Source organism: Passer montanus, unplaced genomic scaffold (genome assembly GCF_014805655.1).
Source record: "Passer montanus isolate IOZ18808 unplaced genomic scaffold, ASM1480565v1 scaffold23, whole genome shotgun sequence".
NCBI lineage: Eukaryota > Metazoa > Chordata > Aves > Passeriformes > Passeridae > Passer > Passer montanus.
The window spans coordinates 8,632,316-8,776,494 of record NW_024366926.1 but is presented as its reverse complement, the minus strand read 5'-3'; the positions used below and the strand labels follow the sequence as shown (position 1 = coordinate 8,776,494).

The window sequence follows — 144,179 nt, the reverse complement described above, 5'->3', positions numbered from 1 at the left end:
TGCCGCGCTGCTGGGACGGAAGAGCGCTTTTGGCAGCAGAGGCTGCGTGGCTCTGGGAGCAGGGGAGGCAAGTCCTAGCAGCTTCACCTCTTATGAGCACTCGGGCTCTGCCAAGCCAAACAAGACAAGGTGACATGCTTTTCTTGCTGTTCCTCTGTAGGAAGACTCATGAGTTATTTGTTGGTCCCATGAGAGGGGTTTTATTTCTTTTTCCTGCGGGGATAACAGTCATTCAGGTGTAACACTGATTAAAAGGCTTTCCTTCTCTGAAGCCACAGCAGTGAGAATCACACCACTGCTTAGGAAAAGGGCTTTGCTTCCAGCAGAAGAGCAGAGGTGAAGCCATCACAGGTAGGATTTTCACAGGTGGTGCCAGATGCCCTGTTCAGTCTCTCATGAAGCCTTAAGCAAATGCTTTAGCAACTCAGGTGATACAAAGGTACAAGTACAATGAGTTCATGTAAAGGAATGACACTGGCAAGAATTCAGGTCATAAGGGTCTTAACACCTCTGTTGAAAAGAGCTGTTACTATCAGAAAAAATAAAAACTCCATCACAGCCCAGAAAAGCTGGGCCTTGATGACTTCCTCACTTGCTGTGGTAATGACTGGGGTTTTTGGTCACTTACACAACACAAAGCCAACCTTGTCATTCCCTCAATTTTTGCAAATCACTGAACACATCTGTCTAAATATCCATGACCTAGAGGGGAAAAATAATATATTTAAAATATGAAATTGGTGCCAAATCTAACTCATCAGTCTCTGCTAGGATTCCTGAAAGTCTTGGGAGGTGGGACCTCAAGCAGTTTATTTTGGCATCCTTCTCAGCTAGGGAATCTTTTGATTGCAGTCACTCTGGAAAGGACCTGTGCTGTGGTAGAAGCAGGGTAAGCACTAACATGAGAGCAGAAGTCTTACAGAGCAACAGCAGGGGAAAAATGATAAAATTGACCTGACTCAGTGTTTTTCATTCAGGAAGAAAAAAGAGGCAAGAAAAGGAATAAAACAGTTTAAAGTTGCAAGAAAGTCCTTCTCATCTAGATAATCCCTTTGACCACACAGGATTGCTCTTCCCACAATTCAGGTGTTTTGTCCCTCCTTCCCTTCAGACTTCAAGGGGAAAGAAACTGTAACAATTTATTGGTACTATCTCTGAGATGCATCTCTGATATTAGCAATGGAAGCATTTTTAACCATGCTTGCAGTGACTTCTCTAGCTGTCCCCCAAGATTCAGCCCAAATCACAAGAAACAAGGAAAATAAATACAAGTGTCCTCCTGTAAGTGGAAAGCTTGTTTACCTTTTTCCTTCTGTATTAATTGTATAGTCACAATGTTTTTTCATACACTCTCTCATCTGACAAGAAGTCTAGAGTCTTACTGAAGTTCAGTTTTCCTTTCTTAAGCACAACCAAGTAATCAAGGTAACTATTAATTATCTTTTTCAAGTTGCAGTTGTGACTAGGATGTCAAAAAAATAAGCAGGTGAAGTTTTTTTGGCTAACTGTGGTTTCTTGTCTTCCCACAGCTATTTTGAGCAACAGAGCGGTATTTTTAGCTTTGTCTAGTGAAAATGAAAAAGAGAAAGAAAAAGTTGTTGCTATATTTGTAAGTCTTCCAGGGTAGCTGCAGAGCTGTCACTCAGGCACTATGCTGACCTGAGTACCATCTCTCCTTTGCCTGGACAGAGTTTGAGCCACATCCTGCAGGTATTAACCCACCTGCCAGGCTGTCTGTCTGTGCTCACACAGTTACAAACTCTCCTGCTCAATCTGCATGTTGTACATAGAATAAAACCCTCTTCAGGGCCCAGTAAGCAAAACAACCTCATCACTAAAAAGTTAGATGAGTCGTGATGAAAAAGAAGAAAAGAATTGCAGTCCCTGCTCCAGAAGACATTTACACTGTTAAATTAGGTGGTTGGTGTAAGGCAGACAGGAGCACAGATCTTATTCCTCCACTAAGCCCCAAAATTATCCTCTCCATGGCCTCTAAAATATTTCAAGTATTTTCCCAATAAAATTACAGCAATAAGAGGAGTTAAGAATTCTCTCTTCCACCTAAATAATGCCCTTATATCTGAGTGATATCAATTCAGATGTCCTCAAGGTGAGGAAAAAATGTAATCCTAGCCTCCCACACACAAAATAAGGGCCCTAATCACCAAATTCTTTGATGAAAGAGCTTGCATTTACTTTGTCATTTCCTTTCCTTAAAAGGGCCATTAAACAAAATATTACATTTGACACTATTTTGTCTTGAATAAGAAAAATCCATTTACATCCCAGTTGAAAAAAAATTATTCTGCAAAAGAAAAACTTTTGTTTAAGTTGTCAGTAAACCTGAGCTGAATTTCTTTTTCTAATTCTTCTTCATTTAATTGCCAGCCCAACTGGAAATTCACATAGGCAGAGATCAAATTTTTGTTATTCAATGAGATGATTTAACTAAAACCTTCTGTAAACAACCTGCTTGAAAAACTAACACTTTTCTGTGTGGAATATCCAGCCCTCCTTTCTTAGGGACTTCTGCTTGAACATGGGAATTGAAAAAAAAAAAGGCAGTTATTGAGTGAATCTTGTCTTGTGCAGTCTCAGCTTGTAAGAAATTTTGTTTAATTAATTGGCTAGGAATACATATAAATACATGGTGTTTTAAAAGAGGGATCAGCTAGGAGCCTACCTGCTTTCCCTGCTTCCCATTGCTGGAATCTGACTTTCATTATCGTCCAATCCCTTGTATTTTTTTCCCTTGTTTCTTGTATGGACTGCTTACATTTGTTTCACCAGGGAAGTGGATTAAAAACCTCTCCCACCAGCCAACTGGATTTGTATCATACTATGTCCAGCAGGAAAGTTCCTTTTTCCAAGAGATGTGGGTTACACCCTTCACATTTTTTCTCTCATGGTTAGCACTTCCATCACGGCCCCTCATCTCCCCAGAGACCCTACCTAGGATCTATCTCACTTACCCTCTGCTACTGAGCCATCCAGCAAGACATGGAAATCATAAACTCTTCCAAGCTGGAAAAGGCCTTTAAGATCAAGGGCCTCACTCCCACTCCTAGAGTTACCCACTGGAATGGGATCTTCAGAAAGATCATTACTAATTCACAATAAGGCCACAGGCTCTTACTGTAGATATTGACATTGTCCACCTCATTGGAAATTTTGTCCTTGGATATTGGTAGTTGTTAAAAACATTCCCAGTTATTAAGTCAAGAGGGAATAAGGGCTGGGACAATCAGAACCAGTAGGAATATCCAGGGAAATTTGCCTTTTTATGTCTCATTTTACATTCCTTCTCCTCTACTAGGGGTAAAGAGAATCTGGAAAGTCTTGAAAAAATTGTGTTCTTTCCCGAAAACAAAGGAGAGTTTCAGAAAGAGGACTGGTATTTTTCTTGCTGTCCTTGGGAAGCCAAAACTAAACTGAGTTATTCAGCATTTAAACAAAACAATTGGCATAGTTGACAACCACTAAAAAGAAAGAACTCAAGCTTGCTGAAAATGGAACTTCCATTCAAAAACTCTTTTGTATTTTAAATGATGAAAATAGAAAGAAGAAATTAAAATTTTTCCTACTCTTTCAGGTTGGTCAGAATTCCAGGCAGGGACCTGACATTACCAGGGGCAAGAATTTGGGAATTTGGGATGCCAGACTGGAGCAAGCCTTCCTCCCCCATCTATCAGTGAACAAAATGTGTTCTTGAAAAACCCAGCCAGCCTGTCCTCACAGCAAAATGTTAAGTTTTAACATTTGGGCTGAATTGTTGAACCATCCTTGCTTCACAAATGCAGAGTGCTACATTTCCTCTGTAGCTGGTTTCTCATGGCTAAACAAGGCATTACATGGGGATGGTAGATGAAATTTTGCATGCTACCTCTACCTTACAGCACAAACGTGACTCAGGAGGATGCAAGGTAGTTAATGCAGAGTATTTTAGTGGCAGAAAAAGAATCAGAAATGTTATTGCGTACCTAGTCAATGAATTATAACTTTTCCTGGAAGGAATTATCTTGTATTTGTCATGAGACCTCAGTCAATATCTGATTCAGGCTGTGCTTAACACAACAGGTAGTGTGTGTGCAAGCAGATACAGACTTGTTTCTGTGTAAACAGAGCTGCAGCCTCTGCCCCAAAGAGCCTGCGTTCTTTCAGTGCTTTGAACATCCTTCATCACACCTATCACATAACTCTCCCTCTTAGCATCCTTCTGACCTCTGCAAACTCACAAGAGCTGGGCTTGCTTCCTCATACCTGCTTGTTGTGGCAATTTGTCCCTCCAGGACTGTGGTACCAGGAACAGATGAGGATGCCATGGAGATCAGAAGTGCAAAGACACTAGTGAGCTTGTGGGTTTATCAGCGAGACCTTTGAAACCCAAAGACAAATCTGCCAAGCCACCTTTTTCCAACCATGTGTTCCTGTGCCTATGGTTATTCCCCATTTAGGCCCATTCATCAGCAGAACTAAAATACAGACACAGTAAATCCCACTGCGATCATCTCCACATACAACACACTTTATTATAACAGAATAAGGGGTTCTGCTCTGCTGGACCAAATCAAGTTGGTCAGTGTTAAGTATCACATTTTAGATTCAAATCCCTGCTAAACCCTCTGCTTGTGCTCGTGGTTAACATTATTTTTATATCTGTCTTCAGAAATGAAAGACAGCAGCAGCTCACACATAGCAGCAACAGCATCAGCAGCTTTTAAAGGCCAACTCCATAGATTAAAGGGTGATACACTGAGCACCAAAATCCCACCATCCCAGTGTCTACTGATTAGGTTGGGAGAAAAGCTGAGTGACAAACATGTTTCCAATCTGCCTAGCCCATGCAGCGAAATGGAGCAATCTGGCCTGAAAAGGGATTTAGACTTTTGTGGTGCACAAGGGGAGAAAAAGCTGATTTAAATCCATCAACAATGCCCTCCCTCTTGGTGATCTCAGAGATAAGGAACAGAGTCTGGACACAGTTCATATCCTACCTCTCACCAGGCCCCACACTTCCACTCAAAGACAAAAGCTGGCAGATGAGGGCAAACGATGTTGCCTTGCTATTGAGCTGCCTGCTCACATAAAAACATGTTGTACAATGCATGGAGCCTGCCCAGAGCATTTGATCTAGCAAATTTTAAAGAGAGAATAAATCCCCAAGCCTGTAGGAAGAGAAATATACAGCCTTGTCTTCATCAAGACCATTACTATTAATATCTGTTTAGCACTGATGTGTAAAAAGGATATTTACAGACACAAAAGTCTTGCTCTAACCTGTTTACAGTCTAAACCAAGCAGGCATTTACATCAGAGAATAACAACATCCTATAGCCGATACAAGTGGGGTAGGAAAAGAAGAGACAAAGAAAAAGAAAGGAAAAGGAAATAAGGTTTCTAAAAGAGAGCTATTAGATCCCCTTACAAGGAGAGCAGATCACATGGTTGCCTTTATCCTGGTTATTTAATATATGCCATCCCTGTGCATTTCACTGTGACTGCCATAAGGAGTGAGTCATTACATTCTCTCTTTATCCCTTGTCATAAGGACTGAGAATGAGGTGATAACCCATTTTTCTGAAACCTTTCCAGACCCTTGGAAAAAAAAACAAAAACCAAAAAATATTTTTCCTTGTTTTATCTGAAAGAGATGAAAATGTTAAAAAACCCCAACCTGGTTGCCTATGAGTAAATCTGCTCTTCGCACAGCTTTTTTAAAATAAAAGTGAAATGAAACAGCCGTGCAGGGATGCAGGTGGGGAAAGTCAATCTGTGCAAAAAACAGAGCCTTGTTTTCATGTGACGAAAACGTGCCTGACAACAGTTATGAAGAACACCAACAAAATGGTTGCTGGAAAACAGCAACAGCGGCAGCCATCACCTCCATCACTCCGCAGATGCCCCTCATGATAGGCATTAGTGCAGAGCTTCCTCCTTTACAATGATTAAAACAGACTTCAGCAAGCCCTTATTGCCACCATCTTTGGAGAGCAGTATTCAGATGCAGATTGCCTTAAATCCCATCAACCCATTCAGGCGTTCGCATGCAAGTGTGTCTGCCCCTGAGTGTGTACGTGTGCGAGTGTTCAGATGCACTTATACACACACACACACAAAATTTTCCCTCTGCACACACCTTTTCTCCACCCTCTCATTCACAGGGAAAGAGCTAAAATTGTCAAAGATGAGAATGTGTATTTTCCAGGCTACTTTGTCAGATGTTCATGTGTGCATCTTATAAATATTTCATACCAAATATTTAACATTATTCCTTCCCCAATCGGATCAGCTTTGAAATGCTCCTCAAAGTGAATTCTCCCCTAACAATGGCTTGACGCAAAAGCCTTTTTTCTCTCTTAAGAAGAGAAGGCTGCACATGGTCTGCTACCATAGCAGCATGAATAGTTCTTATTTAATGGAAAATAAAAGATACTTTACATTAATTCAGTGGGGGATGGAAAGCTGGGCACATGCGTACCTTGTGCTTCAAACATGGAGGAGCATCATACCTTGACCTCCCCTCTCCTGGTCCCATGATTATTACCCAGCTTGCATTAGAACCGTAATGGGAAGTGACAAGTTTATGTAAATGATCCACACAAGGATTTTGCTCTTGTAAAACAGAGCAGTTACTCTGGGCTTTCTAATTATTTCATGCCTTGTGGTTCTGTGATGGGGCAGAGATGACTATTACTTGAAAAGTATATTGTGATTGACAAGCCACTGTCCCCCTGGAACTCATTAAGGCCTGTGCTTTGCGAGAGCGGGTAAAAAAGCCCTACCAGGCACACCACACACACATCCTCACCCCAGCGCCGGCTGCTCCTTCAGATCATTTGTTGGGATTTTTGCACTCATACAGAAAAGCACAATCTGCATGTATCTCAAACAAGTACCACCTCCTGGCTACAAATTGACCAATTATCCTCTGCTTTTGCTTTTTCACTTTCAAATCTGTAAGATTAGCAGCAACATACCTGTCAAATATGCAGGGGTGTTTGGATTTCAGCACAATGGATGAAAAAGTCAGTTTCACAAGACCCTATCCTACAGAACAGGGAGGAGAAGGGCTGGAACAGGGAACGAGGGCTACCCTAAAAGCTGCCACCAGTGCATTTCTGCCGCTCTGATTTGTGCCAGGTGCTTTCCAGTATGTCTGAAAGGCCTCTGCATGACCTGTTTGCTTTTCTTTCTTAATTAATTTTTCTGGCCTTTAAACTTGCAAAGAAAAATTACTGTTTCTTTGGCAAAATAGAGCCCCTGTCTTTCGAAACATACACTACGCTGCAACCATGGAGGGAGGAAGAATCCTATTCAGGCAGCTGCATTGTTTCCCAGTGTAGCAGTGGGTTTGAATTCTGCTTCTGGTTTGGGATGTAACACAGTTTGGCATAAAATCAATTCATTGTTAACTCCATTGTGGTTGGATCTTATGGGCATGCAGCATTTCTTACTTTTAGTTCTGTTTGATTTGTGATTGAAATAAATCCTCTGGAGATACTTACGAAAGGCACTTGGCCCACTTTAATTCTTCCAATAGAAAACGTTGGCACTTTGGTTACTTCAATCAACCCCAATCTTTGCAAACAATTAACAAAACCAATGACCAACCAAACCAATGACCAAAACCAACTTTTGAGGGTTTCAGTTCCAATTTGACCACTTCAGTACTCCATTCACAATCTTTCCAGTAACCCGCCTATGTCTGCAAGCATTCAACAGGGGAAAATTATACATTTAGTGTCATGCTCCATAATAGCATTGTATTGAAGTAACAGGACCCGTAATCTGTAATATTTTATCATGCCTAATTTATCAGTAGATTTCCCTCAAAAACATATGAGCCACAGATATTCAATAAGCAAGACAAATCCTCAGGACCCAACTTATCAAGCTTAGGCCAAAACATCTATGTCATCGATGATCAATCAGCGTAATGACAGAAAAACATGGAGAGAAGATTAATAAAAACAGAAAAAAAAAAAGGGGTGGGGAGGAAGACATAAAAGTGTTTCCATGTTAGCTACATTTTTGAGCAGTAGAGAGTGAATACACTGGGGACTAAGGAGGATGCTGAAACACACTCAGCATTGATTTGATTTGCCTCATTGCGGGGGACTCCATGTTATGAGTCTCAAAAGCACAGACACAGGTTAATGTGAGGATTGTTGGGCTCTGCCTTTTGAGTTCATGCAGTCTGCAGGCAGCTCAAACAACCCCTCGGGCTGAGGATGAACCCTATGTCCAGTGACACCACTGAGCAATCATAAATCCTGTGTCAGTCCAAAAGGCCATTTGTGATGGGACATCAGTCAGCAGGGAGGGCACAGGCTAATATTTGCCAAGATGTGGTTTTACGCCCTCCATTCCTGTTTTTGCAGTGATAGGTCACAGTCATGATCATCTAGTGAATGGCATCCACTGCTTTCCTTCCTTGGGTCTCCAAGATACAGGTTGGATGGCTCTCAGCCACTTGACAAATTTCATATGTAGTTCATCAGGAGAGGAAAGTTACTTCATTTTTTTTTAGTGCACTCTGCTGGTGCATATCTCCATTCAGTCAGAGTTCTTGACAATGACAGTAGGAGTGTCATTTGGCATCTGATAGCAGGAAGATACAATTTTACATGTAAACTGAGCAAGTACAAACTGAGGGACTCATTTTATGTAAAGTAAAACTGTCCACTAATAATTTAGCACCAGCACAGTACTTTTCCTTCCTAGCAAACATTATCTTATCATTGCTCAACCCATTCAAGTTTACACCCCAGCAATATCTCAGCTTTCTCCTTGAGTGTCCTTCAGAGGCAGCATTGGAGAACTACTGTTTTTTAAGGAAGCATTTGTATAACAGCTGAGAACAACTGCTTATGCATCTCCAATAGCAGAAAATACATAGGATGCAGGTATGCCTCACGCTATGATTCCCACCCCAAACTGGACTGCAGCACAATTCCTGTAAACACTATTCCGAGTCCCAAACTCCTTGAAGGAAAACTCCTTGAAACTGCATCTTTGTTTCAGGAACTTGGACCCTTCCGGCTCCAGGACATAAGGAGACACTTGTTCAGTCTTATTGAGAATTGTTTGTCACCTCTGTGACCATTAGCCTCTGACCACAGAGATGCAGAAAGAGTGACAAGTGCCTTCAACAGAAGATATTTCTGTAGACAAGAGCATGGTGGTCACTTCTATACACTACCAGAAATTTAACAGGTAGAAAAAGAGCTGAAAAGCAATATGAACAATCACAGAACCAACAAAACATGCAGAGTGTGAAGGGTCCCACCAGGACCATTGACTCCAGCTCCTGGTCCTGCACAGGATCATCCCTGAAAACCACACCATGTGCCTGAGAGCATTATCTAAATTAATCTTGAGCTCTTTAGACTTGGTGCTGTGACCACTTCCTTGCGGAGCCTGTTCCAGTGCCCAGGCACCCTCTGGGTGCAGAACCTTTTTCTTATATCCAGCCTAAACCTTCTCATGCCACAGCTTCAGGCCATTCCTTCAGAAGAGAAAAAAAAACAAACCCTCAACTAAATTCACCAAATTACTTTGAAGAAGAGGTAATTTACACAAAAAGGCCAAAATCTAACAATTATGTTCATAATCTTCCAGCCTTTATTTTAACATCCTCTTGCCCTATGAGGTTTTATTTTAATTTGGAAGAAATGTTGTGATCATGGAATCTGAGCTCTGGGAGCTCTCGATCATGAACACATAGCATCAGCCACAGCCACTAAGTGTGTGGAAAAGGGAACAAAGAAACTAGCAGTTCACTCAGGAAATATCTTGGAGAGTTGTAAAGAGACTCAAAGAGGCTGAAGCATTTCCTTCAGTGCTGGTGGCAATCAGGCCTACTAAGCTGCACAGGAGCACTGTTGTCAGTGAAAGGCATGGCATAAGTGCCTACAGCCCAGAGTTTACTGAGTTTATATGATTATCTGTGGAAGTAGTTAAGATGGCTCTGTTCATAAAAGTACACTAGTACAAATATTTATGTAAACTCTGCTTGCAATATCTCAGTTGAAATGCAAGCAATTATACTTCTGGCATGTTTATCTAGTCTCAGTGGAAGTGGCTGACCTTTATGTCACTTAATGTGGATAATGCAAGCTGCTGTTAATGACATGTTTTAAGTTAAATTCTGCTTACTTTGGAATGGAGCAAACCATATGGTGGAAGTTACATACTACATCTTTTCACACCAGTCAAGCCTAAACCCCTGCCTTTTACTAGAAAACAGCATATTGCTTATTAAGTGCATCTTCATATGCATCTATTTTTATATAATATAACCATTTTATATATTAAACTTTGCGTGCACAGCTATATATTTTAGAGGTGTTTACAGTCTTGAGACATTGCTACTTTGATTCATGCAAGCTGGATGATCTTCCACAGGTTGTGGAGTTGGGGGGCCTGACTTCTGTTTTTCCATATTTAAGCAAATCCAAGAACTCATTATACAGGGAAAATTTCATTCTCTTAATTCCATAAAACTGGGTTGAAAACCTCCCTATGTCATCTCAACTTGCATTTTTCACATGTAGTTTATCTGCTTTCTATATACCAAAAGAAAGAATCAGAGGGTATGCAAAGAAAAGCTGAAGGGAGCAAATCTTGGTTTCAGCTTGGAAAGGCTGCCCCCTCCATAAACCACAGAGACCATGGCAGTGCTGTGAAGTTCAAGTGGTCAAAGCCTGTGCATCTTATGGAAAAAGCTAAACTTATTCAGAGCTCAAACCATCCACAGCACCAGGGAACACAGCCAGATGAACAGTTTTAAGCTTGAACCATCCAATTAGTTTAAATACATTATTAACAGCAGAGGCCACAGCTAAATGCATCAATAACCTAAACTGTACCTAGACATAACAAGAGAAATGCTGTCAGCCCCAACTGCTGAAGGTTGGATGAATTCAGTATGAGTTACAACTGCATCCTGAAGGTCTTAGTAAAGAACATCCATAAAATACCACTCTCAAGCACTTGGAAGCACAACAGAGACTGTCCCATTTCATCACAGAACAAAAATCATGCAAAGTTTCAAATCTAGCTGCAGCTAAATAACTTGGATCTAAAATCCATAACTGTCCTTTCCTTATACATCTCTGGTCTTTACCTTGCCCCCATCCTGCTGTGAAATGTGCAATAATTGCACAGCAGATGACTTTTGTTTTCTAAGAACATGACATGGCCATTATTAATGTGGCCTGGTATTAGTCTGTTTTTCTTTTCATCTTTATCAGACATCTATATCTCTCTGAGAGGTCTTGTTTACATAAAACAGTGCACTTGGATGCATGGTGCTTAATGAGTTTCTGTATAATCAGAAAAGAGTGAGTAAAGTACAGTACTTTTGCTAATTATGAATCATTTGACTGTGTTAAGAGGAAGAGTACTTCAGCAAATAGTGTCAGAAAGCTTTTTTCTTATTTTTTTCGTTGTTGTTGTTGCTGTAAATAACAGCCATAAATTAAAATTGAGGACAATGTTGCTTTGGCTCCAAGCAGAAGCAGTAGGAAGAGAAAAACCCCCGGCTGTGCTCATATTTCATGCTCCCTAATCAGTGAGTGGTTCCTTCCTACATTTACAAGTCTCTGCTGAGGATGGTATAATGAAGCCGACCAAACACTGGTCTCAGTGGGTCTGGCTACTCTCAGGGAAGCCTAAGAGCACTTCCCACTTCAGATTCACATTCTTCCTTGGATGTTGATGAGCCTCAAGTGCACTGTCCACCTGACACCTCCTGTTTCCTATCGAGAGAAAACCCAGGAAGGGCAGTGGTGGAGCTGTGGTGGGCCAGTGCTCTGAGCTGCAGCCCAGCACAGAGCTTGCTGGTCTCACACACAGAGGCACAAGGCAACCCGTGACATTTGAATGGCCCGTGGCAATTTACTGCACACTCCAAAAACTGAAGGTTTGGTATGAGAGCTTGAATCCTCACTATTGTGCACACACCTAGTAGAGCAGCAAAACTGCCTGGATCTGTCCCCTCCAAGAAAAGCAATCACCACAAAAACCTACAACAGAGGACGTGATTTTTAGTCTAAAGTTTGCCAATCTCGTTATAAATGACTGAGCTCTTCCCAGAGGTAAGGCAAGCAGTGCCATGTTTGATAGTGCAGACTCCCTTGAACAAACCCTGCGCAGCCACAAGTTGCCCATGTGCAAGCTCCCGTGAAGCCCCAGCACAAACAAACCACAGGCTGCAGGGGCAGAAACAAGGTCCACAGCACATGCTCTCAAAGACTCTGGGCCAGCTCACTGGGACACAAAGCACCATGAGATGCCAAGATGCCAGGAGGAGCTGGAAGACAGAAGGCATGAAGCTGCTTTTGAGGCAACCTTTATCACCCTCGACCTGCCTTTCCCTTCCCCTGCCCTGGGCTGCATGCCACAGCACAGCCAGCCTGGTTCTGCTGGATCTCCGATGGCTCCAGCACTACTAGGGTGGCCAAGGGCATACTTTTTAGTGTGTTTTGCAATACAATAAAATGAATGTGTCAGATTAGTTAAAATTGGCACCCTCAGCCCAGAAGCCCAAATTGGATTTAACAGTGCATAAGAATAGCAGTATCATCCAGTAAATAATGGAAAGCCAACTTGCCTGAACCAGAAAATTATTTCAGAGTATTATGCTGATACTTACTTTGGGGTAACAGAAAGCTGCCATTGCAAATCAGCAATAAACTTTGCTTTTGTCATCAAAATAAAGAAGGAAGTTTCTCCCATTTTAAATTTTTACATGACTGGTAGGTAAGATATTCCTTCCAGCAGAATTTCCTGTTAAAAATCAAAGCCTTGGCTAGGTGTGAGAACAAGGTAGATAAACTATCCTGAATTCCTACTTAATTTGCAGAGCATTATGCCCTTGTTAGGAGGTCAGACAGTTGGGAATATCATAGGTCATGCTACATCTAAGCACTCTGGAGTAAGAGACATATTAAACGATGTCAGAACAAATGAGGGTCAATAGCAGAGAAGGAGTTAACTCAGTCATCTGTGAGAGAATTAAAATGCTCAGTGCTTTAGGAAATCTCTTTGGATCTGCTTATAGGTGTAATTTGGCCAGGACATTGTTATTCCCAGGTTACAGCTGTATCTTTAATACTAATTACTTTGGTTTATTTCTACATGTACCATCTTTTTCAGATTAAAAAGTTAATTGTTTTAAATTAACAATACCCAGGTTTTTTCCCCTGTCTGAAAACTCATACTTTGATAACTGATTCAGGATTACAAGGCATGATAAATTCTTGATAAAATGATGATTTTTATGTATGTTTTTTATTATCAATATATTTTATCAATTCCAGATAGTTACAAAACATTAAAATTTAACACGGTGAAAGAATTTAAGACTCATTTTCTTTGCAGCCAAGAGTGTCAGCACAGTGCAGATAATTCTTGATATTCTAGCTGAGCAAGGAACACAAAACTGGCAGTTTCCTCTAGAAAAATATTTAGAGGAGTTGGAGCTCTCAAGGACAACAGTCCAAAAGCATGGGAAAAAAATGCCTGTAATTGCTACCAAAAGTTAGAGCTGATGTAGGGAAAAAAAGCTGATGTAGGAAAAAAAAAAAAAACTGATATAGGAAAAAAAGATGCAAGGCAGCATAGGGTTCAGAGGAAAAAAGTCTTTCAAAATCAGATGATTTTTTTAGAAACTGAAGTTAGTAAAGGAAGCAAATAAAAATACACAATAAAATGATCAATTTTTTAAACCTACAGAAATACTTATTTTGAGTATGAGATGATGCTTGTGGGACAGGAGAAGGCAGGGGTTTTATTTAGCTAATGGTTAATTCAAAAGCAGCTGGGCAAGAAAATCCAAAAGCAACTAGAAAAGAAAATCCAAGTGTATTAGATGCTTCACATGTTCATTTTAGATCCAAATGCTCCTGAGCAATGCACTGCCCATTTCAGTACAGAAAAAAAAAAAAATCTTAGGCTTTCGAGTCAAATAGGATATTTATTTCTGCAGCACACAGTCTGATTATTATGGATCTGCTCCCACAGGCTTCATGCAACCCCTTCCTTAGGACTATTTCCTGTAGCTCCATAATCCACAACGCTGTTCCACATAATAGCAGGCTAATCACTGCCCTACTTTTAAAAATGCAAAGTTTTTGACATGCTGCGTAATGATGTATCCCAAAGAGTCAATAAAGCTGTCCAGTAGACTCCTCCTCCCTTTCCTTGCTTGCTGTTATCTCTCTGAGCACCTTGCATTGTAGAGTTTCATTTAGATTGCAATGTCTTTGGGCCAGAGGCCATGCAAATCACCTATGGCTCTACACAAATATTAAGCAACAGCAAAATCTGACTTTGGAGCCACACAATGCTTTGCAAATTTTAAATCTAAGAAGAAGGCTCAAAGTTTTAGGCATTCCTAGATGGACAGCTGAGAGACAGCATTCCAGAGGCTATCAAATAAATGAGAGTAAAAGGTAAGGGAAAAAGAAAGTTTTTCACAGCCTTCCTGAGCATTTTTTGCACATTTCCAATTAAATCTTTAAGATATAAATGTAAGTTTCTGATCATATGGATATATATCAGTAACTGAGCTCTCAACTCCTTTATGAAACTAAAACTGCAAGTCCTGATTCTGCAGAAGTAAGGTTAATTACTGACAGAGTCAGGAGGTTTTGTGTCTAAGTGACATAGAACTCTCACAACGGGTTGCCACCATGAACTCTGGCATTAAAGCTAGTAATATTCACACATTGGACTTGGCACCTTCCCTTACATCATTAGGCTCTATAGGGTAGGCACTTTTATCTGATAAAATTATATATTACATTACAGAAACTATTAAAAGTCCAGATTTTACCAGGGTCTTCAAAGGGTTGTGGCAGTGAAAAATAAACTGAAGCAAGGAATTGTGATCCAAGCATACAATAAAAGCATTGAGGAACTAAGGAGGAAGTTACTTACACTCCTGCATCAGCATGAACTACCTCAGTGCCCAACCACATGAAATCAGCTTCAAGAGAACAGGAAAAGCAAAATAAGGTCATTCCATCTTGAACAAAAAGTTTGATTGGGGGGGAGAAAAAATACATTCTGTGGTGTCCAGACACCTGTTTTACCCATAATGCAAAAAAAGCCTCACTCTAGTAACTCAAGAGGGCATAAGAGCAAAACATTACAAAAAAATTACAGAAGTTAGTTTTGAGAGATTTGTGGAATGTGCAAACTAAGTTTTCCCTTTGATCAGCTTTATCCAAATTTTTTCCCTGGTGTTAAACAAAGGTGACATTCGGGGATGAGCCTTACTGATCCAGAGCAATGTCCAGTGGGGTCCGCTGCTGTGGCAGGAGTTGAAGCCCACTGGTCCCTTTGCATCAGCTTAAGTGAGCTTCTGAACAGCATTTTGCTCTCTGGGAATGAAAAGCAAGGATGAGGTCAGGAGTCCTGCCCCTGGCTTTTCTTTGCTCTTCAGTCACAGTTAGGGCGTCATCCACCCACGCCCCAAACATGAGTCACAGTGCAAACACAGCCATTGTTTTAAGCTGTCCTAAGGTCTTGAATTGCAAAGTCCAGATTTGGCTCTGAATATTTTTCCCCAAAAATAAGAGCTGTTCAGACATGGACTCTAATTTTGTTTGAAGCCTGTGTAGAAGAGCTAGTACATCACAAAGGCCTCACATCTCCCTAGGGAGAATCCCACCCTTCAGATTGTAATACCCAGGAAAGCAGGAGGAGAGAAGTGAGACAAGCAATGTCTTGTGTGGTTGGACATATGCAAACTGCTCAGTCCTTCCTGTGTGTTGGGCTGCCTCAGTATGGGAGCCCAGTTTCACCATTTTTTTTATTGCCAGGCCAAAAAACAAGCAGTTGAAGCTGATGTAATAGAAAGAGAAAATGGATTGGGTCATTTACATCCTTCTGCTGCAGCACAAGTACATCAATAAAGTGTCTTCTAGGTTCAGCCCTTTGTCTTGGGCAGTTCTGCTTTACACAGTCTGATCACACATAAGGCATTTTTCACCAAAATGCATTTATGCTGTATAGATACAGATCAAATAATCCTTGTATAACAGAGTGTCCAACTCCTAAATTCCTTGCTGTGAGATGGAAGTTACCTATTCACCCCAAACATTCAAGTATTCCAGTACACAGAGTTCTCTTATTACTAGTGAAATATGTACACTACAGTGCCTTGGCAACTTGCTGTATGCACGGGGTCTGCAGTTTGAGATAACTGACAAATACCTGCTATTTTTCCTTCTCAGCTTTCTGAAACTCTCATGGATATTTCGTTCATTTAATGATGCCCCTTAAAGACAAACAGTGGCCACAGAATTCACCTTGGATATCAGGCCCCTATAAAGGGGTGCATGTAAATGGTGCTCAAAGAGGCGAGTTCTGACATTCAGCCCCATAACTCTGCAAGTAACTGCAATTTTGATCTGCTCTGAAGAGCCGATACGGTGCCTGGCTGTCTCTTTGTTGTAAGAGGCTGGGAATTTCCTGCAAAGCATGTAATATGCTTGAGGCATCAAGTTTTTTACATTTATTTGCCAAAAAAAGGGTGTATTATTTGGCATTTTTCCATGGTGACTTAATTCAAGGGCTATGAACAAAATGGAAATGCAAATGGAAAACACCTTTCAGTTACAAAGTGCCACTTGCACGCACCCTGAATCTTGATAGTGTAAACCACAATAAGCACCAAAAGAACCAAGATAAAACACCAAAGATATTTCTATCTGCATCAGCAGGTAACTAAAAACATCATTTAGCTAAGCACAGCAGATCCTTTAGTTCAGTAGCCAATGCAAAGGGGTCAGGGTGAGGAATAGTGGGGTTTGTCCCCCTACTGTGATCCTGAGAGGAACAACACAACTGTGCCTTGTCTCAGCTTCTCTTCATATACTTCTCAGGTATATGAAATATACCTGCCTCATTTTGACCACAGGGTAGAATATAATACAATAGTGCTGCAAAATTATTTTATCTCAAGTCCAGCACATAAAGTTTCTTATGTTTTTTTCTGAAGTTAGAAGATTCTATAAAGGACCTCCCAACTAAGAAAGGTCTCAGTCCTCCTTTGTCATAAAGTGTGATACCATGAGCCTTGAATTTCAGAAGGGCTAGAGAGGTGGCCACATTTTCTGTGAACTAAGCTGATTTACGATCTTGCCTTGCTTTGAACACAGATTACAATACCTCATACAGGAGAAGTAGTTTTGAGATCCCTAAATCAAACCAGGTCTTCTAGTTATGTTTTACTTTACCTGTGATTTTTTGGTGATAAACTTGAGATACCTGCAAGTATTAAAAAGCACAGCATCTGAGTGTTTAGCTTTTTCCCCCCTTTCATCATCTTCCTTTAAACAAACCCTATAAAAGGAGAGGCATTGTTATTGCTGGCAATTTCAAGAAAAATCGTGGTCACAACTTCAATTCATGTTTTAACAGGCCTAAACATGCAAATCCAAACCTTATGTGCTGGGATAACATGAAGAATGCCTCCAGTGTGTCAGAGTCACCTGTCCTCAGTAGGCCAATACAAACGGCCCTGTTCTTGAAGCCCTTCAAAGTCCCATTTCCTTCACCTTTTTAATTTTACAAACAGGGGAAGTTCATTTCTCTCCTTAGAAGGGCTAGTTTTCCTAGACCACCCAAACAAATTGTGTTTGATTTTTGTAGCATATTTGAGGCTGAGACTGAGATATTTCACAGAAGGGTCTGTGAATATGAGCAAGGTAAAGCCAGATAGATAGTGTCCATCTGCAGGGGTAAGATTGCATCGCTGTTTGTGAAGTACACCCAAAAGCAATGCAATGAAAACATGATGCATCTTCAGGCTCCTGGGACCTGCCTGTTTGATCTTTAAACTTCAGCCTTGTTCCTATGCTGATGATGACTTTTACAACCACTTACTGGATTTTCATGAAGTAACATTAATGTAACTAGCTGCATCTATCCAGAAATTTTCTGCTTAGTTGTTTTGGGTTATTTTTAATCCTGTACAGTGTAAGGAATAGGGTGGTCTCACAATATTCCTTCCCCCTGGAGAACCTGAACTGTCTTGTCTCTTCCAATCTTGGTTCTCAGATTAGAATTCCCTGCAAGGGATGGTGAAACCTGCTCAAGTCAGCTACATGGTCTGGTGACGTTTTTCTAGCCAAATTTCTGTTTTTGAAACCACAAGCTATGCTCAACCACTTGGAGTGCCTTAAGAGAGATACAATGCCAGTGGGGCAGTCAGAAGCAGACAACAATCAAGCTTTTGGAAAGCCAAGATTTATCACCTTTTTAATGCCAGAATTTGTTTAAAAGTGATCCATTAATGCAAATGTTGAGTGCAGATTTCCTTGAGGTGATGTAATACTAAGAGTTCAAATGTGGCAATAGCTAGACTGATCATTAGATAGCAAAGGAGGGAAGAGCATCCTCAGACTTCCTACAAACCAGTGCTTTTCCAGTTGCTATTTTTGTCGTATTACCTTCCTGTGGGACGTGCTATAGTGCCTCATCATAAACAGGTGTTTTAGAACCTTGATCAATATGCAGTTTTGTAGCACAATGCTACCGATTTTTAAGAAAACTCTTAAATTGCAGTTGTCATCGTCTTGACTTTTGTTGTCTTGCATTTCATACAGGCAGCTGATGTTCAAATGTGTTTTGTGATTTTAATCTTCTCCCTTAGGCTTTCCCACAAAACTCTACCACATACTCATTCAGCAAATTAACTAAATTATTTCCTTCCCAAAGAAAAGCTTAGATCTGCATGGGGAAGGCTGATGGGTTTTAGCAGAAAAGTCTGGAATTGTAAAGTCACTGACTAACTGCAAATCAGCTCCAACTATGGATCAAGGAAGTGTGGATTCAAAGAAGACCATAGAGAGACAAATTCTGATTTTTTTTATAATCTGTAGCTTCACTGACATAAGCTGAACTAAGTCAGACTCCTCTAGCTGCTCATGTCCACAGTACACTTAGTAAGCTCTACACATGCAACACTGGTTATTCTCACCACAACCCATTAGGTGAACTTCTTCCCTTTTCTAGCTATAAGAGGTAGAGATTATAAGCAATACACATTTGAAAGAAAATACATAACTTTATGCTTCTTTAGAAGCACTTAGCATGAGCACCTATTCAGTCCTCTAGAACTAACACTGACCCACGCTGCCCTCAGGCCAAAGGTGCATCACCTCTCAAGCTGAGACAGCCCTTCCCCTGAGGTTCCCCTTCCCCTTTTCCTCAGGGAGCCCAACAGCTCTGGGCAGAGCCTGTGGGGCTTGATGGGGCCCATCTGACTGAGTGGGGATCACCCTTCTTTTAGCAGTGGCAGGAGCACTTCCTCACTGTGCCTCATCCATCACAGACAAGCAAGGGAAGAGGGAAAGTTGGAGAGCTGGTGTCACAGAGCTCACACGACCCCACTCAGTGCTCATCTCAGTGATGTTCCAGGGGCTCTTGGATGCAGGCTTGTTCTTTAACCAAAATTTTCAGTGCCTATTGCTCTTCAATCCTACACAACTACTGGGTGGCCTTTTAGGCAGATGCTGGAGAACATCCCCCATCACTTATCCCAGCAGAGAGATTGCCTTCCAAGGCAGGCTGTCTGCACCAGTGCCAGGAATGATGATGGAAAGGGTCTCTGTTTTCTTCATTTTTAATGCAGGGATTTGAGTGGGAGCCGAATCCTGTCAAGTGTTTCCTGTCCTGCACACACCCTTGTCAAAGAGCTCTTTGGAGAATACAGAAAGAGGATTAATGCTAATAGCTATCTGCCTGTCATTTGAAAATCTCAAGCAGCACTTGCTGGATTTTCCTCATGAATCTCTAACACATGATACTGCAAGGACACCTGAAAGGAAACTTCTCAGGGAGTACTCTCACACCAAGCAACAAGGTGGACAAATGGCCCTGCAGGGTCTGAGTGTGGATCATAGCTGACACACCAGATGTGCAGGAGCCTTTTGGAGCAGGAAGAAAGCCTGCATTTGAAGCCATTTTGCCATCAAAGTGGGTTTACCCAACTCATTCCACTCAGTCATGTGCTACAATTCATTCCACTGTGTGTTTTAGACACAGTCCCCCTGGGACTGCACTCATGTGGCATTGTTAGTAACACTGCTACCCAGACAGTCCCTCCTCATCCAGCACCAGCACTCAGAACTGCAACTGTGTACCAGATACAAGTTTTTGGATCAGGCTAACAGGTTCATTGGTCAGACCCTAATGACGGAGTCAACCTTTACCCCACAGAAACCCCCAACAGGTGTGATTTTTGTGTTTCACTTAAATAAATATATAAATAAAATAACCAGATCACAGCCTTTGTTGCATTTAATTCTTGTAACAAGAAAGCAGAAGAAAACGCAAGGCAGAAATAATTGATATGATGACCAAGAGCTCACAGATCCAAAACACAGCCCCACACAATCTTCTACAAAGCCAGCTAACTCTGGACCATCCAGGCCCAATAAACATCCTTTTTTAACTACAAAAGTAACATTTGTATTATACTAACAGCAGAGTTCCTCTTCATTTCATTTGGAAATTATTTACTGGGTTTTGAGAAGGTTTTTTGTAATATTGTTTGGAGATTTTTTGGGTTTTGTGGCTTGGGTGTTTTTCAACCTGCAGAACATATGATTTTTTTTCTTTCCCCTTTTTTCATGCTCCTTAAAATCAAGAAAAAGGCATGCAAGATATTCTGCTTAACATTCTTTAGGATGTGTGTTTTAAAGTAGAGAAGTCACCAGCCACTGAGGTGCACTGCTATTAAAAATTTCCATGGCTTTTGCTTTATTTACCTGCATGAATTTTAACAAAGAAACACAAAAAAGTTTTACAAAATTTGCATCTCAGTGCCAGCCAGACTAGGTGCCAGAAAGAAGCACGTGGATGTATTTCTAGGACACAGCTGAAAGCAAATATTGCATCAAGTAATGAATTGGGTATGAAGCGAAAAAGTGTCTGAGCCTTAACTGCGAGAAAACCAGAATATTCCAGCAGTGTCTCTGTAAAAACAAATAAAATGGCAGAGAATGGAGAAACTGGCTGGGCTTATAGCTGTGAAGGCCAGCCTTCCCCACCAGCCCCAGGCCTGCAGGCTTTTACTCTTTAATGGCTCCATGCCCTCTAATTAAGGTCTCCAAATACAATCCCTTTGAACAAATGTTTACATTTGTCTTGCTAATTCCCATTACTTAATAATCAGAGGCCCCTGCAGTTACCTCAACACAAAGAAGATAAACCAAAGACATTGTATTGGGGGTGCTGACATTTAAATGCCTGATTGACACAAATGCGAACACTTGCAGGTGTAAGAAATGAGCGAGCAAAACTGACAACGCACTTTTAAACTGCAAGTAAAAACCTGAAAACACCACGATTATAAACTCAGGTATGACATGGTATTCTCACAACATTGAGGGCCTTTTAAAATATATCTTGCTCAAATTTTTCTTTAAAAACAATGAGTAACAGAAGAGAAGGGAAGTTGCCTTTTCCTTATGACAGTCGTTTGCTGTCTGTGCTGCTCTCCCTGGAGCAGGTCATTGCACCTCATTTGGGCTCTCCTTGGTCAAATAAATGGGTCCATGTCACCAGAGTGCTGTAAACAACAGGCCCTTCAACAGATGTCAGACAAACCTGGGTTTAGGGAACTGCAGAAGCACCTAGACAGCTGAGATAGAGGCAAGAGAGTCAAGCAGATGACAACAAGGGAAAGAGCTTGTTCTGAATGACTTCTTTCTCGGGAGTGAGCAGGTAAAGCTGTGCCTCTTAGAAAAAGAGCGGAGAACTACAGAGAAACACAGAGGTGTGTGGGAATTGGTAACTCTGGTTTGTTTAATATTTCATTTGTGCGCTCTTGTGATGCTGAGAAACATCATAAAACAATTCTTGTTTTGCCTACTTTGGAAAAAGAAAACCAAAGTAAAAAACAAACTATAAAAGCAGAGGGAAAAGACAAAAGAAGCTAAAGGGGATGGAAAATGTGCCATGTCATCCCAGGGTATGAGGGTATGGCAACACAGTGGAGACATGAAATGACTTGGTCAGAGGGCTGTATCACAGCAGATGTGGCAAGCACAACTCAGCTGAGGGCTAACACACCAGAGTAAGCAGGGTACTGCTGCCAGCTGCCCTTGTGTCCAGGACACCAACGCGAGCATCACACCACCCCAGCCACCAGCAAGGTGGAAGACCCTCAGCTTCCCACTCAGGAAGAGTGTCAGGAAGAAGTCAGGAGAATAAAAGTTCCAGCTCTTCTCAACAGCAGGCATACATTTATTTCCAGTCCACTACGTAAGGCCAAGCCACAATATTTTCTTGAAAATCATGATGCCCACTTATAACTTGTAATGGGTATTTGCATTTTTTCCTTCCTCCTATCTTACCCATCACATACCTGCCTAGAGCAAGATTTTATGGACAAATATAAAATTCAGATAATGAAGGTTTATTGTAAAAATGCTGGCACATTGTTACGAACACGGGACAAGCTGGCGCCACCATAATTGAGCAGACATTTAAATGGGCAGTAGCTCATTCAGAAGGATGGACATTTGGGTGCACAACAACTAAGCCATTTCTCAAAACCCCCTTATCTAGCCACTTTCACAAATTAAGAGCAACCACCGCTTTTTGTAGTAGCAAAAATGAAATACTAGAACCCTCACGCTCTGCTCACACGTTCCATCCCAGGAGCCACATGCTCACCTTTACTAGGAACAGCCCAGCAAAATGGCTATTGGTCCTTGAATCACAAATTTTAAGGAGTCCTTCCTCTAACTGAGACTTATGTTGTGGCTATGTGACGTCAGGCCACCCTCTTCTCTGCTCTTTTTCCAGAGGTCTTGTTTATATCTGTTCAGGGCAATATTTCTCAATTCTGCTGCTTTCAGCAGTGCCTGCACCAGCACAGCTGTGCCAGCTGTGACACGCTAGCAGCAATACCAAACTACTCCAGATCCAAACACGTGGAGATCAAGGTGGGCTGCTACAGGTCTGCCAAGAAATCCAACTTTTATGTGCACAGCAGGGGCCACAGCTCCTGGGATATCAGGTAGCCAAGCAGCTTGCAGCCCAGTGCTGGCAGCGAGGGGAACAGGCTTATTCGGCATATTCTGGCACACTTGCTGTACTGGCTGAACGCACCCATTAAAGCCTCTGCTCTCATTTACCAGGTCCAGGTCCCAGCTCTTCCATCAAAGTCAGACCACACCTAGACAGTGATCAGTCTGACAGTCTTTTTAAAACAAAATCTGCGGTAGTTTTTTGAGGAGGCAGCTCCTAAAATACTAAACTGGCTATTAACATCTGTACAAACTGATTGTTTGCTAGAAGATCCAAGAGGCCTTGCTCTGCATAAATCCCCTCATTTTTATTACTGAAGTGAAAAGCAAAGGCAAGGAAAAATAAATTTACTTGCCTGAAACAATGTCTTGCTTGACTTACATTTTCTTAAGCCTTTTGATACAAAATGGCAATGTTTTAAAATGGTCTTAGAAGAAAACATTCTTTTCCAAATATTTTTTTTAAACAGCCAAACAGGGGAAAAAATAAACTCTTAGAATATTAATTGTCATCACTGAATACCCATTTTAATGCACACTGTGAAGCACACCCAGCCCTGCAGAGCTGATTTGTTCACTATCTGCCTACATGCTCTTTTCCTGCAGACACTAACATAGGCAAGTTCAGTTTGCTCAGACACTGATATTCAGTCTTTTTCCTGACAGGTGCTCATGGGGTTCAAAGAGCCAGCCATCCCTCTGAAAGATGCTGGGCTTTTTTTCTTAAATTCCATTCTTGCATTTGCTTGCTTGTTCTTGAGGAGCTCTGCCTCTTTCTTCTTTTGGCATTGCCCCTTAATACATCTTTTTTCTGTCACCTATTTCTCTCCACCCCTCTGTATTTAATAAAACAATATCATTATGCAGTAAACAGCCCAATAACCCAGGTCAGCATATGGCATTCATAAGTTTTTTATTGTGCAGCTCTAAATCTGTGACTGCCTTTGTTGAAATGTCCTGAACTTTGCAAAGGTCTGAACCATGTGATAAAGACAGGACCTCAACAGCAGCAGAAAATCCATCTTGTTGGGGCTGAATAGCCAGCCAACAGTCAGAGACAAACTGTGAGGGGCAGGCAGGAAAGGGGATGTCCAGCTTCACTGGGTCTACTCTATGCATGTAAATCGAGTCATACCCTGCACAGGCTCCAAGTCTGCTCACACCACACAGAAAGCACAGCCAACTTCTGGCTGTTAGTCAGAGCTCATCAGTCCCTCTGGCCAGAACATCTGGGCACAGCTGCTGCAGAAGCAAAAGGCAAGTGGAACAGCAGCATAACACAGCCTGCACACCAGGATCACTGTGATCATGGGAGAAATCCCTACTTGTCTCTCTTCACTCATCATTAATGAAGGAGGAATATTCTCAACCCACCCATAAGATTTATGCAAAACATTTTGTTATTGATCATTAGATGAAAAAAAATCCTCTCTTTAATGTGGCCATTGAGTCTGACAGCTAATTTAGTTGTAAACATGCAGAAAGTGGCAAAAAGAACAAGAAAGAGAAGCAAGGCACAATCAATTCCTGTGTTATGCTTGGTGGTGCTACACAGGTTACACTGGGAGCTGTATTAGCATATGACCTACATTTTAAAATTAATTTTGTTCTCAAGTTAGGTGTTCAGGGTTTTTTACTCCTGCAGGCAATTGGTGTTATTGTATGTGTATTAATATATCAGCTCCACCATGTGTTTCCCCACCCCTCCAGTGTTTGCAAGGGAGGTTTTGAGTAGCAGGGGGAGGGTCTTCTCATAATCAAGGTCCAAGCATTGCTGACTCTCCTGTTTTGCACACTGCAACACTCTTGTCAGCAAAGCAGCAGTTACAACAGATGAGTGTTCACATGGGACCACTCAAAGCTCCAAGGACAAAGAATAATCTGTATTGGAAATAGAGGAGGAGGAAGAAACTAAATGAGAAGGCAGAACCAGTTAAGGTTTGCAAGGTAAAAAAACTCCAAACTATAAAGAAATCAAAAGGAGTAAAGATGAAAGTTGGAGGAGGGTTAGAAGAAAGGTTTCAGCAAGTCTTTGAAAGAGGTGAAGCACAAATTTTGAGAGTAAGTTGATATGAATAGCTAAAATTATTACCATAATAGATGTCTTTTTGAAATGCTCTAATGAGAAACAAACTTTGCATAAGTAGAAAGTAGTATTTGATTTCTGTTCAGTTATTTTACAGGCAAGGCTACATATGGAAGTGTTAAAAGCTAGGATGACATTTCTTTTCATAAATAAATGGTTTGGGGGATTATGACACTGAGACAATTAGACAAGCTCTGAGAAGCACTTTAAAAGACCCCTTGAGAAGTATGAAAATATCAGGAAGAAAACACAGATACACTAATTTTGAAACATACAAGAACAAGTGATTATAGGAGTTGTCACCCAGCGGAGCACTTAACAATTACTTTAATTTCAGACACTGAAAAAAAATGACAGGATTTAGTACTGGTGACCAATCCTCAGACAACACCATGCTCACTGAATCAGTACTTCATAGGACATTAGATGAGCTAATACAAACTGAAATAGGACCCTTCCACAAGTCTTTTCTTTGAAGAAGAAACCCCTTCCTTCTCTCTGGGAAAATTTGCTCCGTCTACTAGGTTTCATGTGATATTTCCATTACCTGTAACCTGCTCTAGGAATTTCCAGTTCCTCATGTTAGGGAATTACTACCTCCGGTGTTAAATAGATGTTAAAATTTTGTCACTGGCCCATATGACATCCTTGTTAGTAAAGTGAAGACACATAGGTTTAACAGATGGACCACCCAATGGATAAGAAATTGGCTGTTGTGGTCAATGGCTCAAGGTCCAAGTGGAGAGCAGTGACTAGTGGCATCCCACAGGGGTTTGTTTCTTGCAATGATTTTTATTTTGCACTTGTAAATTTACACTGCAATTTTTCTCTCCGTTAATTCAGCATTAGCATAAATACTGAATTTAATGGCAAAGCTATATCCAAAGTGGATCACTTGTTGATACACACTGGCCATCATATTTGTGGGGTCTACAGCAGGACACATCCCTTATGATGTGACCAGAGGTACTACACAATTAGAGATATTCCCTGAGTCCCACCTCAATCATTCCCTAAGCAGAGACTGTAAGGACTGTCAGGCAATTCATATCAGGCAACCTATCACAGAAGAACTTGTTCCATTATATGGCACCACACGTGCTCCTCATTTGAGCCCTCCTGTCATCCTGTTCAAAGAGCAAGAGCAGATCCCCCTGATCTTGTGACACAAAGGGATTTGCACAGTTCTAGAGTTGGGGCCACAGGGAATAGGTAAGCATGACCAGAGCACTGTTCAACAGGGAGCTCCAGCAAGTCAGACCCAACACCCCACCAGGATGCATGAGGCATGGATTTCCCACTACACACAATATTCTCTATGATGGGATGCCTTCTTAATCTACATGGCAGAATTATCTGCTTCATTCTTGTCTTGCCTTTTTTTTTCCCCCTCCCAATAAAGCTTGAATAATCTCTATACCTTTGGTGGGAGCTATGAGTCCTCTTTAATTTCCTTTTCTCAGTTTCATAACTCCAAGATAAATTTAGCAAGAAACTCCTTCTGTAATACCCTCAGGATAAAAAGAAGAAAAGTGAGATTTAAAAGTAAATGGAAGATGACAGCTAAATCTTTAAAATCATAGAAACACTAATCCCTGTTAACTACAGCATCTCCAAATCACATGAGTTCACCAATCAGAGCACATTATTTGTCCTTCTAGGTAGAGAGATGTGTTTTGAAAAACTCCAGTGTGAGCCAGTAGTATTATACTTAGAGGAAATAATTAAAATAACTGTAATCACTACCCAGAAATACTTACAATTTAATTAAAGGCAAGGATTCTTTGTCAGTGTCTAACTACAGCTCTCTGTGGATGCGATTTTCAGCAGCACTGAAATTTCAGAGGGAATAAAGTAATTTTGGTCGTCGTCTTTGCCGAGCTTCCAATTCATGAGAAACGCTGACTATATACAAGTGTATCTTGTTCTCAGATGGTTTTTTAGGTCATTAAATCCAGTCCCTTGCTCCAGAAGTCAAACAAATAGTTCAACATTTTTCACAGATATGTACTGAAACCAGTGCCAGCTACAGAGGTGTCCTTCAGCAGCAACAGAGGAGGTGCCTGCAGCCAGGTGGTGATGCTGGGTCACACTTGCTCAGCTCTGTAAGCACCTAGTGCCACAGAAGTGAGAAGGTGAAGCTTGACTCTGAAAATGCTCCTTGAAAGGCTTAAAACAAATGTCTTTCCCTGCTTTTAAATGTCATGCTCGGCAACACAAACCAAAGCAAGCAGTGCTCCTGCACTCACCCATTATCACAGCTGTTCTTGTCAAAAGATGATCATTATCTTTGTATATGGGAAACCAAATGAGCATTAAACAAATTCAAGCTTAGGGCTCTCTTTTTTGCAAGATAGCATCAGATATTAGCCACCATTTCTTGCCTCATCACATGCTGATCTACTCAGTAATCAGGATTTTAATTACAGAAATCTGTCTCTGGGTATTTTCTTGCATAACTACTAAAAGGCATGAGCACACTGAACTTGACTAGAGATGTGTTATAGAAAAAATTCAAGTCCGTATAAGGTTTTCAACTTTCTGAAATTCATGTGTGCTGAGATCCATGGGTTTATACCAAGGCATTTAAAAATATGAATTTGTGGCTTTCTTTTTACTCTGACCCTGGAAGGTTTTTTAGCAATTGGAGACATAGGCATACATCTGCACACACAGACACCTGCCAGCATCATATGAAAGAAGATGTTTATGTTGGCAGTGTGCAAAGTGCTGGCTCTCACCTTTGAAAGCTTGTTGCAGGGAAAGCTGATGAAGGATCTGACCAGTGACCTTCAACTCCTCACAGAACAACTTCCAGCAGTTCAGAAGTCTGCTTGCTTCTGATAAATACTCCCCAACTCAATGGTTTAATTAGCTCTGTCTAGTGAGCCTTCAGCCTGAACCAGGCAACCCCTTCTCATAGGTTTCACAATTTTCCCATTCACCCATCCAGTCCCAAACAGAACTGAAAAGAGCCTGACAATATAAAGATTAGAAACACAGATAAACTCAGTTCTGTTGCAGCTGGGAACAGAGGCAGTGCTTTAATCCTTGTTCAAGCATAAGGATCTTGCAAATCCCTCTATAGTGTCCATGTTCCTCTCTCTCCAAGGTATTGGTTTTTACAGTACTGCATGGGCAGCAACCATGTAGTTTTCAGCAGGGTACTCAAAATCTGACTTGACTTTGGGTTTTGAGAGATTAAATTATTTACCTGATATTTTAACATCCTGTGTGAGGATGGCTGCCTATATGGCTGCCACGTTTCAGCACCAGTTAAAGTTATGCTGACAAATTGTTTATTTTTTCTGTTCCATGACTAGATGCCATACTAAATAATTTCCTTTCACATTAAGTAACCTGTTAATTTACATTAATTTTTGCACAGGTTTAAATTACAATGGAAAAAAATTAAATAATATTTGCTAAGACTGGAGCCAAAATAATTTCAGTCCTTGAGTTACATGAGAGTCACTAGCATACCACAAGAGCAGCTGACAGCACCCTAATCTAGGAAAGCTTGGAACAGAGCTAGACTCTGAATGACCCAGTCCAAGAAAACATGATGAGACACAAACATCAAGCCCTTCCCACTGCAGAAAAACCAGTTCAGTTTAACTTCTTCATTAACCAGCTTTTACTACCAAATGCAATATACAGATTAAATTAAGATCTTTAACAAGATTATTAAAAGATGGATTCAACGGAAAAAGCAGAGAGTGATGATTAATAGAAACAAATACCCATGGAGGCAACAGAGGAACAGTTTTTGTGATATAGCATGATGAGTTTGGAAGGCAGAATGTTGTGACACGGGGAAAACAGAAGTTCCCAAGCTAACTATTCTTTGCAATTTGCAATATTTTACACTTTACTAGCTTCCGTTATTTCTGTCCTCAGTGCCAGCTCCCGTCTCTTCCAGTAGTTTCTCAAACATGAGTTTTTCAGGTCTGAATATATTTAGGAGGGTTGTTCCAGACGCTGTAATTCCAAAACTCAAAAAAATTTGTGAGAGATAGGCCTCTACTGTAGACTCAGTCTGTCCCTGCATTCACTACAAGGGAGATTAAGCTTCTAGTCAACACAATTCCAGAGCCTGCAGCCAGATGATGCAAAGCCTCCCTGCTCCAGCACAACTCCTGCTCTCTTTAGTGCATCCTGTGCGCGGCACTCCACAAGCCAACTTGGAAGGTCACAAGGAAGACTCTCAGTTCACATCCAAAGACATGACTTAGAGCAATGCTGAGCACTTGCCAGCTTAAATCTCTGAGGGCAAGGCAGAGGGATTGTTGGAGATAATTCAAAGACATAATTTTAACAGCCATACCGTGCTGCTGCAACTGCATCTTTCAAAACTGGCTGAATGACATCCCCACTTCCATACAGAGAGAGCCAAGCAGCAAGCAAGGCAGAAAACACAGCTCCCATCAAAGCCAACTCCTCTGCAGCAGAGCAGAACTCAGAGAAAAAGTTGTCAGCCTTGGCTTGCTTTTAATTTTTATAACATACAGCTTGCCCTAGTTTATACATACTGCAGCATTAGACAATTAGACATGCTGAAGTGTCATTATTCTCCCGACTCTCAGCTGAACATCCTCTGTCTTACCCTTCTCTCCCCTGAGTGTGGACCCTTATCCTCATTTTTGCAACTCTCACAGAATAGCTGCCCCACAATGATAATTATTTCGCTGTTTAATAGCTGTATTTTCTAAATCAATAATGGCACTATTTCTCAACAATCTTATTTGCAAATTTTTGCCTAGCACATTTCTTTCAATCAATCTTCTATTTTCCCTCTTTGTAGGGAAAGGAGTTACTTGAAGTTAAGATTACCAAATTTAACCTCACAAGCTAAATATATTGTAGAATTATGACGTTTCTTGAAAATTACTAACCTTTTGAAGAAAGTGTCAAAAAACAGGAGAAAAAGGGGTTGGATAAAACTCAACAGCTGCAAATACTTTATAAAGCAATCCTATTATAAGGTTTACAGCTTTTTCCCAAGGCATAGAAACAATGCTTCCCCTGTGACCTTGAGTAAAATTAATGTATCGGAAGGATCACAAACCACCCGATACTTGTAAAATGTCTAACTCTTGATGGGCTCTGCCAGAAAGACTGGACTTGTAAAACTGCACAAGATCTAGCAAAACACTGAAAGAAAGTGCATACAGAATACATGAGAATGGACGCTGGAAAACCTTTTTCTTTAAATTATTTTAAATTATATGCTCCTTGAAGACGACATGAGTATCCCACAGTCATGCCAATGAATCAGGTCACGTGATCGTGTGTTCCTATTTATTTACAGTATCGGATAATGTTGGAGAGACTGTTAAAATTGCTTTTCTGTGACTACTTTTTGTCTAAACCTGCGCTGCATTAGTTACCATTAATACTGCTCTGTAGCACCAAATGGCAAGAAAAATAGCCACTTATTTTGAAAAATGCCTAAAAATGATGGTACTTTAACATCCATCATCTTGCTCCTTGAAGCCCTAAGGAGTTCTTAGCCTGCTTTGGGAGGCTTAGAACAGCTATCATTAATAGCAGATATACCCTATTTTTAGATCTACCTGTTTGTGACATATAGCTTCCTAAAACTAGTTTCAGCTTATCCTTAATTTTTTTTTCTTTTTCAACATCAGGCATTTGTAGTAGAGGGGCAGGTAGGAGAAAGCAGAAACCACTCAGGCTACAATTTCTCAGCTAGATACTTAGGTTCTTTTTCTTAAGATTTACAAGTAAGTTTTGGAGACTTCATTAATGCAATTGCAAAAGCAAAATGGGTGAAAAGAAACCTAAGTGTAATTTACCACATGAAGTTTATTATGCCAAACACTGGAATCCGTGGAGCACTAAAACAGAGCAAATTTAGTATCTTCTAGCCTGCAAATTACTATCTTGTTCTATACATTAAATAATTAATGTATAGGAAAAGATGGCAACTAGTTAACAAGCAATCCTTGTGCTAGAATGAACATAATCATGGTACACCTTTTCTGACATTACCTAAGCATTAAGGCTCTATCACTTCTGAGGATCAGTATTCCTGAAACTGGACACACGTATTTCCAAGGTGCCCAGACAAAGACTGAAGAGTAGCTCAGCATATCCAGCCCAGACAGCTTCAAGTTCTGCTCAGGGCCCTTGCAATTACTCCAGAACTGGATTAAACTATGGATTTATCTGGAAAGTTCAGAGCTTTCCTGTCTCAAGGGAGACTAAATAGCTCATGCTCACTGTATAACTCAAGAAGCAGTATCTTAGGCAAAAGCTGGCGAGTTTGCTGCAGCTGAGCTTAGCATTTCAGAGCCTCCTCATTTCTTTATTCCAGCCACCCAGACAAGCCACAGTAGTACTTGGAGTTGATCTGTGAGGATTTCTTCTCCAGGTTGAAGAATTGTGTTGCTTTGAATATGCACTGTATTTTTACTCACATTTTTCAGTAAAACAATCACATTTGAGCAAAGATATAGTTACAAGGACCCATTTTTCTCCAAAAAACCCATAAAATTTTCAGACCATTGGTTAAAATGGCCAACCTCAGAAAACTGCAGCAATTAGTTAAAAAACAGGTGCATGACCATTCCAATTACCCACAAAGCATCAGGAGCTACATGGCAATCTCTTGTGCCATTCCCACTTTCTGGAAGCTCAGCACAGTGACACCACTTGCAGATTCTGAAGGGTGGGGAGCCCAGCAGGCTGCCCTCGCATCTGTGCTCTTACCTCTTCTGTGTGGACTTCCTGCAGCATAAGGGAACAGGATGTTCATCATTAGTCAGCCACCATCTGTAGCCAAAACATCAGATGGCAACGAAAAAGGATCTTCTCTTCCACCCCCATTTTTTCAGCAAGATGGAGGCAACGTTCAAGGCATGAGATGTAAGAAAAGATGACCACGGCAGAGTAAAATTCCCATCTACAGATTCAGGTGGCCAAATGTTGCTGAAGCTCATAGATGGACAGACTCAGGGATTCTCTACATCCTATTCTTGAACACTCCTTGAAAGTCAAATATCAGAAAAGCTACATTTGACGGCAACAGAGGTCACTGTTTGAGGCAAAATATACTGTAATATAAGACACATCCCAGAATAAAAATATACAGATAAGAAAGGCATATTATGCAGGAGAGAAATAGCGCACTAAACTGCAACTGTTTCAAAGTCCCATATCACTGAGGATCATGATTTTAAAACAACAAGCCTGCTCTGAGTCAACTAGTGCAGATTTTTTCAATAAGGATCTGAGTAGCCAGTTCATGAAACTGCCACAGGGAGTTAGTAAGATTTTAACTTAGGGACTGTTTTACAAGAAAACTTGGTTCAAAAGACCAAGACAGAAGAGCCTAGAGAACAGAAAATCTGATTTTGTATATGTCACTCACAGCCTTTTTTGAGGATGCAATATGATGCGTGATTGCAATATGACTCAATCTCATGTGAACATGCACCAATATTAAGAGAATTCTTCAGCCCCAAAATTAGCCTGCAGGCAGATAATGAAGCAGATAACCAAGATATTCAGCAGCTTTAGCCCCAAGTTCTTCCAACAATACACAAGTGCTCAAGGAATTTTGCATCATTTGTGTGATCTCTATCTGTTGGATGATAGATCAGCCTTTTTTCCAGGTCCACAGACCTCAGGAGGAGAGCAGCCTTGACGGCCTGTTTATCTGACACCGTAACCTACTTCACAGAAATGGACTGGCCCTAATTGTAAAAGATAATAAAAAAATTAATTTGGAAGAATTATGTCAACTCCAGGTTTACACTGGACTGGGCCACAGAGAGGAGTGCACTAAGAGATAAGAGAACTTTCAGTACCTGATTGATTATTTTACACCTTTCCTATCTCAAAGTGTTACTCTTAGCCAATTTTAGGTCTCCCAGACTGTCTCCTGCACTTCTGGAATTTAATTCATCTTATTTGGACCTAACCTCTAGCATGAGTGTCCCACACAGCAGTGTGAGCAAACCTGGAGTCAGTGGGACTTCTCCATGTTCTTGGGCAGGTAGAACCAACTTTGGATGCTTTTAGGAATCCTTTTATGAAAGTCATCCCACAAACACAGAGCAAGAGCTCAGGAAGTCAATGTAGTGCTCTCAGTTGTGCCATTTGGCTCATATCCCATTTTTTGCCCATATTCTTCAATTGATATTACAGGTTTATCAAGCATTAAAGGAATAGTTATTAGACTGCCAGTATATTAGAATTCCATGTATATGCAAAAGGACATATTAATGAAACAGAAAAATCAACACAGCAGAGATTGTACATAGCACCTAAAAATGTATCACTTCTGAATTGCATTTAAGATTGATAAAGATAGAGCTCTATACAGTATTTAGTCATGGATAAATAATGCAATTAATCATGTGCATGTGAATTTGCAGAAGAGAGAAAGAATATTATCCCTTCATGTTCTGTAACACTGGCAGCCTTAGGTTAAATATAATTTCAAAGTGTTTCCTAGCTGAATCTAGAATTCCACTCTTTAGAGGAAAGTGGTTGAGTCCCACTTAAAAGACCAATAATTCTGCAAAGAGGAAGACCACATTGCCACAAGCAACTAAGAAACACTCCAACAATCAATTAATAGAAAACATTTACCAACAGGCCTGGCATGATCTAAAATCATTTAACATTATTTTATAGTAGTTGCAGGATATGTTGCTGTTTAAATCACAAACTAAGCATGAAAGAACAGCTCCCAGAAAGAAAAGTCTCCTGAGAGAAGCTCCAAAGCCCTCACCACAATAAGACATTTCAGAATATGTCCCTTACACTTGACATTATCCTGGCATCCAGGTTACAGGAATAGCTGATTTTTTGGGTTGGCAACAAAACAGGGGGGATGGGAAGGGTCTTGACTGCAACCCCTCTGAAACTTTTATTTTTCTTGCCACAGTGAAAGCAAGCCATTGGGCACAAAGTGTTCTCAGTTTCATTTGCAGGTGCTTGGAGGAGAATCAAGAGAAGAAAAGGGCCAGATGTACAGAACTGCACAAGGCCACTGTATGTCCCACTTACTTAGAAGTGGATGGAGCACTCAGACTGTCCCAGACCCTTCCCTGCCTGAGAATGAATGGATGAATGAATGGATGAATGAATCAAATTCTTGTACACGGCACTAGGAGGGCTTAGAAGCCCTTAGAGCTACCCTGGCACTACAGGAGAAGGACACCCAGGAAGGTGGTGCTGGAGGTTCCGCACACTCCAATACAGGGAACAAGTTCATAGAGGCAGAGACCAGCTCTGCCTTAGCAGTCTCACGGTGGTGGGGGTGGCTGCCTCTGAAATTCTTAGCTTGTGGCTTTCCCCAAAGTGCAAGTTTCACACATAAAATACTTAGATAGCAGAAGTAATCAGTGGAATCTCATATTTTCCCTCAGTCAGGACAGCTTCCCCAGTGACAGAAACTCTCAATTCTAGATGTCATTACATCCTCTCAGCATCAGGAAGGAGGACTGAGGGGTGCCCTTGCTTATCTTCTTGCCTCCTCCTGCCCACATCTCGCAGGGTGCTGGAAGTCAGCAGCTGTAGGCTGGCACTTCCACAGCACCATCTCCTACACCAAACAAGATGGACAAAACCAACCCTTTGAGAGCAGCCTTCCCCTTAGCACTTACCCCCACTGCCACACTTCCTCCTGCCATACAAACTGTCTACCCAAAACGTCCACTATGAGCTGGATAACAAACTTCACCTAGGATATCAAAAACTTCTAACCTGGGGGGAAATAGAACCTTTCCTCCAGTCTGCTTTTGTTGCTCCCTCCTCTGAAGGGACAGCTAATTTGGAGGCAAACTGAGGGCAGGGGGCCTGCAGGCCTCCCCTGAAGATGCCCACACTTTAACAAGTTGGCAGGCTGGGGACTCACCTGCTTGTGTAGTCAAGCCAGCCTCCCGAGCCCTTCTGCTTCTATTCTCATGGGAGAGGAGAGGGATCAGACTCCCCTTTCTATACTCAGGAGATCAAACCTTAAGGACAGACTGTTGTCCTTGAATTGTTATTGTGTTAACAATAACAATTATTGTGTTCTTGAAAATATCAGCTTTCCAACTGTACCACTGACAACTCATTCCTCTTTGACATTCCCAAAAGGCTTCTGTGACCCTCCCTCGGCACGTTCTGCACCCAGACAGCATTAATGTCCCCTAATGAAAACAAGCCCTTCCTTTAGCAGGTACTGTGACTCAGCACAAGCTACTCTGGACCAGGTCCACCTTGACACAGACAACCCTTTGGCACCCTTCTGGTGATGCCAGAGAGCACTGATGGGATCTCAAGTGCTCCTTATGCCTGATTAATGGTATTTTTGTGGTGCCAGGCACATGTAAAGTAGCCTCAGAATAAATGAAATCAGGCTGAGCAAGGACAGAAATGCTACCATGGTATTTCTGTGGGAACTTTCCCAAAAGTCATCTCCCACTGAAACTCTGCTCTGGGCTGATGCTCATTCTGTTGGTCACATGTGGCTCCCAGATCTTTGCAGCTCATCAGCCTCTGAACATATGTGATGGCATCTCTGTGTGGTGGAAAAAAAAATAAAGGAAAAAAGAAAAAAGGTGACTCCACTTCCAACTCCACAAAGGATATGAGCAAGCTGTGTATGCTTCTGCAGCCCATGTCAGTCAGGAAAATTAGATCCTTACATCCCTCTCCCTCAAAGACAAGTAACTAGCTACACATCAGGCTGTGCAGGTCTCTGTGAGAGGCACGAGTGAGGCAGGGAAGAAGAATGCTGGCTTGGTTCTGCCATTGCCAAGGTCTTTCCGACAGCTGGTCATCTTGGAGAGCAGCAGTGAACAGTCTGTAAGGGCTGTTTGGAGATATAATGGGCACTTCCCAAATTATTATGGTATAAATACACATATATATATAGACAGAGTGCTTTCTTAGAATTATGACTCTAATGAGCTTTTTTTTCCAGTAAATCACAGGAATAAAATACCTGCACATTTGTGATTGTTATAAATTATAGATTTATTTTTGTTTGCTTTTATTTGTTTTAAGATGAAAGCAAAGAGCCCAAGGTTATCCTGAAGAGGATCTAGGCATGTGAAGTTGTTAATTCCACCTACAGGGAAAAGGTAAACTTCAAACTTCAAATCTAAAGGATGTTTCATACCATAATAAATGCAGTAGAGTCAACTGATTAATTGCTAGAGAAGGGTCAGATGGGCTAATTTTCCACAGATATGGCCAGTACTGTCTCTGGTGTCTGTGCTGAAGGTTATATTCACAAGCCTTTCACAGAACTGCCACCATTCTTTTTCAAATTCTTATGCAAACTGTGTTAGAAATATTTACTGTGATCTTTTGACCCTCTGTCCCCGTGTCCCCAGTAAGAGGGAAGTTGATTGAAAATACAGAAACCAATGAGCACTTCTATGGAATATAATCTGAGGAGGCCCCAAAGACTATGTCAATCATTTGCTGACCTTTTTTTCCCTTTTAAATTAAGTCAAGAGCATTCAAGAAAAAACACAGTACAAATCCTCCTGAAAGGGTTAATTTTTTTCCCTAACAGCTTCTCTAAGCGGAACTTATATTCTTAGTCTGACTTAAGGATATGGAATAGAAAGGCTGCCAACATCTGTTGTGGTCAGAGACAGATAAAAGAGACTAATTCAGAGCTGGAAGAACCCATGTACAGCACTCTGTGTTGCATTACCCTCTCCATAAAGGCACGGGAAACAGCGTTCCGTAGAATGGGAGATGGAGGCTCACCTAAACTTCCTCCCTGCAGAGACCCAGGAGTTTCACGTGTTAATAGGTACCCCCATCATCTCACAGAGAGCACTACATGAAACCTTTAACTTCTACCTGGGGAACACCAGGCTGGGAACACTTCAGAAACACTGAGTGTATAACCACACTGCTGTATAAGGGGGGTGAACGAAAGAAAGGACTGAGACAGGTGATTTATGAGCCTGCCAAGCACTGGAAAAGTTAGCACAGAACAGATTAATGTGCTAAACAACTCTGGATGTGAATTAGCCCAACCTTTATTAAGGTGGCCTGATAAAGAGTATCCACATAGAGACATGGAGAAAAACTAATGCAGTTTCATTGACGCTCTAACTCAGTTATTAAACACACTTCATGTAGACAAGCCTACAACTTACTGAGACCAGCAACTCTTCACAAAGAGGCCAGCTGCATTTTGACAACATATGATGGGCACACAGTCAAAGCCAGCTCAAAATCTACAGACTGCAGAACTCCTGTGTCTGCCTTCACTTTTGCCAGAACTGATTTCACTGTAGTAAGGGAATGTCAGTAACTGAAATGGATTTCAAACAACAGCTATTTTACAAAAGGAAGGGAAATTATAGGCAGTAACTTGGTTACGTTACAAGTGAGACTGAAGCCCACTGCTCAGTACCTAAATGTTGTTTTGGTGCATGCTCAGCTGTCTTTATTCCAAGCCAGTAAAACCAGTAGAAGCTCTGCCCAAGGAAGTGCAGCCAGCCTGTCTCTGGTATCATAAAACCAGATCTATACCTCACAATTTGTTTGCATCAGTAAGGAAGATTCAGGCATAGAACTGAAATTCCCTGGGACAAAGGGATGCAACCAGTCAAAACCTCAGCAGTTGAGATAAAGTCTCTTCTGGATGCCACCAGCCATTTTAAATTTCACTTTGCACTTCTGGATCTTAACAGCCTGCAGAACTTCATTGAACATTTATCCTTTGAAACAAAAAACTCAGTTGGAATGGACATACCACAATCCTCCAGCCCAACTGCCTGACCAAAAGTTAACACACATTAAGAGCATTGTGCAAATACCCCTTATCACTGACAGGCTTGGGACACAAATCACCTCTCTAGAAAGCTGATTATAGTGTCTGGCCACCCTCTCAGCTCCCTAATGTTAAGCCTGAAGCTTCTCAACACAGCTTTATCAGATTACAAAGCACTGTTTGCACCCAGCACTGGATCAATAATTAGGAATTCTTAATAAATACCAGTTTCTTCCTGTTTACTTTTAATTTTTGTGCATGCCTAAACAGGTGTCAATTTAAATGCTGGCTTTTGTACTCATCCACCACATTGTGAAACTTTTTATTAAACCTAATTTTTTTTTCTACTCAGTAGAAAAATTATGTATTAAATACAAAGAATTGTTAAATCATATTTATTGAGGTTTTACCACTGTTGGAGACACATATTTTGCAACATTAAAAGCCTCAAAATATGTTTTAAATTATTTATAAGTATTTGTTTTGTCATATTGTTTGGTTTGTTTTTTTTTTTTTTCAAATATAAATGTGTTTTGAATAACTGATCTTTACTTTAGATGCATGGAAATCAATTATTTAAAACATATTTTGAGGTTTAAACAACTATACCATGTCTACTTCTTCCATAATCTCAGCCTGCATGTATTAAAACCAAGATCAATCTGCCATTTAAAGACAACTTGCTACAGCTAAATGAAGTATCAGATACAGGTCTCAGATCCCACTGCCTGTATCCCAGTGAAGCAATAACTTAACTGTATCCCAGTTAAGCAATAACTTAACTTTGCAGCCTTTGTGCAAAAGGTGATCCAGTAGGATTTTGCCATCCCAAACCTGTCAGACTCAAGATCTGTATTTCTGGGACTGCCATGGCAGCTCCTTGCAAAAAGGCAGGGTCTGAGCAAGAAATAGGAGACTTCAGCACACCACATGAGCTCTTCACGTTCCAGAGCCCAAGCCAGTTGTATCTGGAGGCAATTTACCACGTGTAATTTACAGCAGACCCTCGCTGGAATGACTTGCACTCTTGTGGTGCTTCAGATGTGCATCCAGCAGCGAGCTGCCACTCTGGGTGGGTGCTAATGCACAGGTCCAAGTACAAAATCCAGCACCCAGACACACCATGGGGGTCTTCAGCTCTCCTTTTGAGAGGCTGAGCCAACAGCTCAGCAGCTGGGCTACACATACCCATGGATGTGCCAGGATGTATCCCTCCTACTTCTGACAGGCATAATACAGGTTATTTTATTATTTTTAAGGTTTGACAGTGTTCTTCAATAAATAATGAGGTCAAATAGTTATAATGAGGTTTTCAGCCTAAGAAATTTGGAGTTTTAACTCTTAACCTGGTCCTTAGAGATTCTGAGCCCTGGATCCATGTAATGGAAGAAATGCATGAGGAATATGGAAGTTATGAATCTGTGAGACCCTGGTAGCCTTTCACAGTGTTTATGACCATGGAATTCAGAAGGCACTACCTGATAGTCTTTTATATGTCTCATGCCCAATCTATAAATTGCATACCTAAACCTGAGCCACAGCCTGTGAAGCAATAGCATCCACCCAGGAATACCTGCTATATTTGCTTTGGACATCACACACTGAAGGCATGTCCTCAGTGCACCCTGCACCCAGCCTTCAGCAAATCACCTCTCAGAGGAGCAGCCCAGACTAGACAGCATCAAGCTCAGCAGACGACCTCTCTGTCTACACTGGAAGAGACCCAAAATAAGCAGAACTTAGATAATTTTATTGAAATTACAGCATCAGAAGTCCTTAACTAAAAAAAAAAAACAACCTAAAAGAAACATTCTTGTTATTTTTTCTTCAGAATGGTAGGAGAAGATTTTGTTCAACCCAGTACCAATCTTTCTAGATATTAATATATATAAGGTAGATTATATTCCTCTGCAAGCATGTCTTAGACCCATAACACCACTGTACTATCAAAAAACAATCTTTACTACACTGTACTACCTTCAGCAAGCTCACACCACCCCTGTATCCTCACTGTTTTCAACAGGGAAGCAAAGCCTAACACTGCACAGGCAGGGAGCAGAGTGGTGAACATGAAGCTGCCATGTCCTCGATCACCACCCTGAATTCCAGAGCACCCTTTTGGCTTGGCCAGAGGGAAGGAGCTCCCTCACACTGCAAGGGCAGTAGGTCCTGAACTGCTGAGCAAGACACCACACTTGCAGGACAACACCAAGCCTCACCAAAACTTAAGCAAGTAGATTTTCATTAGCCAAATATGCACATGCATTATGCCAACAACATGTCAGGTTCTTAATTATTCATTTTAACGTGCCCACTCCCCTCTGGGAAAGGACTAGAGACCTTCCCTGGATATTTTTTGCTGAGGTAGCAGAAATTGTTACAGCATCAGTATTTAACGTTCTCATATTGCAAACCCTCTGCCACACACAGCAATCTCACCAGCTTTGATATTTATCAGTGATAAGAAAGTTCTTTTAAATCCTCACAGCAGTCAAAACACCCCACCAGGGAAAGCCTGGAGGATACCAAGGAGAAAGGACAAGGCTGGATTCATTATTATTTTAACAGCAGCCCACTCTTTCAAACCAGTTGATACTTCTGAAGGCTGTTTGAGTGGTGGAACTGTTCCTAGGCTATTAATTTGGTGTAAGTATTTACTCTGAATAATATTTTTGTGATTCAGCTGCCAGATCTCTTTTATCTGTAGCAATTTCCAGTTAGTAGGTGTCATTTGCACATTGCTTTACATATATTTAAGGTTTTATGGATTAGCCGTGTGTTTCCCAGCTTTGTAACAGATTTCCAAGCCTCTTGCAAGAGCTGATTCAGCAATAGGACACCACAGGCTACAATATCATCAAATATATCTTGGGCAATAGATACATATTTTGACTTTATCCCTCACACTGCATCAGAGGTATAAAGTATTAGGAATACCAGCTTTAGGAAAACAGCAGATGTTTTTGCTCCCACAAGACCACATACTAAAATATGAGTTAGTAATGGAGAACATGCCTACAGCCTTCCATAGGCTGTCACAATTTTAAGTAGCTAAAATAAAGGAATGTCTTTTCACTCTTTAGCCCTTGCATCCATGGATTTTATGGCACTTTTTACACTCTGCCTAACACCACCTCTGCTTGGCACCAAGCAGTCACCCAAGACAAGAACCGACCCTCAGCAGCTTTACAGTTAAAAACAAAAGAAAAAATTATCTCAGGGAAAAAACCCTTGTAAGATCAATAAATATTATGTTCATATTTCACAGATGGATAGAGAGACCTCTCTGTGCTATATTTAATATACATAGCCTGCAAAGCAATACAGCACAAGATTTATCCAGGCTGGAGATCAACACAAGTAGGAAAACATAGAACTGGCAGAGGTCTTCAAGCAAGCATTTTTAAAAATTCCCCAAACTTCCAGTTATAACAGACTTATATCAGTTTGGATATTGCTTACCCCCTCCTCCTTTTTCAAAGCCTCAGCTTTCTCCATTGTGGGTCGAGGAGGGCAGCAATCACCCACAGCAATCCCTGCCCACAGCACAGCAGGAAAGAAGGGAGCCCACTTCCCCAGCCCCTCTGCCCTTTATAGTTTGTTTTGCCACCTGGTGTGAGACCCAGCTGGGATGAATCCTCCGGAACTGCTCCACCCAGAACACCAGGCTGTGTAATTCATGCAGCCTCATGGCTGTCAGAGAGAAAAGGAGCCAATCCATCTCCCACTGCAGCAGCAATTCTGTCTGCTAACCAGGGCAGCTGCAACTTCTGCAGCAGGCCCAGAAGAAAAGTGTTGTGAGCTCCTTGCAAAGTTCCTGCAGGAATCTTTCCAACATTCTTCAGGTTAAAAAAAAAAAAAAAAAGCTACTCCACCTCCATGAATAACACCTTCCCAAAGAAGTCCTGCTTGCAGTCAAAAGGACACTGGCACTTTGTTGGCACAGACCTTTCACAAAGACCACAAAAAGAGTTGAAAGTTGTTAAATTATAGGGAAGCACCAACATTTCCCCATGGAAAAGAAAAGGCTATCAGCAGCAGCCTAAAAACAAAAGGGTTGACTTTTGTTTATGATATTTGACTGTGAGAGCAAACTGGGCCACCCATTTAGAGCTGGATCCTGCTCCCTGGCTGCACAGCTATTTTTAACTTCTGTCTTTTTATAACAAGTCTGGCTATGAACTTTGCTACAGCTCCCCATACAAAGAGAATTCACAGACTTTCAGCAAGACTGCCATGTTTTAGATTGGGTGGCAATTTTAGCTGAAAAAATGGCAAGGAAAAATGTGGCTTCTCTTACTGAGCAGATCTGTGCCTGTGTGTGTTTGGTTATAACATTTTCATGCTGGTGACAAAACACAGTCCCCTCGTTCTCAGTCATTCAGCCTGCAGAGCTCAGAGAGAGACCATCCATATCTTATGGTTTTCCAGAGCACATCTGTATGAATCTTGAAGGGTTTGCTGTTTGGTTTGGGTTTTTTGTTCTAGGGGAGTTATTTTGGGGTTTTGTTTGTTTGTTTTTTGTTTTTTTTTGGGGGGGGGGGGGTGGTGCTGCTGTTTGTTTGGTGTGCTGGTTTTTTTTAATATATATTTCTGTATATAAGAAGCACAGGTGGATCTGCCCTACAGCTGCCCAACTGTGCTCTGTGTCCAGAATCTTGTCCCATCCAGGACCTTCAAGATGTATTCAGCTACCAGCAGGCAAAACATCATGGGACTCACATTTAAGTCAAATTTATGACATTCTCACATAAATCCTCTGCCTCCAACAGCTAGGACTTTGAACAAAACTTGTGAGATTTACTATAAAAATCACCAGGCATATGAAAACACCACTGAGATTAAGCAAAAACTTCTCAAGAGGCAGGTCTGCAAAGCAAGTGTGTCTTTTGGCCATAGCACAACTCTCCTCTGGGCCTGTTGCCACAAGAGCCAGCCTTGCCTGCCCCTGACAGTGAAGCAAAGATGTCCCAAAAGCCATGGCTTTGACTGCCACATGTACTGCGGAGCACGCTACCTCTAAGAAATCCTCTAAGAGGCGGTGTGACATCCAGGTCCCTGCACAAAAAGCAGGAGAGGACAGAGGTGGAGCAGCCCGCCCTGTCCAGGGATGTGTGGGACAGCCTGGTCTTGAAGACAAGCAGCACTCCTACAGCCTTTGTTCCATGTGTGTGTTTGGTGGCACGTGCCAGTGGAATTCCTCAAAGCTGGCCACAACACAGATGACAGAGGAGTAGCTGAAAACTCCGTTCCTTCCCAGCGGCTCCCTCCAGAGTTTGGCTCTCAGCTTTCTGAACTTTAGGGGAAAGCTTTATTTGGGGGACGGCGAAGGTGTTGATGGCTTGGGGTTCTTTTAAATATCTACGTGATTTCATTAGATTCCCTAAGATAGAAAGCTTCAGAAATACAGCAGCCAAATACATAAATAAAAGTAGAGAGAAAAAAGAAAAAAAAATTATGTCACCCTCAAGCAGTTCCATCAAGGGATGACATTTTAAATCACATCATGCCTCACACCCATTTCTTAGTGCAAAATAAATCACTTGAACAGAGTGCAAGCCAATTTTTACTTTAAAAAATGTTGTGTCCTAAGGCTCTCTTCTTGAACTTCAAAAGCATACTTCATAATTACTCTACCTATCAAAGGAAACTCAATATTTCACCTCCAACCTCGCTCTGCTTGTGTTATAATTTTTAATTGTTAATAAATTATATTAATTTTAAACCGGTTATTCTCTCTTGAAATTACATCTTTCAAATGGGTATGCAAACTTATTTTAAATTAACATATTTACCTTAAAATTATATATCAGTAATTTGTTTATGACTTTTCTTTCCTCTTAATTCTTGTATTAGGATTTCAGTCTTTGGTTACCTCATTTAATTTTATTTTAAACCTGTTGTCTTAATTTAAGAGTCCAAACCTATTTCATAGACCTTGACATCTCTGGCAAGCAAAAACTTTCATTTATCTGGCATATTTATATAGTTTTGTTTGGACTCATCCTTATGCACTGCAAGGTCTTTTGTCACAGCTGGAAAATGTGGAGATCTTGTTAGCAATCTCAAATCTGCTCTTACAGGTGCATGCATTCACTCTTAAAGAATGCAACACATTGGTGATTTTAGAGGGGCTACATTGTTTTATTTAGATCACAGGTGTTTTATTTAATGTACAGTCCTTGCAAATACACTCAGGAAAGTCAGGCATGGCAGGTAGGGTGTTTTCTGAGGAGGAGAGGGTGCCTCTGGACAGGGAAGAAAGGTTCAGTGCATATTCAAGTGTGATAATGAAGGCATCACTCTTCAGAGATTCCCAGAGTCAGCATTTAAGAATCCTCACTGATTTATTAAGGCTGGTCACATGCTTAAATGGATGAATAACAGTTGCAAAATGGTAGAAAAATTTCAGCACGTTGTTGCCAAAATGACATAAATCAACACTCTTAAAAAAACTCCAGCGTGCAGAAAATACCTTCATGGCAGGACCAGCCAAAATAGCCTGCAGAATCTTGTGTCTGAGAGGAACCTGTGCAGGGAAACAGGCAGGGAAGTTCACACCCAAGGAATGCTCTGCTGGATTCTGAGGCTCTCACCGTGGAGCAAGGCATCCTGGAGCACACTGCAAAGGGAAAAACACATCCAGTGGTGAACTTGAGTATGTGGCTGAACAAAACATTTCTCCATTGAAAGAAAAATCTTCCCAGAGATACCTTTGGGATTTCTGGGCAGAACACAGGAAAGAAAAGCAAAGAAGAGATTGTGCCTGGAGAATACGTTGTCAGTGTTAGGCTAAGATCAGTGCCTACACTAGTCAGTACCAGGTGGGTACTCTTTAGTCTGCAGGGTAATTTTTTAATAAAAATTATGAGATGAGGACTGTCTCATCGTTCCAGTAAATTACATATCTACATTCAATAATTTTTTTCCAAGTATCAGCAGATGACTACTTTTTTTTTGCCAATTCTAGACAAATTCTGGCTACCAAATCTATGAGACAAATAGCCTGTATCTCAGACTGCTACTCCCCAAATATGACACATTTTATCATCTCACCCTTATTATTCTTTATGCACAACAGTCTTCCTCTAGGAAAGAAACCTGGACTTGTTCTTCCTTCAGCCAAGCTCTCTGCTCACAATGAAAGCCACGAGTCAATCACCTTTTTTGAGTTCTGGTGACACCCATCACAAGAAGATGGAATAAATCACAGGAAGATGGAAGAAGTACAAGCACACCAAAGAAGAACAGTTTCAAACCAGATTCATGGTCCTGAATAAATCTCAAGGCAGGCTCCCAAGTCCCAGCTCATGAAGATGAAAATGTAGCTCCTAATTCTCCCCATGTGTTTCAAACAAAATTTTATGAATGAAAGATGGATCTTCTTCCCAGTTGCTCCCTTCTAGCGCAGCCCACCCAATTCCAGATTAACCCACCTCCTTCTAATCCCATCGCCTCTGTGTGGTCGAAAATAAAGCAGGGAGCTGCACCAGCAGAGACCCTGGATTTCTCCTTGCCAAAGGAGCAGGCACATGAGGTAGGAGGCAACATTTGCTGGAAACCCAGATGTTGAAACACGTGTTCTTCTCCAGAAAAATGAAAGAGGAAAGAATCATGTGGAATGAGGCAGTGCAGTTCCTCTCTTTTATGTTGCGAGAACTTCCAAAAGAGAAGTTTCTTCCAAACAAAAGTGAGGCATGGGTAGTTTTCCAAATGTTCTCGTTTATTTATGATAGTTGTCTTCATTTAATGAGCAATGTGTTTTCTCTCAAGTCTGGCATAGCCACTGGCTGAAGCAACAGATGTACCACACTGATGATCCTGAAGAACAAAAACACATCTGTCTGCAATAGTTCTTTTGGACTCTGAGGACCAAGTGTACAAGCCTGTGGGAACTTCACAGAGACTTGAAGTCCTAATTTATTCATTGTTGATTTATTTATATACCTTTATACAAGAGCTTTAGTGCTACATGATACTGTATATAGAAAATTTTAGGATGCAAATTACATTTTTTCCATATTTTAATATATCAAGCAAAAAAAAAAATGAAGACGCTTTAATCATCTATGAAATGGCATGTTGTTAGATCTTTGTGTATTGAGGCAGGCAGTGGACATTTTATAATGTACACAATTGGCACACCTGGGAAAAAATACATACACTGCTAGCTGAAATGTCTAATCTCTTCTTTAGCACATTTACGGTTTAATTACAAACCTACTGAACAATTAAAATTCAGGTCAGCACACTGCAGCAATATCAGGCTTTGATGTGGGGTCAGTATTGGTCACAGTCCTGTACTCATTACATAGGTTAATCAATTTGGTGGAGTAAATATGACAGGACTGACCAAAAATCAATGTAATTACCATTGCTCTGAGAGCACAGGCAAGCACGGCTGGTTTATGTGTTTGTAAGTAGCATTTTTGTCTAACAAGCAGAGATCCAGAGCTGTTGTGTAAAGCAGGTTTGTTTCTTCTGTGAGCAGAAGAAACTGCGCTTGTGACAGGGCTGGGAATGTGTGTTCATGACTGCCCCAGCCCGAGCCCAGCTCATGAGACCTCCTGGTTTTGGACACCTTTCAAACAGTAACCTTCCATTTTAACAGAAATGGATTGCTACAGCCAGATCAAGGATTACTTTCTCTTGCCCAGACATGGATTCTCCTCAAAGCCCAAATAACAGAAACCCATCACAATCTGATCACCATCAGGCTCAATAACCAGGTCATTATTTGTCCAGCATGAGGGATGTAAAAGGCAAAAGTGTGAAATCCCTCTGCACTGGAAGAGAAGAGAGATTGCTGCTGGGTTTGGGTAGGATGCACAGAGCTTGCTTCCTGCCCTGAAAGCCAGGAGTTATCGGGTTGTTCAGCCTGGGATTTTCGCAATAGTCACTGAATTTCTGCTGAAAAGAGAGTGACAGTGAGGAGGTTTGAGCTGGGATTTTTGCAACAGTCACCAACCTCCCAGGGAAATTCAGTGAGAGCTGAAGAGTTTTGATCCCTTGCATGGAAGTTGATAGCAAATTAATATGCATTTCCATGGGGGCAGGAGTAGGTCTGGGTGCCACAATCCCATAAGCTCTTTTGAAATTCACAGCCTTAAATGGTAATATTCTGATATTCCAAATATGTGGGGTTAGGTAATTTTTTCTAATTCTAAAAAATATATTAGTCATAATTTTCTTCTGCCTTTGAGTTCCTATGAGATAAAAGGAGTCTGGCTTTACAAGCAGCAAGACTTACCAAAGTAGCTCCAGAGAAGTTTTAAACCATTTTCTACAGTATTTCTGATCTTTTTTTTCCAATTTTTCTTCCTGTAAAATGTGTGCCATGCAGGATGTAGGGCCGAGGGCACTGAGATTTGCCCGGGCTGACTCTGAGGTGTCACCTGGACCCTGCCGCTCAGCCGGGTGGCACCGTCCCCAGGAGCAGCCCCAAGTGACAAGCGACCAAGGGAGGGGCTGCGGGGACAGCCGGAGGGCACACACAGCCAGACAGAGCACGGCACCGCAGAGCCCTGCTGGGCTTTCACTAGGGTGTGTCAAAATATTACAACGGGGCAGTAAAGAAGAAAACGCTTTTTTAATAAACCATGGATCGTCCCTTCATAGACCAGAAGTTTAACTGCTGTAGAGACAAGGGCTGAGTCTCCTTGTGCTTCTTCACTGGTGCCTATTTCAGCAGCCCCTTTATAGGCTGTAGGAATAACAATAACAGGAGAATTTAAGTGTTGCTACAGTGCTAATGCTTAGTACTAGGAGAAGGCGTTGATGAACAGATCTTTGCTGCTCATTTTGTGTTTGAGTCCTGCTCCCTACAACACTCTGCTCTCTCTTGCTCCCCACCCACTGCATTTAAACGAACAAACCACGTTTTCTTCATGTCATCTCCAGCCATCCCAGGAGCTTTGATCACCAAAGGAAACGTGTCAGAGCTGGCAGTGCTCTCATTCTGGGGAAAATGTTGATATTTTGGACTTATTTTTCTTGTGCATCAGAATGACAGCAAGTATTTTCAACTGGTTTAGTTTTCCAAGGAAGGAAAGCACTCTGGTCAGGATAGCTTATTTCACTTAGCTTTAACTTATCATTTGTAGGCTGACTTTATTTTTTTTTAAAGTACTTTATAACTGCCTCCTAAAAATATTAAAACAAACCTTCAAGGAAAAATTGCTTGGAGAAAAAACCACTGAAGCTGCTTATTGTGGCAGTAATCAAAAAGGACATATTAATATCTTGCTTTTATATAAAATAAAATTCACTAAAATGACCACAAAGCCACTATACATTCTTCTTAAAAAAAAAAAAAAGGCATTTTGTGTGGAAAAGCATTGTGAGCTATTTTTCATGGACAAACTGAAGCTACCAGGGACAAACACAATGTCTTTTTGCTCTCTCTCACCTCCTTATTACCAAGTTTTACTCCCAGCTGTTCTGCGGACTTCAGCTGGGTCACTGCAGACATTGGGAGCAGACAGTGTGTTAGCCCTGAACAGAGTTAGTGGAGTACCAACACCCCACTAGGGACTGTAGAAATGTGTGTCTGTAGCAGACTGGGAAGTGTCAGTCCTTTCCCTCTCACCCTTCACAGCAGCAGAACTGGTCCCACGATGCCCTGACCATTTTCCTCTATCTCCAGAAACCTCACGTGGCTTCCTTTTTATTCCCAAGTCTGGGAAACAGGGGCAGTCCAAGGGCAGCGCAATGCAGAGCCAGCAGGAGGTGCTCCTATAGCAAGGAAATCTGTCCAACAGAATAAATCCTACATCTGTGGCACCAAATTTCCCTTCTGCTATAACACAAAACACGTTTGGCATACTCAAAAAAGGGCTTTTGGCATAGCAGGGGAGCCAGTTTGGGCTCTCCTACTGCAGAAGTCTAGATGGATGCAATATTTCTCTTGTTTTTAAGTTACTGTAATCAAGCATATTGCAAAGGAGAAAAAAAATAAATGAAAATATGTTGTTAGGTTCTAGTAGACTTGCGATTTCTGAATTTCTTCTACAAATGCCCATAGAGTATTCCGTCTTTATCCTCCCAAGTCACTGAGAATAACACATCAAAGAGCATGTTTGCATTTCTATAATAGATAACAGCATTGACATAAGCTTCAGGGTTCATACAAACTATAAACTGAATTACCAATCGCCTGTCTCACATATTTATAAACTGGAAGTCAAGCCTGGAGAAAAAAATTCCAACTACAGGTGAAATAATTATTCCAAAGCTTTTAAAGAGTCACTTCTGAGGTGCAATCTGAATTCTGGGGGGTGTGAATTGTCAGTTTGGTTTGTACTATCTTCTGCTTGCATAGCAGGAGTCAAATGGTAACCTGGGCTCTGCTGATCACTGCCACAGCGAGGTTGACATCACTGTTTGAACACGAGATTTGGTAAAAGCTGCAGGTCTCTGTCTCCCCTGGCTGAGGAAGGAAGGGATTTCCTCCTGCCACGCTCTTGCATTGCCTCCAAACTCAGGAGAGCTGGCACTCCCCCAATCCCTGCTGGCCCAGAGCTTCTGCAAACCTAAAACTATTACAGACTAGGACACATCTCCTCGTGCCTTAAGGTGGATGGAGAAAATTCTCCTTCTTTCTCACACAGGGAGTACCCATTTTGGGAGAAACCCTAGTCCCCAGGTGAGGTTGCGTGTCAGTGGGACACCGCGTCTGCAGACAGCTTGAGTCATTCATGCAGCAGCTCTCTGTACAACTACATCCAGGGGTTTGTGCTATATTGTCAGAAAGGAAGGCAAAGTGAAGAGGAAAACATTGCTAAAAAGGGTTATCGTGCTTCCTCATGCAAATGTGTTGGAAGAGAAATTGAAATCCATAGGTCAATGCCCCTTTTGGAACTCCAGTCCTGGTCTGAGCTGTCAGCTCCTCACCAGAACTGCCCAAAGCAGCTCTTCTGCTGCAGCTGCTGCTCAGCATGTCCACAAGGAGAGGTAACAACAGGAGCCAGAGGAAATAACGGGATTTGAGGTGGGATGTTCTTTTCCTGGGTAGTTGGACAAAGACCAGCTGGATTCTAAGTTGGACGTGTTTGTCTCTAGACCTCACACAAAAAAGAGTAGACCCAATATTTTATATTAACTTCTCAGTAATATGTGGATCTGGAATATACAACAGCATGTAGGCATTTCAGACATGCAAAATTAGGAGACTTTAATTATTACAGTTCTGGTTTGAAAATTCAGACCTCTCTTGTTCAGGACTTAATAAACTATCTTGTCTGAAATGACTCTAATTTTTGATCTTAGAGACTTTATATTGCATCAACCCTAAGTTCTTCTCCACAATACAGACAGGAACAATCCATTTCCTTGTGGATCCCCTATTGCATTATGCAAACACTGGAAATCCATTAAATCCAATATTATTAATGACCCTGTAACTGAAATGATTACTTGGGGGCTTTTAGCCATATGACAAGAGCTTTTCTTGAATGTGTTGAGCATTTACTTTTTAAAAAAATCTTTTCTGACAGACAGGAGTGATTCCAAACAGGACCAGATGTAACATATCCAAAGTTTTGCCATGTGGTGACAAAACCAGCCTATAAAATTACCTTTTGGAGAGTCTCTTAGTCCCGTCAGCATGATCAATTCTTGTTCACTTATGACTGCACCACAGTTGGCATTAGGATTTGGGGTCAGAGCAGCAAAAGGGATTCTGGTGACAATAGCAGCATTCACGAGCTCTGTCAATGCAGCATGGTTTATTTAATTCAGCAAACACTTAGCTTTGGCGGCAGAGAGAGGCACAGCAATGTAGACAGAAATATTAAGGTAAAAGTGCAAAGAAAAAAAATTCTACTGGTTAGACCACATCCAGATTCAAAGGAAAACTGAGGGGGGAGCAAGGGAGTGTTGGGGGTTTTTTTTAATTTATTTTGTTCCTGGGTTTTTATTTTTCTGAAATAGAGTCCTGCTCTTGTGCTGCAAGAAACATGAGGTGAGGATCATTCAGTGATGAAGGCTCTGCAGCTGACAGATTACAGGACAGATTCAGCTCCCTCTCTTCAGCTGTGCTTCTCTGCAAACTGAAACACTCTCTCCTTTTTCACTTTGGATACATTATCTAAGAGGATCAATACACAGGAGTGAAGACAGCTCAGCTTTCTCAGAAACAGACACAGCACTGAAAAGACACTCCAAAGGGCCCTAAAAAGTACTTGACTCTTGAATAGGTTAGTATTTAAAACATTGGACTGTATAAGTGAAAAATGAAAAACTGTTCCAGTAGAATATGCACCAACACTTTAAAATGGAAGTTTACAAACAAGAGACCCTTTGTTCAGTGGCACCATTTCCTTTGGTGTTTGGAGGCTTTTTTGTTCCTTTTTGGCTCCAAACTGCCTCAAAGAAACTGAAAATAAATCTTGCTCCAAAATCTTGCTGAAAAAAAAATTACTTCTAGGTTGAAACACAGAAAAACCCACACAAACTTGATGGGATGATGTACTTGACCAAATCCTGTCAAACAACCTAAGAATTTGGTAGAAGTGGGGCAGATCCTCATGCACATAAAGAAAAAGGCCAACACAACCCCAAAACGTGACTGATAAATAACATGCAGGTGCAGTTACTATTGAGTGCCCCTAAAACTTCCATGTGACATTATACTCTCAGGGGTCTTACGGGTTTCTTTGCTCCAAATGGCTCACAGTTTTTCTGCACGCACTGCTCCACAGCCATCACACCTGACAGAGCTGCTTGGGCCAGATGCTGTGAAATTTGAAGGAACAAGGGCTCCACGGTACTGTAGTTGTTGTGAGGCTCCTTCAGCTTTATGGAGAGTTCTTCTCACCTTCCCCAGGACAGCATCAGCAAAGGCTCATCATGGACTGCAAATCACGTTTCTAGGCTGCATCCAGCAGAGGTGTGTTCTGAGAGAGAAGTGAATTCTGAGAGTTCAGTGAGCAGGTTTGTGTCCTTCTAACCATTTAGCTTGGTATAAGCTTTTAAAGCCTTACAAACTTAGAGAGCTGTCCTTATAGTTTTTATGTCAATTAAATAAATTCAATATTCCTGAAAAATGCCTACTGATAACACCTTCTGGTTATACTGGTGTGTCTGAATGGACAGACCTACTCACCTTTATAAAAGAGATGGTGGACTGTTTACCCCTCCTGGGCTAAACTTTCCTTACTGACACAGCCCAGCACAATAATTTGCGCAGTAGAAAATCTTTCATTGCTGAGGGAAAGCACAGCCACCACCCCAGCCCAGCTAGGTGTGCTCACATTGTCCCACAGCTACGTGGTCTAAACTCGGGCAGGGCAAGCAGGCAACAAATAAAATGTCATGGTTTGGCTGCCTCTTGCCTTTCCAGGGAGAGATTGTGGAAATAATCCTGTTGGGCACACTTCCTTGGCCTGATGGTACCCATGTCTCTGGGATCCTCCTGCCATACAGCAATTTTGAAGGAAGCTCAGCCCTCGGGTCAATCTCAAGCCATGCATTTTCCACATCACCCAGGTGATGGCTGGCATTTAAGCTCCTGACAGAAGAAAGGTGGCAGAGAAGTAAAATGTTAACTATTACACACTTACATTACACTAATGTCTACTATCAGGAAATTTGGATACTGGAACAGGCTACACATGGAGGTGGTGGAGTCACGGTCCCTGGAGGTGTTTAGGAAAAGACTGGATGTGGCACTTGGTGGCATGGCTTAGTTGACATGGTGGTGCTCAGACATAGGCTGGACTCAACCATTTCAGAGGTCTTTTCCAACACCATTTATTCTGTGGCTCTGTGGTAGGGATGGATCTCAGAATCAGTGTGAAGAGTGTTGCTGCCATTTCCTCCTCTACCACATACTAAATGGGTATTTGTGCTTTTGATGGGAGTAAGGCACAAAGGATGCTTTCCTTGCATGACAGATGACAGCCACCACAGGCAGAGCCCCTCAGCCCGGTGGGAGGATGCCTGGTGGGAGCTCTTGCAGTTGTGCAGAGCCCCACAGAGCTGACAGGCAGGCACTGGCCCAAGCACGATGGTTGTTACAGGCATCGCTCCACGCTGAGTTATATTTATCACAGGAGCCTAATTTACACAGCAGGTCAGGAGAGCTCCCTTTGAAAAGGCTAATAAGGTGCCACCTGTTTCCCAGGTCAGAGCCAGGACTTTTGAAGGCACATGTTTGACAAGCCCCAGATCAACTGAACAAAGTAACATTAACAGGGCCCCCTCCCCTGCTCAGGCACTGGGCAGGAGGCAGCTGCCCTGGTGCCAGGGGGAAATCGGGAGCAGCCCACGGGGATCCTGCAGGCTTCTCCAGCTGTGGGAACAGTCCACAGGGAGGATGTGCAGCAGTAACAAGGGAGACAAAAGTGTGACTGCGGGGACAAGGAGCTTCTGAGAGATGAGAATGAGCTGAAGGAATTCATTTCCCCAAATGAGGATAACTCAAATAAGTTCAAAGATACAAACTTCCTCCAGAGCATAAGCTTCTCTGGGGCAGAAATCTGTTAATTTGGAGAGCATACCATGTGTAACAGGGGCTGTGTGGGCAGCTCCACAAACCATGGAGTGGAGCAAGAGGGGAGACCTTCCTGCCCAAACCAGACATTCATTCACACAACATCAAATCCACAGCCCAGGTCAGGGTGTGGATGAAGTAAACCCACCTTGCTGCAGCCCTGTGCAAGAGCTTGCATAAAGCAATGGACCTGGACATCTCCAAGTGCTCCCCTGCACCCTCCCTCTGGATCCACCTCTGCAGTCTGCTTCAGTTGCTTTTTTCAGAACATCTGTAGCAGTTTCACCATTTTAATATCTACCTGCAAAACCTCCCAATGCTTTGGGTTTTAGTGAACCACAAACTACCTTAAAAAATGCAACATGAAATTAAAGAATTCACTGTTCATAGCTCCAAGTAGGGAACCAAGTAATTAATATACAGCTTAATCTACAGCTTCTGCTATCCTTATACAGCTCCAGTGCTTTGGCCTGCAGCCCCTTTGCCTTAATTGCTCTCACTAAAGATAGCACTCTTCTAATGCAAAATAATCTGGTGAATCCTGTGCCCATATCAGAGCTAAATGCACAGTGTTTAAGAGGAAGAGAACTCAAAATTAGAAGGTGTTTGTTTGCATTCAATGAAAAACTTTACTGAAATACAAAATAATATATCTTACATGAAATGAAATCCCATTAAAAGCTGATTTTTCTGGTTATTAGTATTATTCTGGTTATGGATAATATCTCATGGATGATCCTTTGCTAACTTATAATGGTGAGCCACAACCTGTCTGCATGCCAAAGATACCCTCTTTAAAGAAAAATAAATACCACAGAATGCTTCTGATCTTTCTCGTATAAAGATTTTTTTAAATGAAACACTATTTAGATGCTTCACAGCCAGCAAACATAAATAAATGTAATAAAAGTAGTCTTGGCTGTGAGAGAGGTCTGAAAAACTGAATTCCTCAAGGGACAGACAAATAAAGCAGGGAAAGTTTTATTTCATTATCAACATAAGTAGCAGCATGCATACATCAGCTGGTACCAATCTTGGTTATAGCTTGAGGCCAGTGACTGACGGCATGCTGCAAATTCAGATCCTGACTTTTCCATCACAGCATGCATTTGAGTAATTTTCTGCAGGTTTTCATTTTCCAGTCTGCACTCGTCTGCTGCATCACCTTCCGTGTGCCCAGAATGACTGCCTGCAGTTGGAGGTTCAGGGAGTTTTTAGGCTGGAAGTTGTATCCAACTGGTTGTTTCATAGACAAAATGAATTTGCTTAATCCTTTTCTGAATCCATTCATCCTGTCAGACTCCACAACATCTTGCAGCAAGAAACTTCATAATTTAATTACACATTGTTTGAAAAGGTGCTGAAGTTAGTAAAAGTTATTAAAGTCTTTTAGCCAGGAAGAGTATTATTATCTGGAGTCTCTTGTTTTGTTGAAAAGCCTTGCTGCATGGGCACGGGCTGTCGGCTCAGCTGCCGACTGGAGGCTCACCCAGACGTGCAAGTTTTGCAGCTGCTCTTTCCTTCTGACCAGCACAAAGCAGCACAGGAGGCGAGGTAGAAACAGGAGAGAAAGCACAGCTTTCTCTGGAGATGTACAGGCTCAAAGCTGATCAGTCATGGTGTAACCTGGCAGATGAGCAACAAGGGCCACAATCCAAACCCTTGCTTCCACCCTCTGCAATAGTCCAGCCAGCCTAAAGGGTCCCCCTGTCTCTTTACCCTTCTCCAGCAGGGCAGAAACCATTCTCCTCCTTACGCAGGGCTTATTTGAAGACAGCCTGAGCACCCATGCTCTGGCTGAGCTCAGCAGGAACCGCAAGCGATCTGGGTAACTCAGAGCAGCACCACAAAGGGAATTTTGGAATTTTAAGTGACACCATTCACTTACAATTTTCTCCTCTACCCCACACTGTCCTTAGTGCCACACTCATCAGCTCTTTTTCAGCACAGGGTCTCGTGTGTAGGTCCCTGCTCCAGCACAATTGTGAGTCAGGGTCTGCAGGATTTGACTGAAATCTCCTTGCATGTGATGTTCTCCTTTGACAACTTGCAGAACTTTTGCTCGCATTTCTTTACTCCCCTTCGTCTTTGAGAGTCTTTCTGAAACTCTTAATTGGAAGCCAAAATTGCCTATTTCCCCTGGATGTGGACACAAGTGGTCCATGAGACCCACTCAAAGGAAAATGGAGCTAAAGGTGAAATGACCAGATGGAATGCTCTTCATCAAAAGGTGAGCCCTAGCTGCTGTCCCTATGGGTTGTGCCTCTCTACCTTCCAGTCACCATGAAGACTTGTATTTTCAGATCATTACCAGACCTGAAACTGTGAAGCTGTGATGAAGCTGAGATCACAAGGCTCTGAACAACACCCCAGACTCCTGCAAACTCCTCTTTCTCTGGCACTTCCCTATCAAACAGTGATGCCTTTGACTGGTATTCAGCTGTTACAGTTTAATACCTCTGCTAGGCAAATTAATGGCACTTACTTCCATGGAAAGTGAGAGATGGTACAGTAAAATAAGATCCAACTCCAAATACCTTTCTCAGCAAGAAGGAAAATTCGCCACCTCGTTACTTGCCTCAAACATTTTCCCTGGGGGAGTGCCGCGTGTTTCACTGAGGCAGCAAGATCCTTGGTACAGCCTGGCTGCTGGTGCCCTCCCCATCCAGCTGCGTTTCGGCGATGGATTTGGTCAGACAAAGGTCAGGGAATTAAAAAAAAAGTAAATAGGAGTCATGTACTGCGAGCAGACATTCACTGCATTGCTGAACTGTCTTACTAACCCGGGAGTAGCCTCCCACACTCCCATGCCGTTAGTGCACAGCTGCTGCTGGAAAGTTGCCTGCAGAGCCTCTCTCCCCTCCCACCTCTTTCAAAGGACCTTGTCTGGAGCTACCAGGCTTCTGCTGGCAATATTTGTCAGGGAACAGAGGACTACTGTCACTTAAAAACAAGCAAAGGATTACAAGATGCTTTGATTTCGTTGGGAGCCCAGAAAGGGAACGATCGCCATTTCAAAAGCTAGAAGGAAACACTGGTGCACAGTCAGCTCTGCGTGTTCATTATATATTGGGCAGAACACATCAATTGGTGTATGCTGAATTCCAAAACAGGTCAAGCTAGAACCAAGCCAAGGGCTATTGTAAAAGGTTGACTGCTTTACAAAACACCTCATATACTTATGGGGCTCCAGATACTAATTTTGCACTGTACAATTAAGTACAAATAGAAATCAACATTCTCAGCACAAGGCTTCCAATGACACGTGCACAAAACCCCAGCAGAAGGCCCTGAGGGGCTTTCCCTGGTGCATCCAAGAAGTTGCAGCGTGAGACACTCACCAGCACTTCTGAGTCCAAGCTAGAGGTGCAGAAGCAGGACTCGGTTGGAGGGGCCTTTGAAAGCCTGCCCACAGACACTGCCCCTGGGTGTGGCATCCTGGCTCCCGGGGATGGAGAAAATCTCATCCGTTCTGGGACACGAATAACATTTATTTATCCAGGAGCAGAACTTCCCCCTCTTAGAAAGTAGGAAATGTTGACGTAAATGGGCAAAACTGCTACTCTGAAATTAAAACACATTTCTTCTGCTAGAATCTCACATTAATGTGGCGTCCCACAAAACTACTAAAGTTTGGATTTTCAAAGGCGCCTTCAGGGATATTTTACTCCACTCCCTTTGAACATCTCTTTGGTCCTTTCAAAAATGCCAGACTAAAAATCCCTGCTGGGGGGCAGCATGTTGCCGTGCCCTTTCCAGGTCTTACCTTTAATACAACATTAACCTCACATTTTGCATTTTTCCAAGAGTGGATTTCTGGGTTTAGTTCTGAGTCCTGCGTCCCCTTTTATCCACATGCTGTGGATTATCTGATCTGATGAGTCATCAGAAATAATCCTGCAACTGCACTGCACAATGTAAGGGTTAGTTTGCAAGCTACTTTGTGTCATCATTTATTTGAATAAACCATGCCACTTGCCCTGTATTTTATCTTGCACTTAATTTAAAAAAGAAAAAGAAGAAAAAAAAAAGAAGCCCTTAACTACTACCTATTTTAATCTCAAAATAAGATAGCAACATGTTCGTGAGATCTGAGCCACCAATGCCTTCCTCTAAACAAAAGCTCTTACAGTAAAAATGCACTGGTAAGATTTGCCCACTCAAATCTCATAAAGCCCATGTTGTTGCAAGAGCTAAGAAAACCTAGCTCTTTAAATAGAGTAATTCTGGGCTAAGAACATTAATGGCATCCGAGAACTGGAAAGCTGGATGTGTAAATTAAAAAGCAAAAAGCACATATACACTCTTAATATCCTAATACCTATTACATGTGATCTCTTTCAAAGTAGCTTTAAATGAGAAGTGCAGTTACTCTTTGATACAGCTGCTAGAAACATAGCCAGGATGCCCTTTGTTATAAATTTGAAAAATGAGCCCGTATTTCATAAAGGCTCATGGTAAATGAGTCTTCAAAACCAGAACATATTATTCCCTTTTTGGTTTTTTTCTCCATTTAAAATATAAATCTGCACCAAACACAGAATTGTTCCCTTCACTCAGCAGAATCCTCTTGACTTGACTGTTGGAAAGAATCCCTGTCAGCCACCATGACAGGAATGATCACAAGTGCAATGAGAAATCCCCTCCACACCACACCTAAGTTCCCTGAAGGCCACCAGGCACTGGCATCAGCATCATCTGGAGGCCACGGCAGGTGACCCACCCGAGGAACATAGGCCATGGAGTGTGAGCCACAGTGTCTGCAACCCAAACCTGGACCCAAACCCAAAGGTATGCCAGATATCTGGACACTGTGCTTGTAAAAGGGACTGCACCACCAAAGGGACTGTGCCTGGTACAACATAAGAGTGAGGGAGGACACTGGGTTTTTGCCCCCAAAAATCCTGATCTCTTATTTAGAGCTTTCCCTATGGCGATCATCAGAAGAGTCTCTTTAAACACAAGAATGAATTTATTCTCACAGAGTAAAAAAATGCCTTAGAAGTATTCTCCTTGCTGTAGAGGCACAGAACAGGTCCATATTTGCAAACACATCCATACAACCTGAGGCTGGGGCTGGCTCCCCAGTGATGCTGTGCAGCACTGAGATGTGCAGGACACCAGCAATAACTCTGCAGAGCCAGGGCTGATCATCACATCCGTGCTCTGGCTCTGCTCACCCCCATGTCCTGAGAAAGGAGGATTTATTTGCTTCAGAAGGAATTTGGGAATTCAGCCTATATATTCAACTCGCACATAAATCACGGGTGTTATCTAAATTGGGTGGCAAACGCAGACCCGGGGAACACGCATAATTCAATCACATTGCCTTGAAAAGGCACCGAGAAGGCTCGGTTTGGGAAACTTTAAACCCCAACATTCTTCGTTGCGCTTTGCAGTCCCGAGGGAGCGGCGAGAGCCGGGTGACGTCCCCGCAGGCCCGGGGCGGCAGGATGCGCCGGGCGGCAGCGGGGCCCCGGGGATGCCCGTGGCGCAGCCCGGCTGTGCCAGCACGGCTCGGGAAGAGGCGCCGCTGTCCCTCGGCAGCGCGGGGAGCCGCGCGGAGCGGCGTGGGCTGCCGCAAAGGGCGCCTGGCCCCCGGGCACCCTCCCCTCGGGGGACCACCCTCGGCATCGCTTCCCGGAGGGAGAAAAAACCGCGGGGGGTTTGCCTAAAAGGACTCCCTTCGAGCCTCCGGACCGGCCTCGGGGGCGGGAGAAGGGATATTTGCCGCTGGTTGCCCTTCCTCAGGCAGTACGAAGGAGTTCTGCCCCTGGCCCGGCCGCGCTCCTGGACGCGCTGTCGGGCGGCTCTTCCCGGCTTGGCTCCACAGCCCGGCGCCTTTAAACAAAAGCCTTGGTCTCTTGGTTCGTTGGTTAGTTTTTATTATTTTTTTCTTTTCCGAAAACAACTGCAACCCCCTTTTCCGAGAATATTTTTCCCCCTCCTCCCTCCCGCCGGTCCCCCCGACCACTCTGTGCTCGCCCCGCTCCCCCTTGCCTCTGACTGGCACGCGTCCAGGACGGAGGAATTTTCCTCCCCCCTCTTTTCTATTATTTATTTAATTATTTATTTAATTTTACTTTATTTCCACTGCACATTTCGGCTCCAGCTCCCCAAACTCTTTGATCTCCCCCGCTGTCTCCTTACCCGGAAGAAAACCCCGGCTCTCTCAGCTGGGAGCTCGGCGCACACGTGGGCGCCCTGGCGCGCCTCCATGCTCCTGCCAAATTTAGTCACACAAAGAGCTCGGGGGGGGAACCGGGGGGGGATGAAAGGGGCCGCCGGCGGGACATCAAAGGCGCCGCCGCCCCGCCCCACTCCCGCCCTTCCCTATATAGGGGCGCCGGCGGCGGCCCCGCTTCGCACGCCAGAGTGTCCTGTGCCTCCAGCCCTCCTTGCTGCGCCCGGAGGGGTGGGCACTGGCACCCCGGGCACCCCCGCTCAGCCCCGCTGAAGCTCCGCGGGGCTCGTCCCGCTCCCCGAGCGCTGGAGCTCAGCCCGCCCCGGGCCCGTCTGCCCGCCCCGGTGTGGCCCCGCACCCCGCCCCGAGCCCGGGCAAGCCGGGCTGGCCGTCGGGGAGTGCTCGGGGTGCGGGTCCCTTCAACGCTGAAAACGCAAAAAAACCCCAACAAATAAAAACTCCTCAACTCCCTCTGAAACGCTGAAACCCACTCAAACGACCAAAAAAAAAAAACCCCAGCAAAACCTGTCCAAAATTAAACAACAAAGAGAACAAACAACAGAAAACAGAAACAAAACCACGGGAAAATACAAACTCACGCTAAAAGCAAAAGAGGAAAAAAGAAGGAACACCTAAAGCGCAAAAATCCCCCCTACGGAAGCACCGAAGGCGCGGTAGGCGCCGCGGAGCCGGGTGCCGGGCTCGGCGCGCTCCCGGTGGCCCGGGGAGGGCGGCGGGTCCCGCCGGGGCGACAGCGGGGCCACCTGGGGCGTCCCCACACCCCGGGCCTTGCCCCCCGCCTCCGGCCGTGCCCCAAGGACTGCGAGTAAAGCGACAGCTTTGTGCTGTCTCCAGTCAAATCTGACGTTGGAGTTGACGTTTCCTGAGTTTATCTTTTTGTCGTAAATCATTACGGTTTCCACACACACATTCCCCCGCCCCGGTCCCGCCGCCCCCACCCCGGCCCTTTTTTTGCCTTCAAAATCCTTCCACCAAAAAACCGATCCGGGAAAGACTGTAGCCCACGTAAAGGCACGGCGGAGGGGCGGGGGGAGGCTGCTTTTCCAGAGGGACACGGCAATGGAACAGAGGAGTGGCCGCGCTGCCGGCTCCTGCGGCGGGGTCCCTGCCTGCTCCCGGGCCGCGCCGCCCCGTCCCGTCGGGAGAGCGGGCTGCAACGCCCAGCCTCTCAAAGAAGGGTTTTGGGTTTTTTTTTTTTTGGTTTTTTTTTTTTTTTTTTTTTTTTTCAAAGGGTGCCCAGCCTCTCAGAGAAGGTTTTTTTTTTTTTTTTTCAGAACGGGACCGTCCCGGAACAGCTTTGCCCGGCCCGGGTGTCCGGTGCCCGCCGAGCGCCAGGAAAGGGAAGAGGGGCGGGAGGGATGCGGGGATGCGCATCTCCGCTCAGGAACCATCCCCGAGTTGTCTGTCGTTTTCCAAACAACCGCTGCCCCATCGCCTCTCTGCAGCCGTCTCCAGGAGAGAGGGGGTCTCCCTGCATCTGCGGAGCGCTGCACAATTAAGCCCTTTCCCAAAAGTTACATTTCTAATTTCCTCCTTTCTCGATCATTTATTTCACGCACTTGTTCGACTTGGCAAGTCCATCCCCCGTTTCCCGCTACCTTGCTCCCTTCCTCGGGGTTTGGAGGGTCTAATTTCTCAGCTGGATTTTAATTACCCGTTCGAGGACGATTTCGCAGAGCCGCGGGCGGCGGCGCGGGCAGCCGGGCTCAGCGCGCCCGTGTCCCGGCCGGCCGTGCCGAGCCCAGCATCTGCCGAAAACGGATTGAGCATCCACATGTTCCCGTTCCTCCGGCTCCCGGCGCTTGAAGGTTTAGCAACCTGACGGGGCATGTGCAAAGCACAAAGCGCACTTTTCCGATGCCAAAATACTGGGAAGTTGTTTCCTGCAAAATGTGCGCCCATCGTGTTCGCAAAATAAAAGTTGCGGATCCTGACGTTCCCCAAGCGCAGCGCCTGCTTTTGTCTGGATGATTTTTTTTTACTGCACCCGTGCCCTGTCGCCGGGGGATGCCGGATCAGCCGGGAGCTAACGGGGCAGCGCGGCGCTGGAGGAACGGGACAGGGTGGAGGGGTGAATCCCCGTTACTGCTCTGGCTCCATTTACCGGTCCGAAACTGGGACGAGCTGAGCCCGGCGGGTTTCTCCCCGTCTCTCGGGGGCGACTACTCGTTTCTGCCGGGCACTTACTGGATTCAATGGGGATGTCTTAATTCTGCCCTTCGTCCGATGCGGGCACGGGCAGAGCCTGGTCAGCCCCTCGCACACTTCCCACACCGGAGCAGCACCATGTGGCGATGGGGAAGGCTCAACAAAGCAGCCCTAAAAAAGCAGGTCTGTCCGCCCTTCCCGGGGATGCCGCTAGTGCCTGTGCCCTCCTCGGCGGGCTCTTGGCTGCGAAGGGAGAGGAGCGGCAGTGCCCCGGCGCAGCCCCAGCGACGCGGACACGCACACACAAACGCACACGTGTGCGTGTAGGTACATACACGGACAGAGAGGCGACTCCGCGCAGCCAGAGCAAAGTTTGCCCGGGGGCAGCCCCGCACCCGCTCCCTCCCGCCCCTGCCCTCCCGCCCTCCCTCCCGGGGCTGTTTCTTCCTCGGCCCCCCGCCCCTCGCGGTGCCGCCGAGCCGAGCCCAGCCGTGCCCGGAGCCGCGGACGAAGCGGCGGACAAAGGCCCGGTGGGTGCGCGGCACGGGCAGCGCCGGCCCCTTCCCCCGGGACGCCCCCTCCCCCTGCCCGCCTCCCCCCAGCCATTTTAACTCGGTCCCGCCGGGCTGCTGGCAACTTCACTCGGAGGCGAAGTGCGGGCGGGCTCCGCTCCCCTCCGCGTCTGCTCGCCCCCGGGGTGAGCCCGGGTCCCGGGGGGATGGAGGGGGGTCGGATCTCCCGGGGGGCGGTCCCTGGCGCGGTCGGGACACGGGCGAGCATATTTCGACCTATTCCGGCCCTGCGGCGCGTCGGGGCGCGGGTCCCCGGGTCGGCGGTGTCGTGCGGAAGACGGGGTACCTCGGCCCCGAGGGGGCGGGCGGACAGGCGGGGGTCTCCGGCTGCCGAGAGCAACCCCGAGGAGTTCACGGGATTTTTTCCTTCTTCTCTCCTCCTTCTCCTCCTCTCTCCTCCTCCTCCGCCCTCCTCCTCCTCCTCCCCCCGCTGCTCCGCCCGCTCCCCTTCCCGCGGCGGGCCGGCGGCCGCAGCAGACGCCGCGCTGCCGTGAGGATGCCGCAGCTGCCGGGGGCCGGGGGCGGCGGGGGGGACCCGGAGCTCTGCGCCACCGACGAGATGATCCCCTTCAAGGACGAGGGGGACCCCCAGAAAGAGAAGATCTTCGCCGAGATCAGCCACCCCGAGGAGGAGGGCGACCTGGCCGACATCAAGTCCTCCCTGGTCAACGAGTCCGAGATCGCCCCCGGCGCCAATGGGCACGAGGTGCGCGGCCGCGGGGCTCCGGGGCTGCGCGGACGGAGGGGGCGCGGGGAGGGAGCTGCCCAGGGGCGCCGAGAAAGATTTCCCGTAAGAAAAGAAATCATTCCACCCCAAATCCTGTGTCCAGAGGTGCGCCGGGCAGAGCCCCTTCCGCGCTTCGGCCCGGGACGAGAAAGTTGCCGCGAGTTCCCCGACGGTGCGGTGGTGTTAGACCTCAAGCAGCCATGAAATTTCCTCAGTAAAATCAGCGGGGTCGGAGCGTTAGCTGTAAACTCTTTAAGGGATTTGCATAAAACTGTTAGGGAAGAAATTCCCGACTCTAAAATAACTTCGGGGCGAGCGGGGAACCTTTTAAAAATTTTTGTTTAATTTTTTTTTATTTTTTAAAACATTTCTTTTTTTTTTTTCCTTTCCTAAAAATCTGCTAAGGAGGGCAACCTGATTTTAATTATTATTTTTGTTATCTTTTTACCAAGAGCGTTTTGACCGCCAGAGCGCCAAATATTTTCCAGAAATGATCCACTTTCATTAAATGCAGGGTGCTTCTGCTAGAAATGCTTTGCAAAGCCATGCAGTTATTCACGTTGTCATAAAACAATAGTTTACACAAATGTTTTTGGTACAGTTGCCTTCCAAGCAACTTAGGAGGAAAAAGAAAGATGTTAATCTTGTGCTCTAAAATCCTTTCTTCCTTCAAGAAACTGTAGCAGTGTGTGTGATAAACGAGCATCCATACAATGACTTTTCTTCTTTTTCTTCTTTTCTGATGGTGGATTCCTTGTGGTCAGGTTTCCAGGCAGACTCAAGCACAGGATTCCTACCATGATAAAGGCAGAGAACACCCCGAGGAAGGTGAGACTCGCACGGTCCTGTCTTGCAATGTTGTCCCTCTGTGACCTGCAACGCAGTCTTCAAACTGGAACTTGGTTTCTTTTGGAAAACATAAATTTAATATCTTTTGGAGGGAAGGGATGCCAGAGTGTTTTCAAAGCGCATTTAAAAAGGAGACGAACGTGCAGCGCGTTTATCTTGAGTGACCAAATGGTATTCCAGTTGTTTAGAAACTGATAAGTAGGCCAAATGGATCTTCGCTGAAGAAGTAACTATTTTTAGGATATCACCTTAAATACATCTATGTCTTCACTCATGCAGTGTACAGTTGTGTTCAGAAACCCTCTGCTTTTCCCCATTGCCGAAGTCTGTCACTTAAATCTCCTTTTTCAAATCTAAGTATGAGCAGATCTCCTGCAGTTTTTAATGTATCAAGTGTTTAATTTCGATTGAGGAGGACAAAGGAAGTAACAACGTTAATCAAATATCATTTAGGTAGCTGGACACGCATGCATAGAATGTGTGCTGTGAAGGGTGGGAGATTATGTTTAAAATCAAATGCTTATCATCACAAGCCAAACCAGATTATAAATTCCATATAAAGACAGTTTAGTCCTGGTACTTTCCAGGACTCTGTGGCCATCTTCCTCCAAATTTGTAATTGAACAGCCTAAAAGCAATTATGTCCATGCTCATAGAATTTGGGCAGTAATGGGGAGGTGTTCACCTCTCAATAGTTTTCAGCTTTGCATCTTCTTAAACCCTCACTTTCAGGTAGTATCCTTGTCAGGGGGCATGTGGGTGGGAGACCTGTTCACCCAGTTTGCAGGACCTGGACCCAAACACTTATTTTTCCCTACCAAATAGCCTCTCACTGGGCTTCCCTCCTGACTGTAGTACCATGTGTGCCTAACAGCCTCCCTCCCAAATTGTTAGGATCTCCTTCCAAGCCACCCCCTGCCCTTTAATTGTTCCCAGTGAGCATAGTCGGAATGAATTGTTCACTGCACACAGTCTCAGCAAGAGAAGGAAATTATTATATCTAGTTATCACAGCCTTGTCCTCCCTTTCCTAACAATGATGTTGGAAACCCATACTGGCAACAATTCTGAATTGACAAATCCTAGAGGCATGTATAAAATTGGGGAAAACTGCTATGTGAGAAATGTGATGTCATTGCTGATGTGTCTACTTTGATTTCAATGAGTACTAGCAAAATTATTTATTTTGAGGCTATTCTGTATCTTAAACCTAAACTCCTCACCGAGAATACTCACTCCTTTAAGAATTTACTCTTCCTAAAAAAAAATGTTTTTACAAATTGCTTCATAAAATTTTCTGTCAGCAGTAATTTCCATGAGTAGAAATGTTCTGCACGCAGAACATTTTTATATATGCACAGTACCTGTTTGAGTGCTCTAACTCATGAGAAATGCATATGTGGGGAATAATGTAATCTTTGTTTCATCTTCTGTAGGAAAGCATCCGGACAATGGCTTATACAGCAAGGGACCATCGTACTCTGGCTATTCTGGGTATATCATGATGCCAAATATGAATAACGACCCATACATGCCTAATGGATCTCTGTCGCCACCCATCCCCAGAACAGTGAGTTATCACTTCCAAAGGCTGCTTTTGGCAAGCTGGGTTTCCTCCTGTTTGGTCTGTTTACAATGGGGTCTTTTGGGTAGCTTCAGTGACGAGGAAGGTTGAGCTTCTGCTGTTCAGAGCCTCTGTCCAGTGGAGTTTGAGAGCTCTTAGAGGTGTTGGTCGTGATCGCAGTGGAAAAGCTGAGATTAATGTCTGTGAACAGGGCTGGGGGCTTTGTGGGGGGAGCTCTGGTTTACTACTGTAGGATAATGTATGGCAGAATGATGTAAATGCTGTCTTTGTAGTGACTGGGACAGATGTGAATTTTCTGGCTTTAACTCTTCGTTTGTTGAGGAAAATCGAGGGCTGGAAGCAGAACTGCTAAAGTTACATGACAGTAAGATGAGAAGATTGGATTTTTTATTTTTTTTTTTTTTTGCTTCAGATGTGGCATTGCTTTTTGCTGATTGATATTTATTTCCACCATCAATTGGTCTGCGTGAAGGCTTTCTCTATCTGGCAACATTGCTTTGAAACATACTCTCTATCTTCAGCCAGAAATTGTGAAATAGTCGTTTAGGAATTAATATCAACCATGAGGCAGTAGTTACAGCTTTCCCTTACATTGTGGTGAGCACTGATTCTTCCAGGTTGGTCCCTCTGTTTCCATTGGTGTAGATTAATGTTTGATGGATTTAAATTTACTTTTAATTCTGGATAGTCAATTTCCATTTATTTTTGTAAGCCTCTTGGTATACACATAGAGCAATGGAGAGGAAGTGTTAAAATGAGCTGTGGAAATTATATTAGTAGAACCTGAGTGGAGTGGGAAACAATTTGCTTGTAGGCATCGTGCTGGAAAAATGCCGCTGCTGTTGTGCGTGCTGTGAGAGGAGGAGCTGATGCTGTTACTTCCCTGTGATGAAGCAGTTTTCCCTCTTACTGGCTCCTAGATTTTTCTTGGAGGTTTCTGTCATGGCATTGTTTTGCTCTCTGGCGTTCTTGGTTTTTATTCAGGACTGTGGCATTTGACTTCAAAAACAAAAGGAAGGGGGCCTGATCTGTGCTGGTAATTTGACAGCAGCGAAACGTGTTAAATTAGTGTGTATTTGGAGTCGGAGTGACAGGGTGCTTTGGCACTGCAAAACACACGGATCTGCATTTGAAAGATGCAAAAACTCATGCAATATATTGCTTTCTATAGCTGTGGGGGTTTTTTGTGTATAAATTCCAGTTCAGAGGCCTACAGCCATATAGGGTGAAGCATGATGATCACAGTCTGTTGATATTTGTTGTTGTAAACGTTGTTCTACATAAAACTGCCTTTTGGATGTATCATAGGGAAAAGCATGCAGCTTTTCAAGAGGGCATCGAGACTCAAAACTGCCCTTTGGAGGACTAGGAAACTTCAGACTTTTCTTTTTCTTTTTTTTTTTTACCCTCTCTTTGCCTTGTTGCCTTCCTAAGAAAGTCCTGAGTGCTGGTGCATGGCTTGGAACAGGAAAATCCAATTTAATTATTCACTGAGGATTTTCTCCATATATGCATGCCGTGGGGCTGCCACTCTTTACAGATCTGGCATCAATGCCCTCAGAATATCATCTTGCAGAGGCTCTTGAGGAACTGCCCTTTGTGGGTGTGGTGGAGGGGAGGAAGGGGGGAAAACGCGTCTTGTTTTTAATTGTAAAGCTGCCTGCTGAACATCTGAGGGGCTAATTTAGTTCCGCGCTGCTCTTGCATGTTACAGCAGCACCACTGTTTCAATAAAACAGTGCTGTTGCAGGGCTGCAGTGTTGACATAAGCCCGGAGTTCTTTCAGTTTAACCACAAGGCTACACGCTTGAGTTATTAAATAATTTTTTTGTTTAATTGAACTGTAATCTTTGCTAGGCTCGTTGCTGACAGTTGGGGTTTAGTGCGCGCAGGATCAGAGCGCGGCATCCCGGAGGTGCCACGCTCGCTCCTCCCGTGCCTTTCCGCGCCGCGCTCGCCTCCGAGGGGTCCCAGCCGCTGCCCTCCGGGTTTGCTCTGCCTCCCCTTCCCAGGGCCAGCAGCAGCTGAGATCGGCGAGCACTGGAGGCAGAGGTCTCCCCTGGGGTGTCTGTAGTCCCCAGCCATTTGTGCCTGGTGTGTACCTGCGCCCTGCTATTTGCATGACAAAGACGCTTGTTGTTGATGCATCTGTTGCCTGGAGGTGTTAGCCAGGATTAAAAAGGCGCCCTGGGGCGCTGAAGCTTTTTTTCCACCTTGGAAGGACCTGCTGACTGCAAACTGCCCCGGGGAAGCACCCCTGGGGAACAGCGTCCAGACACAGGGCAAGGACCATCCTTGAGAAGGGAGAGCAAAGCTTTCCTGGAAAGGGAAAAAAGTTACTTTCATCACCATATGTAGAGAGCGGGAAAAAAGCCTTTCCTTTTTTTAAAAAAGGAGAACGCTTTAAAAGCTTGCTTTGTAAAATTAAAAGTGCAAATCTGTAGTCAGACACAAATTGCCTAATAAACCATAATAATAATAAAAAAGAAGGAAGTCTAATTTCAGTGCAGCTTTTGGAAGGGAGAGGGTGTTTCAGAAGGATTCAAAATCTGCTGTTGTTAAACAGTTCTTGTCTTCCCCATTCTCCTCCTCCATTTTTTTCTTTAATTTTCTTATTTTACTGGCAACTGATTTGCTATTTCCAAGTTGTATTAGTAGGAGCAGGAGAGTGTTAATTGCAAGTTCAGGTGGGAGCCTGGTGCCGCAGTTTGTGTTGTTGTCAGATAGGTGGTGAGTGGCGAAGCTCATGCAGGAGAAGTGGCAGGTGATGGTGCCAAACCGCAGTAACACCTGGTGAATGTGCATCCTGTGTGCTCGAGATAGCTCTCGGTGGTTTCTGAGCGTCGCAGGGGTGCTGAAGATGGGAGATGGAGACAGATGTTTGTTTTCTAACGTGTGAGGGTTTTTTCCTTTGGTTAACAAGACTAGTTTTGGGGTGGCAAAGCTTTCTTGACTGTTTGATGGGAACGTGGGAACAGAGGAGGTGACTGAAGAAAGATAATTTCTTCACATTTTAAATTCATCCAGAAGATAATTTTGGTTTTATTTCTCATTCCCCATGAGTTAAACTTCCTACAGAAAGATGGGGGATTTCTGAAACCTGCCTTTTGTCTGTTGTTATGTGTTCTTGGGGTCTGGGTTTCTTTCTTCCTGGCTCTGCTGCCACTCTGTAGCAGCTGGATGTGTTAAATAGGTCGGAGGATACAATGTATAAACATTTTATGGCAACTTGCACAATGCAGCCTATCTGAAAATGACCAGGAATTCCTCCAAGAGAGTTGGATTGCTAGGAACAAAGCAGGACTAGCCCAAATTTTGGATATTCCTTGTGTGTTTCTGCATGGCAGGGGGTGTGGAGTTAGTTCCCATCCTGAAGAGCTGATGTCCCAGGAGATTCAGAGGATAATATGGGCAGAAGGAAGGATGAAATAGCAAAAGTAGAAGGTAGAAGGTAGGTAGAAACAGCAAAAAGTAGAAATAGCAAAGGAAGGTAGAAATAGCAAAAGTGAGTGGCTATGGAGCCTCAGTGAGAGGGTTTTGTTTCCCTTGCTACATCTTCTGTCCCTCTGAAAGCGGGGCTGATTCACTTGCTTGTGGGGAAATTTTGGAGCCCCAAGGGGAATATATGGAAGCTGCAGAAGGACACAAACCTGATTTTCATTGTATTGTCTTTTCCTGAGAATTTGCTTCCTCTCACTATGCAGTTGTAGGAAATTGCTGGGAGCTGTGGCCAGCTGAAACCTCCCTGGCCCAACATGAAATAAGCTTGCACAGTGCAGAAGTTGTGGCTCGGCTCCTGCTCCCATATCACCCACCAGAAACCTTTGCTCTGACTCCCAAGCTGATGTTGGAGCAGGATGCTCTAGGGCTTTAGGCAGCTGTGGTCCTGTCACAGATGTCTCTCTTCCCTTCACAACCCCAACCCGTGCCTGAGGAAATGGGGCAGCTGAGGGGCTCCACAAGCCAGAGCTGCTTATCCAACACCGAGGCTCTGCAGCTTCACCCCGCGCAGCGCGCGGCTTTGCAGTGCGGCTCAGTGATGCCGATTAACTCCTTAAATAACTTTGAAATCAAGCACAGGAGCACAAAAGCTTCCTGGCTGTATGGAAGCAGAACTTGGAGTGTTTTAGCATTTGCCCAGGGAGGAATTTTAGCACTGTTTTCTGAGGAGCTCAGTGAGTCTTGCCAAATGGCAGCGCCGGGAAGGAACAGGAGTCTGCTGAGCCCTAATAGTGGCACCTCATTGCTACAAATGTCTCTCAGCTGCTCTGACTCAAGCATTCACGGCTGGTCAGTCTAAGTTAGTCAGTCAGCCACTGTGAAACGTAAACCCAAGCCGTGAATGGTCATGGGATGAGTTTTGGTGGTGTTTTCTTTCTCCCACTTAATAAGATGGATCCTTCATTTGGAAAAGGGGCAGAAGTAGTTACCACACTGGCTCTAGGTTGTCCTAGTCTAAAGTTTGGTCTGGATGCTCCTGATCAGAGCTCCAGGCAGAGTATATAGTTAGGTATATAGTTCATTGTTACCGTGATCTTTGGCACATAGTGGTGAAGAGAACACCTTTTCAGCTTTTGCTGCCTCCTCCTTGTCACATTGGTGCAATTAGCGAATCTGTGTAATTGTGAGGAAAACAAAATGTTCTTCTGATATGTCAGTGCAGAGGCAGCAATTGTGTGTGTGTGTGGCTTGAGCAGAGGCATTATCAAAAACCCCACCCATTGCAAATCATCAAAGTTGGAGCTTTTGTATAGCAATACATGTGTGTGTTTATGTCCTAAATATCCCTTTTTTTTTCTATACATCTAGGAGCCGATTCAATATAAACTTTAAATGGTAGAGCTGCTGCTTACTTTTTAAAGTGGTTTAAGCAAAATGTCATTCCTGTCTCTTTTCCAACTTAATCCCAGCCCAGAAAAAATGTTAATAAGAATAGCTTGTTATGGGCTGCAAGTGCCAAGGAGGATATGGCTCAAGAAGAAAGCCTGAAGCTCCACAGGTTCAGGCATCAAAAGAGGAAAAGGCTTTTTCCAGATAGTTGCAGTGCTGCATGCCTGCAGGCACTGAAAAGCCTGGGTACCACAGGCCTGGCTTCTCTTGACTACTTAACTTCTGTTTATAGTTAGCGAAAATGCCTCCTGATATGGGAAGGAAATAACCCACACAAAAGCTTTTTACTGCTGCTTAATATTTCTGAAGTCCTATCAGAGGCATGTGCTTTTTTTTCTTTTTTGCTAGTAGTAAAACACCATGTCTCTCAAGAAGACAAAGAGACAAACGTGCAAGAGTCCGTTTTAATACGGACACCAAACGTTTTGCGATGTGAGGTCTGTGTGTGTGTCCTGCTGTGAGCTCCTGTGCTGCTCTCACCTGGATGGACTCTGACCCAGTGTCTGTCTGGTTCAAGGGAAGCACTGCTGGGAGCCAGGCAGTCTGTCCTTGACCTGGTCGAGTCAGGTTGTCCTCAGCTTCTGTCCCCCCTGCTGCTGCAGGGAAACTGTGTGCTGTGACAGTCCAGCTGTGCAGATATGGCTCCCATTTACCCCAAACTGCCCTGTCCAGGACAGCAGACATTTCTCTCTGAGCTGGTTTTGATTGTAAGACATGTTTGGGGTGAGGACAGTTCTCATATTGCTGTTGGGTTTGGTCCCTTTCTGCAGGACACTGGCATGCTGCTCCTGCCCCGACACTTTGGGATTAGTGTCTCTGTTGCTCTGGCCCTTCTTAAGTGTTAGATTCACTTAAGAAAATTGCACACAGAATAACTTAATCTAGCAACTCAGTGGCTTCTATTTGAGACTTGGATCTTGTGGACATGTTTATTTAGTTTGGGATTCCCACTTCAAAGGAATCTGTCCTCTCAGCAAGAAAGTGATTGAGCACTTAAATAAAAATGTATTCATTGAATCTTTGGGATTGAGCTAAAAGTGCAATAGGGAGTTAACATGTACACCAACTGTGCTAAACAGTCAGGGATTGCCTGCTCTCCTAAAGGGGAAGAAAAGGGGCCTGAACTGCCCAAGGAAAAATGGCTGGCTTTCCATGGCTTCTGATAGTGGTGCTGCTTGCTGGGGCTTCAGATGGAGGATGAAGGAACTATAATATCTTTGCCTGTGATCTTCAGAGTTACCAAATCCCTTCTGCAGAAGAGCATTTTCATGGAGCTGAAAGGTCGACTCAATGATTGTTTATTTTCTTTAAATGGCTGTGGATATAGGTAAGGTTGAGGCATAAAATCAATGGGATGAGCTTAGTCAGCAAAAATTACAAGTGTAAAGTTACGGGGCTTCGATTGAATATTTATAAAATGGGCAGCTCAACTTAAAAAGTAAGTGTTGTGCTGTCACCAGCTGTAACACATAAACCAGAGAATTGCTTTGGCTAGGAGTTATTAAGCAAGCCAGAGAGCAGTTAATTCCCAAAATCATCTGTCTATCCAAGCACTTTCAGTACTCCAGCCCCGCACTTCAAACAGTGCCGCACGAGTCAGCGGGCAGGTCTGCTTCACCCAGATCAGGGCAGGGGAGGGAGTCCCTTGGGAGCACAGGACTTCATGCAAGTGTTTGCTGAGGAGCAGGGTACATGGGCATGTGCTCGTAGTGTGAGGCAGCCCTGGTAATGCTGTTTCTGCAAAGAGCACCAGAAAGCTGCCTGTGTGGCTTTTTTTTTTTCATTTTTCCCCCCTTGCTTTCTGAGCGGGGAAGCTTTAAAATAGTTTGAAACAGGCTGGTGCTGCACATCCAGCACAGTGCCAGGCTCTGCACGTAACCAGCAGCCCTGCTCTGAGAAACCTGGAAATTGTGGGAGCTGCAACGAACCTCACAGTGTCAGCACAAGGAGTGAGATCGCATGGAATTGCAAGGCATCATGCTGAAATCTTGTGGATGCTGATGACAGCTCAGCTTCACCTTAGCTGACTTGAACGGAGGTGTGGATGGGGTTGCAGTCATTATCTAAAGAAAACTAGTCTGGAAATTGTTTGATTCATCATGTATGTTCAAAAAACAGGGAAAGGGATCATTGGGCTTTGGTTGGGCAGTTTTGTTGGCTCAGAAGTGGAGAGTGATGAACTCTGAAATGCTATCCCTGTAGGCTCTGTATTTCTGAGTGGGCATCCTAGTGACACTGGCTGCTCAGAGCTCTCTCTCTGTAACTGGTCACTTAGCCATGCTATGAGGCTCTATTTCTTCAATTTTCTGCCTTTTTCTTTGTGACCGTCTGTTGTCTCTCCACAGTTCTGGCATATCTTTTTGCCTTGATCTTTCTTCATCCCTATCAAGTCTTGCATTGGCAAGCTTTGTCTAGTGTTTCAAAACTGTCTCAGAGGTTTATCTTTGTGACCGTCTCTTGTCTCTCCACAGTTCTGGCGTATCTTTTTGCCTTGATCTTTCTTCATCCCTATCAAGTCTTGCATTGGCAAGCTTTGTCTAGCGTAAAAAAAAGTACAATGTGGAGGTGATGATTAAAGATGTCAGCACTTGTCAAACACAGACCACTGTCTGGGAGAAGGCCTTTTGCCTGCCGATGTGCTAAAACGCAGATAAACTATGTCCAGCAACGCAAATATGTTTACTTTGTTTAAATGCCGCAATCCAGTGATTTGTTGAGTGTCTCTCTGCTCTGAAGTCTGAGGTGCTGTATTGGGTTCAGGAAGCTGCAGTTATGAGTGTTCACTGTGTTTTTCCTCGCTCTTTGTTTTGCTCCCTGCCAGTCCTGTATTTCCTTCATTGCAGTTTCGTATCATTCCCTTGTGCCCTCACAGTGAGTAAGGTTCTTGCCACCAACCCATGTTGCAAAATTCCACTGTACATCTTCTTCAATTAGTTTTTACAGGCTGGCTTCATTCTCACATCTGTGTCTTCTCCTCAATTTAGGCTTTGTGGCAGCTTGTTCCATCCTTGTGGTCTGATCAGCAGCACTTCTGCATCTTAAACTGAACAAACACTTGGGTACAGAAAAGTTGAGGTGAAGCTGGAGAATAGCTGGGCTTGACCCAGTGCAGGGACCCCTCTGAACTGGGGGAGGCTGATTTCTCCCCTGAACCTCTGCATGTGAATTAGGCCCTGCCAAGTGTAAAAACTGTCCTTGTGCTCCCATCCAGATCCTCCTTTTCCAAATACAAATGTACATGCAGCTCTCGGGGAGCTTTTGGCAGTGGTGAGGGAGGTCAGGTGTGGGAGCTCAGGGTGATGGGGCAGTGAGGATCTTTAGGAAATCAGACATACATCGAACATACTGGAATACATTTTTGAAAACTCAAGCGATTAAAATAGTTTACCCCTTAGAATGCCCCTTTTTGGCTGCCCTCTGACAGTAGCATGCTGGGCTCTATTTTGGTCTGGTTTTTACTGCCCGATTACCTCCTGCACACAACTGAAAATTCAGCTTGAAAAAATAAGTTTCAAATGAACGTGTTGGATTTGAAAAAATTGTTACTCAAACCCTTCTCTCTTGCGCTTTATTTCGTGTCTTAAATACTCCTGCCATAGGAAGAAAAGGAAGCTGTGCTGGATTTAAAGGCAAAAGAAAAGAAATGAAACTTTAAAAAGCTTAGCTCTTAAGTGTGTGGATTTTTCAGGTTTTGTTGAGACTTTTTTTTTCCTATCTCAGTTATTTTGAGGGTATTTCTAAGATAATAGTGCAGCAATCCTGTTTTAGATGTAAATCTTCAGAAGGAAGAATTGGAATAGGAGAACCACAAGAAAATGCTAATTTATTAGGTGACTCCCCAGACAGTTTGACAGCAATATTGCAAACACTTTTTTTTATAACTGGCAAATATAATCTTCTTATCAGAGTGACCTGTAAGAGGATGACTTCATACTTTGTAATAAGGAAATATTAAGAGACTGTAGAAGAGCTGGTCAAAACACTGTCTTGGAACATTTTTTAGTTCAAGGGTGCTTCCAAAACAACTTGTGTAGGAAGCTTTCCTTCTTTCTTTGACACTTTAAATCCTTCCTTTTATTGCTTTTTCTTTCCAAGGATGTGTGTAAGTGAGAATAATGCAGGCTAATAGGGCAGAACAATAAATGTTCAGTCGGGAAACGTGGTTGAATCAAAGCCAGTTCAGAAACCCCTGTGTTTGGGGCACAGGCAGACTTCCTAGGAGAAGGAGATCTCAGTGGTGGGTTTGTGAAGCTTGTCTTCTATGACTCTGAGTAAATACAGTCAGATAGTTACACAGTAGTGCTTACTGCACAAAAATGCCCTCCACCATTAAATGAATCTCTCTGGCCAGCCTCTAGTGGACAAATTATTTTTTCAGGTTCAGTCAGCAGAAGAGCCTACAGGTGGGTGTTCATTTTTCTTCTGGAGGTAGTATGTCACAGCCCAGGAGCCCATAGCTGATGTTGGCCTTTCTTGTGTTACCTGTGCTTCCTCTCTCCTTTGCTGGGTTCTCCCAGGAGGGGTTGGCTGGTTAATCCAGTGGCTCAGATTTGATCCTAGGAGGTTAAGCCAGGACTGGCAGAGGTGCCTGTGGTAACAGAAGTGCCGCTGGTAAGTTATAGCTATTTTGGGACTGGAGGAAAAGTTTGTGCCTGTGCAATTAAGCATGAAATAGGTAAATTCTGTGTATAATTGCCCAGCCTAGAGTGTAGCATGAGGACGTGACCCGTGGAGATTGCGGTGCATCAGTGACCGCGGGCAGATTCCTGGGAAGTGTCCCTGGCACTGGGGTTATGTGTGTGTGGATGTCCTCTGCTTCCCCCCACTCCACTCCCAAAAGCAAAGGCACAGTCTGGGAGGAGACTTCTGCAAATGAGGCCCCGAAGAAGCAACATTTGTTCGGAGCCTTAGAGGAAGGTGATGGCAGAGGTGGGAATAAAATCCGTATTTCCTGTGTTCACTTTGGGAATTCACCTGAAAGACAGCTCACTTCTAAACATGTGTTTCTTAGGTTGGTTTTAGGTTTTTTTAATGAAAGCAAATGAGAAGTCTGAGAAAGTAAAAACCGAGATGTGTGTGGTGGAGGGAGGGAAAATGAGAAGATTGAAGCCAGTGCAGATAGGAAGAAAGTTTGTGTCAATGCTGGCTGTGGCTGTGTTTCATACCCAGCCTTTGAATGAAGGAGCAAACAATCTACTGAAGTTTCTAAATAAAAGCAAGAAGGGGCCTAAGAGAATTAGCCCAAAAAAGGTTTTGTCAAAAAACAGATTTTGTGTTTTCTCATTTTCCCTCCCTGCCACACAATAGCACCCATATCTTCCCACTTGGCTTTCTGTTTGCTCTCTTCCCTACAGGGGAGCAGGCTATTTGCCTTCAGCATCATTATTTTCACCCCCCACTTTTGTCTCCCTCCCTGTCAGAAGTTCAGTGCAAACACAATTAGATAACGAGCAGGGTGCGCTCCCTCTCCTGGGAACCTGCCATTGATTCCCAGCTCCTGCACACAATGTGCTGGGAATGACCAGCCAGGCTTTCTCCGTCAGCTGCCCTGGCACTGGTGTGGTGGGATTTTTGGGGTTTACTGTAGGGATGGGAAGACCTCAGAGCAGCTTTTTGGGATGGCATCTTGGCAGCAATGGCATCTGTCTGCCTCTTCCAGCTGTGGTGGGCACCTGCCAGTGATGTCCTTGCCCTGTGCCTCGGCAGCCTCTGGTGGGAAGAATGGTTTACAAGGAGGTGCTGGCTCATTTGCAGCTGGAAGCTTTAAACTTTTCCCTGAGCTTCCTGAAATATCTTCTATTTTACCACACTACAGTGCAGCCAGGCTGTGTTCACTGGAGCACAGCTCTCAGCTTCCTAAGCAGTGTGCCCCGGTGCTGCTGCCCTGCCAGGGTTAGCCAGGTCATCTGTGGCCTTTTCTTTTGTTTCTTCACACCTCTGTAGCTACAGCTGATACACTGTGGCCACAGCTGGTGGCTGCAAGGTCCCCACACCACAGCCACACTTAAAACTCAGTTTGTTGTGGTCCTGCAGGTAGTCACCTCAAAGGGATTTCAGTTCCTGATGTCAGGAGTGGCTGAGGTTGGTTGGCAGGGTCGCTGGCTCTCTCTAATGTGGTTACCAGAGAATCCAGCATGAGGAGAAGCTGTGCCTCTGCTTGGGCACGGAATGCTGCCTGTGCAGGTTATGGAGTGGGCTGCACGGGGTGAAATCCTGGCAGACAGGCTCCAGGTGCCTCTTTTGGGCTAAATAGTGTCTCTTGAATTTCACTGAATAGCTACAAAGTAGGAGCAAGCTTTCGAGAAAAAGTATCAAGTAGCAAGTGAATCCTCTGTAAAGGAACACAAAAGTCCCCGGAAGGGAAAAATTAGCAGTAATTACAGTAAAACATACTTTTTCATCATAGTAATGGTTTGATGTTGAAAGGTAGGGTTGCAGCATCATGTAAAAGTTCTTTTTCTGCTGTGTCTTCATAGTGGCGAGTGTTTTGGAGACCTTTGCAATGCTATGCGTGTTGCTTAGTTTTTGGAGGCTGTCATTTGTTTCCAGATACTTGAGACTCCTTGTGGGATAGGCAGAAGTTGATTTAGCTGTCCTGCAGATAATGGCAGCAGATCCCTCTGTTTACAGTGACGGCTTCAGCTCCCTGTATCTTTCCACTCTTTCCTCTGTGTTGCTTTACGAGCATCCCTCTGCTTATCAGAATGAACACCAGAGCCACAAAGAATTAGTCCGGACTTTAAAAAGCAGGCTGTGCAGAGGAAGCAGTAAATTTGTTAGGGATGGCAGGAGAGTAGAGGGAGGAAAAACTCCAAAACCTTGGATTACAACAGAAAAGACTTCTGTCTTGATGCTTAAAAAAATTATAAGCTTTTACATCTTGGAAAAGAGCTTGATATGCTTGACTTTAATTTCAGCTTCAGTATGGTTAGTGTGTTAAGGAACAGTCAAAGTGAAAATGAGACAGTTTCCCAGCCTTGAAATGACAGGGACATAAGCTCTGTGTCCATAGGGAGGGAGGCCAGATCCCTTTGCTGTTGTCTTTGAGTCGGGGTTTTAATGACTACAGGGAGGAAAGGAGTGTTAGTACAGCAGAACAAAAACGATACAGCTAAGAGGAAATTATTTTTATTGCTAATACATGGGTGCTCGTAATGTTTAATTCTTTACAGCTTATGCTTTATTTGCACATTCTTCCTTCCTCAGCACACTGTAGCGGCAGGACCGTATTTCAAAATTACTGCTCTTAAAGGCTCCTATTCAGTGGTTTTACCATGAATAAAAATATTTGTCAAAGTTGCCCTGGTGCTCAGACTGGGCAGCGCACACACAGAGTGGTTCAGCTGCTGTGCCCTCCTGGGCTCTTGCTTTTTACATCCTCCTTGTCCTCCCTCCTTTCTGCTGATAGTTTTTTAAAGTTTCCTGGAAATATTTTTTCAGGATAATGTAGATGTACGTTTAATTAAAATTCAGGACAGTCTTTTCTTGATAGAAATTTACTTTTGGTTTCACCAGCAGAGCCAGATGAGGAGAGAGAAGGAGCGTGGGAGCATTTGATGCCCCTGAAAACCATATTGTGGCAAGAGTAGCTTTAAGGCAGCCCAAGAATTGTCTGCATGACTGGAGGAGAGAGAGGCTTAAATAAAGCTTTGTAGTATTTTATACTTTTAGGTCATTATTTATCTTTTTAGATAATTAACGGAGATTTAGTGTTTGCCATGTGCTGTGTGTCTGGTTTAAGGTAAGTGAACTACAAGGAGCTGCAGAGGGGAGACAACAGCCTGGGCATCTGCATTATTTTCCCTTGCATCAGGTGCTAAAAGTCACTAAACGTACTGTGAGTCACAATATTTTTTCCCAATTTGACTCGCTTGCCCAATCGTATTTTTACTTCAGCTTTAGGCTTGAAAAAGCATGTGCATAATCAGTTCATTTTGTGTGGTCTAGGCTATAAAAATGCCCCCTCTGTTCTTTCCATATGAAAAACGTGTTTTTAATTTTGGGGAACTTATATAATTTTCTGTGCTTTCTTTTGTATCTCAGATTAAAAACAAATGCTCCCTTCCCCTAACTTTGCATGTTCCAATTACGGAGTTGTGAAAATAAGTCATCCTTCAGCTTTTGTTACTTTAAAACAGCTATCGGTGATGTCAGAGTCAATACTAAAAGCATTAAGAATGCTGGCAGAATGTAATGCAGCTGCAATCCAACATGATGTTGGAAATGGGGTTGAGAGCATAAAGGCTTTCCATATTCCCAGGGCGCACAACTGCTCGCGGCCTTGGCTTTGATCTCTTCAAAGGCTGCTGCCTCCTCCTAGATGGAGAGACTTGGCTGCCACTCGCTCGCATTGAAAAAAGGCAGAGGTCTCTATTCAGGCAGAAATCAATCACTGTGCAGAAACAATTATGTGTAATTCAACCATCATGAAAACAGGGTGAGATTATGGGTTTGTTACCTGAGTGACTGCGTGGAGATGGCGAGCAGCGGACGCGGGAGTCCTGCTGACATGCCACATCTTGATGACAATTATAGACACATGAATGATGTGGCGGGCGGGGGCGGCAAGATGACAAATGCTGGTCACGCTGTCCAGCAGAGCAGAAAATGAGGTTACAATTGGGAGATAATGTTTGCATATGTAACCATATTTCAGCAAGCTGGGCAACTTCAGGGAATAGCAGAGACTGGCGATCGTAAACAAAGTCCGTGTGTGCCGTGACTATCGGCTTTCCACGATACAGAAATGTGCATGTGCAGTGAGAAACCCCTGTGCCACGTCCTGAGGAGCTGCTTGTTTAAAACAGCCCAGAGGCATTTTTGTCCGGGGGTAGGGGGTAGGGAAGAATTGCCTGGGAAAAGGAGAAATCTCCAGAGTCTGGCCCTCAGAAGGCAGAGGAAGCAAGCGAAATCCATCTCCATCCCTCGGTGTCTCGGGACGGGGTGGTATTAACACGGCAGTGAGCGATGGCTGTTCAGCAGCAGCTCTGAGGAGCGCGTCTCTGTCTCCTGCCTTCCCCTCCCAGCGGGGATTTTCGCTGGCCTCATGGCAGCGCATCTCTGAGCGAGAGCATTTCTGCATTTGCATGGTAACATTTTGGCTGCAATAGGCTGTTGGTAGTGTGACGTGATGCTCAAAATATCTTCTGATGTATAATGGCCTCCTTTAATTAAGAACTTTTTTTTTCTTCCCCTGAGTTGTAAGCACTAGCTCTCTCTCTTTAAAAAGGGAACTGGCATGTGCAGTATCTGCCATGAGAATATTTATTTAAAGTATTATTGCTTATAAAGTCTCAAAATAGTTTTCCTCCCCAAAAGGCAAAATAAAACACAGATGACTGATTATAAAATGGTATCCCTGCTCACTTTGGTACACAGGATGAGCTTTACCTTTTATACTGCTCGGGCTTAGACATCAGAGGCGCAAGAAGCTGCTTTGAGTTACAGATCTTCAAACAATAAGTCAAAACAAAAAATCAATCCCTCCAGTCCCTGGGTGCAGTTAGCTAAAGATAAAAGAGAAAAATAAAGTTATGCTAAAGCAGATAGAGGAAAGGAACAGATATGCCAAGGAAACACAGAGGACAAGTGCGGAGTTGAAGTGGGCCTAGTGTGAGCCAACATCAATGAATTTTTATCTTATCAAAAAGTTTTAGGGTTGCCAATTCTTTTCAAACTGGATCCACTCTGCTTCAGGGCTGCCTGAAGCGTTGTCTTCAATAAAAATTGCTTCTCCCTACCCCCCGCATACCTCCCTCTCACTCCTAAATGTAATCACATGCAGGGATTAGGCTGCACCTCACTCAAGGTATGAAACTTTACTGCAGACTTCAACAGTAAATCAAGGACTCTGATAATCTCTTGTTATTACAAATATGAGCTGAGATTTCTTTTTAAGTATTTGGTGAAAGATGTATAATCTAAAAAAAAAAGTAAAACTGTTTTCTTCTGGGGTTATTTCTCCCCTCCCTACCCCGCCTCCCAATAAATTTAAATTACAAAGGAATTTCTAAAATAGGTGTTTTTTTAATTGATTGGAGTTCTTTAGCATTTTTTCATAGCTCTTTCATGAAAACTTCTATGTCAGTTAACTGCCTTTATTGAATCAAGTGTCTGGTTTAAGCCTTAACCATAAAGAGAAAAGCATTGCACCTCAGGGTTGTGATATGCAACCCAAATCCCTCTGTTTGTCTCTTCAGGACTGACATCTCAGGGGTCTAATCAAGCCAAAAAAAGCCTTTTTTTGAAAAGAGGTCTGTTGGCTTTGACCTTTTTCTGCTTTTGTTGCATCTTTTGGGGTATTTATAATAGGGGTGAGCACATATTTGTGTACTATCAGGAGAAGCTCAAAGTGTCTCTTGGCATCCCTGGATCAGGACAGCTGGTGCTGGTACCTGGCCATGGGCACATAGGAGGCAGACAGGAGATGGCAATGCTTCAAGTAATAGCTACAGAAAACATATCTATCCAACCAAAAGTGAATAATAGACCGAGGTTGTACATTGCCTTCAAAAATGCCTGGAATGAATGGATAGTCAAAGGATTTTGGGAAGTCTTGTTGATGCACGACTTCAGCTCAGTAGCTGATGTCTCGGGGCCTGTTTCCCTGTCTACAGTGTGGCATAATATCCATTTCATAGGTGGGACAACAGAGCAGAAGAGGAAGAATAAAGGATTCAAGGTATGCAGATTAAAAAATGCTCAGGCGAGGCTATTGATGTTAGGTCTTGCTCTTCAGTGAGAATTTGAGGGGGCGATTTCAGACAGCTGCCTGGTAAACTGGAGCTGGATCTTCTCACTTCAGGCTGTTGAACTGCTGCCTTTGCTGCTTTGAGAAAAACAGAAGGCACCCTTTTCTACGTGAACAGTTGCATGAGCTGCTACAGAGGTGTTTATGGGATTGTGAACTGAGTGGAAAGAGGGTTAGTGAGTATAGATGTTACTGTGAAATATGGTATGGAATACGTGGCCCACACTGTGAAATGAAATGGTATCTCTAGACTCGTGTTTCAATAAGGTGGAAGTTACTGTAGGTAACTACTTAGAATGAATGTTCAGCCAGTTATTGCCTTAAAAAAAAAACACATAAAAATCTGCAGCTAGATAATTATTCCCATTCATCTCTGTGTAGATTACATCCTAAAGATAATATTTTTTTAATTGCTTTAATAGTTCTCCTTACGGTTTTCTTCTTTGAAGTGAGGAGCAGCATGGCATGATACAACAGCAGCAGCTGCACAAGGAGCTGAACTGAAGCTGAAGGCTGCCCAGCTACAGCTCAGTGTTGTGGACCTGCTTTTGTCCTTTACCAGTTTGGATTTCCTTTAGTTCACCTGTAGGTGAAACCTTGTCATCAGTAACTGTCAGCCTCTCAAAAGAAAAAATATATGGTTTTGGAGGTAAAAATGGGCTTGATACTCACAGTGCTTGGTATCTGATATAATGCCTGCTGACTGGTGTAGTTTTGCAAAAGCCAGTGAGAAGACCAGTGGTCCTTGGGATAGCTGATACAGAGCAGAGATCTGCAAAATAATAATGCTGCCCAAATGAGGAGGATATGTGAGGCCTGTGGTGCATTGTGATGTTTTGTGTCCTTCCTGAAGAATGCTCTGCACAAGCTGTAAAGAGTGTTGGCTGAGTCAGGATGAACTAGGAGACTTACAGGGTGTAAGCAGCCCACTCTGAAATGAAAAGTGCCTTAGCTTGAACTTACGGAATATATTCTGCTTTTTTGTGTGTTTATTTGAAGGATTTGTTGAATGGAAGCAAAGGTTGGAGCAGAGGTGAATGGGAACTGCAATGCTCTGCCTGGCCCCTCTGCCTCTCCTGCCCTAGGAAATCAAGCTTGTACCTAGTAGCTTTGGGAAGCATCAGCCATCTCTCTTTTCCCATTTCAGATATTTTGACTGAAGTATCGAAGACAAATGTGTTGACTGGACCTGGTTCCTCTCAGTGTGAGGCTTTTCTTTCTTTGTCTTTTGATCTGGCCTAGCTGAGCATCGCAGCCATAGCAGCTAATTGACTTAGCCTGTGTCAGCTGGCTGCAGTACAGAGACTCGGTTGTTTCAGCTCTCCCAGTACAGCACGCAGGGGATAAATCCAGTAGCTAAATGCTGTGTCAGGCCAGGATGGAGCCCGGGCTAAATGCAGAGCAAGGGCACGGCGTGGAGGTGTGTGCTGAGGAACCGGGAGCCCCTGGGAAACCTGTGGGATGGCGGGGCAGGCATGGTTTCTCAAAGCTGGCCTACTTGGCCTCTGAAGTAAACACTAATTTGCGGTCTCTTCGTAGGGAGGGAGCAGTCTAATAACGCTGGGATAACTTTCTTGCCAGCTTGTTGTTCAGGGCAGCATTTAACTTCATCTAATTGGGACACTTGGGTTTCAAGAGTCGGCCTACAAAAACAGCAGACAGCCTGAAGGTGCCAGGTGATTTGCTGGGTGCCCACGGTGAGAGACACGTGGCTGGGTCCTCTGAAGGGTGACACCGGCTCACTGGCACGAGCAGGCACTTCTGGCAGAGAGGGGGACGGAGCCCTCCTTCCTTGGGAGCGGGAGCATCAGTGGGTGCGTGGGGAAAGGCTCAGGAGCGTGAAGCTGGATGTGGCTGCAGGAGCCAGGAGTGCCCAGCTTGAGCTGCTGGGCACACTTCTGCCCCGGGATGTCTCTGGCAGCAAGGACATCCCGCCGCAGAGGTCTGCCCTGTTCTGTCCCAGTGGAGCCGAGCCTTAAATAACAGGCAGATGTTTGCAGAGCGTGCATTATGGAAATCAGACCAGTCATAACTTGACTGCTCTAAAATAATGCACGTCTCTTTAGAAGAGTGTCGGCTTAGTTTTTTTTGGCTCGAGGCAGAGACAAATTTGTGTGCGCAAGGCAGTGGCCTGTGTGGGGCGGCCGGGGGCCAAGCCGGGCCATTCCCATCCCTCGGGGCACTCGGGCTGTCCCAGGGCGGCACCGACCTGGCAGCACAGCCCCTGCTCCGTGGGAGGGTTTCGCTCCTTCCTGCTCCTCCTGGCTATTCCCAGCCCCTGCCCCGAGAGAGCTGGGGGGGCCGTGGCAATTAGGAGGTTGCCGAGGCAATTAGGAGGTTGTCGGTGTGGGCCCGCAGCTGCTGATTTGCATGTCTGCCTACATCGGGCAACTTCCATGTTCATCCACATTCCTCCGCGGGGCTGCCAGCGCGTGGCTGTCTCTCAGGAGCTCCTTCCCACGCCCTGGCAGGTGCTGTCCAGCATGTGACACAAGTGCTGTCCCCGGTGCCCCGGGCTGGTGGGCTCAGCTTGGTGGGGCGGCCCAGCAGCGCACGGCAGGCTGGAGACCTGTGGCTGCCTCTCTGAGCAAAGTAGTTGTGGGTAATGCTGCTTTCTCATCAGCACTGGCACAGGGTCACCTGCAGGAGTAATTCTGTGTTAAAACTAAGCCTTAGTCTTGTTGGAAACTTAGTTTACTTTTTACATTTCCTGTCTTTCCGAGCCTCAGGCTGTTCACGTTGCCCTCGAGCAGGTGTTGGTGCTGAGGAAGGAAGGCTGTCTCCTGCTCTCCCTTGGCAGCCTCATCAGCCGGACCTGGAAAAGTACTGAATTAGCTTTATTATGCCACTGATTTGAAGTCATTACTGGTGTAAGCCGATGCAGTTCCATTATTGTTGATGGGATTGGGACTCTTCATGTCACAGGTGAATTGGACTCAATTAACCAAAGCTGTGGTCTTAATTAGAAGCTTGGCTTTCAGTGGCTCCTCCTGGGCTCTGAAGGTGGGATGCCCCCTGCCATATCTTGCCACCCCACAGGTCTCAGCAAGTCAAGGGGAGAAGGTGCCACTTTTTCCCATGCAGCATCTGCATGGGCCATGGGGCATCCTCTCTTGTGCTGCACATCCATGCAACTTTGTTCTGTGGGAGAGGAAACCCAGCACAAAATGTGGAAAGTGCAAACCTGTCCCTTTGGGCTTGCCAGTGCAGACACTGGTACCTGTGTTGGGTCAGCTCTGAATCTGTCCCCATAGCCTAAGCAGTCCAGCCAGGGAATGAGCATTTTGCCCTTTACTTGAGAGACAGTCAAGGCTTTTGTCAGATACTTGGCTTGACAGGCAAAGTGGCAGGTTTTGTGTTTTCACTAGCTGACAAGTTTTCAGTGGCCATGCCTGGCTCTGCTGGCACCTGGATGAAGCAACATATCTGTAAGCGCTTTATGGAAAACCTGATGCCTGTTATTGCACTTCGAAAAACCCCGGCACAGGGAAGGAATCATCCATTTGTGGGACTGGCCAGCAGCACAGCTCCCAGGGAGGTCCAGGGTCCTGCATCCCACTTGGCCTCTGTGGAACAGGAACCTCTATACCCAGTGACCTTGCAAATGGTTTCTTGCACCCCGTCTTCACCTTTCCAAGGAAAAGGCGGCTCTCCTGAGGCACACTCATGCTGGGGTGCCAGCACGTGCCGCTGCAGCAGGGCTGGAATGCAGGACCATCCCAGGGGCATGCCTGGCTGCCTTCCCTCTGCTGCTGGAGGGGGCGACAGCCTTTTTTTGAAAGCATGCACCCTCCTGCTAAATATAGCATCAGTGCAGGCTCTATTTTTAGTGTGAGTTTTAAGTGCCTTTTTCAGCAGAAGCCCTGCAGGATTTCAGCAACAGACCCCACATCTGGGTGTCCTGGGGGTATCTGTCCTTTCCCAGTGAGGAAGGATGTGCAGGGGATGGAGAGCTCATGTGGTGCACATCAGGGGCCCCGTGTGCCACGTGCTCACCCGGCTGCCTGCTGCAGAGCAGGCGGTATAGCAGCTGATTGCTGCCTCCTGCTCACGAAGAGCTGCTTCCTCTACCTGGCTGCTGGGTTGTTTTGTCCTTTCTCTTCCCTCCCAAAGCTGGTAGGAGCATAGCAGCTACTTGGAAACCTTTCCTCCTTGGAAACCTCTCCTCCAAGCTCAGGTGTGGCTGTGGTTGGCCAGCCTGCTCTGGAGTCAAAAGGGACTGAACGACAAGTGTGGATGAATATTGGTTTAACCTGCAGCCTCATCCCTTTCAGCCAGTCTCCCCATTCAAAGTCAGGATTTGGTACCGTTGCTGTTGCACCCTGTCCTGTGTCTAGCTGTGGACTATCCCTCTGGATAGCGAGGAGGGTGTGAGAAGAGGAAAGCCTGGGCAGTGGGAGAAGCTCAGTTCACTGTGGCTTGGGCTTGTTGTGAGCTGTGTTGCTGTAAGTGCTCACTCATCTGGTTGTACCGCAGGTGGCAGCTTTCCTTGGGCCAGACAGGAGTTTGAACCCACAAGCAGCCTTGGGGGACTGCCCCTCTCTGCTCCACAGCTGTTACAAGCAGCTGCCTTTCCTGGTAGCCATCCAGGAGGACTTGGTGGTTCCCTAGCAAGTGGTTGGAAGATACGTGGAGGAGACCCATGCTTAGCACCTCTGAGTTTGTGATCTGCACAGTGTGCTTGTAGCTGCACATGCTGTCAGCACTGTCCTGCATGTGGCCTGTGGGGGGGAGGCAGGGGAGAGAAAGGTGCTGCTATTTTTGTTCTGGTGGTGGTTTATGATGGCTGTTTCATTGCCTAGATAGCTTGCAGTGGGTGGCATTCACATCAGACACTACCCCACACCTGAAAAACAGAAAACAAACAAAAGCTGAGATAAGCGGTGCTTTAAGGAAGATCAAAAAGTTGCCTGCATGTTTCTTCTTCTTTGGGAAACCTACAGTACTACTGACAGATCAAATGCAGGTTTAGGTGTGTATTCATGGGGCCTTGGTGGGCCCCGTTTTTCCCCTCTAGAAATGGCAAATGAGTGATATTACTGAGAGGATATGACAAGTTTGGTATGAATCATCCCATCAGCACAGGAAAGAAGTATTCTCTGAAAAGATTATTTTTGACTCAAAGTAGATGGTCAGACATGGCCTCAGAAGTTGCTGGGACAGTGCAGGGCATGGTGGGGGACAGTAAAATGGCTGTGTTTCAGGCTATAATCACATGAAACACACTTCTTACTTTATCTCCCTGACAAACTTGCAGTGGTGCTCAGGGTACTTTGTGAGCCTGTTATATTCTCATTTCAGCTTGGCTGTGCTGGTGCTCAGCACACACCTCTGTGTATTTCCAGCCCTCTTACCTCAGACGGGCTGAACCCCGCTGGCCGAATGGAAAGCGTAGCATTGCTGAGCTGTGCTCTCCTGCTAAAGGTTTATGTGCATCTTCATTTCACTTGCATAACTTGCATATGTAGGGGCTACTCCGCTGCTTTTGCTATGCCACAAGTCAGCCTCTAAACTTAGCTCTGAGCCAAGACATCTTCCCCCAAAGATGCACAGTGCTTCTTTTCGCCATCACCGCTGACAGGAGGGGTTATATAATTCAGAGTTCCTCTTTCAGTGCTCTGCTGTGCCTGTGCTTGAGTTTTACCCTCCTCACTCCACGCGTGGTGACCCTTCTGCCTGGCAGGGGGAGCGGTGCCAGGCTGTGCCGGTGTGGGCAGCGGGTGCCTGGCACGCACGGCTGCAGAGGGCACAGGGCTGACTCTTCTCCCATCTAAGCAAAATCCTCTGCCAGCTGGGCAATGGGGAGAGATTAATGACTGCCTTGGAAGCCAGTTTTCCAGCCTACTGGCCGGAGGGCAAGCATCATGATAGTTGTAGCAGCTGGTTTGGAGAGGAGGGAAATGAGGGGAAGATAAAATTGCACATCCAGAATGCCAGGGTAGCCTGTGTCCATGCTTTGATGTCTTCTCCCTCCACACCCTCCTGTGGGTTAAAAATGAAACTAGACTGCATTTATAATGGGTGTGTGAATATCTGTATTTAGCTGCTGCGAGCAGCCTCCTGGACTGAATCCTTGTATGTGGAGAAATACAGTTTGGCCAAATGCAGGAATGGGTGTTTTCTGTGCTCTCACGGTGGGGACACACAGACACGTCATCTCATCAGTTCAGACATCACAGCCTAACAAATTCTGACATACATGTATGTGCTGGGTTAGGAAAAGGGATAAAGGGAGATTAAATACCCTTTAATTCCTCCTTAATGGTCCTGAAGTGTCTAAGTCATGGTTAAGGCTGTGGGAAGAAGGCCTATTTAGGTCTGCAGTGAGGACACAGGCACACAGGTTTATTTCCAGTGAAATAAACAAATGTTTATGTAGCTGCTTCTAAACCTCTGAAATCGATTTGCACATCCAGCGAAGCAGGGCTAAACATCCTCCTGAAGTGCCCATCGCAGGGGGCAGGAGCCATCCTGGCACCTTCAGGAAGACCAGGGCAAAAGATGGGGTTCCTCCCGAGTGGCAGATGGGGTTTGCACATCGGGGCAGGTAGCTCAGAGGAATTGTTTCCCTCCTGTTTCTGTGCAACACTTCTGCATCCACTTTTGCATGGCGTGCTTTAATCAGCAGCCCTCCCCTCTTGGCCCCCGGGCCTTGAAATTCCACAAAACCCAATTAAGAGAGATGAGAGAGCTCTAGCATGTATACATATGAAATTTCAGAAGGCTGAAAAAGAGACTCTTAATACCATAAAGCCTGCCCTAAAGTAAAATTTGCATCAGAAATCTACATAGTTAACCCCGTGAGGAAGACAGAGTAGCTGAGTACAACTTTTTCCCCCCCAGAGGGGTAACTTATCCAGGTCTGCTCGGTTTGGCATCAGCCTGCTTGCAGCTGAGGAGTGCTGCAGAGCAAGCCCTGTGCCTCTTATCCAGCCTGCAGAGAGCATCAAGGAATTGTAGCTCCCACTTCAGAGACTGTGCTGCAATGTCCCAAACAGAACAAAACAAAAAACCACCCCAGCCTGAGAAGATCATGCAGATTTCTCTAGGTTGGTAACCAAAAGCAGACTGGGTGGATGAGATGCTTGTGTAGACTCATTAAAGGAAGTATTCAAGACTGATCTAATTATCACTTACAGATTCAGCACATTCAGCCCAGTGTTCCAAGTATTTCAGGCCTTACTAACCTGGTGCTACACTGGCTTGTTTAAATTGCCCATCATGAACTATCCTGAGAAAGACAGCCACCTCTAAAAGAATTACAAGCGAACAAAAAACCCTCAACAAATCCACTCCTTTCTGTATGGCTTGAGTGTTGAGAGGGGAACTGGGAATAAAGCTTTATTCCCCTTCCATGCTTTTATCTATTGCTTTTGCTATCTTGTTTGTATAAGATACAAAATTTCTCCCCCTATGATCCTACTTACAGCTTAATCACATACTAATTGGGGACCTTATGTTGCTCTGCTCTTTTTTGAGTCTCTGTATCCTCCCTAAGAACAGCGCACAAGTACCCTCTTCAATTAAGAGAAATTAAACAAGAGCTGAAAACTCTCATCTGCAGGCTTTACATGATTCCCTTAGTTGACAGCAATAGGTTTGGCTGTAAAGTGGCTGAAATCTGGGGAAGACAGTGGTGGGGACTGGGCAGTGTGCTGGGAACACAGGTAAGTATTTCCCTGCAAAAACACGAGGCCTCAAAGCTGCTTTTTTTATTACCTCCGGATTCTGCAAAGGGCTGGTTATCTCACGCTGCGAGCCAGCATGATCAAAGCCCCGGGAAAGGTCAGGCATTCCTCCAGGAGTGACACTCAGCTGCCTGCCGGCAGCGCTCCTGCAGCCCACAGCTCCCACAGCCACCCAACTGAAATCCTTTATCTTGTTAACGAGGGAACCTACAGATTAGCCAGCCTGGCCTTAGCTTGATGTCGAGAGCCTGCAACACCTGGCCTGGGCCTTCTGAAGAGGAAAGGTGGTTGTTTTTTAAAAAAATAATGTTGTGGGGGAGGCAGCATTTCCTTCCTCTGACTTAGCGGGAGAGTTAATGCTGGTAAAAGCTGTACTCTGTCTGTGCTACACCGAGGGGCTGCTCTCCTCATGTTCTCGGCTCCTAGCTCTGTGCAGTTGATAAAAACGGTGAGTGCCAAAATCCTGGGCAGATGAGAAATCATCTACAGTGTCTTCCAGTGGGAGGATATTGTTTTCTCACTGATTTGATAGACTTTTGATGGACTCTGTTTGATAGACTGGCATTCAGTTTCTCACTTTGAGCTGGGTGTCCCCCACGAGCTGCTTGTGCGTGGACAGGGAGGTTTGGGAGGGCGAGTGGAAGGAAGAGCTGTTTGAGATGAGCAAATCCTGTCTGTCTCTGCTTCCACACACGAGGTGCCGTAGTTCAGAGGCATGGGAGAAGTACATCCCTGGAGTGCAGGTGACAAAGATTCACCCCGTGGCTCATGGTCCTGTCCCTGGCTGTCTGGAGGCTGACTGTCCTTAGCCTGCTTGGCTGGCACAGGGTATTTGGCATCTTTGTCTTCAGGCATGGATGCTGAAACTCTGAGAAAGGCAAGGGGAACTCTGCCTGTTTCGTGGTGTGAGTAGTCTTGGCTGTGAGGTGGTGGAATTATGTTAACTGCCTGAAATTTGGGGTAATTTTCAGTTTCAGATGCGGCTAAGGTATCCTTATTCTAGGTGTAGGATAGAAGAAAGAGGGACCATAACTTTTTTCCTATCAGAAAGGGTACTTTTGTCACAAATAGGAAAATAAATTTATTTTTTTAGAGCATAGCACTTGATTCCTTGATTAAAAGGCTTAAATGAATGTCCCTTAATCTGTCTCCCAGGCTGTTTCTTGAAAAAGGGGGCAGCAAAAATTTGCCTCATCTGCAGGTAAACATGGCAAACTGTGTGGCTGGTGGACATGAGGCCTCTCGAGCAAACTCGAAATGTCTGTGTGCAGCATCTATGGGGCCTGCAGCAGGAGGCTGTGTCTCCTGCCTGACTGCCAGATGATCCTCAGATCATCCAGCTAAAAAGTCTGCTCCCTCTGCAGGGGAGAGGTGAGGGTCTGGTCCTTGCCTCTGAAATGACAGCAGTGGGGAAGGAGTCTGCCTTTTCTGATAGGAGCAGGGGAAAGCCAGAGAGAGCAGGAAGGAGCAGGGGGAAAAAAACCCAAATAAAAAATTGTCTCCAGTATGTGGTTGCCAACCTTGGCCATGTTGCTGGCTGGGGTGGCAGCTGGAGGGGCTGCTGGGTGGGAGCATTGCTGGCAGAGTGTGCCCAGCCCCAGTGCCAGACCAGACTGGACACAGCAGCAGCTCCAGGGTTTGCTGCCCCACAACAGCCTCTGTAGGATGGGCAGGTCTCCTGCAGATCCCTTGTGTGTCCACACCAAAAGAGAAAAGGATTAAAGTTGCCTTGGGGCATCTGTGGCACTCTTGACCATTTGCCCTGTCAGCAGTGGAGGGGGGTGAGGGGCTGAGTGCTACCCCAAGCTCTCCTGGCAGGAGCTATTTTTTTGCCTGATAAATTGTTTAGTGGTGTTTTGCAGACTCTAACATGCTGTGTTTCTCCCAAGAACAGACTTTATTGCAGTGAAAAGAACCAAGGAGGGATGTAGTTATGACAAGAAATTGTCCATCTCGGCCTCTGCCATGCTTTGAGGGGGGAGTTAATTGCACAGAGGAAGACTTAATTGAAGGAAAAATCAAACTGTTGGTAATGACAGGGTGATGGTAAACTTTGGAAGTGCCTCTTTAATGCAGTCAAGCATAACTCTCATATAATGTTGTTTGAGTTTAGTAGGATTGAAATATAATTGCAGGGTGACCCATTACTACTAGTGGGGCTCTGTGTGCAGCTCTAAGCCCATCTGGAAGGGTGATTTACTGGACGCTTGGGCAATCTGGCAATTTAGGCTCTTTTTTTACGATGTTTAGACTTCTACCCATGTTATAAAGCACAGCCCAGGGCTTTTATGAGGACATAGGTGCCTGCTGCACAAAACTTAGGGCTGGGTATGTGTTTTTGTTTTTAAGACTGATTTTTAAATTTTAAAGGCAGCTCTTGAATTAAAAAAAATATCAAGTCTAGCACCAGGCAGAAATATCCTGTGCAGGATTTAAAAGGCATCACGTGTCTTGTGCATACCAGCAACCCTTTTTAAGCCCTGTGGCCAAGTGGGTGAAGAAGCTTAGTGGTAACAGACCAGAATGAGGGGTGGGAAGAGGGAGTAGGTGAGCCCCACGTTTCTTCCTGTCTCCCCCATCCATGGGCTGCCACCGCAGCCACCAGAGTGTCTTCAGGTCAGTGCCCAGGACAGGCATGCACCTGCATGGGTAAGGCCTGAAAGCTGAAGGTTTTGGGGAGCCTGAGGGTGCTGTGCTGTAAATGAGCCAAGCGGGGCCAGGAGGCCCAGGAAGCTTCCCAGGGGTGACTACAGGGCCATGGAGCAGAGGCAAGGATGGGTGGTGAGCAGGGCTAGTGAAGAGCTGGAGGAGAGCCAATGCCACCAACACAGGGAAAGATGCATTTCCTTAGTATCATAGAATATCCACACTTGGAAGGGACCCACAAGGGTATCAAAGCCCAAGTCCTGGCCCTGCACAGGACACCCCAAGAGTCACACCACATGTCCGAGTTTGTGTCTAAATGCTTCTTGAACTCTTGTCAGGCTGATGCTGTGAGCACTTCTCTGGGGAGCCTGTTCCAGTGCCCAACCACCCTCTGGGTGAAAAACCTTTTCTTGGTATCCAACCTAAGCCTTCCCTGACACAGCTTTGCTTAGGGTCCTGAGGACTCCTTGGGTCACAAGTGATCTCCAAAGCTGATGTAGGAGCATCTCTCCAGGGCTCCTTTGTTGGTTTCCCTCTGTGTCTGGAGGCAGGGCTTGTTGTGAGGTTGCCATCTGCTTTTTGGGGAATGGAAGAAAAACATTTCCTAAGCTGCCCTCGGAGAGATGCACACAGCACAGAAGTGGGGTGTTCTATCTTACCTGGATGTCCTTTTTCTACTCCACCTGCAAAAAGGCAGCTTACACAGGTCCCTTATAATTACAGTCCTCCCCTTACATGAGTCATCTCCCACCATCAGCCCATGGCTCGGAGGCATCAGGCTTATTTTATGTGTTCTAAGATGCCATTTGGCAAACAAGACTAAAAATAATGAGCATTTAGATTTCTGTGTCAGTATCTCAGCATCCAGCTGTGTTATGTGGTAGGTTTATTGCTCCTCCTTATTTCAAGAGTCCAAGTGAAACATTTGGCATCAATGGTTTGGGCCAAAAAGAGTGTTTCCAGCCCTGCTTCTTTGAGCCTATGCCTTGTTCAGGTCATTCGTTGCTTGTCCTTAGCTGTGTGCTGTGATTTTTGTATTTTTAGCTACATAAAAATGTAATTTTAGGGCATGTTTTTGTGTCTCATTGATGTGACAAACCCTCGTGGGAATGATCTATAAAATTAAGTTAGTAGCTTTTCAACACTTTTGTTTGTACTGAAATCATCTTGCACAATGTGGTAGAGAAATAATTCCTGTTGTGACCTTCTACTGATGGTTCAAATAACCTGTCTAAGAGACATCCTGTTCCTGGAGGGTCCTATTGCTTTAATTCCTGTTAAAATTGGTTTTGTCTTCTGTGGAACAGTGCTGCTGAAATTAAGTACTTGCAAATGCGTTTTACCTCCAGATAAACGTTGCAGTTTGCATTTTCAATCCCAGTGAAGCTTTAGCAGACTGCTACTTTTGGCCTAATCATTTGTACATTTTTAGGGATTTTTTTTTTTTTAGTTTAAAAATGAATATTTTATTTTAAGCCTTTGGACCATCTTGCCCACATCCAGTGATGGATGTCTAATGAGATGACTTTTTGCCTCCATTAAATGGTTATATTGTTTGCACTGATGTATGCTAAGACTTGATGCATTAAATCTTTGGTCATTAGCCGATGCCATTAGCAGAAAAGTCCAAATCACTTAGAGCTGGGACTTAAAGACTTTTCATTAAAACCTGAATTTGCATGTTATTGGATAAATCTGTTAATACGGTTTAGCCGGACTCAAGGAAGTTACTTGAAAACTTTTTACAGTGCGTACGCAGGGTCAGTGATGCCTGAGAGCTTCGAATTTGGAGAAAATGTCCCCTCTGAGGGCATGTGCTGAGCAACCCCTGCATCCATCCCACCTGCCCTGCCTGCCGCCACCACCCCTAATGCCATGCATGCAGCCCCAGCTGCAGCACTGCATTTCATGCTGGGCTCAGGTCTGCTCCTCTGCTGCCAGGAAACCCCTCTGAAGGAGCTAAAATCCCAGCAGCAGGGTCTCCTGACCTCATGGCTAATCATGGCAGCCACTTTGGAGCCAGAGGGGGTTTGGCCCAGCACTGGTTTCCCTGCAGGAGTCTTCAAGCAGCATCAGTGTGGTGGGGAAGAGGGCTTGCCAGAAGCAAAGGCCAGCTGAAAGGATTCACTGATGTCATCAAATTCATCACTCCTTTATCATCACATCCATTCCTATATTTTTTTTCTTTTTGTCCCCGGTTTTTTAGAGGGCAGATGAGGCAAGAGCACTTCCAAAAACATCAGTCATGTTGGGTAGCTTGACCAGCCCAGTGTGATCTCTGCTTTGCTAGAAGTGAGAAGATGCTGCCTGGTCAACCTCTAAGTTGCAGACTTAGCCATGGTAGACAGAGATTTTGAAAATGTAAAGGTGTGCCAGGTGTTTGGACACGTGTCGAGCCCTTGTCGTTACCTCCTATGTGACAGAGCTAAGATGTTTTCCCAATACATGTCATACTCTTGCATTTTCTTCATCGAGGACATCCTTATTCAGTGCACCTTGAAAACTGCAGCTCAGAGAGAAGTTGACCCATTTCTCAGTTTTCTGGGCCTCTGATAGTTTTTGTTATGACACGTGGTGGTGGATAGGCTGTAACATAGACTTAATATAAATACATTTAAGAGAGGTCCTATTTCAAGCACTTTTGATCCACTGTGTGTGCAGTGCCGAAAGGCATCTTCCTGTCACCAGGGTGCAGGATGGATTTCTTTCTTGGTTCCCCCCAGGAGCCTGGGTCTGTATCCTGTGGGACTTGAGGAGGCCGATGAGGAAAAGTCATCCCATCCTGTGACGCACGTTGTCTGCCAGAACAGAAACGCTGGGCTTCAGAGGTTGTTGTCGGACAACCTGCTTTCACACAACACTTGTGTGCTTATGAGGTAGATGGAGTTTTACTTGCCTGAGCCATTTCCAAGGTCTGAACATTGGACAGAAGCACATCCCTCTGCCTGTGAGAGAAGCACATGATCTTGTGGGTCTGAGTACGCCAGAGAAAATGCCAAAGTTGTTGTGAGCAGGGATCCTGATAACCCTGAGGCAAGCAAAATAAGCTCATGTCTTTGTCTTAACTCAGCAGACAGCTCTGGTGACAGAAACCAGAGCAGCTTTGTCCCCAGGAAAGAGCTGAAGATGGCCCAAGAGGTGATACCAGGATAGACTCCAGTCCCCTTCCCCCCACTCAGAACCCCTGGGGGTCCCTGGTCACATTCCATTGTTCCCCCCTGGCAAGCTGCTGGGCTCTGGACACTGGCTCCTCTGATGTCCAGTGGGCTTCCTCTGGTGGCTTAGGACAATTGTCCTTATTGTCCAAGCAGGCAATAAGCCAGAACTCTTTAACCCAGGGGCTCAAACTTGGGTGTTAAAACATTACTGGGCCTCTCTTCTCTTTAGCCAGTAACAAACTGAAAGTGTTCTGGACAGGTCAGGACACAATGGGGAAAACACCTTTCAGCTGATGGGATTGCTTGTATGTGACAAGGATGCACTATGCTAAAGAAGGGATGCTGTGCAGGGTAAAGGCCCGTGGGCTGTGTCACCATCCAGAGCATTTGTAGTGGCAGCAGTCCTATTTACCAGGTTTTTGGGGGTCCTAAGAGACTCCTGGGGTTGAGTGTGTGATGATGAGGGGTCCTGCTTTTTGGGTGTGGGGCTCATCTTTACATCAGGAAAAAGATGAGCTGTTCAGGATGGCCGAAGTTAAAGGACCCGCAGAAATCTGCAGGAATCTGAGCTTAAAACAAGCATTGTCTGTCAAATTGTGGAGTGTTTGCTGGCAGCTGATCTCCATCTAATGAACTCATTGCTGAGTTTAGAGAGTAAAAGAAGTCATTGCAAAATATGGTAACAGGGAAAGTCTTTTCTGTGAGCATGTGGCTTTTCTGCTAATTAAATGCCCTATCAGTGATATTTCCAAAACCAATGGGCTGTGTAAAACTGGGTGTAATCTCTGTATATGTGAACTCTCAGTGCAGAAATTGACGTGGGCTTGTCCTCCCCTGATCAGAGCCTTACACGACCTGCCTGGCTCCCCACATGGTTCACCAGCACTCCAGGTCTTCTGACAGCCTTCCTGAGCAGGCAAGAACAAACAAATTAAGAAGTCATGGGAGAGAAGAAAATGGAGATAGCAGGGGATTTCTAATCAAGCTATTTTAATACTGGGTGTGCTTTAATCACTTACTTAATGGCAGTGCTTAATGAACACTTGAAATAAAGCATGTTTCTGTCAGATATTCAACACCCGTGTTTTTAAAGCTGTCTTGAGGGAACTCAAATGCTTATTACAACTTTTCAGCAAAAAAAAAAAAATCACAGTTGTGCTATAGTGCTATATTAATTTCCAAGATTGAAGGGGAGGGAAGGGTGAAAAAGTTGGAAAAAGACAAAAATGTAGACAAGCCAATAGTGGTGGTTTCTCACTAATGTTGCAATTAACCTGAATTTAGTGACTGATTATAATCCATCCAGCTAGATACTTATTCTAGGCTTTGTCAAATCCCATTTACGCTTTCCTTTGCAATGCTCCCCTGGCTGTTGCACTGAATTTTTTATTGCACACCAGCCCTTTGGGCTTCAGGCAGAGCAGTTTTCTCAAGTTCCTCTTGCCTGTCCTTGTATGCTTCCTGCTCTTTCAGCCATGACACCCCTTTGGTTCAGGTGCTGATCTTTGTGCCTGTGGGCCGTGGCATGGTCCTTTTGGCCATGAAGCTGCCTTTCCATGCATTGCAGGCACAGCCACTTGCTTCTGGGCTTTGCAGAAAGGAAAGTGGTGTGAGCAACTGGAAAAAGGTCACAAACTTTTCCTGCTCCCAAATAATCATGGGAAGCTCTAGCACGCATCCTGGGTGCCTCATTTACCTGCTGATGATGTACTGGCAACTTCTCTCCAACTTCTAAGGGCTCCTGGCATGGTCTGGCTCTGGTTTCATGATGCAGTGTGTCCTTGGGAGATGGGGAAACTTTCAATAAAAGAGTACTTAGAGTAACTTTCTTGTTCTGCCCTTTCCTGACTCCCAGCACTAAGTGCAACTTAGTTCACTTAAAAAAACCCCATCAGTTGAATACAGTACATGAGGGAAAGGAGGACTTTTTTTCTGACCTCGTCAAGCCACCAGTCTGCCCCCTGAAATGTGTGGTTTTAATTTTAGTTTTGTTCTGAGTATGTGTTAGCAGTTGAGAAGCTGAAAGTTTCACATCAGCATCAATGCAGCATTTCACTGCACCTCCTTAAAATGGCGAGTCCCTGGGGTGTCCCCCCTGCTGTTGGTAAGCATGAAAGGTCAGTGAGATAAATAGCCTCCTGCTGCCCAGTTGTGAAGCAGGGTTAAAAGACTGCACCTTTTTTATTTGTCTTTCATAAATCACAGTATTCCTAAGCCCCTGTTTCCTGTGAGCAGTGTGTTCCTGTGGGTGTGCTTTCCTATCCCTGTTCCTTTTAGCTTCAGGTGAGGCTAAAAGTAATGCTGCAAGCCACCCCCACCATAGCCATTCTGGCATTTTCCCGACTGCACTGTCCAAGGGTTGGAGAAGGTTTTGAAAATTAGGCATAAAATTATCTCTGCTGTCAAGAGCCTCGAAAGAAGCTGGCTTTGGACATAAAACTCTTTTCTCTAAACAATGGTTTAGGGACAGGGGAGTAACCTGAGCTCTCTATATATTGACCTTGCTGCATCTTTGTGAAGTTGTCTATGAAATGGGATGTACAATTGCTCCCAGGGAGGTGGCAAATTGTGATTGCTATTACTGCAGGTGCTGATGAGCTTGTTTCTTCTACTGGTAACTAGTTTTGGCCAAAACACATTGCTGTTACCTCTTCCTTTTCCACTACTGGTGCTCCTTTGCTGAAGCCTGTCCATGATGAACCCAGATGTGGGCCTGGTTTTGACATTGCTCCAAAATAACATTCTTCCTGATCTTGCATTTTTATTGCAGCAGCTAAGTCAGCAAAGGCATAAATACAGAGTTAGTTTAGCCATTAAAGTGCTGTTGGTATTTTGAGAGGACAGCTGAAACTGCTGTCTTCTGGGTTGTTGAAACCTTCAGCCTAAGGATGATTTTGGGGCTCCAGAAATGAAAATAGGCTAAAAATGGGATGAATTTTTCTTGTTTCTTTACATCAAGGTAGCCTCAAATTCTCCCACAATAACAGGACCATTTAGTCCTTTTATTTTGAAGTACTGCTATAACAGTAGTGGAAAGGTTTGGAGACGTTTTGGTGATGGGGTTTTTTTTTGAGGAGCTATCTGTTGTGTTTTCCCCCTAAACTTAACAAACTTAACGCTTGCTGTCAAAATTTGAAATTATTTCTTCAATATGACTCCCTCTTTCAGGAATGAAAGGGAATGCTTGCATTTATTCATCCTTCAGTTGGTTTGGTTTTTTTTTTTTAGTTGACTTATTTTAGTCTTAATTGAGAAGACCATCTGCTAGTATCTGTAACCAATGCATAACTTTCTGACAGGAGAGGAAGAGTGGACAGGCTGGGGCCTTTTTTTTGGCTTTTTAGAAGCGACTTCATGTTTAAAGAAAAGAGGAAAAACAAAAACCAACCCAGCACCTCTTTGGATGTTGCCGAGGGACGCTCGGGTCCTGTGTGCAGAGGCTTGCTTGCCTCATGGTTCTCTGCAAAGCTCCCTGCCTGCCTGCCACCTCCTTTGTAGATGCGTGTCCTTTGAAGGGTCATTAATTTAATATCTTTCTCTGTGCAGCAGCTGGAACAAATGGTGGCCCCAGCTCCAGCAGGAGCTCCCAGCTGCCCGCCTCGCCCAGCGCTGACCTACAGGCATTTTTGCCGTGGCTGTCTCAGGCTTTTTATAGTTTTTGCACACTTGTTGCATATAAGATACCTTACAGGTGTGGGCCTTCAGTGAAGCATTAGCTGGTTGCTTGGAGAGGGTTTGAGGTTCATTTTTTTTCTGGAGTCTTGCTTTTCTTCAGAAGCTTTTCAAAAATGAGGGAAAACTTAGTGGGTTCAGACTGAATTTGTGCCGCAGCGTTTCACCATGGACTCACCAGAGATAATCTGAACTGTGTCACAGTGTGCTCCTCGGATGAGAGGGCAGGCACATGTCTGAAATGGTGAGTGGCTCTTTGAGTGCAGGTGCAGCACTGCCAGTGCAGGGCACTCACAGAGGTCACCCAACCATGTGGCAGCAGCTGTGCCAGTGTTGCAGCCAGGGGATTTCTCACTCTGCTCCTTGCCCTGGCCAAGATGCCTGAGTAAGTTCAAGCTTTACCACTTGCAGACTGTGATTGCTGTTTGCAAGGGAAGTGTTTACTGTTGTCCTGACCTGTTCCTGAGTTACTTTAACACAGCAATAGCTTTAAACAGATGTCCAGTGCATAGCAAAGCTCCTGCTGGGATAATGCCGACTGCTGGGTCAGGGCCCTCTTCCCTGCAAGCTCTTACCCTTTGCCCACCACCATTGTACTTGGGATTTTGGGGTTTCATTTCAGGTCAGTCATAAAACTGAATAGCAGTTTCATCTTAGCCCTAACTGGCCAAATAATTTGGCTCCTGCTGTTTCCAGTACAGTTGATGTCCTTCAGGGGACTGTCCCCTGCCTGCACTGCCTCAGTTCAGCCTGAGAGCACATGCTTGGGAGAAATAAAAGATACCAACTGGGAAAGCCAAGCTGATGAGGAAAAGTGCTCCAGGGAGGGCTGCAAAGAGGCCAGTTCCCAAAGGATGCTGGTGTGGTCTGTGCTGCAAGACTGTGCTCTGGAACTTGAGCCCTGGTGGCCGTGTGGTTTCTGAGACGGAGACCAGCGAGGCTGAGTCGCTCAGGAGTGTCCTTTGAGCTGAGTGCTATGGGGCACAGCTGTGTGTCCCTAGGCCAACAGAAATAGGCTATCCCTTTGCCAGTAGCCTTTTGTGTTTGTAACAGATAACACACGCATGATAAGGTGTCCTAAAACATAACAGGAGGTCTTGAAGTTGTAAACAACAGGTGCTCATTTTTAGTAATTTACTTTTTCCAAATCGCGTATCTTGTGCTGTGCTGTATGTCCCATTTCCTTTACTTTCCAGGTCATGTGAAGAGCCTTAGGCACAGAGAATGGAACTTCACTGGTGTGGTAATACATCATTTATGTGGTATCAAAGCTGTGCTAGGGACAGCTTCAACTAATGTTCAGCTTCTACAGATTGTCTTGGAAATGAGAATAGGAAGGGAAATTTAATCCTTATTCACTTTATTGTGGTTTTAGAAGCTGCTTGAGTACCTACTTGCACCAAAATGCTATGTTTTGGTGGGTGGATGAAGTATAATTTCTGTACTGAAATACCGAAGAACCTCACGTAGGACAGTGTGTAATTATGTAATTGTCTCATTGAAGGTGTGTGGACTGATTGGGTTTTGCAGATTTTCAGGCTGTGCTGCGGAGAAGACACTCTATGGACCATGCCTGAATTAGATATAAATGTCACCAGTGTGCCAGGGAGAGCTGGTTGTGGGCTTGGTCAGCAGGTGCTCAGCAAGCCATGGGGAATGGAGTTCCCCCTGCATGGAGGTCATGTTGGCCAAGATTGGATCTCTGTCAGCCTCTCAAGTGTTTCTGCAGCTGTATGCATTGTCTTTGGAGGATTTGGGGAGACAAATGTAGTAGGGATGCCATGTTTGTGGGAGGAGAAAGCCAGTGGGTAAGGACTGGGAAGCAGTAGAAGCAGACTCATCAGCACAGCTTTGTACCTCAGTGTGAGGCAGGATTTGGCCATGGTTCCCAGCTCTGGAAAGCACTAGTGCCCACTGGGAGGAGTAGATGGTGGAAGGGGCTTTGGCAACAAACCCAGTCCAGGTGTCCCCAGGGTAAATGGTGCAGGGCAGTGTCCATGGGACTGGATGGGGTGCCTGGGGCCAACCCCTTACTGGAGCAGGGGATGGGAGGGTTGAGAGGGTGGCAAGAGGGGCATCCAGGTGCCTGCATATGAGGGCTTGGTCTCCTGCTCTGAACCCTCTCTGTGAGGAAGGCTCAGATAACCCATCTAGGTTGTCTTCTAGGGCAGGTGCCGTGGCAGAACCAGTTCAAGTCCGTAGGGCTTTTGAAAAATATGTCACCAGGCCTTTCTCCTCCTGGTTTCATCGTGCATGTGTCACCCTGTGTGTCCTCCTGCTGTCAATCACTGTGGCCATCTCAGTGGGACCAGAGGGAAAGGGGAGGCTCAGCCTGTGCCCAGTGAGCCCCTGTCTGCTGTCTTGCTGGGGCGACCAGCAGGATTTAGCTGCCAGAAATCCCCGGGTCTTCCCAAAGCAGTGTGGGGCAGACAGGCTGGGAAGCTTTGCATTATTGCTATTTTTTATTGTTACTTTTTTTTCCTCCCAATTTCTGGCTCTGCAGACCCCCAAATGCTCTTAATGGAGATATGGCCCGTTTATATGTTAATTTTAAGCCCGCTGACAAGCGGTTTGCTTTTCTCCCGACTTCTCACGGTTCCTCCTCCCGTTGAAAGCCGCTGCCATGGGCTTAGGGGATAAGGTGCCGAGAATTAGAAAATAAAATAAAATCTGCAGGATGCTGGAGAGCGAGGGGGTACAGGGATTGGCATGCTCCAAGTATAAATGGGTGATTTCTGAAAGCAAGGAACCCTGATACCAGGGGCGTGCATGACAATTACATCCAGTACAATACAAAATGTTAATTACTAAATTTTGAGAAATTAATGCTGATTAGCAGCTGTGTGTGTGTGTGACCTAAATACATCTATTGCTTATCTTTATTCATAATATCCAGTTTATTGTTGATAAAGTAATGGCTGAATGGTGGGCTGGCCCATGAGTCTCGTAGCTAAAGACTGAGGCCTGATTTGTAAATCATCTGAAATTTGTTGGCATCTGTTTTTTGTGGAATTTATACGGATGGGGAAGATGAATAGCAGTTTGAGCTATCCTCTTTACAACTCAACTCATAGATATTATTGAGAATTCATATTGCTTTTATTATTTGGTCACAAAAATGGACCTAATGCTTGTTGGCTTTAAAACACCTACTAGCGCTGCTTTCTCTCTCCATCTTGCAAAATATAAGACAAGGCCGAAGCTTAAATTAAAATCCTCAGGTTCTTATCTCTTTCCCACAGGAAAGCAAATCTGTGTTGAAAACCGTAAAATTAAGAGGAGAGCAAGGATAGCATAATTTAGCAAAAATTCATGGCACCAGATTCTGAGCTATATGACTGGAGGGATAGGTCAGACATTAAGAAGATACTGCCTGCTAATGCAAGTTCCTTAAGGTGGTGCTCTGGAAACAGGGAAAGCAGAAAATGCTGCACTGGTTCCTGTTTGCTCCCCTTTCCTTCACTCCTACCAGCCTTAACAATAAATTGAGTTGTCCATTTAATAACCTCTCTTTTACCTGAAGTCCAGAAAAATCATGGACTTGTGAATGGAGCTATGTCTTAACATCTGCTTTGTGCCAGAATTTCAATAGTGAACTCAATGAAAATTAATTTAATTTGTCTCTTTTAAATTATTTTTCTTTTTCAATTCCGTATGTTTGACAGGTTGTCCTTGCTGTCAGTGTGTCTGTCTGAAGGATAGCTTTATGTTTTGGCGGGGCGGGGGGTTGTTAAAAACCTATTTGTTTCATATTTTTTTGTGCTAAGGGGCCAAGTTAGTGTGGCAGGACACAAATGAGGAGTGCCTGTTGCATGCTGGCATCATCACTGTGGCTCGTCCCATGGTGGAAAGAGAACTTGAGTTTCAAGCAGCATTAATAATGCAGGATTTCATTGGAATTGAGGAGTTCTGTTGTCTTGCAGTCTTGATCTTAGGGGGTAATTTTGGACACCATCCTTCTGTCATGCTGCCTGCCTCCTCCCCTGTGCCTCTGTGCTCTGGGAAGTGCTGGTGGGAAGTGTGCATCTTGCCCTGCAAGGACATCACCTTATGGCACCCATTTCAGGACCTTGTGGGTGTTTGTAGCACTTTGAGTTCTCCTTGATAGAGTCAGAGGCCTCCCAGCTGTCCCATGTGCTCAGCAGGTCTCCCCTCTAAATGACCCCCTTGAGAGGCCACGGCCAACTGCTCATGTATGAAATCAGCCTTCTGAGGGTGACCCTTTAGTTACCCAGTAGACACACAAGAGTTTTCAACCAGAGTTTGTAAAACTGCAAGGGAACTTGCTGTTCCTCTGGTGATGGCAGGTCATGCAGGAAAAGCAGTGGGGAGGAAGAGGGAGGCTGATGAAGCTTTTAAGGCTGGAGATACGGCAAACTTTAAGCTTTCTTTTTTTAAATGCTGTTCCCATAACCAAAGGGTTTCTCCAGCGCTGCTGCTGACTCTGCTGTCCTGGGTCACAGCCCTTGGTGCACAGTGCCTGCCTGCCCGGCACATTGCTCCTGCTGCCCTGCAGCTCTCCATTTGCCATTTCCGCAGCCCTGTCTCAATGTCTCCCAAATGCCTTTCTTCCTGCTCCCAGCCTCCACCCATTTCCCCGCATTTCCTCAATATCTGCATCCCTCTTCGGGTGCCAGTGGTTTGAGGATGCCGATTCTGGCAGCAAACCTGCTTTCCATCCACTAGCCCCAATGTCATGTCTGCCCATCTGTTTCCCCCGCTTCAGTAATGCAAATATTTAAAAATAGCATTTTGGAAATGTTGGGTGGTTTGGTTTTTTCTCAAAACAGAAGCCTCACCTGGCTAACACAATTTAATCTTTGTTCTTCTCTTGCAGTCCAACAAGGTGCCCGTGGTACAGCCTTCTCATGCGGTTCACCCCCTCACCCCTCTTATCACCTACAGCGATGAGCACTTTTCCCCGGGGTCGCACCCGTCTCACGTCCCCTCTGACGTCAGCTCCAAACAAGGTGAGCCCATCCTTTCCCAGCACGGTGGGGATGCAGGGTGGCCCTGCTGCCCTTTGTGCTGCTGACAGAGCCAATATTACCAATCTGTAGTGTTTTAGAGGTGCATATGCCCACTTTCAGAGATGGTAATTCTGCCGTGATGCTGATGCTTAACTTGGCTACTTAAATTTTTATGTTCCTTCTAATGTGATAATTTGGGCTTGCTTTTCTCATCAAAGTCTTTCAAAATCTCAGTAAACAGCAGCCAGTCTTCACCATCTCCTGTGGTGCCCAAGGCTCGCAGCATGCAAATACAGAAGGGGCAACCATCCCTCACCTCGAAAACAGGGGACAAGTGCTTCAGTAGTGGTGCTATTGAAAGCTTTTCTTTCACTTTATTTTGTGTCCTTGTATTCTGGCTGTCCATATTCTTGTATATGTCAGTTAGCATAATCAAAGCATAGCCCATAAAAATAGTTTTGAGCCTGTGCAAGTAAAAGCTTTACAAATCTGACAGTTTTTAACCTTCTTGTGCTGGCTGCATTCTGCAGAAAGCATCTTTTTAGATGTCCGAGTCATGCATGTCAGTTTTCTCTGTTTTCTCTAGGACCCCTTAAGGCAAACACAAAAGCCTCCTAGATCCACATCTGGAAATGTCAGACCAGCCCTGCTCAGGGTCAGTCTGCAGGCCCCAGGGAAGAGCAGACAGTCTCCAAAGTGTCAATCCCAGCCTGTGCCAAGTGCTGCTGCCCAGTACCCAGGAGAGCACAAGGGATTCCTGGGAAGGGTGTGCTTGCTTGCAATGGGTTGCAGGAGCTGGGGAGGGATGTGGTGGAAGTTGGGGAGGTGCAGGGGGAGGACTGGCCATGGCCATCATGGGGCTGAGCCAGGGTTTGGTAAGAACCTCAGCAGAAAAAGCCTGCATGGGAGAGCTGCTGGTGAGGAGGGAAGGAGAGAGAGCAGAGGCTTTACAAAGGCATGCACTGTAGTCTGGATATCTCTGCATGGGCAGGAAGCCTGTCAGTGCCACGACTGGTCCTGGAGGGTGCCTCTCCCTGCCTCTCTCTGTGCTCGTGTGTTCCACCACGTGCTGTGGCACCCATTTTTGACAAAATCCTGAAGCTCTGCTTTACCTGGGCACACATCCATATGCACAGTTGTCCCATTTATCTGAAGAGGCTTTTAGTCATCATTGTTCAGGGAGAGAGACTTTTTTTGTTCTGTCTTTCCCTGAATGCCTAGGTTTTATTTTGGCTGTGCTATCGAGATAATAACATGGGCTACATCCAGAAAATGCTATGGCCTGGTGGCTCTGTGTGGTTTTTGCTGTTTGTTGGTTAGGTTTTGGTTTTTTCTAGGGAGGGGGAATACAAAAAGCACTCTGCCTGGAAAGCCTGGCCTGTAAATACGCATACAATATAGTTTTCAACTTGGAAGAAGCAAATGGAGACCTCCTGTCCTCATTTGTCTTCCTCCTTTGCATCAGTGCCCAGGAGAAGGATATTCACACTCATTCCTTGAAATCCCAGGGGTGCCATGCGATAAGAGAATGGGATTTCCACCTCTTGCAGAAGCTGGCTGTGACAGCTGGGGCACAACTCACTGCTGCAGTTTGTGAGCTTAAGAGGTTTCTGCTTACTGCATGCTGAGTTTGCCCTTCTGTGCCCCATCTTTTTGCCTTTACCCCAGTTTATTTTTGTATTCCTGTACAGCAGACTCCAACTGAACAACATCTGGTTTGTTGGTTTCTTGTTTCTGCTGCACATCCTCTCTTCTGCTTCTTCTCTACCCTCTCCCCTGTCCATCATCCCACCAGTCACGAGTGCAAGCCTGCGGAGGGCCTCTGCCAGGAGGCACAAAGCTCATTGCCCTCTGGAGTTCCTGAACAGGCTCTTGATCCCTTTGCTCAGTGTCTGGCAGAGATGGAGATGGATGATGTGGATAATGCAGGCTGGAGACTACTGGTTTTGTCTGGGATGGTCTCCTTGATGTGTGTGGTCTTTCCGTCCGTACTCCCTGTTTCGGCGCCACCGGCGTGTGGGAGCAGCCACAGTGAAGTAGCCCATGCAGTTGCTGCAAAGAGAGGATTTTTTTTTTCCTCAGGTCCTCTGCCAAACGCCTCCAACCATTGTTTCTGTCCTCGCCTCCCACTGTGGGTCTGGAACAAGGCACTGCCCTGGCGCCCTAGCCCTGGTGCCCTCCTCCCACCAAAATCCTCCTACAAGGGGGTTCACAGCTCGCCCTCAGCACTGCCTCTTGCACCCAGGGCACTTTGGGATGGACACACAGCACCGCCTTCCTAAAGGCAGTAATTTCTTTATTTTTTTAATTTTATTTTTATTTTTTTCTTAACCCTCTCAAGAGAACTTGCTTTGGAGGGCACTGGCCATGTGGTAGCTTTGTGTGCTCCTGAGGGTTCTAGGTGATGGTAGCCCTCCATAAGGGGCCAGAAGTTTTGGATTAGCAATAACAACTGTGCATTAGTTAAGAGAGAGCAGTGTTGTCTTCATGGGTCAGAACTGCAGATTCTGGGGAAGGAGTGGCCCAGCTCTTTGTGCCAAACCTGGTCTGGCTGGGGCAAGGTCATGTCATCACTTCCAGGAGCATCAGTCATCATCAGAGATGTGAGAGATGAGACTCTGGGCTTCTTTTACACCTTGTTTGGTTTTCTTTTCTTTTAGCCACTCGGAAAGAGTGCTTCTTCTCATGTAAAAGCCCTGGGATATGTAAAGTGTTTCCTTTCCTGTCAGCTACCAGCTGTTATACACCTTTGAAAAGACAGCTGGCCAGAAATTGGATCCTCACTTAGGGTGTGGTTCCAAGTCTGAAAATTCAGGTTTTTTGAGACAATGACACCACTGGTATTATTTTCTGTGCTTTCCTGTACATGGTCCTGACAGATATTCTTCAAATCTTGTAATTAAATTCAGAAGATTTAAGTACAAACTGGCAGAGGAATAAATCAGTAACATCAGTCTGTAAACTAAGTCTCAAGATAGCACACGCTCAGTCTTGGACTTTTGGAGTGTCACCACATAAATATTTAATACCCTTTTAAAGCAGCTGATTTAGCTGTGAAGTAGACTTAACAATTCCTTCTGCTTCACCCCCTCTTCCCCAAACACATTTAAATAAACCAATGTCTTTGTGGCCTCTGCAACTGTAATTCCATGTCTCCTGGGGGCACAAGGTTTAGGTGAAGAATGGAGACCACAGACCCTTTTGGGATAAGGATTAGCTTTAATCTTGAGGTGATTCTTGCAGTTGTAGGACTCTGTGTTCTGGGGAATGTGAGCTGATGGATCATTCCTGATGGGACTCTTATTTTTCCATGAAATACTGCCATTGCAAAACAGATTGACCTTGGAGCCCACAGGAGTCAACTTGATGAAGAGCTTAGTTGGAACTGGAGTGACAATTGGAAGCCAAATGAATCATATCAAGTGTGACCATTACAGGCCTGAAAATGATTCTTAATTAACCACTGATCCTCTGTGGTAGCAAGTTTCCAAAATCTGTGAATCCATAAGGGGACCCATGAAAATATAAAAGTAGCAATTTACCTAATCTAATAGCTCTGCTGTGCTGCCTCTTTGACAATGCTTTATTTTCCCCTTGTTTCATGATGTTTTAGAAGAGGTCCTCAGGATCCTGCTGGGCTTGGTGAGACCATTGAGAGGACAGCAGCACCTAATGCACTTCACAGGAGATCTAAACTTGCACAGGTCCTTACCCATACATTTATTTCCTCCTTCCCTGTTGTTTTTTCTGGTATCTCTCTTTGAATTGCAGTATCGTGCACAAATTGTTTTACAGGTGGCCTGTGGAACTCTTTGCTTTTAACACTATCCAAGAAGGTGGTTATTCCTTATCCACAGCACTAGTTCCACTGTAGTATCAGCTGGGAACTGTAGGTCATATATGGAGTATTTTGAGAGGAAATCACTCATTTTTCTGTGCTTTTTAACAGGCATGTCCAGGCATCCTCCAGCTCCTGATCTCCCTACCTTCTATCCCTTGTCTCCAGGGGGGGTTGGACAGATAACACCACCTCTTGGCTGGTAAGACTTTTTAGCTTCTTTTCAGACAGGTGCATGTTCACACCATTCACTATTGTTGAATCAATTGCAGCAATTACAAAATAATAATAACGTCATTCCAGTAAGAAATTGCTGCTTTATTTTAGTTGAAAAGATGAAAAAACAGTCGATCTTTGAAATTAAATGAATGTGTTTTTTGAACACGTACAGGAATTGAAGTGTGTAGATTTCACTTTGAAGTCTGTATGTTTCTTATGGTGCAGATTTGTGGCTCGTAGCTTTTGGAAAGATAGCAGGACACAGTCTCAAGTAATTAAATGTAAATTTTAATAAACAAAATTGCAATTACTGAGGAGAGGGGAGGTAAGAAAGAACTTTGAAGTGTGGGGGGTGGGGGAGGAAAATTTTGAAATTGTCCCAAATGGAGAACAAACTTTTGTAGCCTGCTGCTTTTTACAGTTTCTGTATGGAGAAACGAAGCCTCTGTCCCTGGGAGATCTTGCTGCTCCTGCTAATACTAGCACTCTCATGATCTCTTGCTGCCACTCAGGGTGTCATTTTTCTTTTGGAGGAAATGTGGTATTTTCTGAGGAATATATTTGGCAGGGTGCTTCATATCTGCTTGGGGTAGATACGTACTTGCCTTCGATTCTCTTGGAGCAGGGAATAGGGCAACTCAGCCACAATTTCAGTGCTTTAGAATCTGTATTGTGACTAGTCTGTGCCCATGCAATGAGGGATGCAGATTTTTTTTATTTTTTTAATGTCTCCATGGGAGGGAAACATGATCCAGACGACAATAGGCAGAGAAAGTAGAGAGCAGAAGATGGTGAAATGTTGTAAAGCTGGCATATCTTTCAGGAAAGGCCACATGCCTTTTTGGAACAAATAATTAGTAGATATCAAACTAAAATATGGAATTATCTGACAATCTATTTTTTTCATCTTTTCCCCCCACCCCCTTCTGCATTTTGCTGCTTAGCTGACTCCTCACTTCTACTGCCACCAGGCAGTTGCTAGCATGCATTTTCCAGATGTGGTCAATTATTTCTTGTGAATGGTTTCTCAGAGCAGAAACTGGGGGGAGGGAAGAGGGGAAAAAAGAAGAGGAGAGACAAGATCCAACCTTTCAAGGCTCAGGGATGTGTTCAGCAGCACTCACCAACAGCAGGACATACTCAGCTGTCCCTTATGCTGTGGCTCCCTGCTGTGAGGTAGCACTGTTGAGATTTCCTTCAACTTTTTTTTTTTTTTTTCATTTCCTCTTCCCTTTGAGCACCGTTCATTTCCAGTAATATGCTCCAAGAGTGAAATCTGTGTCCTGAACCTTAAAAAGGCCAGGTTGCATTTTTTCTCATCTGAGAGCTGACTGACCAGTCAATAAGCAACTGTTTGAATAGGATTGATGTGTGTGGTGTCCCTCTGGCTGGTAGAGGTGTTTGGGCTGGTCCTTGCTCACATTGCCATCGCATGCTACTTCAGGGTGCTCACTGTAGTCATCAAGTAATCAAAATGTAGTAATGATGGTAAAAATTAAAGACCTCAAATGATGGACTGGTGGCAAAATATTCTGTACATATGGGAGTGCAAAGGAGGCAAAAACTTCACACAAGCTTCTCTTACTGGATTGCAAAGTTTGATCTTTAAGTAGTAAGATAGGCTTGTGTCGCTGTGGGCTTTTATGTGGTTGGGTTGGGGTTTTTTTATGGAATCAGTTTCTACTTAGAAAAGCTGTCCACTTGTACCTCACTATAGCATATGCTAATGGAGAGAGTTCTAAGTTTTCAAAGAATTAATAAAACCGTTCAAAAGGCTTTTTAGCTTAATAATTCACCAACTGGTGTTCTCACTCTGATCTACAGTAGAACTATTCGGAATAAGATGCTTTTTTCCTAAGAGCTTGTTTAACAAATCTGATTCCAGTGCTTCTAAAACTAGGTGAGAGAGGGATGGAGATAGAGAAGTGTGCCCGAGTATGTGTGCCTTGGGGGAGGAAGGCTGTTTTGCTTTCCCTCCCAGTGGAAACTTAGATTGGGAATCTTTCAATAGCAAGGGAGAAAGTTCAAAGCATTTAAGTATTCATTAGTTTCATTAGCAGAACTCTTGAAAGGGTTAGCTCTTACTATTTATTTGTGACTAGTACTGAGTTCCCATCAAGAGCTTGTAACTCTAGACTAACCATTGAGTACCATATCATATGATTGATGGGTTCCTTTCTTCTGTGACCTCAGGCAAGGTCAGCCTGTATATCCCATCTCGAGTGGATTCAGGCAGCCCTATCCATCCTCACTCTCAGTCGACCCTTCCATGTCCAGGTAGGTGTAGGAGGTGAATGACTGACTGGGGAGTAACTGCTGGCATTAGAGGGCAAGTTGCTCTTCTGCTTGCATCTTGGTCTGCCTTTGCTTGCTTTTCAGTCAGCTAAACCCTTATGCATACATTTTTATTTAACTTTTGTGTGAATATGCAGTTTGCCTGGATCCCACACTGGTCTCATTCAGCATTTTCTTGTCAGTCTCTGAAGTGTTGCAATGAGAAGCACCCAGTGAATTGTCAACAATTAATTGAGCTGTTTCATCTGAAATGAGTCATTAGTTCATTTCTAGATGCAACACATGGTGTTGTGCATAGCATCCTTGGGTTTTGCTCATGTCAGTATGCAAGCAGGTGGATTGTCACTCTAGTCTACGTTCTCTAGTTCCAATTTCAAAGTTGTTGGTAATTAGTCTTGAATCATAGGTAATGCTCTGTGTGGAATCTTGCTCACAAGTAGGTATTTCGTAGCCCAAAGCCACTAATGGCAGGGGATGCCAGCACAGTAATTGCACTGGTGTGTGACTCAGGCACTGTGTTTTTATGTCTAAGTGCAAGCAAGCAATGCTAATTGAGACTTGGCCATGACACACTCCAGACCTCCTATGCTCTGCTTTCGCATTCTAAAGACAGCTTCTGCATCCTGTGCTTGGTGTACAAGAGGTTGCAATATACAATTCTTGGGGGGTTTTTTCTGTCATCTGTAGAAGAGACATCCTCCTGCACAGGGATTTAAGGCAGGCCATTGATAAGTGGTAGGTCCTCTTACCTCTTTGTGTGTGGGCTTCTTTGGATTATCACTGTCCCTCCACTTCTTTACAGGGGAATGATAAGCATGTGCCTGTCAGGGTGATTGGGAAGAAAACACATTCTTTCTCCATGATAAAATCACCTGATTTGGTTACAGGGCTTTGTGTTTCCTTTATTTTGATCACATGAAGGAAAAGGGCAGCAAGGAGACTAGGGAATGATGAGAGGCTGGATGGCATTCCTTAGCCTTCACACAGCAAAACTTTGGAGCATGAGCTTTTTGTGTTAACTGTACTTTCCACCAGTTTAAAATACAGCATGCAGGTTTCCTGCTGCACCCGAGCTTGCAATGCTCAGCACCTTCAAGATCTGTCTCAGCCATCCTTGAGAACTGCCTGGGTTAGTAGGGTGGGATTATTCAGTTAATGGTATTTTGGTTTTATTTTCCATTTTCCTTCTTGTACAAGTGAAAGGAAGCTTAAATTAGGACAAAAAATCTCTCCCTGCTCCCATCCTTCATCGAGGATGCTGGATTTTCAAAGTTTCTTTTAAGCATTCAAGGTAAGAATAGTGGGTTTAGATGAAATTATGTTAAAATCTTTTACCTTAAGTACCTTGAAAAGTAAAGAGAGCCATCAGGGACTTCTTGAAAATACTCTTCTTTTATTTTATTTGTTTCTGCATGGCAGTTTCCTCCTTTGCATTGGCTGGTGGTGGATATTTCAAGGATGTTTATATCTTGGTGTGGAAATACATTTTTTTGGTTAAGAAATGTGTATTTTTATTGCTAGACAGTGCAACAGTACAAATATTAAATGTTTCTTGTGTGCATTGCTAAAAATGTGTGCCTGAAAAGTAGTAAAACAACTCCTCTACAACCAAAATGTTGACTCATTTGTTTGTTTGTTTGTTTTTCTTGAATAATTGGGCTACAATGAACAAATCTTAGGCAATTATTTCTGGTGTACTCTTTAAAAGATGTCTTCATTGCAAGCTCCATAGCATTTGTATTCTTGGAGTGTCCTGCTGCTGTCATACATGTTTGATGCCTGTCCTCAATGGAGTTACAGATCTTGCCTTGTTTTCTCTTTTAGGTTTTCACATCACATGATTCCTGGTCCTCCAGGCCCTCACACAACTGGAATCCCTCACCCAGCTATTGTAACACCTCAAGTAAAACAAGAACATCTGCACAATGACAGTGAGCTCATGCATGTGTGAGTCTGCCTTTCTGCTCTAGCCCTCAATGAATAAATGTTTGAGAACTAATTCCTTGAAGAACAGTCAAGGATGCTTAAAAAAATGTGCCTTTCATGACCTCTTTGAATTTTAACTCTTCTGCTACAACTAAAACAGGGACTCTGGGGTACTGTTTACTAAGAGTAATGAGAAGTCATTTTTCATTCCAGTCCAGCACTTTTAAGCTGTTGGCAACAGCCATCTTGATTCAGACATAATCATGAACCTGTGCACTTGTGACTGGTGCTTGAGCGTGAACTCATGTACTGCTGTTGGAAAAGTTCTTACCTGCAAAATTCACTAGTAAAAAGCAGTCTCATTGCTTAGTACTCAAAGACAAAAGACCTAGGAAAGAAGGGGATGAGAAGACACTCTCCTGCCTGTGGCAATGGTCTTTTAGAGTACTATGGAGAGAGCCTTTCAGAATGAGAATTGAGACAATTTTTGAGCAGATTCACAGATTAAATGTTACTTGCTGGAGAATGTCAACCTGATGTCCTCCCTGAGTATTAAACTAAAAGATATGAAAGTGGATGGGACATGACCACTGAAATTCTCATTCCTACTATTCAAGTGCTACTGTAACCACAAGTTAGTAATTTTCCATTGGATCTTTTTGGGTTGAAGGCAAATTAATGCTTTTTTTCCTTTTCCTTTCCCTTTCCCAACCACGTTTTAGGAAGCCTCAGCACGAACAGAGAAAAGAACAAGAGCCAAAAAGACCTCATATTAAGAAACCTCTGAATGCTTTTATGTTGTACATGAAAGAAATGAGAGCAAACGTTGTAGCAGAGTGTACTCTGAAAGAAAGTGCAGCTATCAACCAGATCCTTGGCAGAAGGGTATGTACAGCAGGGTTTGTGAGCGCTCACAGGTTTGTGTGCTGCTAATTTGTGTTTCCCTTTAGCTGGGTGTGAAGGCTTTCTGCTTGAGGTGATAACTGATGTGCAACTATCAAATTAGCTATAGAAGATACAACATGTAACAAAAATAAAAGCAGTATCTTGATGATTTTTTTTTCAGCATTAGCAACATCATCAAATTTGTGTTTGTTCCTCTCACATTGTGGTGTCAGCATCTCAGACATTAAATACCCTCAGTCACACATAGAAGGAGCATTCTAATCATGTTCTGGGTCCTCCCTTAGGATACTGTCCATCAGGGCAGGAAGGGGTCATTGAGAGATGAACACTGGATGCCGCTGGAGATGAAACTCAAAAGTGAATATAACGTGGTCCAGTTGTAGTCATGCAGGTTGGGAGGGACCCACAGAGGTCATGTAGTCCAACATCTGCACAAAGGAGGTCCAGTTACAACAGGTTGCTCAGGAACCTTCCCAGCCAAGTTTTGAATGTCTTCTGAAGTTATCAGCTGTGGATTGATGATCCCAGTTCATGTAGCAGAGCCAGGCTCAGCACTGTATGCTTCTGTGGCATGGTAGCTGTGTTTTATACTTTCCATGCTCACAAAAAACCCTATGCAGGCCAACTCAGTACAACCTTTGTGTTCTCTGCCAGTGTTGTTCTTCCAAGGGACAGCAGCAGAGGTAAATGCCCATTTTGCAACTGACTCCCAGAAATGAGGATAGGGGTGGCTTCTGTATCGATCCGAGTCTGAGTAGGGATTATTCAAATTCCCAGTGAATACCTCCTTTTGATCACTGACCAAGGCAGTATTGAGAGGCACTGTGAGATTGAGAGAATAAATTGAGAGAAATTTATTCCTTAAATTTCCTGAAATGAGGAAATTTATACCTGCTTGGCTACAAAGGTCAACTCATATAACTTGCAAGATTGTAGTCCTGTGATTTCTTTATCTTTGAAACTTTTGCAGTTGTCATTTCCTTTTTCAATCAGAAAGCAGGTATCTTAAAGTTCAATACTTAGAAGATGATTTTGGAACAGGGTTGTTGGTGCACAGAAAGCCTTCTGTGTTGGCATTGAAAACTTGTGTTTGGGGGCTGCTTGAGACCAAGACAGCAGACCCTTCTGTCAAGGGGAGATTGCTGCCCATTAAAAGCAGCACAAACCCCCTCAGTTCTGTCAGGAGCTAAAGACTGATTTTGTTGCTGTTTTTTTTTGTTGGGGTTTGCTTTTGTTTGTTTGTTGTTGGTTTTTTAAAGTAGTGTTGGGAGAGCACGGTTCTGTGAGCAGATTATTTGGTGAGCCCTGTTTCCATAAATAATTTTGTCTTGCTCAAGGCACTTGGCAGTTGCAGAGCTGACAAATGCCTGAAAGTCATTAATAAACACAGGTGCTTGTAATTGCTAATGAATTTCATTTTTGCAGTGGGGAAGGACTGAATCGAAGTCACTAAAACACTTGCTCAAGTCATCTGTTGCCTAGGTATAAGTTAGTTCCTAGTCTAAAGGTGTGTTTATTTTGTTTGCAGTGGCATGCTCTCTCCCGTGAAGAACAAGCAAAATATTATGAACTAGCTCGTAAAGAAAGGCAGCTACACATGCAGCTTTATCCAGGCTGGTCTGCAAGAGACAACTATGTAAGTCACTCACTTGAAGGTTCTTTTTTAAAATTCACTTTCTTTTTGTAACTTCTAAAATTACTATTGTTTCTTCTTTTCCTCTATAACTTGTGGAAAGTTCTGGATGAAGGGATGGTGAACATACATATAACATAAACCTTGTATTTGTTTTCACTTCAAGCACCCAGAAAACTTGGGTTTTTGTTGTTGTTGAGATGGTTCTTAAAAAATTCACAGTTTTTATGGGGAAAAAATAGTATGGAAAGATTTTCCTAAGACAATGGCCAGTACTGTCTGGAAGCTCATGTTGTACTGTACAACTGTGAATTTTCCATCATTTTCTATATGATCACCTATTATCCAGAAATCTTTCTTAAACCTGAGAAAAAAAGGGATGTCTTATTTTCAAGAGAACTGCAAGCCCAGGGGTCTCAATGCAGAGTGACCTTTAGCTGAAATTAATTCAGAATGGTCCATCTGTGCAGATCTTGTATAAGTAACCTTCATGGTAGAGACTTCCAAGCTTTTATACATAGATATATAAATGTATATGTTAAGAAGTTTTCTTACAGTTACTCTTGTTTTATAATTAAATATTAAATAGCCTTCACTGTATGGTTACATTCTGGTGCCTACAATGAGCTGTTAGTGTAGCCAAATGTGATGGTATCAATCTCAAAAGCTGCAGTCCTGACAGACTGATCCTAACCTGAGATCTGAGCTCTTTTCTGTCCCTGCATTAGATGTGACACCATCTACTGGGATAGGAAATGTACATGCTATATCTGGCTCAGTTTTCCTTCTGCATTAGGGGGACAGGAGTTTTTCTCTACTTCAGTGATGTCTTTGGACATTAAGCATTGAGGTACCTAACACAGTGTTAACAGAGACTGTAGAAACTGGCACAGAATGCATTGACACAGAAACTATGTGATTATCTCTGAAGGAAATGCCCTGGCCTTGCTGACATGCATGCCCAGTTCTGTAAGCACAGATACAACTGAAAGCCCTAGCAGCTTCTTTCTGTTCATTTTATATGGCAAATAAACTGTCCTGACAATACACAGGTAGGGCTTATTTCCAGTAGCCAGACCGTGTCAACAGAGCTGGCTTGAAGTATAGCTGGGAACAAACAGGGTCTTAGGGACAGACTCCCTGGAAACAAGGGGGTTTAACTTGTCTCAAATTCACTTGCTGGAAAATCACACCACTTTGGAGTCTTGTCAGCTCGTGCTTACTGGACATCAGGCTTCAAGATGGTCCTGTGATGTTTGGTCATGTTGGCTTTGAGAACCCTGTGTTCTGCCCCAGCCTGTGCCACACCGCACAAGCAGCGGACCTGCGGTTTCTTAAATGCCTTGACAGACATTTGGAGTGTGTGAGGTGGCACGTATGAGTTATCTCTTTGATGTGCTTCCAACCTACATCCTGTGTGGAAGTATAGCTCTGACATACTCCAGTCCTGTATGTTACAATGAAGAGCTCTGCTAGCTTCCTCTTGCAGCCCTCCCCTCTGCCTCTCCAGGAATGCACACGTTCTGCAGTGGTGGTCAGACGGTGATCATAGGAGAGCACAGTTTATCACTGAAACCTTTTCAGATATATGGAATCTTTTTTTTCTCTTCAGTTTTCCTAACTTTAGCAGTCAAAAAGTGAAATTGTAATTATTTAGCACAGGTATTACTCCAGTATTTTGAAGGTTGGAAGTGACTTAGGGGTGGTTCTTCTGTTTCACAAAACAGTACAAGTAAAAAATGCATAGTTTGGTTTTAGTTCTTCTACTTTGGTTTGCCTGGTTTTAGGAATTTTTGCCTGATTTTAGGAATTTGAAGAAAAAGTTAAACATTGTTATTCAACTGTTGAAAATATCTTTTTCATATGTTTTTATTACTGATACCCAAAGCAATCATGCAAAATTATGTGATAGACATGAGAAGCACACTGTTTTCACAAAATGAAGGTGTCTGTGTGTGCTGCAGTTGTCAGAAACTATCTTATTTGGGAATGCTGACAACTAGTTTCCAGCCCAGTCTTCTATTTGTTCACTTGTGTTATCTCATAGGTAGATCTCAGATCAGCTGTCAGTTTATGCTTTAGCACTTGATGTCAGCCTGACATAGAGAATAAAAGAAATTTTCCTCCCATGACTTTTTCATGTTAACATCTGCACTAATGCACTTTCCTCTCTAAAAATGCATTGCCTTGGTGCCCAGGTGATAAAGCATATTGCTGGGAGCTCCCCAGAGCCCTTGAAATGTGTTTTCCAACTTCTAGTCTTGGTCCTGACTTTGGAATCTTGCTCACAAGGCATTACCCAGCCCTGTTGCCAGCCTTGGGATAAATAAGGATAGGAGCTTGAGAGTCAGGCAGGCCCAGACTGTCAGAACAGAGTGGAGGCTACTTAAGTTCATGTGCTGGGTCTTCATCACATCCTGTATTTGGAGTCCTTCCTTGCTGTCTATCAATCAGTGAGCACTGCGGGGGTTTGAGGTGGTTTCTCACATCACCTGCTGTCCTTCTCAGCACCTTGCAGAGCCAGCTTGTGGAAAGATGTGTCCCAGCACCTCAACCCTTCCCCTCTGAGGCCAGTGTGCGTGTGGCATGCTCTGTGCTGGGACATGCAGCTGCCAGCCATGAGAGTGGTGAGGCCAGAGGATGGGCAGCAGGCTGCAGCCCTGCTCACAGAAGCTGCACCAGCCTTTGCCAGAGCTCATCTGTTGCAGCCTGTCTGGAGGCTTCTTTAAAATATAAATGGATGTGATTTTTTCTTTAAAACACACCCAAAAAGCTTTCACTGATTATAGAGGGCAATAAAGACAGGACACATGAAGGAATATCAGTGGTGGTTAGGGTGATACAAGATGATTGAGGTTTAAAATTGTGGGTCTAAGCTGACCTTTTGTTTCAGTTGACAGATTGTGTAAAGCAGGAGCTGTGGCCATTTCCATAGATGGGGGTGCAGGAGGAGGCTGAGTGTGTAGGTTGGCAGGCTGTGGCCAGTGTGGTCTCTCAGAAAGACAGCTGCCAGGCATTCATTTGTGTTCTGCACTTCAGCCATATTAAGGGTGCTCTGCTGTTCAGTGTCTGCTGTTTGGTTATTGCAGAGCACGCTCTCTGGGCACAGCCACAAGCAGACTTGGCTTTTGTTCAGGTACCAGCATTATCAGAACAGTTCTAGTTGGCTGGTTTGCACCCTGGGGACAAGTTGTGGTTGTCCTAGGTACTTTCAACACCCTGTCTGCTCATACCATGTATGACAGTGCAAGTATCTGAATGTGTGAAGAGTTCCTGTAAGAGCCATAAATTATGATATCAACATATGTGTCATCAGATTATTGAGCATGAGAAGTCTTTTTGGTGCTTGCGGCTACCAGTGTTACTTGAAAAACTGCCAGAAATTGTAATTCCACATGGATATAAATATAGGTATTGCTGATGTGCATATTTCTCCACAGATGCTTTGTTACCATGGAACTCATTAAAAGTGGGATAGAAAAGCTACCCTGAAAATAATTGGGTTTTTTCCCTAACTTTTTCAGCGTCCAGATGACTTTTGCTGTGAGGTAAGTGACAAAAAAAAGTTCTGTGAATGTAATGGCATGATAAAATTTCCTATTTTTCAGGGGAAGAAAAAGAAGAGGAAGAGAGAAAAGTTGCAGGAATCAGCATCAGGTAGGCCATGACCACCTCTTACTTGCCATTCACCTCAGGTGTATTTTAGAAACCAGGGCTTGCGCTATTTAATTTTTACGAGCTTTTGTCTAACACTTGCTTCTGATGGATGTTTTAAGATATTTCCCTTGGAATCTAAGTTTGTGAACATGCACACAACCCGTGCCTGCTTTCCCTTACTCCTTCCTGAGCAGCAGTCCTGACAGCATCAACATCTTTGGCTGAACTTACGCATTACTGCGATCACTGTCCTGCTTTATCTTTGCTTTTCTCCTCAATCTCTGTTGTGTCATCTTTAGACTTAACTATGTCTCAAATACTGTGTGATATTTTTGGACACTGGAAACTTTACACAGACCTTTTGTAGTAGCTGTATTTTATCTCACTGTATTTTATGTTTCTTTGTACACTAACAGCTGCCTAGTAGGTTGGCTAAAAGCATCAGTGAGGTCTCCTCCTTGCCTTTAAAATATTTACAAAGAAACACCCTGTTTTCCCCAACAAAAAATGGCTGGTATAAGAACCATAAAAAAACCCAAACAACAGAACCAAAAAGCACACACAAAAAGAATTCCATGCAACACTGTGGCAAACAAACTTACTTGGAATGTGCAAAAACTCTGTAACAGAAATTTGTTAAAGGAAAACAATCTTCTACAGGTACAGGCCCCAGAATGACAGCTGCCTACATCTGAAGCATGGTAAGAACATCTCTAAAGCTTTCCTGCTGATAAAACTTAATTGTAAAATAAGCCTTATTATAAATTTTATGCAATAATATGAATTTAGCAAAAATTGCAGAACTACCATATCCCAAAGCTAATGTTACTTTGATTACTGATGGTTTTTATACCGGCTATCTATTAGGTGTTCACCATTTCACTGCTTAACCATAATATTTTCAAATTGATCATACCTCACTGACTCACTACAAGTCTGCCTGTGAACCAGGGATGGGTTTATTAAGTGGTGCAAGCCCTCCCAGACTGTCACAGCTCTTAAGAGCAGGGTGGACGCTGGCTTTGAAGCATATTTTATGGCCTGACTTCAACAAGATTCTGGCTGGCTGGGTACACCTTTTAAAAATAATTTATTCACCTGTATACTAACAAAACACCTACTAAGGAAATGGGACTGTATTTCAGTTGTTTCAAGAATTTCTCCCACAGCTGTACAGTGGTATTTCATGTGTGGTGCAGGTTGGGGTTTTTTGTGGTTGTTGTATTTCCAGCATGTGTTTTCTTTCTTTATATCATATTACCTGCACTGAGGGTGGAATGACTAGTGATTACACATGTGCAATAACACCATCTAGTCAGCTTGTGAGTGCACATAGTGCCACAGTGAGATTCTAATTTCTCAGTGTCTGTGTTGGAAGGCTCTTTCTCTCAGTGTGATGTGTTTTCTAGTAGGAATGGCATTAATTTGAAATAATAGTAGCTTCTAAGCTACTAACCCATAATTGCACTTGGGAGATCCCCAAGAATTCCAGGAATCATGCAAATAAAATTACAACTTTTCAAAATCACCCATGCACGATATCAGAAATGGGCTCTGTCCTCTCTGCCTTGTTTGGCCATGGGTTCCCTGTGGCACTCAAGAGCAGTCAGCAAAGCAGGCTCCTGTTGGCCTTCTGCTCTGCTTGGACTTTCAGCCTGAGAAAGCCAACTTCACTTTCCTGTGTGCAGTGTGTCAGTCAGCATGATTGTCTTGGTTTGAATACAAACCAGGACAATGATTCAAGCCTCTTCTGAAGTTATGCCATTATGCTGGTTAGTCTAAACTTGGTTAAGACAAGACTTTGTTGGTTTGTTGTTTTGTTTTCTGGGTTTTTTTTTAAAGCTGAAATAAAGTGAAAAGGCAAAATGTATGCTCTTTTTTTCTTCCCAATAAGCAGAAGTTTTTCAGGCAAGCAGGCAGCCTTGCCCTTTGCAATGTGCCTGAGTCATGCTGATTTGAGATGTGGATTGCAGTGTTGGGGTTCTGTAGCCTATACAACAAATGTAGCTGTAAAATATTGTTACTTAGAACATTATACCTACTGAAAAATAAAGTGCTTTAACCTTGAGTTTTATAATTGATATTTCAGCTTAGTTGCCCAGGTCCATAACTGTTGTGAATATTTTTCACTTTGATCTTAACACAGTACCAGTAGGCAAAATACCCATAATTTTATCTGAACTCATGCAGAGTACTTGATTTGGATTGGAATACAACTAAGGCTCAAGTGACAGTGTAGAAACAGGGAATATTTGGTTTCTTGGATGCCTTACAGTCTTGCCTATGCTGACCTACTTTTTTTGGAGTTTCTCTTCATTTTCTGTATTACAGGTTGAATGTTCTGAGTGTGGGGTTTTTTCTCTCCCTTTGACCTTTACAGTCCTGTGTCCTCTTAGGCTTTGTAACAGTGTGGAAACTGTTGGCAAGATCTGTCTCTGTCTTCAGGCAATTTGCAACACAGAGTCTGAGAACAGTAGTATGTTTTCCAGGGAAGGGAAAGTGTGCTGTTGACTTTGTATATGCCTGTGAAGGCAGTCTCACTAAGTGTTTCATGCTGAGTGAATGATCTGCACTGGAGATGTACAGATGTGCTCTTGCTGGAAGTAGATGCACAGAACGATTTAGGGAACCTGAATCAACCAGACTTCAAAGTAAACTTCTGAAGGTTAAGGCTCTTGCCCTCTGCAAGCCTAATCCAAAGAATGTTTTGCCCACAAGCATAATATCTTACCAGGCCCACAGCAGAGCTGTTGTAGTCTTTACAGGATGGAGATAATAAGTTTGGGAATAGCTTTCTTACTCGCATGGATGGTGTAAGGAAGAGGGAGAAGAAGGGTGGGAGGTCTGGGAAGGAGACAAGCTTCTGTTATCTGAGAAGAATCAGAAATGAGTAGGTGGCAAGACCAAAGAAAGAATCTCAAGATCAGCACAAAGGAGATCAGCCAGGGCTGTAATTACGGTGATGTAAGTGAGAAGGATGAAATGGTGGGAGGGTTGTATGGTGGGATGTTCAGAGGAAAGTAACGGAAGAGACATGCAAACAGACATGATTTAAGATACTGTGAAAGTTTTGGGTGTGGGGTTTTTGTTGGGCTTTTTTTTTTGTCCATGAACATTCAGCAAATAACTGATTTTTAAGGTGGACCTCTAATCCTGCTTTATGACTTGAACGTGATTAGAGTGGTAAAGTCAAGGTGGTAGCATTAAGTTGCCCCTTTTCCGAGAATTGTACCACAGCAGGAGGCATCTTATGGCTTCACTGCTTAGGATTTAACTGAGTTCTGTGAACTCCAACCTACTGAATGGCCAATTTGTAAAGCACTTTAGAATGCTCTAGGAATACTGTGACCCTCTGCACCAGTCTTTGTATTATCCTGGGTTACTACAAGGTGTGTCCTTCAAGAGTTGTGGAACTATCCCAGGAAGGATTTTCTTTGCAGCTGACACGGCCCAACACAATGTTTGAAATAACTTTGATTTATTGAAGGAATAATTATTATTTATTATCTTCTTTTGAAATCAACCAAGAGTGGAATTTGACCTGATAATGCTAAAAATAAATTGAGGCGAGGCGAGGGAGGAAGGGGAAACGAGGAAAGCTAAGATAAAGGACAATGTAGAGATCACCCATTGAGCACCTTTCTGAAAGGTGGCTTTTTACTTTAAGCACAGCCTTCTAGAGGATTTGTAAATAGGACCAATTCTGTCCTGAAAGCGGAGATTTCTAATTTCCCATCAAGAGTGACTTTTGGAAGAAAAACAAAGGTGATTTTTAGTATCTCTTGAGTATTTTGAAATCAGTAAGGGAATAAAAGGGTACTAACAAAAATTCCCCTTTGTTCTGCAGCATGGAAATACTTAACTTCTTATGACTTGCTCTGTACAGAACTCTAAAAGGCATATCATTCAACATATGGCAGGATGCAATTGGGAAACTACATAATTTAACATTGTGTTTTGGCATATCTTCAAGGGCTAAAAAGAGTGATAGAGAAGCTTAATAGACATCTGAAAACCTGTGAGAAGTATATTTGTGGCTTGCAAAATTCCATGACAATTAGCATCTGCATTAGCAAAGCTTTCAAAACCAAGAAAACTTGACTAATACTGATTTGCAATCAAAAGTACTTAAAAGGATGAGATTAAGACCATTTAACTTTGAACAATTATTTATCTTAACATTTAAAACTTCCTACATGGAAATTGGAGCCAAATTTCAACACAGAAGTGATTTTTGGGCAGTAATTTATGACTGGATTATGTTTTCCCTATTACGTAAATATAAAAAGGAGTGAGGCTGTGAAAGCAGACTATAAAGTGGACCAGTCCACAGCCACAATAGTATGGAAGTGTCTGATGACTGTGGTTGTGGTTGACCATGGGTTTCTGGCTGGCATCTGAGAAAGGAGATGCAAAGAGGATGTGGTACCTTCCTTTCTGAGGCATGTTTTCAAACCTGGGTTGTCCAGTGCTCTTGAAATTGCTGCTGGAGTAGTTCAAGTTGAAACAAATGCTCCACCCCTTCCCATAGTTCTTGACTGCTCAGAAGCTTTAAACAGAGCTTGGAGAACTTGCACAGAAGTTAGTCTCTGTGAGAATGTGTGTGGTGATGGTGGTGCAGAGATTGGTCCTGATTTGCTTTAAAAATTGTTTCCTGTGTGATCCATATTTCTCTATTCCCCATTTTGTCCATGAGTAGTGGCCTTCAGCACAGGCAAGAGGGACAGAATGAACAGAAGAAGATTTTCTGGATTGAAATATTTATATTATTTCAGATAAGCATAAAATTTCCATAGAAAATGAGTATCGCCCCCCATACAAAAAGATCATAGCCCTCAGACAGATCCTGGCTTGGATTGAAAGGGACCTTAAGATCATCTAGTTCCAATGGCCCCCACCACGGCCAGGGACACCTTCCACCTGACCAGGTTTTTCAAAGCCTCATCAAATCTGGCCTTGAACACTTCCAGAGATGGCACAACTTCCCTGGGCACCACCACCCTCACATTAAAGAATTAATATCCCATCTAAACCTGTCCTCTGTCAGTTTAAAAACATTCCCCCTTGTCCTATCACTACATGCCACTGTAAGAAGTCCCTCTCCAGCTTTCCTGTAGGTCCCCTTTAGGAACTGGAAGACTGTTGTAAGGTTTCACTGGAGATTTGTCCAGGCTGAACAAGCCCAACTCTCTTAGCCTGTCAGCAGAGGAGAGCTGCTCCAGCCCTCTGAGCATCTTTGTGGGCTCCTTTGGGATCAGTCCAACAGGTCCATGCTTTTACTCTTAGGGACCCCAGAGCTGGATGTAGCACTGCAGGTGGGGTCTCACCAGAGCAGAATCTCCTCCCTTGCCCTATTGGCCAAGGTGCTTTGGATACAGCCCAGGATACAACTGATTTTCTGGGCTGTGAGTGCACATGGCTGGCTTTCTTTCACCAATACCCCCGAGTCTTTCTCCACAGGGCTGCTCCCAGTCCATTCTCCACCCAGTCTGTATTTGTCCTGACCCAGTTGCTGGACTTGGCACTTGTCAAACTTCAAGAGGTTTGCACAGGACACCTCTCTAGCCTGCCTGCACCCCTCTGGATAGCATTCTGTCCCTCCTGTTTGTCCTCTCCTGCAACTTAATTCTGACCTGACATTGATCTTGCTGAGGTGTAAGACAGAAGCCCTCCTTTCTTTTAGGTTCTCTGACATCAAGGAAAAGGTCAGAGGAGCAAACCTGAAGAGAATCCATGGGTTTGCTTTTCTGACCCTGCAGGTGGCAGGGACAGAGGGGCACTGACATCTGCTGGGAGAGGTGCAACAGAGCAGACCCAGGTCTCTGCTTCCCATTATCATCCGGGAAGGGAAGGGAAGGGAAGGGAAGGGAAGGGAAGGGCTATTTTCAGTGCAATCACTGTGGGAGGCATAAGTGAGGGTAGTAGCAAAGTATAGGTTTTACAAATTAAAGAACATCAGAACACTTTCAACTAGATAATGAGCATAGATAGGGGATTGGAGAAATAAGAAAAAAAATGTTAAGAATTTTGCAAAATGAATGCAACGTGGTCAGTTATGAAGCTGATCTTCAGCTTTTCATGTTTTAAATTGACACTGACAAATGAAAAAAATAGGTAATTCAGAAGGACAGTGTGTGTGTTTCTTTTGTTGGAAATACTCAAGTTGCAGAACCTACTGTGAAATTAGAGATGCTTAATGAAGTTTGAACTTAACCACATTTACAAGTGATTAAAAAACCCCTTATTGTTTCACTTCTGAGGTGTTAGCAGTAGGCGGCTTGGGCTAGAATGAAGAGAGCAGTGGGACAACTATTGTTCTACCTCTTCCTGTGGGATAGGGTGGGGACAGGGAGTTGACTGCTGGTGCACCATTCTTCTCTGGATAAAAATGGTATATTTTGGTGGATTTAGTAAACTCACCACCAGACTGAGAAGTCTAAGGTCATGAGAAAAACTCGGTAGAAACAAACTGTTTCATAAATAAGATGTAAGGTTTTGAAATGTTGTTTCATTTCCAGTTGGAAACAAACTTCAGAATTTTAGTGTTTTTTCTCAGGTCTGCATTGCAGTTTCACCTTTTTTTGGTGTATTTACATGAAAAATTTCAAAATGAGTTTTTGATACTGTGTTCCTGGTGAGCTAGAAAGCAAGTTTTTATGGGACTGTCAAAGTCTTTCCCATTTGTTTCTGGATACTAAGCTTGGGTGAAGTCTGTCTTGTAATTTCAACAGAATTGTATTCAAATGCAGTTCTATCAAAGTTTAGCAAACCCTAACATACCCTTGCACTGAGTTTTGCTTCCATTTGCCTCTGATCTTAGAGATTATGATTAAAGAGGTTTCCTGATAAACATGAATGCAAACCTAGCCATCCTGAAGACAAGTTAACCAAAAGAACAGAACAAAACCTAAGAGCCTTAATCATGACATTGCAAAAGTCACTGCTAATAGATCAAACCTCCTCATACCAGTCAATTCCTTAGTCCTCTACTTTAAGAATTTTTTATGTAAGTCACCTTTTAAATCTCTGACCCTTTACATTCTTGTTAAGACTGTACCATCCAGACAGTTTTGAAAGCTTGTGGATTGGAAAGCTGTACAAGGAATGGCCAGCTGAAGGAGCAGCATGGCCAGCTGAAGCACCACTGTCTGGCCAGTTAAAACATGATCCTGGCAAGTCAGTGAGATGTTATGGGCTTTAGTGAGAGCTTTCAGGACAAGATGTTTCAGCTCCTCCTCCCAGGGATAGGAGCAGATGTTGAAAGCATTTGTACAGTGAGGGTATCACTGGCACTGGGGTGTAATGTGTGAGCAGGTTAGAGGCAACTGAGGAAAATGGTACCAGTGACCATTGCTGAAATGGTGTTCTTGCCACAGGCATCAGTGCAGTGGGATCAGGGCTTGAAGAGAGTTAAGTAGGCTTAAGTGAGCAGAGAGACATCATTTCTGAAGTCGCTTCCTCCTTGCAAAAGTTACAGGATATGTGTTCCCTCATTAATATTAAGTTGTATCGGAGTTAAACTCAGGAGTTATGAGAGCCTTCTATCTATCTTCATCTCAGGGATACCTGAAATTTTCACGTGGTAAAATATTATTGCCAAAATAACTACACAGAAGTGGTTTCTATGGTGTAAAGGCAAATGCACACACTAGATGGGACTACATTTTGATGAACAGTTGGTTTTCTTCACATATGTGGGTCTTTTGAGGTACACAGATTTCCTGTTGTGTATTTTGGACCAGTAGAGATTTTATGATGGGATGAGTTAATTGCATCAAAGTGAAGCTGGTATGTTTGAATTCTGTAGTGGTTTCTGTGTACTGTTGTCTTATGCTTGTAGTGTTGCTCTGTGGATGCCTGAGTGTAAAAGAGTTGATGGAAGCTCAAGAAGATATTCAGGTTACATCTGACATGCCTTTGGTTTCATGAAAGCAACTGTTTAAATTATTCCATGTATCAGAAGATTTAGCTGTTGAGATTGTCTTTCAAAGTACTGTAAATTCTAACCTATGTTTAATTGTGGCAGAAAAAAAGAGATCTACAAAGGAAACTGTACCCGTGTTATTTCTTTCTTCTGAATCTTCACTTACTGCTTTACCAATAACTCACGTTCTTCTCTGTTATAGCAGCGGAAAACTGAAATAGCAGTTTCAGTGCTCCTAACTCTCAGTCTAGAAAACAAATAATTTAAAAAATAATCTCCTGAATATTTATTATATGCCATAAAGATACAGAAAGGAGACAAGCCTGTTTCTTCCTCTTTCTGGCTTTAGGATACTGTTCCTCTTTAAGAAGCTGCTAGAGACAGCTGTCTAGAGGCAATCTGGTTTTTATTATAAACATGGAGCCTCTCTCCCCTCCCACACCCAACAGGAAAAACATGTCTTGGGTCTTCCAGTAAGATAATTTAAAAGATTCTAGCTAAGTGATAGAGCTTGTAGTTTTGTGCTGCCTACACTGGGGGCCTTTGATAAGAGCCACACCTGCTTGGCATCATTGCCGTCAGCTGCACAAAACGGGAACCCTAAAATACCTGGGCGTTTTCTGTGCTGAAACTAATCTGCTCTGGAAGAGGTCTCTGGCTTGGGAATGCTGAGGGAGGAATATTCCTGTTGCTCACTTAATGCATCTAGCTGAGGTCAAACTATGAGGACAGAAGTTAGGACTCCAGGGTCCACCTGTAGTTAATGGAGAGGTATTTTCAGGGGCAGGTAATTCAGGGCATTTAAAACAGCAGTGAATAATTTGCTGTGATGTTCCATTCACAGTTAGCAGCAATGGACTGAGGTTAAAAGTAGCAAGGGGGATGGAGGCGTTAGACAGACCAAGAAAAACTTCATGCTAACATAGTTTCAACATGGCAGCATCTGTTACAGTTTTATGGTACAATTTTATGTCATTTCTTTGGACACAAAGGCAGCTTAAAAAGTTTCCTCTGCTGCCTGCTGGTATCCAGCTCTTACAGAGAGGGCTTTTTCCTGTCTCCCGTAGGTCTCTCCATCCATGTTTTGTAACAGCTTGTGGGACCCTGCAGCAAATTGGATTACTTAAATGACTGGGGTTTTGTTGGGAGGTGCTTTTTTTGTTTAGAAACAACCAGGGTTGTGGAGTGTTTGTTTGTGTTTGCCCTGAACATCTCAAGGATCTGGTTTGGGCTAAACCCACAAACCATGGCACAGCTGGGCAGGAAGAGGAGCAGACTGCAGCGCCGGCATCTATCTGCTTGCGCCTGAAACCCTTTCCAACTCTGCTGTTAAAGAAAATACAGAGGGACTTCACAAACACCCTGAACCACCCCGATAAATAATAATGACCTGCTTTTGCATATCTGGGTTTCTGGATTATTGAATAAACCACGGCTGGCAGTAAGTTGAACATGTTCGTTTTGGACTTACAAAGAAAATTATAGTTTCAGCTTTTGGGTCCCTGAATTTGCCATGGTGTTTGAAGTACTGGATTAAAAGACAGGTTTGATATGAACTTTTTTCTTTAAAAAAAAACCCACATGTAACTGCCTGTTATATGTAGTTTTGTCTCTCAGAACTGTATCCAAACAATGTGATAGGGAAAGGTGTAGGAAAAAAAGTACCTCATTTAAAATGCTTAATATCCCTTGCCCTCTGTGAAGGGTTAGGTATCTCTTTTACTCAGTACTTATTCCTGTACTGACCCGGACATTCCTGACTTTCTTCAGTCACTTTTTCTGATTAGCATGAGCTGGATGAAGCTGCATAATTCTCTCCCTTGTTCTAGAAAAGTTAAAAGACCAGAAGGGAAGAATAAGACCTTTCCAGACCCACCCTTCATCTATCTCATTCTGAAACATGGGGAGGACTTCAGATCCCCTTGTCATCCCCTCAGCCACTGAGCCCAGGCTTGCTAGGAGAATCTAGTTTTACCGTAGCAATTCCTGAATTAGTTTTATCACTTTGATAGTAAAGCTTTTCTTTTTGCACTTCATTATTCTTGAATCATATGTCTCTTTCTTACTTGAGGTGTTGTTTTCTTTTTCTTTTTCCCCTATCCTCCTGCAGTCAGATGTACACTGCAAATGGCACAGACAGTGCCTCCTATTGTGGCTCAGGCTCAAGACTTCACATATGTAAAATGTGACTTGCAGCACTTTCTTTGAAGCCTAACCACAGCCAGGGAGCTGTAATTGCAGTCTTTGATTTGTGCCGACTTCACTTGTGGATTGGGCTTTGCTAGGGCATGCCTCGCCTGGCGAGACTTCAGCTGCAGCCCCCCAGTGAAGCCTTAGATGTGGGAAGTCTTCAGTCTCCTTAGCACATGCCTGTGGTTTCTTGAAAAGAATCCTGATTTGACCTGTTTTATATCTGTAAGGCAACACCATCATCACTCGTATTTTTTAGGTATTATTTGGTTTATCAGCAGTAGAAGCTATTTCCAGCGTGTAGCCTTAATGTGCAGCAGGGGAAAGGCTGGGTTCTAGATGCTGTTTTCAGGATAGCTGCTCTATAATTTGCTGTACTGCTTGGAAATAAAAATACGTGGGGCTTCCCCTGTCCCCTTCCAGAATCACCGTGGTGTCTGCAGCCTCTCTAGAGGAGTTGGGCATAGTTAGAAGCTATGGAAAGGAGGCAGGGGCTGCAAAAGCTGCCTCTGGATTGAGAAAGAAGCAATGGCAATGGCTGTTGGAAAAAGCTGAGGGCCAGAGCAAGGCCACGGTCGTTATTTTAACCTCCTGACTTCAAAGACAGCTTGCTGGTAAGGGAAGGGGGGAGGAGGCAGGGAACCATCTCAACAGAAGAGCATTTCATTTCCTTCAGTGAAGTAGACATTCCTGGCTGCTAATGGGGAGTAGCTCTGAATCACAGCGCTTGTATCAGACTGCTGTGAACTACTGGCCTGGCGCCTCAAGGCCATTCCTCAACAGGAAGCTGAATGTTTTCATGTAAGACTGAGAGGAAAACCTTCCCAGGAAGAGCAACCTGGACCAAACCTTTGAAAATCTGGGATGAAAAGGCACAAAATAAATATAAAGCTGCAGGGTGCTCTCCCCAGTGTTGCTCTGCTGTTTGCTTGGCCTCTCTTTCGTGCTCCTTGGAAAGGTAGAGCCCTTCGTAGCTCTTTGATCCGCACGTGTTACGGAGCACTGCGCTACTTTATAAAAAATAAAAAAAAGGCAGGAAGCTCAGGAGGCTTTTTTTAGTTGGGACATGGGCTGGTTTTATGAGGAAATAGGAATTGAATTAGTCAATACAGACCACCTCTGTTGAAACTGCTGGTTTGCCAGTGGACTTTTAGCTGTGCTGTTTAAGAGGCCTCAGTGGCTTTAAATGTCCTTTTGTGGCTACCAGCAGCAGGTGTAAGTTATTCCTCATGTATCAGGGATGGCACTATGTGGGCAACAAGGAAGTCTCCATCAAATCTAAGCTACACAGAGCAGTTTGCTATCAATTAATGCTGGTCTTTTCTGCCTTGGTCTGCAGCTGAACTTAAGTGTCCTCGACTTTCCTTTCTGCTGTAACAACAGCCACATGGGTGACCTCTGATAAGGAGTCAACTTGTTTAATAAGATTTTGGAACCTCAGCTTATGCTGATTAAAATCAAAGGGTACAAAATCACTTTTAGAAGCTTTTTACCCTGGACTACATGAGGCAGTGTAACTCCTTACTCAGGAGCTGCCACACTACTCAGCCACTATGAGTGAAACACTTTGTGTGGCAATGGTTTACATGGAAGCTGCAGCGGATGGGAAGTGGGTGCTTAGTTCTAAATGGCCCTGGTTTAAATACTGCTGAAATGTAATGTAAAATTTGCTGATTAATTCAGATTGTGGCTCTTGCAGGCTTAAGCAGTCTACCTATCATGATTAGTATAAAAGAACTTTGACTTGTGGTTTAAACCATTTCTTCATAAACTTGTTCTGTCTTGCCTTGCGTGACTCAAGGTGCTGGCAGTGTATTTTTATGTGACTAAGCATTTTGTGTTTCTTCTGGTGAAAATTTGTTTATCTTCTCCAATGAACTGCATTCTTGTGCTAATTTTGATCACTCTCAAAAGCTTTGCTCATTGAACCTTCTATTTGTTAGGCAATTGAGGTACATAGAGACCTAGAGGTTAATGTCGATATTTCTGAGATACCAGTAATCCCCAAACAGTTACTGGAGACCATGTGTGGAAAAATGTCTGACATTAGAGAGATTTTGGGTGGATACCCTGTTATAACCCACTTGTCTGGATCAGAATGGCAAGGGTTGCGTTGAGTTGGCAATTTCATAAATCAGCTGATGTAACCCAGAAACCTAGGCTGTTCCCCTCTGGATAAGCAATTCCTATTAGGCCTGCAGTGTGGGCCATTTGACATGCTCGAAGAATATAAATCCTTCCAAGATCTAGTGAACTTTACTGCTAGGGAGGAGACTCATGGTTCTTACACAGCTGGAAGATGTTCCCTACCCCATTGAAGAGCAGAACAAATCCTCCCCAGTCATGAGGATGGATGGTAGAGCCAGTGTTCACACAAGCCTCATCCACCACATCCCTCTATCAAATTGCTTGCAGAAGACATCATTTTTTCATGTCTGCAGGGAGCAGAGCTTGAGGCTCTGAAATAGAGGTTTAATTGACCTCAACCACTGCACTGCAGTATTAAAGCCTGAGGATGTCTAATTTTGTAATGGTATCTGGGTCAAATGTTGTAGATAAATGAAATCCACTACTAAAGGGAAGAAATTCTGTAATATGCTGGATGCTTAAAATCCCACCTTTCTAGTTGGTATCTCTTTGCAATGCAAACTACTTTCCATAAATACTGTTGCAAACTTCAAGCAAAAGCAAGTAATAATAAATTCGGCATTTAACTTTGACATTGTAATGCATTCTACTAATAGAGCTGTAAGAGTTAACAGTGACCCATCACCAGCTTGTTTGAAGATTTTTTTTTAAAGGCTTCAGATAGTCTTTATCACACACTCTCTCTCTTTTTTCTCCCCTCTTCCCTGTAGGTGGGAAAAGAAATGCTTTCTCAACTTGCAAAGCAAAGGCGTCGACACCAGGACCCCTTCTGGAGATGGAAGCTTGTTAAACCCTAGGTGTGTCCTTCATCCACACAGACCACCCCCAAGGAGTCTGTCTAGGATGTCCTTCACCCTGATGTCACTGCTAGAGACACTGAATCATAAAGACAATCACTGCCAAAATCCTTCACTATCACGAGGTCCAGCCCCGATATAAATAGAGCAAATGAGCTCCTGGGTCAGCAGAGCAGCTTTTGTCTTCACCTCTGCCTTGCACTCTTAAGCCCCCGTCTCATCTGTGTCCATATTGAGTCAGCAAACACAGTAGCATGGCTGTCTGTGCCTGCTTCAGCCAGCAGAATTACGTAGACCACAGCTGCCCCATACAGCACATCGAGGGATGGAATTTGCCTGGACCAGGATGACGCGCTCAACCTTCTTTTTATTTAATGGTGCGACAGGATCAATTTTGGTTTTAGCTTTTTTTAAGAAACTTGAATGCTTTTATATTTTAACTTTTAGTTTGTAATTTCTTTGGTGTATATTTTACTAGGTATGAGCTTAAACAAGTGTCAGAAATCTGAAATACTTTTTAAATAAAAGGAGTTTCTTTTTTTTTTCTGCCAGAGGAAAAATCTGTATGGAAAAAAGGTGGCTGTTTTGTTAAACTATTTGTAACAAATAGTGGCCTCTCAGTCTATATAATACAGTGTCCTATAGAACTAAATAAATGTAACAACAGTCAGCTGGTCAGTAGACATGTTAGTCTTGCATCATCTACTCTGTAAACATAAGCAATACATCCAGCAAATCTGACTGCAGTGAGTTCTCCTTCTCACCCATTCCCCTTCTCCTTGTAAAAAGCCCAGCACTTGAATTATTACTTCAATTGTTCTGTATTTGTATCTGTTTTTGTTAGCCTGTTAGTGGGATTTGATGCCAGTTGTTGAAATGAGCATTGATGTACCCATTTTTTAAAATAGTAAGGCACAGCCTTTGCCAAAAATACTGTCAACCAATTTTTTTTTTGTCATTCCAGTTTGAGTTAATGTGCTGAGCATTTGTTTTTTAATAAAAGCTTTGTAATAAAATGAAAGTTAACTGTCTTTAAAATTGGCTTAAAAAAAACAAAAACCAAAACCAAACCAAGAATGGGTTTTGCTAGAATCCCTCAAAGACAGAAGCAAACTCAGGAAGTCACAATCTCTTGTAAGGCTGAAGACTTTTTGCTCAGTCTTCTGTTGTAGGAAATACATTGTATCTGTTTGGTGTTTGCTCACCTGAAGTGATTTTGGAAAATGACTTTTTCTTTGAAAAGTGAAGTCTCAGTTCCATACCATGAATAAGGAATGGGGAGGGTCAACAGTCCCTTGTGCTGCTCAGTTAACTTTGGCTTAAGTGGAAGTATTAAGGATCCCTCCATCATCATTTTCCTAGCAAAATCTTAAGGAAGGAGCAGTGGTTTTAAGCTGATGATTACAAATATGGATTTGCTTCTTTCTGGATGCGCTCCATGCCCACACAAGAGGTAGAGGCCTACAGTTAAATTTCTTGTAGCTGCATAAATTATCCCACAGCCAGGGACTGAAGCTGGCTGCAGAATCAGCTGTGCAAGGCCTGGTTCATGGTCTGAGATCCAGTCAGCATGGCCTGCCTGCTGCCAGTGGTGCCTGGGAGATGTTCCTGCCATAGCCAGCAGCACAGCTGCCTCACTTCTACTAAAGGATGTAAAAAAAAAAAAAGACAGACACTGGAGCCATAGATGGAACTACTGCACCTATTTGTGAGTGGAAAAGAAATATTATGAACTGTACATTGAATCAGCATTCTTTATATTCCAGCTCCCAAATCTTGTTTGGCGTGAGACTGGACTGAGTCAAGCTTAAGCTACAAGAAATGACATAGGTCAGTTACTGCCTAAGGAAGCGGTCAGTTACTGCCTAAGGAAGCTTTGGAATTGGATTGTTTATAAATGACCCCTTAACTCGGTTGCATAAGAAATTTCATAATTAAAAATGTTATAAAACAACTTCCTCTTAAACCAGTGTGCACTGCACACATGCCCAGTTTTAAGGCTGTAACCAGACTATTAGTTCTTGCAATATTTATTTCTAGCAACTGGTGATTATGTTAAAAAAAAAAAAAAGAAAAACAAGTGACCAGGCTCTAAGATGGCAGGAGAAAATATCTCTTGAGAGAAAAGCAACTGTATGCTGGAGTTTTGCAAGACTTGGCTATGTTTCCATTCAATTATCCCAGCCTTTGCTGGAAACCTGTCTGGCTTTTGGTTTGGGGTTTGGTTTTGTTTTTTAAAGGGGAAAAAAGGCAAGCAGTTAGTGCTGTAATTGTTCTAAATCAAGGATTACTGCAGTGAGATCTGCAAATTACATGTTCCAAAGACAACAGTTCTCTTTAGAACTTAAAAACCTGACTACTTTGTTTAGATTTTGTAATGGCTATTTAAAGAGCCATTTATCCATTCTGAAAAAAATTGTTCCCAATGGAAGTGTCAGCATCATGTAGCACATTGTCCCCAGTACACTGTTGTGAACAGTTGCCTGCCTTAAGGATGAAAGGTATTTCAGCTCTAATAGTGAAGAAAAAGAATTTGGGAGCTAAAAATAATACCTCTGCTGTTAACATACACTGAACAAGCACCATGTGTTGGGCTCATTCATAGATCAAAGACCTTTCACATACAGCAGCTATGGTAAAGGTTAACTAATATGCAAGGCTTAGCATGCTGCCATGAGAGCACCTGAAACAGAGTAACCCTGCTATCCTGGAATGCCCCCTGTGACTTGGGTCTGTCTCCACTCCTGCCCTCCCCTGCTACTTGGCATTTGTTCCTGTGGGACTGAAAGAGCCCTCACTGTACTGTGCCAGTTGTCAGTGGAGACAGAAGAGCTAGTAAAGATGGCAAAGCAATGATGGTGCTACCCAGGCAGTAAGACTAGGTTTAAATCCTTGTGACATGGAACAAATTATTCCAGATGAGACACAAAACCAGCACCTAAATTCCTGATGTGCAATTTAGGCAGACATCAGAATCTAACCTTGTCTCTTTTGGGTGCCTGAGGAGATGATTATCATGTATTTCCCACAGAAAACATCTTCAAGGATTTAAATGCTCCTACCTAATGGCTGATTTAATTATCCAGACACTTCTGTACAAGCATTCACAAACCACTCTCTGCCCCCACACTTGGTTCTGTGCATGTACTAAAAGCAGTTCTTGCACGGATCACAGCATGTGTAGTCTAGTTCATAAACACAGAGCTATCCCAGTACCTAGGAAACACACAGCCTTCCCCCTCCCCTCACCAAAACCAGCACATACAGAACAGGGGAGTTGAGCCAGGATTATTTACAGCTAATCAGGCCAACATCACAGGATGGTCTGGCTCCTCGGGCTTGTGGATTGCCTGGACCAGAGCCATTTTCCCTGTGTTACATAAAAGAACAATGCTTCAGCTAACTTTGACTTCTTATGCAGCAAGTGATGACAGATTCACTAGTTGTGCTTATAGGGACTCACCAGCTCTACTGAATTATCTTCTGTTGTAGTTTCCACTTTGGATTAGGCAACAGAAGAGGCAGTCACTTAGTTTGATGGCTGGGTCAATTTGCAGAAAATGTACAACCTTAAGGGCCCAATCCTGGCTCTAGGACAGCAGAATCCACAGCATCAGTTGTCTGCACTCCTTTGAAACCACTGCAGTGCACAAGGCTTTGAAGCAACCATTCTGTTTCCTGGTGGCCTCCTGCTCTGATCTACGTGGCAGCTAATCAGGCTAAAGCAAGACTGGCAGAAAATGAAGGACACTACTGACACTTAAGAAATGCCCTGTAACCTCTCCCATAAGGCAGCTGCAGTTTTTTCCCTTCATCTGCAAGGGGACTAACAAGCAAGGAAGCCTTTCCTTCAGAACAAGGACCCAGCACAAAGTAGAGCATTAGAGGGGAAATAAGTAAGTCCATAAATAGCTATGAATACCTTTCTCCTAAGTCAGGTCAGTGAAAAACTACTGGGCTAAAAAGGAAGCCAGCCAAAAGGAGAAGTTGTAACAGGAAAATGGCTGGCTATAAACACATTCCAAGATGAAACCAAAAACCTAGAAAGTATGTCCAAACACATTCATTTCTCCATGAGACATCAGGAAGACAAACTCTGGATTAATGTATGTATTTACCCTTTGAGTCTCATCATAGATATGAAGCTCAGGTTTAGAAAGCCAAGCAAGCAAATGGGCATCTGTCAAAGGAATATATGTGCCAGAAACAGGGGAAATAAACCTCTTAATCACCAGGTTTTGGCCAGGTCAAAACAAGGACTGAAATACTGCTCCCCATCCTCCCAGATAAGCAGTCATACCTTCAGGCCATGGATTTTAAATGATGGCCTTCTCTTTGGACACTCCTCCTTGCAACAACCATGCCTTCACTGAATCACAGATGTCTGCTTGGCTGAGATAACAGTCACTGCATACCTGGTCTGGGAACCTTAGAAAACCAAGGTTTTCTTCTTGTGAATGCTGTTCTACAAATCACATTTTGATAAACTCACCCATCCCACCTTCCAGAAACCCAACAAACACAAATATGCAACAGGTTCATTAACCAGTCAGCTATGGAAAATCAGCATAAACCAGCAGAGCTAGGAGAAAAATTTCTGCTTCATACTAGAAGAGCAACTCAGCCAAGAAGTGGTCTGTACTGTTCACTGTGCTGAGAAAAGGTAACTGACACAATAAAATCTTCAGGAGAATAAAAAAAATAACATACTCCAAAACTTAATGACGGTCAGAAAAGTTATTTGGACAGGCCATTCTTTGAATTTTTATAAATTTCCTACAGCTAAGAAAAGTGGCTAAAAAAGTCCTACAGGATATCTGTTTGGCTGACTTAGGAAATCTCTGTCTTTTAAGACAGAGAAAAAGCCATGGAAACAAGGACTCAGACCTTGACAAAGCAGAATGCTATAGAAGGATTAGTTCTTCTTGGCACCTGCCTGTGAAAGCAAAGTGCTGGGTAACGAAAGATGAGACAGTACACAGCACAATATGGTAGTGACTACATCCCTGGACTGAAAAAAGCCCAGGATGGACAAGATTCTCACATTCTGGTCGTTGCTTTTGCTATCCTGAAATACATTTCCTTTTTACTCTTCTCTGCAAAATGTTTAATTTTGTCATGATTAACATCAGCAGCAACAACTTTCATTCTACACTCTGTTAATGCTAAATTAATAGGTAGTAATCATATTTGCAAACAAATCATGTGACAGAACAGCCACTGCTTTTTTCCTGTAAAGACCTGATAGCCTCAAACTGTACTCAACTTTTAATGACAACAACCTGAAAGAATTAACAGTCAAAACATCCTAATCTAATAACCCTCAAGAAATTTAACTATGAATGGTTTTATCCACTGTTTGAAAATTCAAATTTTACAAGGCAGATTTCACGTATGGTCAAAGTTACCCATTGAGTGAGACTGGTATAACTGCATGACCCAGAAATCAAACCACTCACAGCACTTAGTTAATCACTGAGCAGTCTAATTCTGCCTATACTGGTACTCTAAAGCAGTGACTACTCATATTTAATTGCTTACTAAGTGGGAACTTATTGAAATTACACACTGAAATGGAACTGCAAACCTTTTCTTGATATTCAAGTAGTTTATTCCCTTCTTCCCTCTAGTCCATTTGATTTCACTTCCACTCTCGAGCTCTTCCCTCCTCCCCCTTCTCTCTTGTTTTTGACTAACTCCTCTGCTCTTGGCCTGTCCTCATTGGCAGAAAGTTCCCTGCTGATGGAACAGCTTTGCTAACTGCTCCTGCCCACTCAGAAGCAGTCGCCCCTTTCCAATGACCTAATGCTGGATTTCCTATGAACCTAAAAAAAATGGACTTAAATCTAGCACATATATATAAAGTATATTTTCATTCTGTCCAGTTTGGAAATAAATACAATTTGAAGGAAGAAAGGGGAGAAAGACTTATTTTCTGGACAAGTGAAGGAAGAATTTCCCTGCATATGTGTTCGCCAAGCACATTTGAAGGATGGTACTTCCTTAGCTCCCAGGTATGTTGTGAGAATCAGATACAATTATATGTAACTCAGGTAAACCACAGAGAAAAGAATTAAAAGATATTTAAAATAAGATACATACAACTACACTACAGGTATAGCTTTCATAACAGCTACAACACAATTATATAAATATAGAATATACTGTATTTATCAACCAAAATACAAAGAATTCTTCAGATCACCTTACTCCAGCTGTTGTCTCACTAGCTTAACCCTTTGCCAATTTTTGGGCAGGAGTTAGCTCATTTTCAGAGGCAATGGCAAGGAAACCTAGACAGGACAGAGAAAATAAAGCACAGAGAAAGCTGATGGGTGTGGTTTTAAGGGTTTCATCTGAACTATTTTCTCTTGGGCACTGCTGCTATTATAACATTTACACTGCCATGACCGCAGTGAAGTGTGGAGAGAGCCATGCTTAGGCTGAAGGTGTAACTAGGTAGAAGTAGCAGCTCACAGAAAACATGAAATGAAAAAGTGCAAAAACCAGTTCCAGATACACATCTCTCTCAGCTGAACAATGAAGACTAGGCAGACTTTCTCACCTGTCCCTTTACCAGATTTCAAACAGTTTATTTTAGACATTGTGGCCAATATTCAATTAAATTAAGCAGAAGACAACTCCTAACCAGGATAGAAAAGCCTGCCACATTCTTCACAGCATACAGGAGTTTGGGTTGAAGGATATCCTTGCTAATTCACATCTTGAAATCACTCCTAGTCAAAGGTATCTAAAATTCTCTAACACATGCTGGATTTCCAGTTGCCAAATATCAAACTTTGTTACTTCTCTCTCCATTCCCCAGCAGATTCAGCAAGTTCTCTAAAACCACTTCCTTGCCTGCAGAAGGTAGAGAATATGGCACTAATTTCAGATTGACTTATTTCCCAATTTCAATATAAATCCATTGCAAGTTGAGCTATGTGCCTGTGGACTAGTACTACTCTCATAATATGAATGACATGAAATTCCGAGTCAAACTGATATCAGCAATAGCTAAGCCCAGTCTTATCTGTCACTGAAACAGTTCTTTCCCTAAAAACACAATAAAAGCAAATTTTCAAACTCACAGTTTTCACTAGAAACTTTCCTTCTTGTAATGTTATAAATGTCTACCATTGTGGAAAAGCTCTGGCCTTTGCTAAAAAGCAATGAGTCTATGGGTGAAGACAATGCAAATTGTATGATCATTTGATAAACTCATCATTGTTTGCCATTATTCTACCCTCCCACCTCTACTTCAAATACCACATGTCCATAGGCTAAGCAATGATTTAATCAATAAACATGTGCAAATAGTCTTTAGAATATAACTCTGTCTTTGAGGTAAACTATATGTTCATCTTTTGATCTGACAACCAAATGTCCTTACAAATTTAGACCCAAGTAACAATACTGGCTTCAGTTCATAGATTTGCCAGTTAAGCGTCAACTTAGGCAACAATAGCTTTAGTCTTAGCCAAAAATAAAATGCTAAGTCCCTAAGAAAGAGAAAGACTTCTTCCTCAGTTTTATGTTCTTGTTTGAAGCAATAAAAAAAATGGTATCAGGAAAACCACTTATGTGGCATTATAGCATCTTCTCCGTCCCCCCATATTCTCTCCTATTAAAAGAAAAAATTACCATTTTAAAACCCTCATCTCTCTAGTACAAAATTAATTAAATTCTCCAAGTATCTTCTGTCTCTTACTCTAAAGCAAGCTATTTAAATGCCTATTGTCAAACTCACTTCACACACACTGCCATGTTCCCAAAAGCACCCTGACTAGTTTCAGAATCCACAGCCTCATTCAAATCACCTCCCTCTCAATGAACTATTTCCCTGCACTCTATCACACCAATGATCCTCCTCAAAGGACTCAGAGACATCTCTTAAGGCACTTAAAACATTGGGGTGTCCACTGCTCACTGTCTGGCACTGATGTGACAGAAGCACTCAGAAATCCACCCATAAGCAGACGGGATAACCTTCTGACTCAAAAGGAAGTGAAAGGAGGGTGAAGAAATCAGGAGGCAGTACTTTTTTCCAACCATCAGAAGCACAGTCTGATGGCCACTGTCTGAAGTAACTAACTAGCAAGAGCAGAATTTTGTTCCTGCAAGTAATTGTGTTCGAGAAAGTAGACAAAGAAGAAACAAGAGGAAGAAAAGTATGAAAGTTGCTGTTTTCTTTCATGTGGTCTCAAAAACTGAAAGGTGGTGGGAGAACTTGCCATCAAAGTTCATGCCAGCTCTTTTCTAATGTTCCCCATTATTTTGGAAATTAGGTTTAAGACTTAAAAGTAAACTAGGGCCCCCAAAATCAGGCTCTTCAAGAAATACTTTTTTAAAGTTCTGAGAGAGATTTCAGTACTGAGAAGTCATAAGAAGCTAGATGCCTCATCTGTTTAGACATTCTGGAAAACATCACTAGGCTTCCAACTGAAATAAAAGGCCTTTAGAAATTTTACCCTAAATTGCAATGAAAAAAGAATTGCAACATCAGCTGTAAGGAACCCATTAGCCCTCTTGACATATTCAGAGAAATAAAGCAGTTGTCAGAAACAGTTTACCTTTTACAACCTCTTTGGAGAAAACTAACAACTCAAAAGCCTGTGAAATACAAATATCTTACACCTGCTTATGCTTGTGGCTGTGTAGGAGTCAAAGCAGCAGGTCTCACACAAAGTTAATGTAAAGCAGGTGAAGATTCTGAGTTGAAGCAAGTTGACTGCAGTGCATCAATCCAAGCCAGGGCACCACTGCATTCCAAGGAGTCAGGGATCAGAGTGGTCCCTTCCTTGGATTATATGTCACTTACATAGATCCTGCCACCAACAGAGCCGAGAAATGTCAGCCTGAGCCTAACCAAGATCCACTTACTGTAAATATGTGGTTTTACCAATTTCTATTGCACAAATGTTTAATAGGTCCATTTGAGTATGCAAGGATAATTAAGAAAAAAAAGGAGGTTTTATTTGGTGCTAATTCACCACATGCAAATTCCAGCTGTTTACTGTAGACCTACCACCAAGCATACACTTCTTCCCACAGCTCATCAGAAAGCCTCTTGCTGGTGAAAGTGGTTAATCCACAACATTTTTGTTGCTGAAGCCAAGACTCCAAATGGGGGGGTTTAAGTTACTAATGACAAAAAACTTGCATTCTTTAACTAGTGAATACTGTAAGGGTTTCTCCATTTACAGAAAACCACCCAGAAGTGGTTGCTGGCAGAAAAAAAATGGACCAGAATAGAAGAAGCTGTTACCAGGCAGGACAGAGATGCACAAAGCAAAGCAACAGCAAACAACAGGCTAGGAAAAAATCCTGTTATCTGGCAGCATGGGACAGCCAAAGTAAGCTACAAGTTCCTTAGTGCCCGCCAAGCAAAAGCCTTGTGCTAAAATATCCTCCTGTGTCGTGGCCAACTTGCAGCCTCTGACCCCAGGCTGGAAACAAAGCTTGGCCTCACGCCTCGCTGTGATGCCTTGTGCCACCACATGACAAAGAAATGGCTCCTCTAATAACTAGGTTTGATGTTTTGTATTATTCCTGCCCCAGAAGCAACCAAAACTTCCAGCCAGCATTAGAGCTTTATGGTGCTGGTTTCTCTGCAAAGAATGCACTGCCGTGAGTTATTTTCAATTTATGGAAAACCAAATAGAAAACCTCTAGGGGAATCAAAGAGAAGAGTGAATTGAACAAGTGTAAAGTTGCTCCACAGGCATACAAACCTAAATTTAATATATTATCAGTAACACCTAACATCATCACAGACTGTTCTGTGATGTCATACATTTAAATTAAGACTCTGCATAGCATTGCATTTATAAACAAATAAGTATATTGGATTGTAAATGGTATATAAAGAGTGATTTCAGTTTCGATGTAAACTTTTGAGAAGATCATAAAGCTCAAGGCAGATCATTCTACAAATCATCTTTACAGTTACCAGATTGTGGCTCTACTTAACCCTTCTCCAACAGAATTCAGTAGAAGCACATCCCTCTGGCAGTGAATAACCCGAAAAGCTACTGAAGGGACCTATAACATGAAAAGATACAGCTCTCAAAAGAATCACAGCATCTGCTTTTGTTCCTGGTCTCAGCTCTTCCAAAAAGCACAACGAAAAGGCACTATTCAGGTCAGTTTTATAATTGCTCACATGGTCACAAACTGTAGTGAATAAAAATACTGAGATGTGGGTCACTGCTGTGGTACTAGTTAGAAAAGAATGTAGCACCACAGCTACAGGTGTCTCTATTGAAAAAATTAGCTCCAAAGCCATCAGCAGTAAATTCTTAGGAAAAGTTGGTCTCTACAAACTACAGAAGCTGTGTGTAGTTTGTCCACATCTTTAAAGTCACTTGGTACTGTAAAGGGGCTTTCTCTAGATGCAATAACAAGCATGCACTAAACAACAGAGAATACCCACTAGTACCTCTCACCTCCTAGCACCACACCTGGCCACAGGAATACACTGCATGGCATTAACTTACAGCTAACTCACTTGCAGACTTCACTGACCAAAGCCTGGCACAAAGTCAGGAACATACAAGACCTTTTCACATCAAAATCACCTTTTGGCAGGCAAACAAAACAACTATTTTTCAGATGCCCTTCTCATTCTAGTAACAGACACAGATTTAACAAGACAATCGTATCTCACTACACTTCATACAGCAAATATCTTCTTTCTTGTTTCTTCACCCTGATAAACATTCACTAATTTGTAATAAGTGGGTGTCCAGAAGAGATTGGCTGATGAACCACAAAAGTTTCACAGATACTTTGAGGTGTGTAAGAGCCCCATCCACAGAACAAGCCACCAAATATGGCACTAAGAAAACAAACCCAAACCACAATGGAATCTCATTCAGAAGCCACTACCTTGCTTTTCAGAGACCTGATTCACTGCTGAAATGCATGGCTGGTAGTACTGGATCTCTGAAGAGCCCATGCTAGATGCTGGAGTTAACTCCTGTTAATTGGTTTTTGAAGGATATTTGCATTGTCACCTCAAAACCCTTGTGTGAGATGGCTTGGGGGACAAGTACAATTCATCTAGGAAAGAAAAAAAGATACCTTTCCAAGTTATTTTATGCAGTTACTGAGTCAATCAATTATACACACTTAATTCCTCTCCAGATCAAACTTTACTGCAACCTCTTGCACTTTATTCTCCATAAGCCACTCCTGCAGAGCACCCTCCTCTGCCCAATAAAGATTCTGCTTTCAAGTCCCTGTTTAAAATTTGCTGTGCTCCCGTTTTCTCCCCCGCCGTGTCAGCAGCTAGGTTGACCACAGATGGAGCACATTTGGCAGCTGAAATGACCCAGATGCTGAATCTGGAGCCATCTTCCCAGCTGCAGTCGCTGGGCTCACGTCCGACTCCTCAGCTGCTGGCTGTCAAGCTGCCCTCGAGCTGTGCCAAGCATACATCCCAAAGCTTTGACCAAAGTGGGGCAAATGCTCTAAATCTGTGAGGCCTGCTGACAGAAAGGATAATAAAGACTAAAGGTTTTAAAAGTAGGCAGTGAGGGAAACCAAACACCCTTCCCTCCCTTCTCTTCTATCCTTTATTTTTTTCCACAATCTCTTTTCCACTATTAATAAAAATTCCAGGAGAGCTGAATGGTAAGAACAGTTCTGATGTACCACATGCTAGTCTGAGGTACTGACCAGCAGGAGATTCTCCTTCATCTACACTGTGTGCAGTGGAAGGTGGCTCAGGTACCTCTGCTTCAAGTCACAGCCACAGCAAGGGATGGGAAATAATCTTGACTGAGGAAAAGGTAGCAACAGACAACTCCTTTATTTCATTACATATTCATTCTTTAAGCTCTCTGGAAATCTTTAACCTATCAAAGCTGTAGAAATTCTTGTAAAATTCAGGAGTGACTACTTAATATCCTACTTCTGGCTAATTTCCTAATTTTCCTCTCATAAAAGGGGCTTCTACATTCTCCATGCCTTCTTTTGCTCCTCAGTGGGGAAAGGCTTACTTTGTTTCATTGACTACAGTCATTCAATTACCATTCTGCATTCTGATCTAGATTCAAGAGGGAGCATTTGAAGTTTTCACCCTTTACCTCATCTTTACTCATCCTGGCACAGCACTTTACATGCTGATAAAATAAACTATCCCCACCCACCATTAAAGTACCTCCACAGGGCCTATTCTACTAAAAAAAAAGAAGTCTCTTCTCAAATATCAAGTCCAACTCAAAAATGCCTCTATTTATTACATATACACATACTGTACCTGTTAGAGCTCCTGAAAGGAAAACACTGTTTTAGAGAAAGTTTATTTTTCTAAAATATCACATTTACTAGTGAAAAATATTTTGCACATTTAACATTAAATAGCCTATGTCTTGCCATAAACCTTCCCCTTTCCAAATTAAAGATCATCATCCAAGTAAAGGGAGTAGTAGCAAATTACTTCTACCTAAATGTTTTTTGTAAAAAAACAAATAGCATTTTTTAAGACACAAGATTCATACATATTCCCATTTTTACCTACTACTGAAAACAGTAGTACTGAAGCTAACTTCACCCTGGAGTATTTAAAATTCACTAAATTGAGCTACAAGCATTAAGAACCTTCAGTGAAACAGACTTCATATGTAAGAAGTGGACAGTATTCCAGTAAAACCAAGGCAGTTTAACAACATATTAGTAAAGAAAAGAGACTGTTTATACTACTATTTCTTTCCTTTAACCCTCTTCTTTCAAGGCAAGTGGCTCAAAATTAGATGATATGTAATTAAGGACCAGGATCCAATAAACCAAAAATATTATTCTCTACTCAGAGATTTCTTATGTGATCATGTCCAGGAAACTATCCTCTGTCAGCACTCAGTTTCTATATATGCAATCTGAATTAGATGATGGAGGAGAGAGGAAGAAGCAGCTCTGCATTAAATAATTATTCATAATTTCTGGAACTAAAAATATGTATATAAGCACTAAGTACAGAAAGTAAAGGAACACTACTACTGAGTTGAACTGGAACACCAATCCTCATGCCCACTTGCTCTGCAATACTTGGAGAAAAGACATGATTTGATGCACTCCCACCATGGACAAATTCAGCTCTGCTACGCCCCAAAGGAAATGAAGTTACAAAACAGAAGGTGCCTAACACAGCCAGAGACACTTATTTGCTTATTTACACAGCACAAACTCCCAATTGCAGTAGTAGTGTATGGTGTAAAAATGACACTTTAAATACAGCCAATTTACAGGACTCTAGAAAAAATTCAGAAGCTTTCACCAGCATCCTAGCTTATGCCCCTGAGACCAGAAATCCCCTAGAAATCTTCATGATGTTTCTACAGCACCTAGCCAAAGGAGGCCCTCAATCACTAATTGAAAATGCTAGAAAA

At 43.6% G+C, this 144,179-nt stretch overlaps 1 protein-coding gene across 7 annotated transcripts; it reads left to right on the top strand.

Annotated features, from left to right (window-relative positions):
• Positions 1 to 62,178: 62,178 nt before the first annotated feature.
• LEF1 (lymphoid enhancer binding factor 1) lies at positions 62,179 to 136,700 on the top strand. 7 transcript variants are annotated; one of them, XM_039710717.1, is made up of 13 exons: positions 62,195 to 62,279; positions 62,796 to 63,027; positions 63,813 to 63,876; positions 65,333 to 65,466; positions 103,123 to 103,255; positions 107,205 to 107,295; positions 109,506 to 109,589; positions 111,432 to 111,554; positions 112,256 to 112,418; positions 113,968 to 114,075; positions 117,681 to 117,729; positions 118,390 to 118,430; positions 130,702 to 136,700. In XM_039710717.1, exons 2-12 carry the CDS (start codon positions 62,818 to 62,820, stop codon positions 118,422 to 118,424), a joined length of 1,194 nt encoding a protein of 397 aa, XP_039566651.1. In that variant the 5' UTR covers positions 62,195 to 62,279; positions 62,796 to 62,817; the 3' UTR covers positions 118,425 to 118,430; positions 130,702 to 136,700. The 7 variants fall into 7 exon arrangements, with proteins under 7 accessions (XP_039566647.1, XP_039566651.1, XP_039566653.1 ...); XM_039710713.1 differs by lacking the exon at positions 118,390 to 118,430 and having other exon boundaries at positions 62,179 to 62,279; positions 62,799 to 63,027; XM_039710719.1 differs by lacking the exon at positions 109,506 to 109,589.
• The last annotated feature ends 7,479 nt before the right edge of the window (positions 136,701 to 144,179 follow it).

What these genes read in the sequence shown, in the direction of transcription:
- LEF1 (XM_039710713.1), top strand. Translation starts at nt 62,818, where the DNA reads ATGCCGCAGCTGCCGGGGGCCGGGGGCGGCGGGGGGGACCCGGAGCTC. An exon ending in CAGAGAACACCCCGAGGAAG is followed by an intron (nt 63,877 to 65,332) that starts GTGAGACTCGCA and finishes CATCTTCTGTAG; the next exon opens with GAAAGCATCCGGACAATGGC. An exon ending in CGCCACCCATCCCCAGAACA is followed by an intron (nt 65,467 to 103,122) that starts GTGAGTTATCAC and finishes CTTCTCTTGCAG; the next exon opens with TCCAACAAGGTGCCCGTGGT.